The sequence below is a fragment of the Thamnophis sirtalis genome, unplaced genomic scaffold (genome assembly GCF_051295495.1).
Source record: "Thamnophis sirtalis isolate CommonGarterSnake01/CBP01778 unplaced genomic scaffold, rThaSir2_p1.2 scaffold_1, whole genome shotgun sequence".
NCBI classification, from domain to species: Eukaryota; Metazoa; Chordata; class Lepidosauria; order Squamata; family Natricidae; genus Thamnophis; species Thamnophis sirtalis.
Window position 1 is genome coordinate 169492198 of NW_028261381.1, and position 135960 is coordinate 169628157.

Sequence of the window (135960 nt, forward strand, 5' to 3'; positions counted from 1 at the left end):
GTTCTCTAATTTCAAAGGTCAATTTACTCACATCCGCACATTACATAATTTTTTTAATAATTTCCTCCTGCGTTGGTATTTTCTCATTTTTCCAATTTTTTGCAAATACAATTCTAGCTGCTGTTAGAACATTTACAATCAAATATTTCAAGTCACTATTATATGTTTCTGGTGTAATTCCCAATAAAAAAAGTCTCTGGTTTAAAGTCTATATATTTTCGTGTCATTTTCTCCAACCACGTGTGGATCTTAGTCCAATATTTTTTGGCTTCTGCACAAGTCCACCACATATGGTAATATGAGCCTAGTGTCTGATGACATTTTCAACACTTTTCTGACTTGTTCTTGAACATTCTTGCTATTCTCGTCAGAGGTAGATGCCACCTGTAAAACATCTTATACAAATTTTCTTTATATGCTGTTGTCATTGTCATTTTGTAATTTTGAGACCACAATTTCTGCCACTTCTCTAATTCAATCCCATGCCCCAAATTTTCCCCCAAGCTATCATAGTTCCTTTAACTTGTTCTTCTTCTAACTTCACCTCTAGTAAGTGTCCATAAAGTTTTTTAATTACTTTTTCATCAGTACCCATCAAAAAATTATCTAACTCAGTCATTTTATCATAAAATCCTTCCTCTTTACGGTCCTTGTCATATCTAGATTGTATTTGCACATATGAAAACCAGTTCATCTTTATACCTTCCTTTTCCAGTTCTTGCATAGATTTAAGTTCACCCTCTGCATTCAATATTTCACCATATCTGTTTGTTCCGTTTTGTATATTATGGTGTATGAAAAGGCTTCAATAGTTGATAGCCAGATTGGAATTTTTAAATAATATTGTCTTTTAATCTTCTCCTAGTTTTGTAGCAAGGCCTCCCGTAGGTAATGTCTTCTAAAATACCCCTGTGTTTTGGTTCCCTTGTACCATAAAAAGGCATGCCATCCCAACAATAGATCATGTCCTTCAAGGGTCAATAATCTGGTATTCCTTAGTGTTATCCATTCTTTAATCCACATCGAACTTGCTGTCTGCCAATTGGGCAGGCCGGAATGAACATGAATTCTGAGACAGTGAAGGACTAGGGAACCTGGTGTGCTGTAGTCCATGGGGTCGCAAAGAGACAGACACAATTTAGCAACTGAACAACAAACCATGGCTAGTTCCTAGCACCCCAAACAGACCCTGTTCTCCTGGACTCACGACTCTTGCTCAAAGAACAGATGGCGGTTGTGGCCAGGAGGGCCTTTGCGCAACTGTTTATTAAATTTATAGGCCGCCCAATCCCGGAGGACTCCGGGCGGCTTACAGAAACAGAGATTAAGAGAAATTAAAAACAGATTAAAAAATGACAAATTTAAAAAGACACAACATGCACCCAATCTAAGCGGGGCTGGACCTCAATCCAGAGGTCAACAGCCCAAGGCCTGCCGGAATAGCCAGGTCTTAATAGCTTTTCGGAAGGCCATGAGAGTGGGTAGGGTCCGGATCTCTGGGGGTAGCTCATTCCATAGGGCGGGTTGTGCACCAGTTACGCCCTTTCCTGCACCGACAATCCCTACTCACGGGCACTCATGCCCTAGTCCCGTGATGGTGAACTTATGGCATGCGCGCGCTGGCTAGCTGACTGACCTTCATTTTTGGCTGTTTTTCACCCTCCGGAGGCTTCAGGGAATTTCCTAAAGGCTCCGGAGGGCGAACAAGTCTCCTGAAGCCTCCAGAGAGACCGTTTTCGGGCTCACCTCCCCCCAGGCTCCTAGAAAGCCTCTGGAGCCTGGGGAGGGCGAAAAACGGGTCATTGCGCGCCAAACGTGGGAGGGGGGGGCACACATAGAATTATGGGTGTGTGCATGCCTGTGTACGACTCCACTATGCTCCCCCTTTTGGCATGCAATGGGAAAAAAGTTAGCCATCACTGTCCTAGTCACTTCCCGTCTTGACTATTGCAATGCACTCTACATGGGGCTGCCCTTGAAGAGTATCCGGAAGCTCCAGTTGGTGCAAAATGCAGCAGGCCGCATGATTTTGATGTATCACCTCTCCTGCGGGAGCTGCATTGGCTGCCGATTTGCTTCCGGGTGCAATTCAAGGTGCTGGTTGTCACTCGACTGGCGACTACCCGGAGGAGGACCCGGATTGTTGTTGGGGGCAATATGCTGACTCTGTAAACCGCTTAGAGAGGGCTGAAAGCCCTATGAAGCGGTATAGAAGTCTAACTGCTATTGCTATTGCTCTGTGGCTGCTCCGACCCTCTGGAACGAACTCCCCGTGGAGATTCGCACCCTCACCACCCTCCAGGCCTTCCGCAAAGCCCTTAAAACCTGGCTGTTCCGACAGGCCTGGGGCTAAAGAACCGTTGCCCCCATCTCGAATGGTATGATTGTTGCGTGTTTTAAATTATGTATTGTTTTCTGTTGTTGTTAATTTGTCTGTATCCCCCTTCCCTGGTTTGAGTTGTGAGCCGCCCTGAGTCCCCCTTCGGGGGAAAAGGGCGGCATACAAATGAAATAAACATTAAACAAACACTTTTAAAGGCCTTCATGGCTTGGGACCAGGTTATCTGAGGGACGGTCTCTTGCTGGTCGCATCTACCCGATCCTTCAGAGCGGGGAGCCAGGGAATGTTGCAGGTCCTATCCCTAAGGGAGATACACCTGGTGGGACCCAGAAGAAGGGAACCTTCTCCGTGGTGGCTCCCTCTCTGTCTGGAACATCATTCCGCCAGAGATTAGAATGCTCCCCCACCCCCCACTGTAACACTCTGAAGATCCGGTTCTGCCAGCGGGCCAGTCAGAGCGGGATGAAGCCCGTTAAATGGCTGGAGTGATGTGTTGTCAACAGGGCAGGGGGTCAGAGGTTATGTTATTATATTATTATACGATTCTCTCTTTTATAAGTTTTATTGTTTTTATATGAGGTTTTTATATTCTTGTAAGCCGCCTTGAGTCACTTTGTGCGAATAGGAAGCAATATAAGAGCTGAGGTGGCGCAGTGGTTAGGGTGCAGTACTGCAGGCCACTTCAGCTGACTGTGATCTGCAGTTCAGCGGTTCAAATCTCACCGGCTCAAGGTCGACTCAGCCTTCCATCCTTCCGAGGTGGCTGAAATGAGGACCCAGACTGTGGGGGCAATTTGCTGACTCAATTTGCTAAAAAATCTGTAAACCGCTTAGAGAGGGCTGAAAGCCCTATGAAGCGGTATATAAGTCTAATTAATAAATAATAAATATAAAATTCCTGAATAAAATAAATCTTTCCTTCAAGGGCAGCATACCTTACTCTGCCATTTGACACACCAACCTTATAAGGTAGGATGGTTTACTAACTATTGTATCCTCCCCACAAAGGAGGTTTGCTTGTTCATGTCAGAAGCATCACAATTAAAATAAAGCATGCTATATGATATAAAGAAAGGTCATGTTGAATTAAATATTTTGTGGCCAGAAGGCTTTGTTTGTTGTAATCTTAAGAAAACGGGAACCTTTCTGACCAGGAATTTAATTTTTAACCCCTAGCTTTGGTGTCTTTCGATGCAAGCCTCATTTCTAAATAGCCATGCCTGAGAATAGACCAATACAATTTAACTAAAAGAAATATAATTTGACCAACACTTAAAAAAAAATAATTAAAGCAATGCTAAATGCAATGGGAGCCAATTTTAACTGGCAGATTTTATCTATTCTTCCTGAGTTTAAAAAAAAACAACTTTACTCAATGAAACATTTTTTGAATGAGTATGTAAAGAATTGCATCAGTCCAGGTTCCTGCTTGTTCAGCTCAAAATGTTCTAGTGGCTGATTGCCTAAAAATAAGAGCTTCTTAAAAATACTTTTAAAAACCCTAAAAAAAATAGATTTCATCATCGTATTTTATTATGTCCCCAAAATAAAAGGAGATGGATGTGAAAAGTAGAATATGTCATATAAGAATACAGGTAGTCTATTTAAGACAATAGGAATTGGAAAATTTGTTAAGTAAATGACAGAATAAAAAAGTTGGAAGGGACCTTGGAGGTCTTCTAGTCCAACCCCCAGCTAAAGTGGTGTTGTTAAGCAAGACATAACATGACCACGACTTGTGACCAGCGTTCCCTCTAAGCTGCGCGCGTGAGCGGCCGCGCAGGTAACAAAGAAAGACTGCGCACAAGTTTCTAAGTGCAGTGCAGTGTTTTTTAATGCCTTTAAATGTGACTGAAAATATCCCCCTTCCCTCCTTTCTGAACTCTGATTTCTGATTGGTGAAATCAAGGAAAACCCTGCCCGGAGACCGATGACGCTGCAGAAAGGAGAATTCCCATTGGTCCCTCACGTGTCCACTCAATTCCCTACCCAACTGCGCATGCGCATGTCACACACACACACACACACACACACACACACACAGAGAGAGAGAGAGAGAGAGAGAGAGAGAGAGAGAACGCATGGACTTCCTCTCCCCAAAGACTGGGGGGGGCGCAGAAATGGCCTCCCCGCCCTGCTAGATTCCCCCTGGAAGTCAGAGACAGATCATGTCCGAACTTGTAGTTGGCCCTTTGGGGGCGTTTCTTGCCCTCTGCAGCCCCCGGGGGCTTCCCTGAAGCCACGTCCGGCTTCTCCGGGAGGCCGTGGGTGCTTCCGGAGACGGTGGTGGTGAGCCTCGGGGGTCCCAGGCGGCCGATGTGCGCAGAGCGCTTGGCTGGTTCCAGCTGCAGAATGTCAGCAATCTCCCCGTTCTGCCAGGCGGCTGCCAAAGGGAAGGGAGGATTAGGGCGCTTCTCCCAACAGCCCAGGGCCGGCTCCTCTGCCTTCCTCGTCGGTTGGGAGAGCGCTGCGCCCCTTTCAGTCTCCCTGGGGGCCGCCAGGGCTGCTGCGGCTGGAGACGAGGCTGCTGGGGAGAAGTCAGCGGGGGGAGGGGGAGGAGAAGGGAAACTTCTGCTCGGGACGCCTTTTCCCTCCTCTCCGCCGGATCTCCCCCCGGCAGCGCTCGCCCCGCGCGGCAGCAAAGGGTCCGCGTGTCACGGGGGCTGCCTGGCACCGATCAGCTGAGAGGCTGGCAAAGAAGCGGCTCTCGGAGGAAGAAGGCAGGGATGCTGGCTGGCATTCGCTTCCCTCCTTCCTGTTCGCCGCCGCCTGCAGCCCAGGCCCCGCCTACACTGTAGGCTCTCCGGCTTGGGGGGAGGGGGTTGGACTAGATGACCTCCATGGTCTCTTCCAACTCTGATTCACTTAACAACCGTGTTACTAATTTAAAAACTGCCGTAATTCACTTAACAACTGCATTACTAATTTGAAAACTGCAGCGATTCACTTAACAACCATGTTACTAATTTAAAAACTAGAGATTCACTTAATAACCCTGTTACCAATTTAAAAACTTGTGATTCACTTAACAACTGCATTACTAATTTAAAAACTGCAGTGATTCACTTAACAACTGTGTTACTAATTTAAAAACTAGTGATTCACTTAACAACCCTGTTACTAATTTAAAAACTATTGATTCACTTAACAACCGTGTTACTAATTTATAAATTAGTGATTCACTTAACAAGCGTGTTCCTAATTTAAAAACTGCAATGATTCACTTAACAACCATGTTACTAATTTAAAAACTGTAATGATTCACTTAACAACCATGTTTCTACTTTAAAAGGTGCAGTGATTTACTTAACAACCACATTACTAATTTAAAAACTGCAGCAATTCACTTAACAACTGTGTTACTAATTTAAAAACTAGTGATTCACTTAACAACCGTGTTACTAATTTAAAAACTTCAATGATTCACTTAGCAACAGCATTACTAATTTAAAAACTGCAGCAATTCAGTTAACAACCATGTTACTAATTTAAGAACTAGTGATTCACTTAACAACCGTGTTACTAATTTAAAAACTGCAGCCATTCATTTAACAACCGTGATCCTAATTTAAAAACTGCAGTAATTCACTTAACAACCGTGTTAATAATTTAAAAACTGCAGCGATACACTTAACAACCGTGTTACTAATGTAAAAACTGCAGTGATTCACTTAACAACCATGTTACTAATTTAAAAATGGCAGTGATTCACTTAACAACTGCATTACTAATTTAAAAACTGCAGCAATTCACTTAACAACCACGTTGCTAATGGAAGCGGAAGCGCAACAGCCAATGTTGGGGAAGGGGAAGGGGTGGCGCTCCCCTGTTCTCGCCACCGCCACCCCTTCACCCCTGGTAACGGCGACCGTTGTGCTGCTGCTTCCAGACGGGACGCTGGAGGAGCTGCTGGCGGGCAGGTGAGATCCCCGCCTAAAGAAGCCGCCGAGGGCCTGGCAGAATATATCCCGCTGGAAGCGGCAGCGCTCTGGACCACGGATCCCCAGGAGAGCTGCCGGCTAGAGCTGTGCAAGAAGCCCGCTTGGGTGGGGAGGGTGGGCACTGGGCAGCCCTTGCCCGTCCTGGCCACCGCCGTCCCCTCGTCCTGGGCGGCTGTCACAGCACCTCCTCTGGCTGGTGTGGGGGAGACCCTCTGCAGTCCCTCTCATCTGGTTGGGATGCCAGCGAGAGTGTGTTGGGCTGAAGGAAGGAGGGATACTCTCTCTCTCTCTCCCTCCCTCCCTCTCTCTCTCTCCCCCCCCTCTCTCTCTAGAAACATATATCATGTTTGCAATAATTTACCTTTTTTTCTAAATAGGCACAGTTCCCTTACCGGAACCCTCGCTCACTCACTCACTCAAACACACACACACACACACACACACACACACACACACACACACAACCATTTTTCTCCATTCCAATTCGGATCCTATAAATCAATTGCTCTGTGAAACATCTGTGAAAAAAATTCAGATGCTCAGACATGAAAATGTGCCGCTCAAACACTATACTTTTCCGCACACACTGAAAAAAAATTAGAGGGAACATTGCTTGTGACCTTACATGCCAACTTCCCCAATGACTTTGTTGGATGCTGGCTTGGTCACAAATGGTGACCACTTGATCGCTGGACGCTGTAACCATTATAAAGACACAATGGTTGCCAACCACCCAATCATGATCACGACTGCAGAGATGTTGCAATGGTTATAAGTGTGAGCACCGATCATAAATAACTTTTTTCAGTGCAGTTTTAACTTCAAATGTTAAATGGCTGTAAGTTGAGGACTAGAGGTAAGTTATGGCCACAACTGAGTGCCAAATTTCTGTTGCTAAGCAGGACAATTGTTAAATGAATTCCGCCCCATTTTACAACCTGCCACAGTTGCACAATCAGGGCAGTTATTAATTTAGCAATACGGTTGTTCAATGTTAAGTTCCGCACTAACTTTGCTTGTCAGGTCGCAAAAGGGGATCGCATGAGCCTGGGATGCTGCAACCGTCAAAACTACCTGCCAGTTGCCAATCATCTGAATTTTGATCATGTGACCATCGGGATACTGCAGTGGTCATGTGAAAACCGGTCCTAGGTCACTTTTTTTCAGTGCTGTTGTAACTTAGTCACTCAATGAATGGTTGTTGTGATCTGTACCTGTACACTGGGATTTACCCATCAGTCTTTTTTCTCTATAATGGAGACAAGGCTAGTTTGTGGAGATCTCTCCCTCTCGTGCCAATGATGAGGCTAGAAAAAGCTACACGGTTTCGTACCTTGAGCAAGGGGTTGGATTAGAACACGGGTTTTTCCAACCTCGGCAACTTTAAGAGTTGTGGACTTCAACTCCCAGTAGTGGTTTGGCGGCCTGTGTCGTTGCCACGCCCCCGAACTGCTTCTCCTGGCAGTGCCATAGGTGGCGTCATCTTGTTTTTGGCTTCTGCGCATGCACAGAACAATTTTTAATGTACTGTGCATGCATGAGCGCTGCGCACCCACTACCGGCAGTAGTGGCTGTGGGAAGCCACCCCTGCTTCCAGCCCTACAATTCTACGTCCTAAGTTCTCAAAGTTGACCGTGAAGGCACAGGACAACTCCCTTTTCCAGTTCCAGAATGACAATCCAGAAACTAAAAATAAAAGTTGAGATTGGAGACACCCTGGACCAGCGTTCCCTCTAAGCTGCGCGCGTGAGCGGCCGCGCAGGTAACAAAGAAAGACTGCGCACAAGTTTCTAAGTGCAGTGCAGTGTTTTTTAATGCCTTTAAATGTGACTGAAAATATCCCCCTTCCCTCCTTTCTGAACTCTGATTTCTGATTGGTGAAATCAAGGAAAACCCTGCCCGGAGACCGATGACGCTGCAGAAAGGAGAATTCCCATTGGTCCCTCACGTGTCCACTCAATTCCCTACCCAACTGCGCATGCGCATGTCACACACACACACACACACACACACACACACACACAGAGAGAGAGAGAGAGAGAGAGAGAGAGAGAGAGAGAGAGAGAGAGAACGCATGGACTTCCTCTCCCCAAAGACTGGGGGGGGCGCAGAAATGGCCTCCCCGCCCTGCTAGATTCCCCCTGGAAGTCAGAGACAGATCATGTCCGAACTTGTAGTTGGCCCTTTGGGGGCGTTTCTTGCCCTCTGCAGCCCCCGGGGGCTTCCCTGAAGCCACGTCCGGCTTCTCCGGGAGGCCGTGGGTGCTTCCGGAGACGGTGGTGGTGAGCCTCGGGGGTCCCAGGCGGCCGATGTGCGCAGAGCGCTTGGCTGGTTCCAGCTGCAGAATGTCAGCAATCTCCCCGTTCTGCCAGGCGGCTGCCAAAGGGAAGGGAGGATTAGGGCGCTTCTCCCAACAGCCCAGGGCCGGCTCCTCTGCCTTCCTCGTCGGTTGGGAGAGCGCTGCGCCCCTTTCAGTCTCCCTGGGGGCCGCCAGGGCTGCTGCGGCTGGAGACGAGGCTGCTGGGGAGAAGTCAGCGGGGGGAGGGGGAGGAGAAGGGAAACTTCTGCTCGGGACGCCTTTTCCCTCCTCTCCGCCGGATCTCCCCCCGGCAGCGCTCGCCCCGCGCGGCAGCAAAGGGTCCGCGTGTCACGGGGGCTGCCTGGCACCGATCAGCTGAGAGGCTGGCAAAGAAGCGGCTCTCGGAGGAAGAAGGCAGGGATGCTGGCTGGCATTCGCTTCCCTCCTTCCTGTTCGCCGCCGCCTGCAGCCCAGGCCCCGCCTACACTGTAGGCTCTCCGGCTTGGGGGGAGGGGGTTGGACTAGATGACCTCCATGGTCTCTTCCAACTCTGATTCACTTAACAACCGTGTTACTAATTTAAAAACTGCCGTAATTCACTTAACAACTGCATTACTAATTTGAAAACTGCAGCGATTCACTTAACAACCATGTTACTAATTTAAAAACTAGAGATTCACTTAATAACCCTGTTACCAATTTAAAAACTTGTGATTCACTTAACAACTGCATTACTAATTTAAAAACTGCAGTGATTCACTTAACAACTGTGTTACTAATTTAAAAACTAGTGATTCACTTAACAACCCTGTTACTAATTTAAAAACTATTGATTCACTTAACAACCGTGTTACTAATTTATAAATTAGTGATTCACTTAACAAGCGTGTTCCTAATTTAAAAACTGCAATGATTCACTTAACAACCATGTTACTAATTTAAAAACTGTAATGATTCACTTAACAACCATGTTTCTACTTTAAAAGGTGCAGTGATTTACTTAACAACCACATTACTAATTTAAAAACTGCAGCAATTCACTTAACAACTGTGTTACTAATTTAAAAACTAGTGATTCACTTAACAACCGTGTTACTAATTTAAAAACTTCAATGATTCACTTAGCAACAGCATTACTAATTTAAAAACTGCAGCAATTCAGTTAACAACCATGTTACTAATTTAAGAACTAGTGATTCACTTAACAACCGTGTTACTAATTTAAAAACTGCAGCCATTCATTTAACAACCGTGATCCTAATTTAAAAACTGCAGTAATTCACTTAACAACCGTGTTAATAATTTAAAAACTGCAGCGATACACTTAACAACCGTGTTACTAATGTAAAAACTGCAGTGATTCACTTAACAACCATGTTACTAATTTAAAAATGGCAGTGATTCACTTAACAACTGCATTACTAATTTAAAAACTGCAGCAATTCACTTAACAACCACGTTGCTAATGGAAGCGGAAGCGCAACAGCCAATGTTGGGGAAGGGGAAGGGGTGGCGCTCCCCTGTTCTCGCCACCGCCACCCCTTCACCCCTGGTAACGGCGACCGTTGTGCTGCTGCTTCCAGACGGGACGCTGGAGGAGCTGCTGGCGGGCAGGTGAGATCCCCGCCTAAAGAAGCCGCCGAGGGCCTGGCAGAATATATCCCGCTGGAAGCGGCAGCGCTCTGGACCACGGATCCCCAGGAGAGCTGCCGGCTAGAGCTGTGCAAGAAGCCCGCTTGGGTGGGGAGGGTGGGCACTGGGCAGCCCTTGCCCGTCCTGGCCACCGCCGTCCCCTCGTCCTGGGCGGCTGTCACAGCACCTCCTCTGGCTGGTGTGGGGGAGACCCTCTGCAGTCCCTCTCATCTGGTTGGGATGCCAGCGAGAGTGTGTTGGGCTGAAGGAAGGAGGGATACTCTCTCTCTCTCTCCCTCCCTCCCTCTCTCTCTCTCCCCCCCCTCTCTCTCTAGAAACATATATCATGTTTGCAATAATTTACCTTTTTTTCTAAATAGGCACAGTTCCCTTACCGGAACCCTCGCTCACTCACTCACTCAAACACACACACACACACACACACACACACACACACACACACACAACCATTTTTCTCCATTCCAATTCGGATCCTATAAATCAATTGCTCTGTGAAACATCTGTGAAAAAAATTCAGATGCTCAGACATGAAAATGTGCCGCTCAAACACTATACTTTTCCGCACACACTGAAAAAAAATTAGAGGGAACATTGCCCTGGACATCCATCCAAGTTGTCAAAATTGAATGGGACACTGAAAATTATACCTAAGATACTCTTCCCCTGCTGTGTAGAAGAGATTTTCATGGTACATCGAATGTTTTGGGTTGGTTTGTTTTTTCACTGCATCCGAAATTTACTGAGCTCTCCCTGGGGTGAGATCCTACATGAGGGAGATCTTAACTTGATCCCTGCTAAGCAGGGGTGGGATTCAGCCGGTTCGGTAGCTCCAACAATCAGCTGGGGAACAAACCGGTTCACGCCGATTATCAGGTTGGTCAGCCCGTCCTGCGCTTTACTTACCTATATCCTCTCAGCTGATTCGCGCGGCAAAATGGATTGCCGCACCTCAGCTGTGTTACTCCCCAGAAGTAACGTGGAAGTTTTGTTAAAATTGGCGGACATGATCACCGAATCGGTTGTTAAACCAGCAGGATCCCAGCCCTGCTGCTAAGGAGAGTTTTCTAGGGCACTGAAAGATGCTTCAGCCAAAATATTCATAAATGATACGGAGAAGCACATGGCATGGCATGGCTGAGATGTTTCCCAGGGATGATGAGTGTAATCTGTGCTTCTAATGGAGACGGCATGACTCATAAACCCTGCAAAGTAAAACTAATTTTAGTCTCACAGATTAGCTTGATCCACTTTTAAGATTAGGGCTGGGGAGGATCTGCAGCCCAGATGCTGTTATCCTCACCACCACTACCCCCCCAAAAAACCCAACCCATTAGGAAGCAACGCAAGATCATAAATTCCTCTGTTCTGCTCTGCTCCATCTCATCTAATGTCCTGTTGACATTTTTTGGGTCGTTTGTTAACATTACTTCCTTGCCTTGGCAAAAGGCAAAATTCACCTCAGTTGGGAAACTTGAATCTAGATCAGTGTTTCTCAACCTTGGCAACTTGAAGATGTCCGGACTTCAACTCCCAGAATTCCCCAGCCAGCATTCGCTGGCTGGGGAATTCTGGGAGTTGGAGTCCGGACATCTTCAAGTTGCCAAGGTTGAGAAACACTGATCTAGATGTTGAGTGACAAATGACCGGCTGGATAGAACAGAACTCCTTCTGGTCAGGAAGCGTACCTGTTTCTGTGGTGGACCCATATTTTTTACCTCATTTATCAGAAATGGGGGTGAGTGGGTTTGTTTAAGAAATCGCCTAAGAAAAATTCACCCAAGCGACACAGGATCAGCCTGCTTGCTGGTCTTCGAGGTGGCGCAGTGGTTAAATGCAGCACTGCAGGCTACTTCAGCTGACTGCAGTTCTGCAGTTCAAATCTCACCGGCTCAGGGTTGACTCAGCCTTCCATCCTTCCGAGGTGGGTAAAATGAGGACCTGGATTGTTGCTGGGGGCAATATGCTGACTCTGTAAACCGCTTAGAGAGGGCTGAAAGCCCTATGAAGCGGTATATAAGTCTAACTGCTATTGCTATTGCTATTCTCTAATGGGCCCGAAGGGAGAAGGGCCTTAAGGAGGAGAGGAGTGGGGTTTCTTCCCTTGCTGGTGACTGGTGTCTACAAAGGTAGCCTGTTCCCTTGCTCTCTGGCCAAGGGAGGAATCTCAGCAGAGAAGCCATCTTTATTTATTTATTTATGAACAGAAAAATGTCGCCCTTGTATAGACCGGGCGCTTTACAAAATAGAAACATCAACGGAAAACATCAAAACGACCCACCCACCCCCAATCCGTTATCTCCCTCCCGTCCCCAATTAAAATGACATTAAAACAACTCTTAAATGGCTGCTCTGCCACCGCCGGAAGAACAATCAGATGCCTGCATTTGAGGGCGAGAGAAGCCATTTTAGCACCTTAAAAAAAAACCAACCACCTCAATCAGGAGCCCCTCTTCCTCCTTGCCCCCCCCCCCTTGCCCTTGATCCTGACAGATTCTTGAGATGCGACCCCTCACAGTTGGGACCAGCGAGGTGCCCACAGATCTCGGAGGAACTGGAAGACTCCTGGTCTTTAAAGGAGACCATCATGACTTGATTGAGTGCAAATGGGGTCTGAATGGAGCCACTGGAGTGAGTGAGAAAGAGATCAGCTTCAGAATGGCCTAGATCACGGAATGGGAAACCTTGGCCCTTTTATGACTTGGGGACTTCAACTCCCAGAATTCCTCAGCCAGCCAGTCAGCCAGATCCCATGCCAGCTCAGAATTCTGGGAGTTGAAGTCCCCAAATCATAAAGGGGCCAAGGTTTCCCCACCCCGGCCTAGATCCACCATAGGATAATGGCTGTTCCGTGACCCGTCAAAAGCGCGGAGGACAAAATCGCGCTCGACGAAAGCGCGCATGTGACGTCATCACAGCGCGACGAAAAAAATTAAAAATTGAAATAAAATTAAAATTAAAGCAAGCCGATTCACATAAAGGTAAGGGTTAGGGTTAGGGTTAGGTTAAGGGTTAGGTTTAGAGCGCTAGCGTTAGGTTTAGCATTAGGTTAAGGGTTAGCGTTAGGTTTAGCGTTACGTTAACAGTTAGGTTTAGGGTTAGATTTAGGGTTAGGTTAAGGGTTAGGTTTAGGGTTAGGTTTGGGGGGGTTATGGTAAGGTTTTAGCTTTATTTTTACATTTTTCGATCACAGCGCAATGTTTTCATCGCGCTGTGATGACGTCAAATGCGCGCTTTCGTCGAGCGCGATTTTGTCCTCCGCGATTTTGTGGTGGAACCGGCTGTTCTCCCTGCCTCTGCCTAGATCTATATTTGGACAGACACCTCATGAGTCCCAGTTCCTGGAAGAGAACATAAAGGCCGACAAGAGAGAAATCTCCATTTTTAAAGGCTTCTCCCCCTTCTTACAACCTGGCAAGAGAAATTTAAAACACTTGACATTTCCTTCAATTAAGATTGCGGCTCACTGTATAAACCAGGGGTGTCCACCCTCAGCAACTTTAGCTGGGGAATTATGGGAGTTGAAGTTGCCGAGGTTGGACAGGTATAAATAATGGTGAGATGACAGTAAACAAATACCGCTCAAATATAAAGGGGAAAAAAATGAGGCAATTTTTGCAACCAGTTTGCTTGCACCTGGGCCACTAAAAGGATGGAGGTAGCTAGGAAAGTTCATCACTCAAGAAAAATGTGGCATGGATTATTTGGAAGAAACAAGACCCCAAATTTGGGCAAAATACGCCTTCTAAGGCATTTAGGATCAAGAGATTATAGACTAGGGTTTCTCAACATTAGGCACCTTTTTAAGATGTGTGGACTTCAACTCCCAGAATCCCCCAGTCAGCATGGCTGGCTGCGAATTCTGGGAGTTGAAGTCCACACCTCATATAGTTGCCAGGTTTGAGAAAATAAACCACTTTGGGCCCCTTCCTGGCATTCCGGCTAACCCGAAGGCCGTATGAAGCTTAAATAGAAAATAAAATTGTATCACACACTTAAAAAACTATTTATGGGAGCCGGGGAGAGAGGGAAAAGAGATCTCTGGTTTGTGTATGTGCATGAGAGAAATTGTGCCTGGTTTCACATTAAAAAAAAGAAACACCATTTCAGCTGCACCATTTTGTAATATGCAACAGTTTACATTTTGAAGGCCAAGATTCCTCCCCCAAACAAAGAAGTATTTTGTGATCCAAGGAATACACATTTGCAAAAAAAAGTAAAGAAAACATCACTCAACTGTTCTCTTTCCCACCCCCCTGAAGACAATCCTTAAATCCTATACATTCTGTGTATAAAGCATGTAACATGGAGATGTTCTTTTAAAAAAATACTTTTTCAAAAAAAGGAAAAAGAAAAAAAACATATGTAAGTATATATATATATATATATATATATATAGCATATATGCACACTGAGGAAGTCTAATGTAGACATCAACAAAAGTCATTCAGAACAGTATCTGGTGGTCCTAGCGCTGATTTTTCTCTGTATTGAAGAAACCGAGAGGAAGAAGAGGAAAGAGGTGTCAGCCGGGCTTTCTTGCTGGGGTCAGGGCGAGGAAGACGTGGACAAGATGCTTCCCAAGGATGATGTCTTGGTCATCTTGGCTGAAAACCACAGCTGACAATCTTATATGAAGGGAATCTTGTCCATGGCCAAGTTCAGCAGAGGGTGGCCATCTCTCTTGCCCCGCCTACCTTTAGCTACCAGCCAATCACAGAAGACGAAGCCAACTATGCCCAAACTCTGTTTGATACCCCAAGTCAAAGGAATCAATGCACCTCAAGGAATCTTGCAAGCATGGTCTTCAATAACTGGCTGATCAATGGGTCTAGTGCCATTTCCATCCTTCAACCGTAAGAGCAACCAACTCTAAAAGGACCATCCCTGACCAGGTTACTCCAGATTTGATGCCATCTTCGAGACCGACAAGAACGGGTCTCTTGATTGTGCCTTGTACCAGGTAAGGGGAAGGAAAGGGCGCCATTTGCTCCAGCACTACCTGCTTTGCTGACGGATGGATCAGCCCATCTCCTCCAAGGATGGAAGATGCTGGGTGGCTTGGTCTGCAAAGAAGGACTAAAGCTTGGCCCGCAGTTTGCCCTGAGTCCACAGCCTGCAGGGGAGCAAGTTCAAGCAGGGGAGGAATGAGGGCCGTCATGCCACCTCAGGCTGAAGAGAAAGGTCCCATCCTGACAACTGGCACCTTGAGAGGGGAGAAGACATTATTGTGGTTGGAAATGGAAGCCAGGATGTTGGGAGAGAAAAGGTTGAAGACGAGGCAGGCGCTCGAAAAGAATCAGAAGCAAAGGTCCACTGGACAAGGTTGAGAGAAACCATTCTACCTGTAGCTGCCTAAAGAAACGTTCTCAAAATCTGCCCTAAAACTATAGTGTCACTTTAAAGAACGTCGTTTCCAGTTGCGTTCTGGAATGCTTAATGAGAGGTTCAGAAGTTCAAGCATGGGGACGCCCAACAAAACTTAAGACGAAGAGCAAGGACCTCCCCAGTTTCCTCACAGTCATGGAATGAGAACCTAACACACACTGGATAGCATTTAGCCATTATCTTGCTTGCCCAAGGCCTTCTTCAACCTGCTTCTTTCTTCTCCCCCTTCATAGAGAACTTTTACCACAAAGAGAGCAGATTTCAACCGATGAGAAGAAAGCACTTCAAGGAGGTGCTTCGTTTGGACCTCCAGGAGGTGAAGGGATGACCTGCCCATCACAGGCATTTCAGGTTTCTCACCTCGCAGGATTACCAGGAAGATAAAAGCTGCCTTCTGCTCTCTCTTCTGTTTTACAAGAGCAGGGCCTTGCAGAGGCACTGACTTAAATTTGAATACCCCCCCCCCACCCCAAAAAAAAGCAGCTTTGGGGCCTCTCATCAGCTGGAGCAGACAGAGTGACTTGGCTGGCTTTGAATACTGCACTCACGTCCCACCCACCCACAAACCAGAGACCGTTTTGTGCCACCCAAAAAGAAAATACTGTCACAGCTGTGGAAATCCTCCAGCAGCTGCGGGTCTGGAAGACGCCATTGTTTTTTCCCCTCCCCAGCCGCTTCCTCAAAAGGAGAGGTCTTCCGCACGGAGTAGATGTTCCTCTGCTGCCTTTTCTGCGTAGAACTGAGTTCCTTTTTGCCCTCTCCGTATCAAGAACAGCAACGTGCGTGATGACAGTGCGATCCTGAGGGGCCGTAAGCCAGTCCTCTGGTGCTTCTCTCCCAAGTGAGAGAGGCTTCGCGGCCCTTAGAACAGAGCCCGGCTTCTTAGAAAGCCACCAAGACCTCCTGGATGGGGCCTTCTCCGTGCTTTTTATCCCCTGCAAGCTTTCCCAGGGAGCTTCTCTCCAATCTTGAGGAGCTTGCAGCCTTTTCAGCGGGGCACCTCTTATGGCTTAAGTCGGCCCAGCTTCTCCGCTGGGCGTAGCAGGGAGAGAAGCCAGGAAGAAGCCTCCCATGTGAGGTTTCCAGAAATCCAGTGGTCTGCCCAAAGGAGACTGCCGTAACAATCAACCTGAAGATGCTGCTGAGCGTAGCTTCACATGGCCAACTTCTCCGACAAAGATGGCGAGCGTGAGGGGAGGATGCACATTCAAAAATCCCACTCAAATAGATACCGAGGGAGCTTCGGGCAGGTTCCACGGCCTGTTTCGGTGGAAAGTTTCAAATCTTCCTCAGGCGGCTGGGATTGAAACCTTGTTCTTTTTTTCCACCCTTGCTAACCAAGTGAAGTGGGGGCCACCGAGTGATCGAGCCAAAGTGCCATTTCATAGACACTCTTATAACCAGCTCCACTGCTCTGCCAGCCTCTCCTGCCCTGCTGCCCCTCTGCTCAGAGGCTGCTTCTTCTTCTAATCTCTTATCACCAAAGGCGATCAACATCTGTGACAAGGCCTTCTCCCCTACACCCTAAAAGTGCAATAAAACTATTTTTGAAAAAAAAACAAAACAAAACCAAAAGCACAAGCGTGCTGTTTGTGCAAAGAGAAACAAAATAAATACATGATTTTTTTTAAAAAAAAATGTTCACAGTATCACATACAGATAAGAGAGCTACAGTAGTGCACTTTGGGAATAAATAGAGAGAGAGAGAGAGAGAGGTGGTGACCCAGGATCAAATTCCTTCCGACCTCTGATGTCTCTGGGGCCAAGATCAGTTTTGTGGGTAGCTGCTTGGAGAGGTATTAATATACACGTTTTGGAGAAAGGATGGTGGGAGGAAGGAGATGGGACACGGGGCAGTTTGTCTTTGTCCTTCCGGGTAACGCTGGGATGCTGAAGCACAGCCGACGCTGATGCACGACATTCTTCCACGCCTTCCCTCCGAAAAGCTGCAAGGAACATCGAAAGGGAATGCCGCAAACGGCGTCAGGAGGAACGTTTCTCTCGAGGAGTTTGCATAGGAGTTACTGCAGGGGGGGGGGGGGGAGGAGGAGAAGGAGGGAGACAAAAGGAACAAGAGAAGACAGCATTTAGAGGAACAGTCCAATCCAAGGGGGCGGGGGGGGGGTGTTGTCTTTAATCTCTCAGGTGTTATGCTGAGAACCGGAAGATACAAAGGGATATTGAGCAATTACGAAGATGGTTTAAGTGGCAACTGAAAATCTAGTCTCTCTCCGAGTTATCTACCCTTTGTTCTGGAATTGGCTTACGCACCAGGATAGGATTCAGCCAGCATACTGTAATAATTGACTGAAGACATGGTGAACGCTCATTTTCCCCACAACAACCATCTCGTGAGGTAGTTTGGGCCAAGGGGCAGGCACTGGTTTAAAGTCACCCAGCCGGCTTTCATGCCTAAGGCGGGAACTAGCATTCAAGGTCTCTTAGTTTCCAACTAAGGTGCTTTAACCACCAGACCACAATGGCTGTCAACTATTCTGTTCCTGCCCCAGAGTTTAAAAGCGTTCGCCTCCCCCCCCAAGTGAGCAGACACTGGGCCGTTCTTTTCCAGAGGGTATGGAGGCAGCTGGGATCTACTGACATCATGTTTTTCGTTAATCCGAGAATGGGATTCTGCGTGAGACACCAGCCTGCTTTCTCTCACCAGGACCTCGATCTATTAGCATAGATGGGGATCTACTGGATAGTCAACTTGGGGTTGTCCTCACGATGTCCAGGTAGGAAGAAGTCCTGACAGAACTGGCTTTTTAAAACCCCTGATAGGACCAAGGTGCCATAGGGTAGTATTTCTCAACCTTGTCAACGTTAAGATGTGTGGACTTCAACTCCCAGGATCCCCAGCCACTATGGTTGCCTGGGGAATTCTGGGAGTTGATGCCCACAGCCCTGAAAATTCTTGGGAGTTGACATAAACACATCCTAAAGTTACCAAGGTTGAGAAATATTGCCGTAGGGCATAGAGCCATGATGGCGAACCTATGGCACGGGTGCCAGAGGTGGCACGCAGCGCCGTCTCTGCTGGCACATGCGCTGTCACCCCAGGTCAGATCCCCACGGCGTTTCTTTCGCGAGCTTGCTTCCCTGCAAATGGCGAAACAGAAGCTCACGAAAGAAAAAGATCTTACCTCTTGCCATGCTGCCAATGTTGGGATGCCCCGCCTCCCGCCGGCCAGCTGATCTTCGGATCTCTGCTTGGGCATGCCCACGCATGTGTGCGTACACCTTTCGTTTTGGACATGAGCATGTGCAGGCAGTTTGGGCACTCGGTGTCTAAAAGGTTCACCATCACGGGCATAGAGGATGCCCTCAGAAAGCCCTCCGCTCTGCCCACGTGTTTTATTCAGAACTACAAAAAACAGTCCGTCTGGGCAACTGCGACATTGAAGTCTCTACAGCTGTTTGAGGTCAAGCCAAGTTCCGATTCCTTTCCGAGTGAGTTTAGGAGGAAATGCGAACTCATGGAAAGCTAGCGTCGTCTTTTGAGGCGCATCAACATGCGGATGCAGGAAGCTTCCCAAGATCGCTCAGGATTAGCTGGCAGTGCACCTTGCTGGCAAGGATGGGCTGCACAAAATTGTGTTCCCTTCTTAAAAACGAAACGGGAAAAAACAACAAGCGCGAACACCAACTTACTGTATCACTCTCTTCGTCAGAGACTGACTGGATTTGAGTGTTATAGTGGAGAGGAGAATAGACCCAGCTCCTCTCGTCTGTCGGCTGGCGGACAGCAAAGCAGAGAGCAAAAGAAAGCAGCGGGGGGGACGGGGGGAGTAAAATAGAAAGAGAAAAGGGGAAAAAAAGGGAAAGAGAAAAAAAGAGAGATGAAAGCTACAACACCAACGAGAAAAAACTACATGATTGGAGAGAGAAAAAGAAACACAAGGACGGCGCTCAGCTTTCCCGCAGAAGTCGATGCTTTCCCCCCCCCCCACTTACCTACCAAAACACCCATCAAAGTCAGCTCAGGTGAGCATCGTTGTGTTGAAGGAATTGGGTTCCCTTCAAACTTCGCTTCTCCATAAGTGGCACTTACGACTTACACAGGTAGTCCTCGACTTACAACACTTCACTGAGGGCCTGTTCAAAGTTACTGGGGCAAAAAGGGACCTGCGACCCAGTCTTCGCAATATGACAGTCGCAACAACCCCATGGCCACAAGATCAAGACTGGGAACTTGTAATTTCTTGATTAGGGAATTGTTTTGCACCTGAGGAAATTTCGGCTTACGGGAATTAATCAATACTGCCAAAGTCTTGCCTGAAAAATTCTAGTATTAAAAAATACTTTAAAATATAAACAAATTGTAAGCATCTCAAACTCTTGATAATCACCCATTTGCATTATTGTAAGGTGGGGGCTGCCTATGAGAAGAGCCAGAAGGTAAAGCTGGTACAAAAGACAGTGGAAGGATTATTGGTGTTTCCCACCAGCGAAGAATAATCCTAATCCTAGCCTGAATGCTTCCAGGCCAAAAACTAATTATTATGCTTTTTATGGCACAGCACTGGGCTCTATCATTAATAACTACCTGTCTAGTAAGCCGTGAAGATACAGTGATGTTGCAGGGAGCCTCTGATGGCCAACTTTTCATCCTTCCCTCCCCCCGAAATTAAAAACTGAAAGCAAACGTCAATTACATTTCAACTAGGTTTAGAGTTTAGCTTGATGCTCTGCTTAATGACCCAGGATTCACTGAACAATTGCCGTGGTTTGCTTAACAACCAAAAGGCAAAAAGGTCGTAAAATGAGGCACAACTCACTTAACTTGCTTAGCAACAGAAACTTTGGGACTAATGGTGGTGGTAAGTCAAGGATCACCTCTTTTGTCCTAAAATCAATCCAATGAAGTTGTGCAAGAAAGAGCCGTTGATCTAAGAGATGAATGGGGCAGGACATCATACAGAGACACAGCTGACAGCCTCCTAGCCTGAGGGGCAAATTCTGCCGTGTGTCTGCTTGGCAAGATATTGCAGGATCCTGTATTGTGCCATGCTAAAAAAAAAAATAAAACAAGAGAGTTGGAAGAGACCTTGGAGGTCTTCTAGTCCAACCCCATGATCAGGCGGGAAACTCTATACCGTTTCAGACAAATGACTATCCGATCTCTTCTTATAAACCTCCAGTGTTGGAACACCCACAAGTTCTGGAGGTAAGTTGTTCCACTGATTTATTGTTCCCATTGTCAGAACATTTCTCCTTAATTCTAGGTTGGATCTCTCCTTGATCGGTTTCCACCCATTGCTCCTTGTCCTGCCTTCAGGTGCTTTGGAGAACGGATTGACACTCCCCACCCCACTTTCAATCTGTTAGACATTGGAAGACTGCTGTCATGTCTCCCCTGGTCCTTCTTTTCACTAAACTAGACATTACCCAATCCATGCAACTCTTCTTCATATGTTTTAGCCTCCAATCCACTAATCATCATTGCTGCTCTTCTCTGCACTCTTTCCAGAGTCTCAACATATATTTTTTTATTCTTGGCGACCAAAACTGGATATTCCAGCCAGAAAGGTTCAATTTTCAAAAGGAGGGGGGAATTAAACCCTGGCATTGAAAGGAAGGAGGCCAGAAAATGCAATGGTTGCTTTGGGGAACTCCAAGAATGCTGGGAAGGAAAAACCCAGGCCAAGGCTAGCAAATGGCCAAAGTCCCTGCCCATCTTTTGCCTATGCAGCATGTCCTACCTAAAGGGAACAATGGGAGAGGCCGAGCAGGCAAGCCAGGGGGAACACATAGCTTCTTCTACTTACACCACCACAATGGAGGAGGAGAGAGAACTTTGAATTGCCAAAAGGGGAGGCGTAAAATCAAATCTTTCCTCATTCCCCTTTTAAAAAAACCCTCCTCCTCCAATAGCAATAAAGACTTATATACCGCTTCACAGTGCTTTACAGCCCTCTCTAAGCGGTTTACGGTGTCAGCCAATTACCCCCAACAATCGGGGTCCTCATTTGACCAACCTCAGAAGGATAGTCAACCTTGAGCCAGTGAGAGAATCGAACTGCTGGTTGTCAGCAAAATTAGCCTGCAGTACTGCATTCTGACCACTGCGCTACCATGGCTCTAAAACAGAAAGCGGTTTTTTGCATACTATTCAAAATTTTCCTTTTTGCCAGCAGGGTGTGTTACATTTGTATCAGGCTTGCCGACCAGGAGTGAGTGAGTGAGTGAGTGTGTGTGTGTGTGTGTGTGTGTGTGTGTGTGTGTGTGTGTGTGATTTTTTTTTTTTTTTAAAAAAAACCTGTTTCCAAATTGGGAAAAAAATCTTGATGCAGGGCAGAATAACCTCTAAACCAGGGGTCTCCAACCTTGGCAACTTGATGACCTGTGGACTTCAATTCCCAGAATTCCTCAGCCAGCTATGCTGGCTGAGGAATTCTGGAAGTTGAAGTCCACAAGTCGTCAAGTTGCCAAGGTTGAGGATCCCTGCCCTAAACCATGCCATTGTCCCGTCCCCCCCAAAAAAAGCCCAAATAGTTGCAGCCCAGGCTTCTCGTCAGGGGTGAAATGCTCTAAGGTCTGCTACCAGTTCGCTTCATGCGCATGTGCGCCAAACAGGCACTTGCGCACCGCAGGCGCTAAGAAGCCTTTAGTTTGCAAAGTAGAAGAAGCAAGGGGGGGGGGGGGACAGCTGTGCGATTTGGATTCGCTACAAAGCAGGATTTCCTGCTTTCTGGTGAATATAAATCACGTGGCACAGCTGATTGTTGCACAGCTGATCGTTGGAACTTTTTAAAAAACTTTTTAAAAACTTTTTTTTACTACCGGTTCCCCTGAACCAATAGTAAAAAAATGCTGTAAAATGTTTTTTTTTAAACGATCAGCTGTGCGACACACAGCTGTGCTGCCTGATCCTCAGAACTTTTTAAAAATTTTTTAATGCATTTTAAATAAAAAATATGCTTTTAAAAAGTTTTTTTCAAGTTCCAACGGTCAGCTGTGCCGCGCAATTTCTAGTGAATACAAATTGTGCAGCACAGCTGATTGTCACACAAGACGCTGAGCTTGTTGATCAGAAAGGTTGGCAGTTCGAATCCCTAGTATAGGTCTCCTGTGTGAGCAGGGGGTTTGACTAGATGACCTCCAAGGTCCCTTCCAACTCTGTTACTGTTAATAGCTGACTACTGGTTCGCCCAAACCGGTAGCATTTTTTTTTACTACTGGTTCGCGCAAACAGGTAGCATTTTTTACCTCTGGTTCGGGCGAACTGGCCCAAGCCAATAGCATTTCACCCTTGCTTCTCTTCCAGGCCTGGTCGTGGCGCTGCCATTGACTGTCACTGTTCAGGGTAGCTCAGATGCGTGGGGAGATAAAGATTTGTTTCTCTTTTGTTCAGAGGGGGTGGTGGATGTGATATACCAGTAGAGTTAAGTTAGACATTTTCCAAATATTTGAGAGGCCGAGATCGAAAAAAGTTTGCCATCACCGGCACAGCAGGAGCCCAGATGCCTTGACACCCCCCTCCCCCAAGTTGGCATTTCAAAATTGGGATGGAGCCGCCCTTTCTACTAGCAAAATCACTTACGTCCCCAGAGGAAACCGAGGCGGCTCGGAGCCTGCACAGGCGGGGGGAGTAAATCCAGTACCTTCCATCTGTGAACTAGACAGGGCACATCCAAAGGCGAATGAGAAGGGAAGGAGGCAGACCGGAAGAAAAGAAAAAGGAAGGAGAGGAGAAAGGATGAACAAAAGATAAGAAATGACCATGTCGGTGGAAAAGGTTAAGCGTGCACAAGCATGAGTTGGGGGGAAACCCGGTGAAGAAAACATGCTTTGAAAACAGATGGATGTTGTGAGAACTTGGCTGCCACGGGGAAAAAAAGTGTGTGTTTCCGCTACCACAGGCTTTCTTTCCATGGATACAAACACAGGGCCAAAATAATACTCTGCATTCTGCAAACTCTTCTAAGGTTCGGGGGAAGTCATGCTCTTAATCATTTGCAAAGCACTTTCTGCTCCTGCTATCTTGAGTTTTGTTTTCGGAGGGACAAATAAACATTGGCCAAAATACTCTGCATTCTGCAAACTCTTCTAAGGTTCGGGGGAAGTCATGCTCTTAATCATTTGCAAAGCACTTTCTGGTCCTGCTACCTTGAGTTTTGTTTTCGGAGGGAGAAATAAACATTGGTCCAGTGGGCTCAGAGCCAGAGAAAGGAAATAAGCCAAGCTCTGACTCACTTGATTGACACAGCAAATCCACGAACGCTACTACTGCTCCAAAACTGAATACTGTACAAGTAGTCCTCGACGTACGACCATAATTGGGACCAAAATTTCCACTGCTAAGCAAGTTGTTCAGAGAAGTCTGCCCAATTTTAAATTCTGTTTTGCCCCAGCTGTTAAGTGAACCACTAATTCGTTAAGCAAATCCAGCTATCCCCCATTGACTCTGCTCATCAGAAGCCGGCTGGGACAGTCATGAATGGTGATCACATGATTCCAGGATGCTGCAGCCATCATAAATACATGCCAGTTGCCAAGGGCCCAAATTATTGATCACGTGACTGACCATGGGGATGCTATGATGGTCATTAAATGCAAGGACCGGTCATTAAGTCTCTTTTTTTTCGGTGCTCTTATAGCTTTGAATAGTCACTAAATGAATAGCTGTAAGTCAAGGATTACATGTAAGGCAGGGCTGTCAAACTCGTGCGTCACATGCTGGCCACGCCCAAGCCCAGTTTAGTGAAGGGGGGGGGAGTCCCAATACGTCACGGGATGCCGCCATGACAATGTGAGTTTGACACTCCTGGTGTAAGGCATTCAGTTATAATAATCATTTCAGACAGGGGGGTTGCCTTCTCAGGATTACAAGAGTTGGTAATGCAAACATAACACATAAGATTGGGGTATTTAAATCAGCCTTGTGTCTACCTTTGGGTTAAATCAGCCTGAGTTTGCATTTGGTTACGGATTTTGTCTTTTAAAGCAAGTATGGGACACTCTGCATGTAAGAAATCAAAGCACTCAGTCAGATCTGGGAAGAGAGAATGAGAGGAGAACTAACACACACCTCAAACCAAGTCAAATGCAAAGCTTCTTCACACACATTTCCATGAATACATGCGCTTGAAACGCAACCCAAACCATCATTCACAAGGCAATTCTTCCTGTGTCTTATTACAAGAAACTACATGAAACATGGGGGCATCTTATACATGGGGGCGTCTTATACAAGGAAAAATATGGTAGTTGGGGAATAGATGCACCCCTCCCTGCAAGTTGTCTTTGAGCAGCTGGACACAGCTACGTCTTGGGGATACAGGTAGTCCTTGACTTACAACCATTCATTTAGTGACTGTTCAAAGTTACAACAGCACTGAAAACAGTGACTTATGACCGGTTTTCATATGACCATCGCAGCATCTCCATGGTCATGTCATCAAAATTTGGGTGCTTGGAAACTGACATGCATTTATGGCAATTGCACTATCCTGGGGGTCATATGATCATCATTTGTAACCTTCCCGAGCTGGCTTCCCAGCCAGATTCAGTTAACAACCGCATGATTTGCTTATCAACTGCACTGATTTGCTTAACCACTATGGCAAAACAGCTCAACAGATGGAGCAGAACTCACTTAACAACTCTCTTGCTTAGCTAGAGAAGAGAAATGCTAGGCTCAATTGTGGTCGTAAATTGAGGACTACCCGTACACTGGCTTCAATCAAAGGTCGGACGAGTTTGTGTAAAAAAAAACAAAAAACAATGTTCCTGCTGAAACCCACCACATTTCCTTTTAGCCAAGATTCTCACGCTTGACTTCAAAGGAGACTTAACAAGGTTGAACACTAGTTTCTGGGAAAAATGGAGAGCTTCTTGACACAATTTTGAGGTTTCGCATACAGAATCTAGCACAGCATGGTTGCACACACACCACACCACACGCACACACACTCCTTGGCTCACTTACTCCCTGCTCTGCCTCCCTAAATTTCCTCCTCTGAACATGTTCCTGCCTGCAGGGAAAAAAGGAAATGCCATGGAGAAGCCCAGCGGGACACATTTCTACCTATTTCAAGGGGAACCTCGAGGTTTTCCGGGTGGTTTCTCTGGCAACCTGGCAGAAAAAAGAGCATGAATGCAAAGAGGTAAATGTGCATCAGGGTGAACAAGACAAGACAGTACCTCGGTGCGGGTGTGTTGGTTTGTTTTAAGTCTTCAGAAGGGAAGAGTGGAGCAAGTGAAGTGGAAAAGCAGCGGAAGGAAAGAAGGAGAGAAGAGCCAAACCAACCGCAGCTTTGTGCACAAAATAAGCGAAAAGGGGGCTTACAAAATAGATATCCGGGATCTGGAGCTCCTCTTCATCCGAAGCTTGGCTGGCAGGTTCAGAGGCCTGGCTTGCTGTCTCAACCTCCACCGCCGCTGCTGCCGACAGCATGGTGGCACACGCTAAGGACGCTGCCTCTCTGCAAAGAAAGATAGATGGGTGAGGATGGATGGAGGCCGTGGTGGTGCTCGGCGCTCCTGCTGAGTGTCTTCAGACAACCCTCAAAAAAGCATCCCACAATCCCACCTCGAAGCGGGAAACAAGCCAAGACCAGTTGTCTGAATTGGCTCTGGGTCAACCCTGAAGCTGACCTGACTGAAGCCATTGTGAGGCTTCAGTGTTGCCACACTAGAGCGGAGGGTTAGGGAATGGGGAATAGAGATAGTTGGGCTTTTTTGTAGCCAAAACAAAATACTTTCCCTTGGGAACCAAGGACATTCTCACACTTGGTCAGAGAGGAGTGATGTTACTGGGCAACTGGACAGCACCTCAATTGGACCATGTGACTGATTGTTTGGGGAAAGGGAAAAAACTTTTGTGAATGTTGGTTTTGTTTTTAATATGTTGTCTCTGTCTCGTTTCCCCCCTTTCCCTTGTCTTTTGTGAGCCACCTGGAGTCCTCCGGGAGTGGGCGGCATACAAGACAAATAAATACATAAATACATAAATAAATAAACAATAAACTTTTACTTTTTTTTCCCAGTCCATCTTTTTATTTTTTTGAAAAATTCCGGACATTACAGAATTAAACTGAAATGTATTAATTCCACTCTTAAAAGGGAAAAAACTTTTAATCAGATGAAAACCGCAGGAATTTTCAGAGTCGGCTTTCACCAGAACTGGGCCAATAGGATTTATCCAATAAAAGTATTCTTTGAGGAATTTACCTGCCTTGGAGTTTTGTTCACTGGGGGGAATTGCTTGGAACGCCGACACTCTGATCACTGGCTGAACAGCAACCCTACAATTGGACTACTGCAATGCCCTCTACAAGGGGCAGCCATTGAAGAGCATCCGGACGCTTCAACTGGTAGCAGGGGTTGTTAATGGTGCTGGTCATTTGGCACGTCACTACTCATGGAGCTACTGTAGCTGCCAGTGTGCTTCCGGGTGCAATTGAAGGTGTCATTTTGAAAGGCCTTCATGGCTCGGGACTAGGTATCCCCTTGAGCAGGGTTGAAATTCAGTAGGTTCTGGAAAAACGGTAGCGGAAATTTTGAGTAGTTCAGAGAACCAGCAAATACCACTTCTGGCTGGCCCCAGAGTGGGGAGGGAATGGAGATTTTGCAATGTCCTTCTCACAGGAGTGGGGAAGGAATGGAGATTTTGCAATATCCTTCCCCCAGGAGTGGGGAGGGAATGGAGATTTTGCACTATCCTTCCCTTGCCATGCCCACCAGGCCACGCCCTCAGAACCGGTAGTGAAAAAAAAATTGAATTTCACCACTGCCCTTGAAGGACTGTTTCTCTCGGTTGTTTCTATCCATCCAATTTGGTCAGGCAAGCTGAACATGCTTCAGTTCCCATTGACTGAGGAATGCTGGTTGGTGGAGACTTACAGACACACTGTCAGGATTCCAAGTAATACACCCTTTTCAATCATCGTACTGCCCCACCCCCTATGGAACATTCTCCCTCTGGAGATCAGGATGAGCCCAATCCTGCTGGACTTTTGCAAAGCCTGTAAAGAACTGGCTCTAGGCTTGTGGCTCCAAGTGTGTGCAGACGCCATTTTGTTGTTGTTGTTGTACTAATGATTATGAGATATTTTATTTATTAAGCATATACAGCCTGTATTATTATAAATGTCTCAAGGTGACAAGCATACCTAATACGCCTTCCTCCCCCTATCTTTCCCATAACGACAATCCTTCAAGGTGGGTTAGGCTGAAAGTAAGTAATTGGCCCAAAGTCATCTAGCTGTCTTTCATGCCCAAGGCGGGACTAGAATTCACAGTTCCCTGCTGATTGGCCCAAAGTCAACTAGTCGGCTTTCCTGCTCAAGACAGGAATAGAACTCACTGTCTCCTGGTTTTTAGTCTGGTGCCTGAGCCACTAGACCAATCTGGCTCTCTTATGCATTTTGAAATTTATATTATTGCAATTGTTTTTACTTTCACTTGGTTTGCCACCCAGAGTCCTTGTTGAGAGATGGTTGGCCCTATAATTTGAATTAATCAATAAATATGTGCAACATTGCTACTTTGGGCTTGAACCAGGGGTGAAATGCTCTGAAGCCCGCTACTGGTTTGCTTCGCGCGCGCAGGCACTACCGTGCAGCGCCGAAAAAGGAGGATTAAGAAGCTTTTTCTGAGTCTGCAAAGGTAAGTAGAACAGCAGGGGGGGGGGGACAGCTGTGCCGCACAATTTAGATTAGCTACGAAGCAGGATTTCTTGCTTTCTAATGAATATAAATTGTGCAGCACAGCTGACTATTGCACAGCTGATCGCCAAAACTACTGGTTCGCCCGAACTGGTAGCATTTTTTTTACTACCAGTTCGGGCGAAGTGGTCTGAACCGGTAGCATTTCACCCCTGGCTTGAACCTTCAGGGAACTGAGGGCTATGAACTGATCATCCCTTTGAAAAGGAGATGGAATTCACACCCTCCAGAGTGTTCTGGTTTGATGAACTATACTTTGCTGAAAAGGGACCACAATGGGCTGAATCCTTAAGTGCATCCAGCCAGCCATTGTGATTTACAACTGCAACGGCTGAGCTCACACAAAGCACTAAGCCAAACCTAAACAAACTGTACGACAGCTGAGCCGAAGGGTGAAACACGCCTGTATGAACTGGGTGTGCGCGCGCGTGTCAAATTGAATTATATGTTGTCTTAATAGCACAAAGCTGTTTATCATCCAATTTTTGGCAAGTCGGCTCACAGCAGATGTTAAAGAAAGCCATCCTCCATCCAGACTTGGTTTTTATATGCAGCGGATGCAGAACTGAAAGAGGTACAGGTAGTCCTCGATTTACGACCACCAGGACCCCTGCGATCATCATAAACACGAGTTATTTGCAGGCGTCTAGTTTTGATCATGTGACCACAGGGATGCTGCAGTGGTTCTAGGTGTGGAAAATGGTCGTAAGTCGCTTTTTTCAGTGCTACTGTAACTTTGAACAGTGACCCAAGGAACTGTTGTAAGTCGAGGACTACAACACCCTTGGATTATCTATAGGAAGGGACGCTATTTTTAAATTAAATCCCTAAAGTGGCTTTTAAACCAACTGTTTGCATTCTGCGTGTTTCCTCTGCCACAGGGAAAAAAGCTCACAATTCGGGAGTTACTTCTTGAAATCGTGAGAATTCAGAGCTGGTTTCCCATCTACAATAGAAAGATTCCCCCCTGAGGTAAATATTTGGAGGCTGCATGCATTAAATAGGAGCACGAAGGCACGCATGGCTGAAAACGCCTGGTCTGTAACGGAAAAAGGCTCTAACCCTGCAGCAGCCACATCAGGCACCACAATCTCAATATCACACTTCGGTTTGAGCTCCACAGTGATCTGCTGGAGGTCATCTTCCACTCGGGTCTGTTCGCGAATCCTGCAGAAAAATAAACAAACAAATAAATAAATAAATAAATATCGCTCTTCAGAAGTCTAGTATAGGCAGTCCTTGAATTATGATTGGTTGATCAGTGACCATTTGAAGCTCTGACAGACACAGACACACCAAAAATACCGTATTTTTCGTAGTATAAGATGCAACTCCCCTCCTAAAAGAATGTGAAAATGTTGGTGCATCTTATATACCAAATACAGCCATTGTTGGCCTCCCAAAGCCCCGCCCCCACATCTGATTTTTGCAAAAAATAGGCCGCTTTTCTGCAGGCTTCAGCAGTGCTGGGGAAAGGCAAAAATGCCCCCCATTTTTTGCAAAAAACGGGGGCATTTTTGACTTTCCCCAGCCCTACTGAAGCCTGCAGAGTGCTCCTGGGGGCCGGGAAGGACAAAAACCTTTTTTTCTTACTTTCCTCTTTGAAATCTTGGTGCGTCTTATACATTGGTGCGTCTTATAGTCCAAAAATATGGTACTTACAATCAGATTCAAACCTCCCATGGCTGTGTCCACCCTAGAATGGGACAACTTGCCACAGCAACTCACTCTGGCCCCCTTATCACAGCCAACCCGCTGCAGGACAATTTATCAATCCAATTTAATTGTTTAAAATCAATTTAATAAATTGATTTAATTATTGTCGTTCAGATTTCATTTTGTCTCTCTTTTTGTATCCTTTTCTTTAATGATTCTATTCCATCATTTCTTGGATAGCAGTGTAACTCTTGTCCTCCAAGGAGTTGTCCCGCAGTGAGCTGGCCATGGCAAGTTGCCCGTGGCGAGTTGACCATGACCTCAGACAATTGTCATAGACCCTGTACACCCAACCCCCCCTGGGTCACATGACCAGTTTTGGTGCTTGGCAACCAGCTAGCATTTGCAGCTGTTTGCAGCACTCGTGGTCATGTGACTGCAATTTACGATGCTTTTGCTGGAAATCAGCATTTGCCATGGTTGAGAAACACTGTTCTAGGATAGTGCTCTGTTTTTTTCAGCATCCCCTCCTTAAAAGTCTTTTCATTGAAGATAACTTTCTAGCCAAAACCTATAGTGTGACAGTCATTAATAACCCCCTCCTTAACTTTGAGGGAGATGGGCGGTTCAAAACTGTGAAAAATAAATAAATACAGGTAGTCCTCGACTTACGATCACAATTGAGCCCAAAGTTTCTGTTGTTAAGCGAGACATTGGCTGAGTGAGTTTTGGCCCATTTTACGACCAAGGTCACAAAAAGTAATCACATGATCCTGGGACACAGCAACCGTCATAAACATGAGCCAAGCATCTGAATTTTGATCACATGAGCATGGGGATGTGTTAAGGTAATGATGATTGAATAGCTGACCAGCCGCTGTAAAGCTGTAAACTGAGATGATGAAATGAGAATGACTCAGCAGGGTTATTGCCACTTTGAGAGGCTGTCTATATAAGAGAGGCCATGTGAGGGCAGTTTTTCTCTGTGTATGTGCTTCCGTGTTATAGTTGAAGACTGATTGACGGCCTGATTTTGCCTAGTATGTAGGTAGGTACATACATACACACACACACACACACACACACACACACACACACACACGCCTTGTAGATAAACTACTGTTTGAAAGACAAAACCTCTGTGTACTGTATTTTGCTCCTGGGTTGTTTCAAAATAGTAGTCACACTGTGCACACCCTGACAGGATGCTGCAAAGGTCGTAACTGTGAAAAATGGTCATAAGTCCCTTTTTTCAGGGCCACTATAACTTTGAACAGTCACTAAACAAATTGTTGCAAGTCAAGGACTGCCTGTAAAATAACAACCCAAGTTAGCTAATTATAATTTGAAGGGTCTCTAAACAAATGGTCATATGTCAAGGACTCTCTGTACTACGGAAGATCAGTTACGACACTGCATTCATATTAAGTATGGAGATAGTAAAGCATTAGAAATTGGCAGGCCTATTAATATAAGAACGTTAGTTTATGAGGCCTTGTACACAGGAGAGTTAAAAAGAATAAAACATTGCTTGGACTTGCTATGACACTGAGGGTTTCCTAGCGAGGCGGCCAAGATGTGCCAAAGTATCCAACTCACCTTCCTTCTTGTCCTGAGGACTGTGTACGCCGCCTGTGAAGGGACACCATGCAAAATACACACTTCATGAGAATGACTAAAAAGTTAGCAAGGTAGCTTTCTTTCTCTCTCTGTCTCACCCAATGTTAAGTCCCTGGGGGGCTTTTTCAAGAGGCAACCGAAGACGCGAAATGCCTTCAAAGGAAAACAGAGAGTCCAGCTGCCTCTTGAAAAAACATCTTTGGGACAACCGTGACCGGGATGACTGAGGATCTCCATAGACATCCAATGTAAGGGCTCCCCTTCTATGAAGTAGCCTGAAATAAGGATGCGTCCCCGCTACTTATGGCATTCTCAAGAGCCTTTCTGGAACTGAGTGGCATATACATGGCAGGTAAAGGTAAAGGTTTCCCCTGTCCAGTTGTGCCCAACTCTAGAGGGCAGTGATCGTTTCTGTTTCTTAGCCAAGAGAGCCAGTGTTGTCCAAAAGACACTTCCATGGTCATGTGCCTAGATAACTACAAGCCGAGGTGCACAAAACGCTGTTATCTTCCCACCAAAGTGGTACCTATTCATCTACTTGCATTTGCATGCTTTCAAACTGTTAGGTGGGCAGGAGCTGGGATAAATAACAGGAGCTCACCCCGTCAAGCAGTGCTCGGGTTTTGAACTCAGGCTGTTAGTTTTCCAACTGCTGAGCTATTGTGCGTGGGCAAGCGCGCGCACACACACACACGTGTATGTATGTATGTAAGTATGTATGTATGTATGTATGTCTTTTAATGACCTTGTAATCCCTCACATAGGGATGGAATCGGGGCAACTGAATGGAGCTGAGTGTTTACTGGCCAGATGCCCTTCCTGTCGCCCATGCAGAGTTCACAGAGTTGTGCCTAGAGAGAGAAATATCTGTCGCTACATAAGATCGAACTCACAGCCTCCTGATTGTGAGGTGAGATCTCCACCTCTAGGTCACTGCACTACTCTTATACAAGGCAGAGACAGATAAATAAAGCAAATTTAAGTGGCAAACACCTAGCTCAGGCACTGGAATTAGATTCTGCTATTATAGTGAGTTATATTCTCTTATTTCTGCTATTGTTAGAAAGCCATTTTTATTATGCACTTATTTCAAAACCACCCACAGCCCAACCAGATATATTCCACCGAATACATTAATAAACCCATCCGCTGCAAGTTGATACTCCTATTGCCAATCCTTCAAATAGAAGGGGATCCAGAAGGGACCCGTTTGCTTTCTGGATCTCTGAAACAACACGAGAGACCTTAAATTCCTGTGGGTCCTGGCTAAACAGGGGGAAAGTAGGGCAAGAAGGATTTAATCGGAGCTCACCTGTATCTGGGCTGCTCGGAGGATTCGGAAGGAGACCTTTCCGGCACGGAGAGAGATGTGGAAGAGAGTGTGGTGGCTATAGAGGCGGTGGTTGCTTCTTCGAAAGAGGGAGGGGTGCAGGGAAGAAGATCAGGCCGGCCTGTTGTGCCCATGATGAAGAGAAAGAAAGAAAAAATAAAGAATACTGAGGCTGGGTAAAAAAAAAAAAAAAAAAAACACCCTGTAATATTCCCAAATGATCCTTACACTCCTGAACAGTTCTGACCATGTTACAGAACAAGGAGTGTAACCGATTCATAATTTCATTTTTTTTTAAAAAAAAAAAATTGAAGCCATTTGTGGTCCTCCTTTGCGGCGGACAAAACAGAGAAATGTGAAAGTCCATTTCTGCTCAGGAACAGGAGTTGAGATATTACATGGCACTTGTTTCCCAATGAACCTTACACTCCCTTGAGAGATTTTTCAGGAGCGGAGAGCAACAACAACAAATATTTAACTAGCCTTCTAAAATGCCCAAGGTAAGGTAGGAAATTCTTCTGGTTCCGCTCCCATCTCTTTTCATGCTTCAACGTTGCTGACTTCTAAATACCTCCCTCAAAATCCATTTGTATAAATTATCTTTTATACATGGAAATGCAAAACACAACTCCCAAGAGCAAAATGCATTGAATTAAAAAGAGAAGGGGAGAAGGAGAGGGAGAGAGAGGGGGGGAGGGAGAGGGAGGGAGGGGGAGAGGGAGAGAGAGGGGGGAGAGGGAGAGAGAGGGAGAGAGGGGGAGGGAGGGAGGGAGGGAGGGAGGGAGGGAGGGAGGGAGGGAGGGAGGGAGAGAGAGAGAGAGAGAGAGAGAGAGAGAGAGAGAGAGAGAGAGAGAGAGAGAGAGAGAGAGAGAGAGAGAGAGAGAGAGAGAGAAGAATTTACATAAGATTAGAGCCCTGCAGAACCTCAATGTAGAAATTATTTCTATTGGGGCTGCTAACTCTCTTCTGTGCTGAGTAAGGTTGTCCTTACTCATTTTTTTTAACCCCCAAACCCTGTCTTGAATAATATACAGGTAATCCTCGGCTTGCGACCATAACTGAGCCTGGAATTACAGTCATAAGTTGTTGTGGTCATAAATCGAGGCATCCCATCACCATTTAAAAAAACCATTTTTGGGGTAGTCATTAAGCCAAATGGTGGTTTTGAAGTGAATCCATTTCCCCCAATGGGATTTTTTTTTTTGCTGGAAACTGGAAGTAAATGGAACATGACAAAAACATTTGCAAACCGTGGTTTGGTGCAAACAGCCATAAAGGTGAGCCAGTTGCGAAAACCCCAAAATGTGATTACATGACCAAGGGGATGGGTGGGGAGGACAGAGTATGTGTGGTAACTTCCGAAACAACTTGTAAATAGCTTGGGAGAGGGAGGGAGGTTGCTCAAATTGCCTGTCTTGACCCAATGCCACTAAAATGCCTGGAAAAATTAACTCTCGAGGAGGCGGTGCTGACGTCACGCCGATACGACGTGATATCCTGGAGCTCCAGGATCGCTGTCGATATCTCTGCTGCAGGATGCTCCGTTTGGACCTAAACTGTCCCGTAGAGACGGTGATAGAGAAGGGCACATCCTGCCGATCCCAGGGACATCGCAAAGTCCCTGGTAGATCCAGGAGAAGCCCTTTTTTTCCGGCCACAGAGAAGCAGCCAATGAAGCTGCTGAAAGTTGGGACAGCTCCAGAACAGAAGCAAAGTAGGAGAGAAAGTGTGTCAAATTAGTGAGATAAATTATATTATTAGAGAAGAGAACACCCAAAAAGATCAAAAGTAAAGTTAAAATTGAAGAAAGGAGAGGTTAAGCGATGAGATTAAGCCTGAGTCAAACAGTGTGTCGTTTTTTTTTTCCTTTTTAATCTTTTTATTGATGGAATTTTTACAAACACTTGTTACTTTTTAATCTGGACTGGTTTTTTTTTCCTTCTTCTTCTATTTTTCTTTTTTTAATACCTATTGATTAAGACTTTTTTTTTCTTTTTTCAATGCTCTATTGCTTTCTCTCTAAGAACTTTTCTTTTTCTCCTTAAGCCTGGAATATAGAGGGGAGTAAAAGCAGAAGAAAAGAAGTAACACTGCCACTTAGAAGCTTGGAAACATTGTTTTTCTTTTCTTTCTTTGAACATTTGATCTACATTTCAAGGTATTTGAGTTCGTTTATTGAAAATGATAGCAGAAGGAGCACAGATTGTTTATACAGGTGATCCTCTGGGGTACTATCAGTAGCTGGACCAGAGTGAAAAGAAAGCCTTGACTTGAAAGAGAGAAGATTGCAGTGAATTTCTTTAGAATTTAATAAAAAAGCTTTATTCTATATAGTGGCAGTGTTTACTATCTGGAGGAGTGTTGCAGCACGGAAAAGAAAAGGAGATGACATTACAGATGATTATGCAAGAAATTCAAAAAATACAAGAACAGAGAGCATTGAAAAGAGAATGGAGAATATTGAACAAAGAACAGAAAAAATAGATGAAAAAAATGAGAATACCTATCAAATGATGATGAAATATGAGGACAGATTTCAAAAAATTGAAGAAAAAGATGAACAAACAGATAAGAAAATTGGTGATATTGACAGCAGATTGAGCATGGATGGAAAAGACAAGAGTGGAATATTGGAATGGGAGATTGACAGATTAGAATTTTACCTCAGATTCCAGAACATAGAAGAAGAAAAGGGAGAAAATTTGGCAGAAGTAACGATAGAAATTTTGGCAGAAGCATCGGTGATAACCAAAGGGACGTTGATGGAAGGAACAGACGAGGGGTCTCGAGTCTTTACAAGATATGCAATGGAAAACAAGTTGCCAAGAGATGTCCATATAAGATCTACCAAGAAAGCAATTAGAACACAAATACTACAAATGGCAGGAGATAGAAGATTGCACTACTATTGGAAGGATACAGGATGAGGTAATGAAATGCTATAATAAAAACTAATTTAAATTTAATTAAACTTAGAATATTATGCATAAAATTAAGTAATAATAGTGATAGTCAAATAAATGATTAACAATAATAATAATGCATATATATATATATATATATATATATATATATATATATATATATATATATATATATATATATATATATATATATATATATATATATATATATATATATATATATATATATATATATATATATATATACTAGATTGAGAATATGAAATTTTATATAAATTGTAAGTGAGGGCTGTGGGGAGGGATGCATAAAAGTTTTGTAACCAAAGATAAACAATTTCATGTACAATACAATATAAAGAGGTAATATTACTGCATGGTTTTCGGATGATGTAATGAAATGCCATAATATAATTTTATTCTAAATTTAGGAATATTGGACTAAAATCTATAACTGGTTGGAAAAAAATGAGAAAATACCAATGCAGGAGGAAGTTATTCATAAAATAATGGAATGTGCTGAAATGAGTAAATTGACCTTTTAAATTAGAGAACAAGATAAACAATTTTATAAAATATGGGATTTATTTTATCAATGGCTAGATTAAAAAAATATGGAAATGAAAGAGACTAGAGAATGTTATCAATACAAGAATAATTGAATGATACTGGATATAATATAAAGATATATTATTATTGGATAGATTGAAGATGATGTAATGAATTGTTATAATATAAATGAACCTAACATTTTGTATATCTCATTTAAAATGAAGGAATAATAGGGATAGTCAAACAAATGAGGTATAATGATAATAATGTATATAAACATATTCGATTTGATATTATGTGATTCATATAAATTGCAAGTGATGACTATGGAAAGAATGCACAGAAACCTTGTAACCAATCGACACGCTGTATGTAACGGAAGATGGTTTTATGTTTTGTTTTATGTCTTGTTTGTCTAAAAATAAAAACTTTTTACACAAAAAGAAAGAAAAAAAAATTAACTCCCAGAATTCCAAGCCAGAATCATTTTGACCTGCTGATCTGAAGAGAGATTGGGGAAGAATGCCTTAGATCAGAAGTCTCTAACCTTGGCAACTTTAAGACCTGTTGTGGACTTTGACTCCTAAAATTCTTCCAGAATTCCTTCACCAACCATGCTGGCTAGGGAATTCTGGGAGCTGAAGTCCACAAGTGTTGTGGTCGGCTAGCGGCCAGCAGAGCTGGCAGCAGAGTCAGACAGTGAGGAGGTTGGGAAGGAACATGGGTCAGTCCTGGGGGCTGAGGAAAGCGCAGACGAGGGCTCTGCATCGGAGGCAGAGAGGGAGCTAGACAGCAGTGAGGCAGAGGAACAGCTGGAGCCTGTTCCCAGTGTGCACAGAGCTGCCAGAAGACAAGAACAACTAAGAAAGCAGGGTCAATTTAGGAGTAAAGCCACACCTTGGAGGTGATTGGCCCCTCCCATAGGACACAAAAGAGGAACGAATGGGGAGTGGGCTTTTGCAGGAAACTATTTGTTCATTCAATCGTTTCAAGAGTAGAAAGTTCTGTTTGTGACAATAAGAGACTCTGTGCCAAGTTTTGCCTTGTCCTGCGTTTGGAAAATAGTTATTTGGTAGCTCTCCAAACAAAATAAGGTTTGTGTTGATAAACATTCCTCTGAAAGACTGTTTGCTAAGCCTTGCGGACTGTGAATGAAAGTAATTCAGTCGTGTAAATAAAAGGGGTTTTGCCAGGACCAAGACTCTGCTTCTTGCTTTTTAAGGAAGCCTGGGTCAGAACAACAAGTCTTAAACTTGCCAAGTTTGTGGAGACCCCCTGCTTTAAGTCATATGGCCTTTTGATAAAAATCTGGGATATTTCCGCTGCCAACATTTCCACACTGTTGGTTGGGAAACCAAGCAGAATCGTCTTTTGCAAGTCACGTACAGGAAGGTTTGGGTTTTTTTAAAGGTACCATCTTTGGCCCATTTTGCATATATGCTCCCAATGGTACATGCATAATTAAGCAGCAATTGGAACTATCGTTCCCAGTTGGCTTTTCCTGCTGGTAGAAATAGCTGCAATCCGGAAGAAATAAGCAATCTAGCACAGCCTCTAGATGTGAGAAGTGGGGTTTGCTCTCACTTCATAGTCTAATGGCTGGAAATTGACTGGAATTTGGAAACAGACTGGAATGAACAAATGACTGGAAATTTCTCTGAAGCTTTTCTTTGTCTGGCAGGTAGGAGATGCCAACTGGGAGGGATTAAGCTGCCTGTATTAAGCAGCTTGCTTGATCATAGGCCATCTTGGCTTGTTTCCACTCTACAAGCGGAATGACCTGAAGCCCACCAGCTCTTAAAAGTTCTACTTTCTACCAACTAACAGAGGGACAAATGAGTGTTCTTACCTTCCCCCCTGTCGTGGTTAACTTTAGCACCTGCAAAAGCATAGCAAGAAGTTGAAGGAATGGTAGTGGGATGGTGGGACCTACTGGCACTACGGGGGGGAAAGGGGACGGATTGAGCTAAGCCACTAAGACAGCTTTCCCCAACCTGGCACCCTCTCCAGAGTGCCGGGACTACAATTCCCAGAATTCCCCAGCCAGTTAATTTTGCTAGGAATCCAGGGGATGGCAGGACCAACCCATTTCAAGGAGGCCAGGATGGGGAAAGGCTTGACTGGGCCTTAGGAGCGGCTTCAGAGGGGATCGGAAAGAAGGCCCTGAGTGGCCCACAATACCTTCGTCATCTAAGGTGGGGTAACTCCTGGCTCCCCGGAGGTCATACTGCACTTCGTCCTTCTCCGAAGGAATCTGGCTGGCAGAGAACGCAGCCATTGGGCCGGATGGCTTAACGGCTAACAAGGCACTCCGTCCTTTCTTTGAGGGAGATGCTTTCAGGGCTGCAGAGGAGAGCGAGGGGTTTAGAGCAATGACGAGCGTCATAGAAGAGGTCAAAGAGGGGGGGGAAAAGCAAGGAGGTTCTGTTAGAAGAAAAAAGCTCACCCTCCCCCCTCCTGAAAATAACGGGCATCTTCTACCGCTGAGATTTTAAGAGACTTGGGACCAAACTGGTAGGCCATCTACTAATTATCACCTGTTTGGCTACTAACTCTCTTTTTGTACGAAAGCTTTATACCTGGAGAGGTTGTTTCTCAACCTTGGCAACTTTATATAATGTGTGGACTTCAATTCCCAGAATTCCCCAGCCAAGGTTGAGAAAAACCAACTTGGAGAAAGCACCAGAAAAGAGATTTATAGAGGCTTATTTTAAAAGGTCATTGTTTTTCTGCTAAAATAAGAAAAATCTTTACTTCTTTTTTCTTCACCACAGTTTATGTCAAGAGTGGGCTGCTACAGGTTTGCTCGGGTTCAGGAGAACCAGTAGCTAATGTTATGGCCGGGTCAGAGAACCTCCAAATCTCACCCCTGGCTGGCCCCGCCCACCCCTCCCTTCCCAGGAGTCTCCACATGGTCCGTTTTGGATTCAAGGTAAGTGCAGGGCCTGCACAGAGGCTCAGGGAAGGGAGAAAATGAGCCTCCGGAGCACAGAGGAGGCAGTTTTCGCTCTCCCCTAGGCTCAAGGAAAGCCTCCGGAGCCTGGGGAAGACAGAAATGGCCCTCCCGCCGTGCTGCAAGAGACCAATTGGTCACGCCTACCGTGGCCACTCCCACCCAGCAACCGGGCAGAGAACCTGTTGCTGAACTACCCTTTTGGTAGTTCCTCCAAGGTTATTATCTCCATAGCTGCCTACAGGTGTTTCTTTAACCAGCAAGAACCTTCGACACCTCCACCCCACATAGCATTGTTAATGGCTCCGATGAAAGCAGCCGACACTTACAAGAGCTTTTCCTGAACACTGTATTGGTCATAAACTTGAAGAACCTTTCTGCGTAGAAGCTGGGCCTGTGGACTGACACCGTGTCCTAGGAAAACAGGAAAGGGACAAGCGTTTTTTGTAAAAATGTCAGGCGTTACAAAACCATGGCTCTGAAAAAAAAGATATCGCGGGAGTTATTTTAAAAAATACTATCAATATACTAGAATATAAATGTGGACTATGGATGTTTTGAAAATTATTCCAAGCACACACCGCACCCTTCTGCTGCTCATTAAAGCAGCTATGTTTAAGCCCCGCCTAAGGTAGATGCACTTTTTCCCGAGTTCAACCAGAAACTAGAAGAAAAAGGCTTTAAGGCAGGGGATGTCAAACTAGATTTCATTGAGAGCCGCAACAGGGTGGTGTTTGACCTCAGAGGGGCGTGGCCAGGGGGGGCATGGCTCATCACCCGGGGCGCCTGCGGTGGCCTGAGTGCTCTGCAAGCAAAAATGGGCTCCCGAGCTCTGTTTTCGTCTGCAATGGCCTCTTGCAATCTTCTGCCAGCGAAAACTGAGTTCAGGATGGCTGTCTGCAGCCCTCCGGAGCTCCGTTTTCGCTGGCAGAGCCCCATGGGCCTTTGCTGTTTCCAGGTCAGCCCCATGGGCCAGATCTAGCCCCCGGTGCCTTTTGACACCCCTTCTTTAAGGAACAGCCAAGAGCACCAACCTAATTTCTATAAGGAGACACAAAGGTCTCTGCAGTTGTGTGCAGAGACATTCTGCAACCCATACAGTAAGCTTAAACCAAATCCGTCCACAAACGGAACAGTCTGTATGCAGAGGGTGTAGATTCTCCAACTCTGGCGGTAATTAAAAAGAGCTTGGACAGCTACTTTTCAACGATATTTTGTTTGCCTTTCCTGCCTACGGCTGGACTGGATGATCTTTGGGATCACTTCCAACTCCATCATTCTATAGATTTGAATTGAATGTCAGCGGAGAGTTGGACCAGATGATCCTTATGGTCCCTTTGAATTCCAGACTGTATACGATTCTGTGAAATGTTAAACAGCTGTTTCCTAGCTATAAGGCTTAAGACAGCTTTTACCAATAAGCCATGATTATGGACTGATTTGCAATGGATGGCTGTGAAGGTTGGACCATAAGAAAGACTGAACACCAAAGAATGGAGGCCTTTGAACTCTGGTGCTGGAGAAGACTCCTATGAGTCCTTGGACTGCAAGGCCATCCAACAGTCAGTCCTAGAGGAGATCAACCCTGCCTGCTCTTTAGAAGGCCAGATCCTGAAGAGGAAACTCAAATACTTTGGGCACCTAATGAGAAGGAAGGACTCCCTGGAGAACAATTGAGGGCTAAAGAGCCAAGGTGGCGCAGTGGTTAAATGCAGCACTGCAGGCTACTGCTAGATCAGCAGTTCGGCTGTTCAAATCTCACCGGCTCAGGGTTGACTCAGCCTTCCATCCTTCCGAGGTGGGTAAAATGAGGACCCAGATTGTTGGGGGCAATATGCTGACTCTCTGTAAACCGCTTAGAGAGGCCTGAAAGGCCTATGAAGCGGTATATAAGTCTACTGCTATTGCTAAAGGAGGAGGGGATGACAGAGAATGAGGTGGCTGGATGGAGTCACTGAAGCAGTCGGCATGAGCTTAAATGGACTCCAGAGGATGGTAGAGGACAGGAAGGCCTGGAAGAACATTGTCCATAGGGTAGCGATGGGTCAGACACAACTTTGCAACTAAGAACATGAACTGATATTGTCTGTTATGGCACACTTGAGAATTACGAAACACAAGTGCCCCATAACTGTTTACATCAGTGGTTCTCTATACCTGTTTCCCGCAGTCTCCTGGGGGCCACTCCTCACAAGGGTTCCGCGAAGGCTCGAAGAAATGTTATGATTTAAATCTTCAAGTCTTGGGGCAACAAAAGGTATTTAAAGGAGGCCCATGATGAAGAAAAGGGGGAGAACTTCTTTATTATGGGTAGATTCATTTCCTCTGCTGGTTCCCTTTGGGTGGCAGCACAACCCAAGACAACATGGGAGCATCGTTGGTTCGCTTGGGTTCAAACTTACCCCGTCATGGACGAGAGCTTTCCACGTATGCTCCAGTTTCTTGATTAACCTGGAACAAACAGACAAGCAAAGGATTGAGAGAGGAAATGGGAGAACCAAATAAAAACAGAGCCACAGCAGCCATTCTCTTCTCTGGGTGCACTCAGAGTGTGGTCAAAAAAGGCAAGGCGACAGCCATAATGACGCCATCAAAGTTCCACTCACTTGTGTACTGCACTTTTAACTGGACTTCCCACCTCTCTGCTCTCCACCAAGAAAGTCAGAGAATAAAGGATGTAGTTGAGCAGGATTAGGGGAAGATCCATATACAGGTGGTCCTCGACTTACAGCAGTTCTTTTATTTCAAAGTTACGACGTCACTGGAAAAAAGTAACCTGTGGCCGTTTTTTCACACACTTAAGACCATTGCAGCATCATGTGATTTACATTCAGATGCTGGACAACTGACTCATATTTATGATGGTTGCAATGTCCCCGAGGTCACATGACAAGCAAACCTTCTGACAAGCAAAGTCAATGGGGAAGCCAGATTCACTTAACAACTGTGTTGCTACCTTAACAAATGTGTCAAGATAAGTCGTAAAATGGGTCAAAACCCACTTAACAAATTTCTCACCTAGCAAAATATTATTTGGGGGCTCAATTGTGGTCGTAAGTCAAGGACTACCTGTATTTTGACAACCATATGGAAAAGGCTCTGATGTTGGGAAAGACGGAAGCCAAAAGAAGGGAACGGCAGAGGATGAGATGATTAAGAGATTGTTATCAACGCAATGAGCAATGAGACTCAAACAATGGAGGACAGAGGGGCCTGGTGTGTTATGATCCATGGTGTCATGAAGAGTCAAACACAACTTGGTGAGTGGACAAAATCAACAACAACAACAACCGTGGATTACCATGTGAGGAAATAGAGAAAGAAATACAGAGGTTAGTCAAACTTTCTATATTTCAAGTGGAATCCAGCTCTTATTGGTAGTCCATGACTTACAACCAGTTCTGGAGTACCAATGGTTCCACATCCCCTGAAGTCACATGATCGCATTTCAACTTGGCAACTGGCTCAACTTAATCGCTGGTCGAAGTGTTCCACAGTCATGTAACTATGATTTATGACCTTTTTCTGATGGCTTAACGCCTTTTCCGCAAACCTTTGGCAAAAAGCACCCATAGAAATACATTGATTCAATTAACAACTATGGTGCTCCCTTAACAACCACTGTGCTCATTTAAGGACTGCCGCAAAAAAGTCATAAAATTAGACACAGTCATGTGGGTGATTTAATTTACAACTATCATGAGTTATGATGGAAATTCCAGGCTCTATTATAGCAATTGCATTCATATACAGCTTTGCGGTGCTTTACAGCCCTTTCTAAGCAGTTTACAGAGTCAGCCTCATGCCCCCAACAATCTGGGTCCTCATTTTATTGACCTCGGAAGGATGGAAGGCTGAGTGAACCATGACCCTGGTGAGATTCGAACTGCCAAATTGAAGGCAAACGCCAGTCAGCAGAAGTAGCCTGCAGCACTGCACTCTAACCACTGCGCCACCTCGGCTCACTATGAATATAAATCAAGGATTATTAACTGGTACTAGATGACTAATGGCCTGCAGTTTTGCAAACATGACTAATGAAACGTCACGGAAAGAACATTCCCTTCCAGACCGGTGACTTTGCATCAAAGGCTAATCATAGAAGAGCTAAGAGGATGTTGGAAAGGAGGCCCAGTGATCAAAACCCACAAAGGCTCCTTTTGATGGATGATGGCATTAAGGAAAACGATGCAACGTTCCAGAGATCAGAAGAAAACAATTTGTTCCTGAGCCTTTCCCTTCCAAAATTGTAATAATGTCTAGATTTGGATCAATTGGAAATTGCTCGATGGAATGCAACAACGCTATTCAATCGCAGTGATGGCTAACCCTTTTCCCATTGTGTTCCAAAAGCAGGAGTAATGCAGGGGGCTGTGTACGGGCGTGCCCACACCCATAATTCTATGTGCGTGACCCCTGCCCTCCCCCTGCTTTCGGCACGCGATGGACCTGTTTTTCGCCCTCCCAAGGCTCCAGAGGCTTTCTAGGAGCCTGGGGAGGGTGAAAATGGCCTCCCCTACCCCTGCCAGAGGCCCTCCGGAGGGTGAAAAATGGCCCTACAGGCAACCCAGAAGTCCATTCCCAAACTTCCGGTTTGCGTGTTGGGTTATTTTTTGACTTCCGGAGGCTTCAAGCATGCATGCTGGAGCTGACAGGGCAACGCCTCGTGTGTCCTAACAAATGGCTCCGCGTGCCACCTGTGGCACACGTGGCATAGGTTCGCCATCACGGTTCTATTGTGTCAAAGGAAAGAAAAAGAACTAGTTCACCCAACATGATCTCCTACAAGGTACCTGATAGAAAAGAGTAAAGAGATTCAAAATATTAAAAAAAAAAACCCTCATTTTTTTTCCACTTAGTACAGATAGTCCTTGACTTATGACCAGAGTTGAGCTCAACATTTCTGTTGCTAAGCGAGACAGCTATTAAGAGAATTTTGCCCCATTTTACCACCTTTCTTGCCCTAGTCGAACTGAAACACTGCAGTTGTGAAGTTACCGCAATAACACGGTTGTAAAGTGAATATGCCTTCTCCATTGACTTTTGCTTCTCAGAAAGGAACAAAAGATGAACAAAAAATAGGAGCCAGCCGTGTGCAGCAGCTGTCAAAAAAGCCAACACAGTTCTAGGCTGCATAAACAAAGGGATAGAATCAAGATCACGTGAAGTGTTAAATACCACTTTATAAGGCCTTGGTAAGGCCACACTTGGAATATTTGCATTCAGTTTTGGTTGCCACAATGTAGAAAAGATTTGGAGACTCTAGAAAGAGTGCACAGAAGAGCAACAAAGATGATTAGGGGACTGGAGGCTAAAACATGAGGAATTGTTGCAGGAACTGGGCATGTCTAGTTTAATGAAAAGAAGGACTAGGGGAGACATGATAGCAGCCTTCCAATATCTCAGGGGTTGCCACAAAGAAGAGGGAGTCAAACTATTCTCCAAGGCACCTGAGGGTAGAACAAGAAGCAATGGGTGGAAATTCATCAAGGAGAGAAGCAACTTAGATCTGAGGAGAAATTTTCTGACAGTTAGAACAATTAAATCAGTGGAACAGCTTGCCTCCAGAAGTTGTGAATGCCGCAACACTCCAAGTCTTTAAGATGTTGGATAGCCATCTTTCTGAAATGGTATAGGGTTTCCTGCCTAGGCAGGGGGTTGGACTAGAAGACCTCCAAGGTCCCTTCCAACTCTGCTATTGTATTGTATTGTATTGTATTGTATTGTATTGTATTGTATTGTATTATTGTATTGTATTATTGTATTGTATTATATTGTATTGTATTGTATTGTATTGTCATAACTTGATCCCTGGGATATTACAGCTGTCATAACTACATGCCAATTGCCAAGTGCCCAAGTTTTAGTCACGTGGTCGGCCATGGGATGGATGCTGCAGTGGTTGTAAGAATGAAAAACCGGTCATAAGACCCTTTTGTTCAGTATTGCTGTAACTTTGAATGGTTGCTAATTGAATGATTGCAAATTGGGGATTACCAGTAATAAACAAAGGCTGGAGAGTTTCTACCTTGAGTTGTCAGATTTTCTGTTCTTCAGATTCTGTATTTTAACATCTATTTTTTGGCATTAAAATCAGGGGTGGGGTTGAAAAATTTTAGCAACCAGTTCTCTGCCCAGTTGCTGGGTGGGCATGGTCCTGGTGGGCGTGGCCTACTTAGCCTCCTGCACCATGGTGGGGAGGGCGTTTTCACCCTCCCCAGCCTTTGGAGGCTTTCCTCGAGCCTCCAGGAGGGCGAAAACGGCCTCCCCTGGGCTCTGGAGGCCGGAAACAAGCCAGTTTCCGGACTTCTGGAACTTCCGGGAGGCCTGTTTTTTACCCTTTCAGAGCCTCCAGGTGGGCCATGCACTTACCTGGCATCCAAAATGGGCCGCGTGGAAACTCCTGGGAGGGGAGGGGTGGGTGGGGCCAGCCAGTCCTTGCAACTACCAGTTCGGCAAATCAGATATAAAATTAGCATCCAGTTCATCCCAACCGGTCCAAACTGGCTGAATCCCACTCCTGATTAAAACTCATTGTAGAAAGCCTGTGTGAATCAAATGTCAGCTAGGAATACTGCAAAAGGTGATCACATGAACCCAGGACCATCCCACCATCATAGAGGTATGCCAGTTACAGAGGGCCCAAATTTCAATCATGTGTCCATGAGGATGCTGCAACGCTTGTAGTTGCGAGGACGGGATATCATTTTTTTCCAGTGCTACTCAAACTTTGAACTGTCACTAAACGAATCATTATAAGACAAGAACCACCTCTAATGTTCTTGTTGTTAAAATATGTATTTCAATTGTTTATATAAAATAAATGGCCAGAAACTCAGAAAGTTACATCTCATCTCATGAGATTTGTTAAGGTCAGCAAGATGGACGGCATATAAATTGAATGAATGAATGAATGAATGAATGAATGAATGAATGAATGAATGACCAAACGAAAGAAAGAAATGTTCTGAGCTCTCAAAAAAGGAATAGGGGCAGCGCCTACCTGTAGGACTGGAGGATATCGATAATCCCAACATGCAGCAGCAGACGCTCTCCTTTGCCATTCACTGCTGGAATACCCCCCATTCTGAAAGCACAAAGGAGAGAAAATTAGTATCTACTTGCTTAGTTAAAGTAACAACCACTTTGATCTAGTGGCCAAGATTAGAAAGTGGGAGACTGTGAGTTCTAGTCCTTCCTTAGCCATGAAAGCCAGCTGGGTAACTTTGGGCCAATCACTAGGAGATGGTGAGTTCTAGTCCTGCCTAAGGCATGAAAGCTGGCTGGGTGACTTTGGGCCAATCGCCAGGAGGCTGTGAGTTCTAGTCCTGCCTTAGCCATGAAAGTCAGCTGGGTGACTTTGGGCCAATCGCCAGGAGACTGTGAGTTCTAGTCCTGCCTTAGGCATGAAAGTCAACTGGGTGACTTTGGGCCAATCACTAGGAGATGGTGAGTTCTAGTCCTGCCTAAGGCATGAAAGCCAGCTGACCTTGGGCCAGTCATTGTGGGCAGGTCACTCTCAGCTCAATTCACCTCACAGAGTTGCTGTTGTGAGGAAAATGTATGTTGAAGGAGGAAGGTGTGTTGGCAATGTTTGCCACCTTGAGCTATTTATAAACTAGTAAAGGCTGGATACAAATAAATAAACAAATAAGGCAGTGGGTGCAATGCCCAGTTTCCACTCCTCTAAACACAGGGGGTTTCCAAAGCATGCTTAAAATGATCTCCCAGCTGTGTGAATTGCCTCAAGATGCACATAGACTCTTACTTTCTTCTCCTCCTCCCTCTCTCACGCACGATCAAGCGTCATTAAATCCAAGGGAGTAATTATTACAAAAATCTACCCGGACCGGTCTATCCTTGGAATAATGCAAGGTCACGCTGTTGATCTGCATGTGTGACACGCAGAGACATTTTGTAATTGTGTGTATCAACCAATAAGTGTAGGAGAGCCTTTATACAATCGGTTCAGGATCATTTTCTTTGCACCATTGAATGTACTAAGGAATTGCTGCAATGATTGAAACTACGCACGAACAGTTCCGCTAGGACAGACTGTATTCTGTTTTGTAATTGTTGGTTTTCAACTTTGCACACTGCCCAGAGTCACTGTTGTGAGAGGGGCGCCACATCTAGGTAATTCTTGACTTACAATCACAATTGGGACTTGAATGTCTGCCACTTAGCAAGGCGATTGTTAACTGAGTCATCACGTGGCTGTGCCCGATTTTTGCTGCAGTTGCTAAGCGAACGTGGCTTCGTTCATTCACTTTCCTCATCAGAAGCCAGATGGGAGGGTCACAAATGGAGATCCCTTGTTGCCAAGATGCAGCGACCACTATAAATGGCAGCCTTCTCTGCCATTGCCCTCACCCTGTGGAATATTCTCTCCCCACCCCCCCCCATGAGGTAGCTCCCCCCCTTCCTGGTTTTCCAAAAAGGAGTCAAAGCATAGCTATGTGCCTTTGCCTTTCCCCCTTTACACCATATTCCCACCCCCCCCCCCCCCATTTCTAATTTTCCGTTCCTTTTTTAAATCTCTTCTTTGTATTTTATATTTTGATAAACCAATAAAAGTTACTAATAGCAAAAAAAACAACCAAACCCATGCCTACGTAGCCTCTTGTGGAGAGCCTAGAGGAACGTTCAGCCCTGGGTCTGTCTGATGCCCTGAAAGCCTTACTTCCTACTCTCAATTAATTTTAACAGTGTTACATCATCCTTGCCTCTGTTACCTTTTTAACTTTTATATACTGTTTTTATATTTGAATATTTTATTATATACAGGTAGTCCTCGTGTCAACTCTGAAGCCATTTTGGAACATCTTTTTTCCCCTGTATATAAAGTTTTTTTATTTTTTCATTTTCATAACATATAATCACATGTATACTATTACACAGCCAACACTGTATTGTATTATTAAATGTTTACATCAATTCATCTTACCATCAACTCCCAAAAACAATTATTGGCTCTTCTGCTCTCCATACACCCTATTTGTACCTTATCCATCTCTTTCTTCTCCCTCTCTCCTCCTCCTCCCTTACTTCCTTTCTTCCCTCTGTCATCCTTCTCTTCTCTACTTCCCCTTTCTCTCTCCTTCTCTTCTCTCCCCTTTCCACTCCTCATTTCTCTCCTCCTCTCCCCCCCCCCCAGCCCTCTCTCCTCTCCCTCTCTTCTTCCCTTACCTCTCTGCCACTTTGGAGCCTTTTCAGGGCTGCCATAGCTATGCTGGTTGCAACTGTGGGGAAGGGTGGGTGGGTGGAATAGAGATAGCTGGGGACTTGTAGCCAAAATAAAATTCTTTCTCCTGGGAACCAAGGACATTCTCACCAGGTGCTGGGAGGCGTGGACTGGAATCAATTGGGGTTGGGGCTGTGGGCGGATTGGACCGTGTGATGCACATGTGGACTAAGAACTTTGACTTTTAATTTGGGTGGGGAAAACTGTGGTTTTCACCAGATGTGCCAATAGGATGTGCCTAATAAATCTGTACTTTGAGGAACAGCTAGGCCTCAGAGGTGTGATTGTGTTGGGTCTGTTACTTGGAACAGTACAACAAATACTGTATTTTTTGGAGTATAGGATGCTCCGAAGTATAAGATGCACCTAGATTTTGGGGAGGAAAACAAGGGGAAAATATCTGCCTCCCAGCAATTTGCTTCCTTGCAACAAACAGTACAGATAATATACACTGTTTGTAGTATTATATTTCAGACTATACTTGTACAGATGCTGTTAAAATCGATATGCTTTCTGGAAGTATAGTTATTCTCTGCTATTTAAAAGAATAGCACTTTTTAAAACAATAGCGATGGGCCTCTTCAGATCAAGCATTTATTTTAAAAAGCTTCTTCATTTTGTTAAGTTGTCTAGAATAATAATAAAGCAGTCTTTAAAAAATAAATCTAATAATTTGAATATTCTATAGGCATTTATAGTTGTTGCAGCAAACAGCCTGATTAGCACAAGAAGAAAAATATCTCCCTCTGCCTCCTGGAGCAAACCACGCGTTGCACTTTCAATTTCTCCCCATCACCAGCTGTTTCAGGCTGCAGGGATTGCTATAGCTTATTGAAGCCTTGCAAGCCCCCGTTTACTGCAAAGAGGTAAATTGGTGGGAGGCAAAGGCCAAAGGGTTGGGTCCAGTGGGTTGGTGGGGCTACATTCAGTATATAAGACGCATAGCAATAGCAGTTACACTTATATACCGCTTCATAGGCCTTTCAGCCCTCTCTAAGCGGTTTACAGAGTCAGCATATTGCCCCCAACAACAATCCGGGTCCTCATTTTATCCACCTTGGAAGGATGGAAGGCTGAGTCAACCCTGAGCCGGTGAGATTTGAACAGCCGAACTGCAGAACTGCAGTCAGCTGAAGTAGCCTGCAGTGCTGCATTTAACCACTGCGCCACCTCGGCATCCAAATTTTCACCAAATTCTTTTTTTGGGGGGGGGGGTGCGCCTTATACTCCGGAAAATAAGGTACTTGACTTACAACAATTCAGCTAATGATGGTTTGAAGTTCCAATGGCACTGAAAAAAATGACGTATGACATTTTTCACACTTATAACTGCTGCAGCATCCCCATGGTCACGTGATGAAAATCCAGATGCTTGGTAACTCGCTCTTATTTATGATGGTTGCAGTGTCCTGGGGTTGCATGTGATCCCCATTTTGCAACCTTCTGACAAGCAAATGGAGAAATCAGATTCACTTAACAACTGTGCTACTAATTTAACAACTATAGTGATTCACGTAACATATGTCGCAAAAAAAGTTGTAAAATGGGGCAAAATTCACTTAACAAATTTCTCGCTTACCAACATAAATTTGGGGCTCAACGTATGTGGTCATACGTTGAGCACTACTGTACCACCCAGAGCCCCCACATGAGGGAGATGGACAGTTCAAAAATATGAAAAATAAAATAAAATAAATATATGCCTGTTGTGCCAAGCATCCAAGTCAAATGATTTGTTTAACGAGGGGGTGATTTACTTAACTGCAGCAAAAGAGGCGTAACATTGGGCACAACTCACTTAATGACCACATTCCTTAGAATTTGAAATTCATGTGGTCATATGTCAAGGACTGCCTATGGTGTTACAGCTCCCATCATCCCCAGCCATTGCAGTCCCCGGGGAGGAAGCTCACGCTACGCACCCCGATTTGGACTTGCACTCATTTACGGAGGGTGTAATATGTTAGGCTAATTCTTTGTGGAGACAGATTTAGCTGCGACTGGGGAATCTGAGCGGCACCTAAATCTGTCACTGCAAAGAATTGGCTGAATCACTGCGAAGAATTAAATGCTGATGAGCTTTCAGCACAATGGCCTCTCATTTAGGGCAATGGGAGCTGGCAATTTTCCAGGGGCTTCAGCTGTTCCAAATTGCATTCTCCAATATGCCTCATGTTCTGAAATCTCTCTTTAGCATTTGAGATGGGAGACGATCCTTTCTCTCTCTCTCTCCAGGCACCCCAAAAAAGCTCCGAGAGGAAGAAAAGGGAAGTCAAGGAAGGGCACTTAAACACAATCATCCCCCCTCCCACTCCCAAAAAAGAGATTTAGATGCCAGGCGTTGTGAGCACGGCTGAAGATTACTCCCCTCCTCCCCCTAGCAGTTGGCAAAAACATAAAGAGGTTATGAATACTATGTTAGCCCTCCATCACTGTTATACATTCACACATTCCTCTGTCTCCAGGGAATTAACATCTTTTTATTAGATACACCTAGCTCAGGGGGGTCAAACTCAAGGCCCACAGGCTGGATCCGGCCCATGGGATGCTTAAATCTGACCTTCAGGGCCGACCTAAAAACAGCAAAGGACCTGCTCGCGGTGCCTCCGGCAGCCAAAACGGGGCACAGGGGTGCTGCGTGTTTCCCCCGTGCCCCATTTTTGCCTGAACGGCCTCCTGCAGTAGTCTGCCAGCCAAAATGGGGCACGAGGTTGTAGACATGAAGCCCCCCCACGTCCCATTTCTGGCCAGCAGGGTGCTGAAGGAGGCCATCCAGGCCCAAAGAGGGGCATGGGGGATCGCATGAGCCCCCCCCGGTGCCCTTTTTTGGCCAGCAGGGTGCTGCAAGAGGCGTCCGTCCCGTGTTCACTCTCCCCTGTCCGGCCTGCTGATCCTTGAAGAAATCCAGTTTGACAGCCCTGACCTAGCCCATCTGGAGGGCCCAACTGTACCCAGAATGGCAGAAAACAAGCAGAATAAGCTACTGGCAGAAGAATCAGTTTGACATAGTGGTTAAAAGCACCGGGCTAGAAACTGAGTGACTGTGAGTTCTAGTTCCATCTTAGGCATCCAGTCAACTGGGAGGCTTTGGACCAGTCTCTTCCTTTCCACCCTATGGAGGAGGTGACAATGGCAAACTGCTTCCGAAAATGGTGCCAAGAAAACTGGAGGGGGCTTTTCTGGGCAGTTGCTAGGAGTCAAGACCGACTTAAGATATATAGAAAAAGCCTTACCAATCCAAGGAACCATATTTTCAGTCTGGGGGGGGGGGACCTGGGACAGTGATCTGCATTCTCAATTTCGGGGTTTTTCAAAGGGTATGGAGAGTCATGATGGTGGCTGGGATGGTGTGGTGAAAGCTCTGTTTTTTATATACATATAAAAACCAATTGGAGCTTCAATTTCAGGATTGTGGTCACCATCCTGTCACTTTTGACCATACCCCGTGGATGCCCAACCTCCTTGACTACCAATTTTTCCCTATCCCCAAACACTCCAGATCATCAACTCTTGGACAATGCAACCACATCATTCATAGAATTGCAGGCTCTGAGCCAGCACACTAAAAACTTCCTTGTGTCAACCCTGAAACTGATCTGACCGGAACCATCTTGAAGCTTCAGTGTTGCCCCACTGGAGCTGAGGGAAAGGGAGGGGGGATTAGAGATAGAGGGGTTTGTGTAGACAAAATAAAATATTTTCCCTTGAGACCCAAGGACATTCTAACACCTGAACTGTGGAAGGAGGAGGTGTTGTAGCCTGCCAGCGGAGCTGGTGGCAGACTCAGACAGTGAGGAGATTGGGGAGGAACATGGGCCAGTCCTGGCGTCTGAGGAAGGCTCTGATGAGCGCTCTGTGTCGGAGGGAGAGAGGGGGTCAGGGCCATCTGACAGTTATCAGCTGCCTTTGGAGTCGAAGATCCGTGGGGCAGAAGAACAGCTGGGGCCTGTTCTCGGTGTGTGCGTGCGCAGAGCTGCCAGGAGAAGGGAACAGCTAAGGAACTTGGGAGTAAAGGCACAGATGGACGGTGAATGGTCCCTCCCATAGGGAACAAAGAGGAGCAAAAGGTGAGTGGAGTTTGCCGGAGACAATAAGTTCACTTAATTGGTTTGTGACTCTCCGAGTCTCCTTGCCAAGTACAGCACAACTTTGCGTTTTGCAGATATCGGCCTGGCAGCTCTCCAAGCCAGATAAGGTCTGTGACTATAAATTCACCCTTGAAAGACTTTGCTGGACATGAATGAGCAGAGTTCACAGTAACTTAATAGAAAGAGGTTTCGTTGGGAATCCGCTTCGTGGTTCGGGAAAGCCTAAATCAGAACAGAGGGAGGTCACCAGATAACCAAACCGTGTCTTGATTGTACCATGTGACTGATTGTTTGATCTTTTAACTAGGTGAAAACCACAGGAAACTTTAGAGTTGGTCGATAGGTGCCAATATAGTATCTCCAATAAAGCTCTCATTTGATAGCTTTATTGCCTCGGAATGTTGCTTGCTATGGATTTGTTCCTTGGAACCTCAACATCTGTTCCAAAGTGTCAGCAATGCAGGTGGTCATCAATTTACGATCTCAACCCAGCTCAAAATTTTTGTAGCTAAGCAAGACAACTGTTAAAGAGAGTTTTGCCTCATTTTACGACCTTTCTTGCCACTGTTGTTAAATGAATTAGCGAAGTTATTAAGTTGGTAATGTGGTTGTTAAGTGAAACCCCACTGACTTTGCTTGTCAGGAGGTTGCAAAAGCGATCACATTGCAACCATCGTAAATGCATGCCAGCTGCCAAGGATCCTAATTTTGATCTCTGCAACAGTTGTTAAATGTGAAAAAGTCACGTTACTTTTTTCCCTGCTGTCATAACTTCAAATGGTCACTAAATGAACAATTGTAAGTCGAGGACTACCTGTACAGGAAATCCTTGACTTACAACCACAACTGAGCCCAACATTCCTGTTCCTAAGTGAGAAATTTGTTAAGTGAGTTTTGTCCCATTTTATGACTTTGCTTGCCGCATTTGTTAAGTGAATCACTGCAGTGGTAGTAAGACAGATAAGTGCGTCTAGTTTCCTCACTGATTTTGCTTGTCAGGAGGTGGCAAAAAGGGGATCATATGACTCCGGGACATGACAGCTGTCATAAACGTGAGTCAAGCATTCAAATATAAATCATGTGACCAGAGGAAGACTGAAATGGTCAAGTGTAAACAATGGTCGTGAGTCACTTTTTCCAGTGACGTTGTAACTTTGGTCACTAAATGAACAGTTGTAAGCCGAGGACTACCTGTACTCAAAAACTGCCTATGCGACTTACGTGTCATCCGTGTCAATGGGTTCCCCTCGAGCAGCCCCTCCCTGGATCGACTCCATGGCGGTGGAATACAGAGCCTTCTGCCCCACGGGGCGTTTCTCATCCGACATGCTCTGGGCACCGTCAACCTGTCGTTCCCGTTCCAGCTGGTCTATGTTGTGCACCCCAAGGAGCAGGCTGTAGTCCATGATTTTGAAACTCTCCAGCACCTGGAGGTTATGGGAGGGAAAGGAGAAACTGCCGTAAACGCCAAGGAGGGGCCAACACTTGCTAGGTGAAAAAGCTCTTAGAACTTTTAAGGCTTTGAATAACTTTAATTGCCACTTTGAGTGGCATACATTAATCGGCATACATTAAAATGAAATTGCATGGGTACAATATAAGGAAATGAGATGTGAATTGTAAACAGCAATTTGGAAAGAAGGATAGAAAACTTTGTTATTAAACATTACGGATGTTTAGCCAGAATAGGACATAAGGATTTAGTGTCATCGGAGGATTTTAGAAATAGTAAATGAAATGCCAGTATGTGGTTATGTATTAAACCTTGGTATATTTTATGATGAAGGACATTTGAACAACTATACTCAAATGAAAATGGAGGTATAATGACGGCAATATGTATAAATATTTGAGTTAAAATACTTGAGTTAATATAAATTATGCTTGATGACTGTGGAAGAGATACACAAAGGTTTTTTTGTAACCAACTGATACACTTTCTACAGTATGTAAAAAAGAAAGATTTTATGTGTTGTGTTTGTTTTGGAAAAAAAAACTTTAAAAAAAATGAAATTGCATGGTACACTGCTCTCAAAGGGTCACTACTACATAAATATAAATAAATACGTGTGTGTGTGTGTGTGTGTGTGTGTGTGTGTGTGTAAAGGGAAGCAGTATGCTCGCGCCCACATTTGGGCATACGAAAATACATTTAATCATTCCCCTCGCTCAGCTGATAAGGGAGGAGAGCTTGTGGCTTAGAGGTTAACATAACTGCCTAATATGTAAAAACAGCCCAGGTTAGAATCCCAGTAAGATTATGGCTAGCTGATGAGAGCTAAATACCTTGAAATAGATCTATACTAGTCTCCCTTTATTTATTTATCAGCAAAAATGCAACACACACACACACATGGGGGAGGGGGGGATATGTCATATATATTATATGGCACAGAGAAACAACACAGTCTAGTTAAGATGTATACATATATATATGGGAAAAGAAAGAATCCTGTAAGTTCACCAGACGGATGGACTAGGGAACAAAGCTGTTACAGAATCTGGAACTCCTGCTAGAAATACTTCAAAAACTCCCACCAGAGCGGAGCAACAGAAACAGACCATAAAGTGCAGTGGTGGTATTCACTTACTTTCCCTACCGGTTTGCAAGTGTGAGCGCATGTCCGTACATGCGCTTTGGCTTGAAAATATGTCTAAATAGGATGGCATAGAGCCGGGGCGGGCCTACCCGCGATTTCCACTACCGGTTCGGGTGAATTGGTCTGAATTAGCTGAATACCACCGCCGGTAAAGTGGGTGTGTGAGGTCTCTAACAATGCTTCGAGCTCTAAGCACATAGCTCATATAAGCAGTATCCTGAATAATAGGAAGTGAGCTTCCAACGTACAACCACAATTGAGCCCATATTTCTGTGGTTAAGTGAGACATTTGTTAAGTGAGTCTTGCTCCATTTTACAACCTTCCTTGCCACATTTAAGTAAATCACTGCAGTTATCAGGCTAGTAAGGAGGTTGTTAAGTGAATCTGATTTCCCCACTGACTTTGCTTGTCACAGAGGTTGTAAAAGGAGATCCCATGACCCCGGGATGCTGCAACGGTCATAAATATAAACTAGTTGCCAAGTGTCTGAATTTTGATCAAGTGACCATGGGGATGCTGCGACAGTCGTAAGTGTGAAAAACAGCCATGAGTCGCTTTTTCCAGTGGCGTAACTTCAAACAGTCACTAAATGAACTGCTGTAAGTCAAGGACTACCGTATTTTTCAGAGTATAAGACACACCAAGATTTTGAAGAGGCAATTAAAAAAAAGTTTTTTGCACTCTGCAGACCTCCAAAAATTGGCCCATTTTTCACCAAAATCGGCCTGTTTTTTGTCAAATAAAGGGCATGCATAACCTTTAGGAAGTTTATAGAGTGCTCCTAGGGGTGGGGCAAAAATGAGCAAGAAAATGGCCCGTTTTTCACTCATTTCTGCCCTCCCCAGCAGGGTTTCAGGAGGCTAAAAGGAGGCAGGGTTTCAGGAGGCTAAAAATGCTGTATTCAGTGTATAAGACACACCCAGATTTTCACTCTCTTTTTTTTGGGGGGGGGGGGGAGGAAAGGTGTGTCTTATACTCCAAAAAATACAGTACCTGTATTTTTCTCTCCTCCTTCCTGGGTTGTTAACAATACATTACTCTGAGCTCAGGATGGCTGGTGACCTCTTTGGACTTACCAAGCAGTCCCTCTGCAGTGTCTTCACCACAGCGTTGAATGTGTCCGTGTCCAGCATGATGCCCTCGGGCATATCCTGCATGAAGTCCAAATCTTTGTAGGTGGGGCTTGACTTCTCCTTCTCTTTCTTGGACGCCCGGCGTTTGTAGGTGGAGCCTTTGAGGTCGTATTTCAGGTGCATCTTCACCACCCGGGGAAGGATGTTATTCATCACCACCACACGGATGTTTTTGCCCCCGGATTGGACGCAGTAGAGACCGTAGAACTTGGGCAGCAACGTCCGTGGATTCTGGTTCAGGTTCTGAGGGGAGATTTTAAAAGGTACATAGAATATGCTGGCCACAAGACCTGATCTTGATCTTGACCATCCAACTTTGCACCTGAGGCAACTAGGGCTCTTCCTGGAAAAGAAACTGCATCCTCCCCTGGTTATATGTCCGTGATGGCGAACCTATGGCACCTACGGAGCCATATTTAGTGGCACGCCGGCTGTCAGCTGATATTTCACACTTCAGGAGGGCCAGGGGAAGCTGTTTTTACCTCCCCGGGACTCAGGAAAGCCTTTGGAGGCTGGTGAGGGCGAAAAACAGCCCCAGTGGCCAACCAGAAGTTCGGAAACGATCCGTTTCCAGCTTTCGGAGGGTCGGGGGAGGCTCTTTTCGCCATCCCCAGCCTTCAGGAGAATCTCTGGAGTTCGGGGAGAGGTTGTGCGCATGTTCTAACTGTCAGGAAATTCCTCCTCAGTTCTAAGTTGCTTCTCTCATTGATTAGTTTCCACCCATTGCTTCTTGTTCTACCCTCAGGTGCCTTGGAGAATAGTTGTGACTCCCTCTTTGTGGCAACCCCTGAGATATTGGAAGGCTGCTATCATGTCTCCCCTAGTCCTTCTTTTCATTAAACTAGACATACCCAGTTCCTGCAACCATTCTTCATATGTTTTAGCCTCCAGTCCCCTATTCATCTTTGTTGCTCTTCTCTGCACTCTTTCCAGAGTCTCAACATATATTTTTTATTCTTGGCGACCAAAATTGGATGCAATATTCCAGCCAGAAAGGTTCAATTTTCAAAAGAGGGGGGGCACTCTTTCTAGAGTCTCCACATCTTTTCTACATCGTGGTGACCAAAACTGAATGCAGTATTCCAACATGCTCACTGCCTTCTGCACATGCACAGTGTTTACGCATTACATCAAGGCCGGTGGGCGGAGCCTCCCACAGCAGCTGCTACCGGTTCACCTGGACCGGAGAGAACCTTCTGAATACCACCCGTTCTTCCTTTTCATGTAGATCAGTGTTCCTCAACCTTGGCAACTTTAAGTCCTGTGGACTTCAACTTCCGGAATCCCCCAGCCAGCACAGCTGGCTGGGGGATTCCGGAAGTTGAAGTCCACAAGACTTAAAGTCGCCAAGGTTGAGGAACACTGATGTAGATACATTCCCCAAACTTTTAAAAGAAACAAGGTCGGATACATACCATATAATAACCCGGAAGAAGTTTCTGGAGGAATTCTGCCTCTTTGTGCATCACAGTTTTGATGATGAACTCATCGTCGCTGGTGACATAGAAGAGGGAGCCGCTGGCCCCAGGATTGGAGAGCTCGATCAGCGGCTCGTTGCACAAGGAATACTGAGAAGGCAAGAAGAATTCAACCGCAGGTAGGAAACGTCAATAGGTTTCTCCCCATGTGCCCATCCCAGCTGAAAAACCCTGACCCATGCATTCCGTAGGTCAGGGGCCCCCCCAATCTGTGGGCTACAGCCCACTACCGGACTGTAGCCAATCGCCACCGGGCTGTATAAGTGGATGCTTATGGTTGCGGGCGCTTGTGGCCCCCCCTCATGTGAGCATCGCCACGAACGTTGCAGGAGTTTACGGTTCCACCACAAAACCACGGTAGACTAAAGCGCGCTCGACGAAAGCGTGTACGTGACGTCATCACAGCGCGACGAAAACAGCACGCTGTGAGCGGTAAACTTAAAATTAATGCGTAAATCTAAACCTAACCCCCCCAAACCTAACCCTAAACCTAACCCTTAACCTAACCCTAAACCTAACCCTTAACCTAACGCTAAACCTAACGCTAACCCTTAACCTAACCCTAAACCTAACCCTAACGCTTAACGTAACCCTAAACCTAACCCTAACCCTTAACCTAACCCTAACCCTAACCCTAACCCTAACCCTTACCCTTACCTTTATGTGAATCGGCTTGCTTTAAAAGCGCTTTTTAAAGCGCCCTTTTTTCTCCGCGGTCGTATTTGTTGCGCTGCTGATGACGTCACGTACGCGCTTTAATCGGGCGCGCTTTAGTGGACCGCGGTTTTGTTGTGCCACGGGAGTTTACACATGTGCACTTGCCCCGCCCACAAAATCACCCACCCCCCCCAGCCAACCTGGAAAGGTTGGGCAACTCTGCCATAGGTTATGGGGCAATACATCCTAATCCCCATTCAAGTAGTCCTCAACTTACAACCATTTGTGAACTGGCCATTCAAAGTTACATCTGCACTGAAAAAGGGACTGATTTTCACACTAACGGCTGTTTCAGCATCCCCAACAGTTCACACGATAAAAATATGGGTACTGGGCAACTGACATGTATTTGTGACAGTTACACTATCCTGGGGCCGTGATTTATAGCCTTCCCAACTGGTTTCTGATAGGCAAAGTCAATGGGGGAAGCCAGTCACTTTCAAAAACTGCAGTGATTTCCTTAACTGTGGCAAAAAATATTGTAACATGGGACGCAACTCACTTAACAACTGCCTTGCTTAGCAACAGAAATGTTGGGCTTAGTTTTAATCATAAATCGAGGACTACTTGTGCTTTTTTTGTTTATTTCCAAAGGAATAAAAGGAGAAAGACGAGCAGATCTTACCAAATAATCATCCGGACGAATGCCAAAAAGTTCTCGAAAATAGCGGAAAGCGACGGGGGCGTATGTTTTGAACCTGAAGTCAGGATAATGATGCGCTGGAGTGAGGTTACTGCCTTCGCTAAATTTTGGAAAGACAGAAATAGATGTTTGCAACGAACAAGACACAAACTTTCATTTCCGCTTTTCCTACAATTGATAATGAAATACATCATTTTTACCACTGGTAAGATACATTCCATTTTGGCTATTGGGGGGGGGGGGTGTAACTTGAGCTTACCTAAGGAACTGTTTCACACATACAAACACACACCATGTTATTGGCCTGCCCCACTTGCACCGATAAGAAGGGCCATGCTGTGGACCCCACTGGTCAAGGAATTCTGGCAGGCGAGGTCCAGACAAAGCGCCTTTTTTTGCCCTGATTCCCACCCTTTAGAACATATCATGCCCCCTGAGGTGAGATCCGTTCCCACCCGCTTAGCCTTCTGGAAGGGCCTTAAAACCTGGTTCTGCCAACTGGGCTGGGGTCCCAATGGAAGCGTTCCATGTTGGGGGTAGTTAGTGCAGGGGTCTCCAAGCTTGGCAACTTTTAAGGCATGTGGATTTCAACTCCCAGAATTCCTCAGCCAGCCAGCTTGATGGGGAGATGGGTGGCATATACATTTAATAAATAAATAAGTAAAATGAACTTTCTTTCTTTTTTTTTTGCAGGATTTTTATTTTTATATGCCTATGCGATTTTATATATTAGTTTAACATATATAAATGAAGAACAGTATTTTAAAAACACATGGCATTTGTCCATTTACATTTCAAATATTGCCACTTGTGTTGCAAATACACAACCTTTTATCTCCAATAAAGTTTTTTTATTTTTTGTTGCAAATTTTTAAAATCTCTTTATCAATGAAGTGTTGTCTGGGTTTTCCCCCCTCCCCTTTTTACATTCTCTCTAATATATATATATATATATATATATATATATATATATATATATATATATATATATATATATATATATATATATATATATATATATATATATAATTTTACATCACTTTATCATTTCCAATTTCAGCCCCATTATTTTCTTCCCATATTTCCATTTTAATTTTTTCTTAACACATAAACAAAATCATTTTTCGCCCTTCCAGGGGAAAAAAATGCAGTATATACCAACTTTATCATGGTAAAATGAACTTTCTGTTGGCCGACTCCAGTTCCCTCTTCATGTAGCCCAGTCTCCATTTCCCATAGCAGGACATTACCTGGGAAAGAAAATGCTCTCCACTACGTAGAAATCTTGCATCAAAACATCCCTCTCAGGCTTGGAGCTCAGGTTTCCCACCGTATAGCCAATCCCCAGCTGGATGGCCCCCTTCAGTGTGGTTGACGTGGTCTATGGCAGCCAACAAAGAATAAGTTGAGTTGAGTTGACTTAAGATGTCTGTAGAGATTCACATTCATCCAGGTCATGGTTGTCTCAAAGGTGCTTTTTCCAAAAGGCAACTGGACTTTCTTGATTTTTTGTTTGAAAATGTTCTCATCCAATAACTTATTTAGTTCTAACTGAAGTTAGAACTGAAGAAACTTCTTGGATGCGAAGTACTCTTCAATATCTTCCTAAATGACTTACCGTATTTTTCGGAGTATAAGACGCACCAAGATTTTGAAGAGGTAAATTAAAAAAGAAAGTTTTTGCACTCTGCAGACCTCCCAAACCCTCTGCATGCCTCATTTTTTACAAAAAAAAAGGGGGGGGGCATGCAGAGTTTTGGGAGGTTTTTGGAGTGTTCCTGGGCAAAAATGAGCAAAAAACAGCCTGTTTTTTGCAAAAATGGGCCTGGTTTTTGCCTTAAAAAGGGTGCAGAAAGCGTGTAGAGTGCTCCTGGGGCCTGCCCCCCTCCAAAATGAGCAAAAAATGGCCCATTTTTCACTCGTTTTTGCCCTCCCCTGCCCCCAGGAGCACTTTGCAGGCCTCCCAAGCCCTCTGCACGTCCATTTTTGTGAAGGGGCGGGGTTTCGGAAGGCCAAAAATGCTGTATTCAGTGTATGACGCACCCAGATTTCCACCTTTTGGGGGGGGGAGGTATGTCATACTCTGAAAAATACGGTAGCTGAGGAAACAGAAAGGGAACTCATCAAATTTGCAGAGGACGCTAAGCTGACAAGAATAGCCAACACCCCAGAAGACAAACTCAGGATCTAAGTGGATCTTGATAGACTGGACAATGGGCCCTATCCAACAGAACAAAATTTAATGTAGAGAAAAGCAAGGTTTTACACTTAGGCAAAAAGCAATCAAAGGTACAAGTAGAGATTAGGCGAAACCTGCCTCAAAAACAGTAACTTTGATAGGGACCTTTGAGTCCTAGTGGACGATCGCTTGAATGTGAGCCAGCAGTGGATGGCAGCAGCCAAAAAGGCTAATACTATCCTTGCTTGCATAAAGAGTGGCACAGGATCAAAATCCCATGTGCTATTAGTACTGCTCTACAATACCTTAGTAAGACCACGCCTGGAATAATGCATCCAGTTTTCATCACCACATTACAAAAAAAGATGTTGAAGCTTTGGAAGAAGTGCAGAGAAGAGCAACTAGGATGATTAAGGGCCAGGAGACAAAAACACATGAAGAACAGTTGCAGGAATTGAGTATGGCTAGTTTAGAGAAAAGAAGGACTAGGAGATCCTTCTTTTCTCTAGACTATAAAGAACAGGGGGGTCAACTTATTTTCCAAAGCACCAGAGGGCAAGACAAGAAGCAATGGTTGGAAATTAATCAAAGAGAGAAGCAGCCTGGAATTAAGGAGAAACTTTCCACCAGTGAGGATAATTAACCAATGGAGCAGCTCATCTTCAGAAATTGTGGGTGCTGCATCACTAGAGGTCTTTAAGAAGAGACTGGACAGCTGCTTTTCCGAAATACCATAGGGTCTCCTGCTTGAGCAGGGACTTGGACTAGAAGACCTCCAAGGTCTCTTCCAGTTCTATGCTGATTGAGAAGCAAAACGTTTTCAAAGGAAAAAAACCCAAGGAAGTCCAATTGCCTTTTGGAAAAAGCACCTTTGGGACAAATTAACATAGGTAAAGGTAAAGGTTCCCCTCACACATATGTGCTAGTCGTTCCTGACTCTAGGGGGCAGTGCTCATCTCCATTTCAAAGCCGAAGAGCCAGGGCTGTCGGAAGATGTCCTCCGTGGTCATGTGGCTGGCATGACTAAATGCCGAAGGTGCACGGAACGCTGTTACTTTCCCACCAAAGGCGGTCCCTGTTTTTTCTACTTGCATTTTTACGTGCTTTTGAACTGCTGGGTTGGCAGAAGCTGGGACAAGTAATGGGAGCTCTCTCTCCGTTACGCGGCGCTAGGGATTCAAACTGCCAACCCTCTGATCGGCAAGTTCAGCGCCTTAGCCACTGAGCCACCACGTCCCTGTAAGAGTTGCTGATCTGTATGTTACAAATTAACATACAGATCAGCAACTCTTCACCAGTTAGGAGCAACACTTCATTAACAGTCAATATGGCGTTGAGATGAAGTTGTTGGACCAGAAAAAGGGAGAGCCAGCTTTTACTTCTAATATAAGGCTTTTCCTTCGGTTTTCATGTCTCCTGCCTCCAACTGTAGTCAGAGGGAATTTTAAAGGCCTCAGGAAAGTAGCTTTGGGCTTAATCACACGGCCTTCCTCCATCTTTTACCAAGACTCTCCAGAAACAGGGATACTAAATTCTGGGGTAAAGCAGAGTGTGGAGGAGCCTGAGTCAGCTCCAAGGTTTCCCTTCTTATTTCCCCATCAGAACATCCACCCTCCAGGAGACCAGACCTTCTTGTACGTCGTTTCCCCTGACGCGTCAACTCCTCGGTGGCCTATCTTTTTCCCCTGGCTGGCTCCCGGCTGCCCTGTCAGCGATGTTGGCTGGAGAAGGAAGGAGATCAAAGCAAGCAGAGAAAAAGCGCAGAATATTAATTGTCGGTACTGAAGGAACGTTGAAAAGCTCTGTTAGATTTAGGCCAAGTTTCATCTTCGTTCTAAGATCTCGTTTCTCACGGGAGTCAAGCTGATCCCTTTCAGTGCTTGCGAAGAGGAGTCAAAGAGCAAGGCTTCTGCCACCACTGTCCCTCTGCGCTGCCACAGCATGGAGAAAACATGGGAGTCTTTAAAGTTGATTTTTTTTTTGTAGACCTGCTCTTTACGCCATCTGAGTTAGCGGCCACCATGTCATCTTGTAGTTACAAGATGCCACAAGCTAATTTGTGCTGTGTGAGGAACTGTTTTCTTCTACCCTAAATCTCCTGATCAGCTTCATTTATTTAGAAAGGAAAACTTATCCTAGTTCTCTACGGAAATTCTCAGTCCTCCAGGTCATGGTTGTCCCAAAGGTGCTTCTTTTCAAGAGGCAACTGGACTGTCTGATTTTTCTTTGAAGACATGTTTGCTTCTCATCCAAGAAGCTAACTGGATGGTAGGGAAGGGAAGGATTTATATTTCTTGCAGACTGCTTGGTCATTTGCATTCATTTAGAGAGTCATTGATTAAATGACCAGATGTCTGCAAGGAGTATAAATCCCTCCATTCCCCAACATCCAGTCAAAGCTGAAGAAGCTTCTTGGATGAGGAGAGAAACGTCCAGAAAAACCAGAAAGTCCAGTTGCCTCTTGAAAAAAAAGCATCTTCGGGATATGCTGGTTCTCCTTCTGTGTACCAGGCAAGACTTCTAAACCATGTTCCTATGACAGGTCAAAGGACAACGGGAAGAGACTGAGATTCCATTCAGCCGAAGCTCCTGGGTGACTTACTGTAACAGGAAAAGGCCGGATGCTTCCGTTCAGTTTGATTTCACGGTATTTCCAAACTCTGCATCCAAACAGCCTGGCCTTAGAATAGTCTTAAAGCAGCTGGCAATCTTTAAAAGCCATTTAATCAATCGTTTAATAAAGCCGCCACACTCCAAGTGGGGAGAAATAAGAAATGGCTTGGTTGGAAAAAGCAGCTTCAGCACTTTCTGTAGGAAGGCTGCTGCTGCTTCCTAAACGACGGTGAAGTACTTCTTCTCGTTATAATTGTGTACTAAAGAGCCAGGAGCAAAAGTGAGTCTAGGGGTTCCTCAGGCAAAAGGCTTTACGTTCGGTAGCATAGAGAGCAAGACTGATGCCATCCTTATGAGGAAGAGCAGATTAAGAAAACGACTCCAGAGGAAAGCCCTAACGTTACTCTCCTGAAATAAGACTACTGCGGGGTGTGTGTGTGTGTCTCCAAACATCGCAACTTTTAAGACCCGTGGGCTTCAACTCCCAGAATTTCTCAGCTAACCCTAACCCAGTGATCTGGTTGATATCACCTGGCAGAGCAATTAAATCAATGAGCCTGTGGCTGGGCCCATATTAGGCTAAATTGTGGATTATTAAATCCAACAAAGCCTTAAGGCCTTAAATTATATGGCTTCAAAATCACAACAGCTGGGTTCCTAAAAGGTGCTAAATTAGGAGGACATAATTGGCCCCAAGGGCTGTATCTAGTGTGCCCTGCTCCAGAAGTAGCTGGGATCAAGGTTTCATTTTGGGGATGGCTGGGAAATTTAAGGAATGAAATAGTCTTGCAGAGGCTTCAGGCAGGGGTGGGATTCAGTCGGTTTGGACCAGTTCGGGTGAACCGGATGTTAATTTTAATTTGGTTCACCGAACTGGTGGTTAAAAGAACCAGCTGACCCCGCCCACCCTTCCCCTCCTCTCCGAGGAGTCTTCACGCAGCCTGTTCATCATGCCAGGTAAGTGCAGGGCCCGCACAGAGGCTTTGGGAGGGTGACGAAAGGGCCTTCTGGAAGTACCAGAAGTCCAGAAACAGGGGTGTTCCTGGGTGGCCTCCAGAGCCTGGGGGAGGCCGTTTTCAAACTCAAACCCCCTCCCCCCTGCTGTGGTGCAGGAAAATGACTAGGCCACGCCCACCCAGCAACTGGGCAGAGAACCCGTTGCTAAAAAAACTTTCAATCTCACCCCTGGCTTCAGGCATCTCTTTTGTTATTTAACCCCAAACTCTTCAAGTCCCCTCACCGCTCTATCTCCCTTCCCCATCTTCCCCGTTTGGGTTCCCCTGCATGCTGTCTCCACTACCTGCCCCTGCCGCCCCCTCCCCCTGTTCCCAGAGGGCCTCTGACCCTTTGCAAGGCCTCTGCACCACCTCTTGAGGCCTCTGTAAGGCAGGGAGGGAGAGCAGGGCAACCAAAGGGGCAGAGAGGAGGGGGGGATAAATGGATGGGGGGCATGCGAAGTGTACACTGCAGTGGCAAATATGGGTGGGCTGCCAAGCACCCCAATTTTGATTATGTGACCTGCAATAGTTGTTACTTGGAGGACAGGTCATAACTACCAGTCCTTCAGCATTATCACCACTCACAGTTGCCGAACCCAAGAACGGTTGTTCATTGGGAGTTCACACCTCCCAGAAGTTGTGGGTGCTTCATCATTGGAGGTTTTTAAGAAGAGGCTGGACAGCCATGTGTCTGAAATAGTGTAGGGTCTCCGGCTTGGGGATTAGGCTAGAAGACCTCTAAGGTCCCTTCCAGCTCTATTCCGAATTTGAGTTTGAATTTGTTAAGCAAGAATGTCAGGCCTGCAGCCATCTGTTCTTTTGGATCTTTGGCCTGCCACACTTTCTATTATTCTACTATGCATTTTCTATTGTGGGGAAATGGGAGGGGGGATTGTAAGGAGTGAGATGCTATGTAGCCATAACAACATTCTTTCTAGAAAGCCAAGGTCATCCTTTGTCTTTGCACCTCTGCACCTGACCGGAACTGGATGAGTGGAAGCTGCCAGCGTGGCAGTGGGAGATTGGACCATGTGATGGACTTGTGGTTGTGGGGGCAAGATCTTGAACTTTCAACTAGGTGGGGAAAACCAGGAAGTTTTCAGATTCGGGTTTTCCCAGATGCGCCAACATGGCTCTCTTAATCAATTGGAACTTTGAGCAATACTTTGTCTTGGACTCTGATTTACTTTTGGATGCTATTTGGAACCCTGACAAAGAAAAGATCTCTGTTTATTTAAGAATAAATTACAAGGCAAAGCTGCCACAAGCCTTAGAGAAAAGGGGCTGGACCTAAGACAAATGACTTTAAGTTTTCTTTTTAAGAGTTAAGATAATTTTTCCAAACCCTCTTGTTATCAAAATCGAACATTTCCCTAGTCTGGGGACACTGATGTGACAGATTTCCGCTCTCTAGTCTCTGCTCTTCATCTCGGGAAATCTTCTACAACCTTTCTCCTTTTGTCATACCGGGGTGGAAAGACAAACTTTCCAGGGCACCAATCACTAGTTATCATCTGTTACCTCTTCGGAAGAGTTGCTCATAGCCCTGTCATCTTTCTGCAGCTCTACTCTAGGGCACCTGACCCTTTCCCAAGTCCGGTTCTCAGCAAATAGCTCGGTTGGTTCTCAAAGCTTATTGCTGATGACAAGCCTGGCACAATGATAAATCCAGCAAATAATAGAACTGCTTATGCACCGAAGTGAAAAGAGGCAGCATACGCATTTCTCTCTGACTCCAGGCAGTTAGGAACACAGCCAGCGTAGCAGGCAGCTCTGCTTACGAAAACCCCTTTGTATGATTGAGCAATTCTGACTCCAGACCTGTCCTTGGGCTCCACGAATGTAGGCAGATACGCAAGGCCCTCCCTTGCAAACCCTTCATCTACCCTTTGCTTACTTATTTATTCTTAGCATTTATCATTCTGTGTGTGTACAGGTAGTCCTTGACGTATGACCACAGTTGAGTCCAAGACTTGTTAAGTGAGACATTTCTGAAGTGAGTTTTGCCCCGTTTTATGACTTTTCTTGACACAGTTAGCACTAGCAGTATCGATAGCACTTAAGACTTATATACCGCTTCATAGTGCTTTTACAGTCCTCTCTAAGTAGCGTTCAGTCAGCATATTGTCCCCAACAATCTGGATCCTCATTTTACCCACCTCAAAAGGATGGAAAGCGGAGTCAAGCTTGAACCGGTCAGGACTGAACTGCTGGCAGTCGGCAGAATTAGCCTGCAATACTGCATTCTAACCACAGCGCCACCACTTCAGTGGTTAAGTGAATCTGGTTTCCCCATTGACTTTGCTTGTCAGAAAGTCACAAAGGTTGATCATATATCCTAGTACACTGCAGACATCATAAATGTGAGTCAGTTGCCAATTGTCTGAATTTTGATCACGTGCTGCAATGGTGTGTGTGAAAAGTATGAAAATGGTCATAAGTCATTTTTTTCAGTGACTGTTGAGCGGTCGCTAAATGAACTGTTGTAAAGTCGAGGACTACCTGTATCACCAAATAAGTCAAGTCAACCCACAGGCAACCTAATTAAAACAACCAGCCAAGTAAAACAGGGTGAGCGTTATTAAAACTGAAATCACAAAATATTGTTGTTGTTGTTGTTATTGTTCCTAAGTACTTGCTTACAATGAAATTATTGCAAAACACCTGGTCTAAAGGCAGTGAGGTTTGTTGGATGGTTAGCCAATTATAACAATGGGAAAACTACAACACAAGGCAAAGATGGAACACAATAACATAATTAAAATGAAGTTTTCCATCTTAAACAGTTTTTGGAAAGTTTAAGAGGGAGGGAGGCAGTCTTAATTCCAGGAGAAAACTATTTCGTAAGGCTGGATCACGTCTTGGCCTCTATTTTCCTTTCTTCACGAAAGTGAGGTAATGAAACATTTAGCCCAACACCCTTGTGTGTCTGATGTCAAGGTTACAAATAATGTTAAAATACACAGCGATGACATCACAGGGTAAGTATGCAAAACAAGGCATCCCAGATGGAAGATGTATAGCAAAGCCACTCGTGGGCTGAACTGAAGCTGTTTGCTGCACTAACAATGTGCATTTGTGAATAATTCACTTGCACACAAACAGACTTCTCCTCCCCTTCCGGCTCTTTCAGTAGTCTTGTGTTAAATTTCTCAACTGGAATGATGAGTCATGCCTTTAAGCCATGGTTGTTTTAATTATGCTTTGCTGATTTAGTCAAAATAAGGTGGTTTGCACAAAAATCTTCATCGTCTCAGCCCAAAGTATACCTGTTTGATTAGTACCCTGGGTGAACCCAGATTCAGCATGCTAAGTGGATCTTGTGAACTAAATCAAATTTTGCTGAAATAGGTTTTATTTGTCATTTTTATCTGTCCTCATCACGATCTTCGGGACTGATCATATAGGTTGAATTATTTTCACCGTGTAAAATGAGCCGTCCTTCAAGCTAGAACATCCAAGCAAGTGTAAAATGCTGTAAGAATTATAATGGGCGCTCAAGTGTCTTTACAAAAGACTTACAATGTCATCTGAACTCCTTGTTCCCTTGTAGCAACGGTCAGTAAGCCTGGCTCTTTAACAAAGCAAAAATGCCTCCCCTCTCCTTTGGGGCAGCAATGTGGGTCAAGATTGGAACAAGGGGGTGAGCTTGTGGTTATGCGAGTCAAAGGAAGGACTATTCAGAGCCAGTTTGGTCTGATGGTACTTTGTAGCACTATGCTACAAAGTAGGAGACAATGAATTCTAGTCATGCTTTAACCATGAAAGTCAGCTTGTTGACTTTAGGCCAATTGCCAGTGATTTCTAGCTCTGCCTTAGTCATGAAAACTAGCTGGGTGATAAAATGGGGAAATATAATGCAGGTAGTCCTCAACTTAGAACCACAAGTGAGCCCAAAATTTATGTCACTAAGTGAGAAAAATTGTTAAATGAGTTTGGCCCATTTTACAACTTTTCTTACAACATTTGTTTCTTATTGCAGTTGTTAAATTAGTAACACAATTGTTAAGTGAATCAGATTTCCCCATTGACTTTGCTTGTCAGTAGGTCTCAAAAGGTGATCACATGACCCTGGGAAACTACAACTGTCATAAATATGAGTCAGTTGTCAAACATCCAAATGTAAATCACGTGACCACGAGGATGCTACAACGATCATAAGTGGGAAAAACAGCCACTTTTTTCAGTAATGATGTAACTTTGAACGATGACTAAATGAATTGTCGTAAGTGAAGGACTACCACCTGTATTATATCATATATCAATAGCACTTACACTTATCTACCGCATTATAGTGCTTTACAACACAAAGCTGTTTACAGAGTCAACATACATACATATTCATTCATTCATTCATTCATTCATTCATTCATTCAAGGACACTCCTGGGAAGGAAGTCGTTTGCCTAAAGAACCTTGGAGAACCTGGTTCTCAAATTCTTTAGCATCTTCACTAAATACTCTGATTAATGAGCTCTACCGGAAATCACTTGCTTTATTTAAAAAAAAAAAAACAAAATCTTCCCATGTGCATATAACTGCACTATTCTAACAATCTACGGAACCTATAGATCCAGAGAAATATGGATATCTACAGAAATGGTTATTGCCTCACATTTCATCAGAGAAATGTACTGTTATTTCTGTTAACTTTTATTTTATTTACCAGATCTGTTTCTCATGGAATATATAGTGAGTGTATAAAACTGTATTTCCAAAAGCAGCTAAGAATGCCAATAAATGCAAATGTTTACCTCTGTCAGAACGGCCTTCTTCAAAGCCAGCCCTGAAAAAAAAGAAGAACATGGTGAGGAGATGAACACAAAAATAATCTGTTTTTTACAATCCCATTCCTAACCTAGGTAGAAGCTCTGGGGTGAAAGCTGCCAGAAAACATGGCTTCCCTCTGTCCTTCTTAAAGGAAACTTCCAAATCTGCCTTCAAACGTTCCTATTAAAAATTCATTTTGTCCAAATCAAAATGATCAGGCTTCCCCCCACTTCAATTATTCCCTTCTCTCCCAACTTTCTAAAGGTGAGGCTTTTATGCATGTCTACAAGTGGACATGCAAAATATTTCAACTCTCAACTATTTCAAATTCAAAATAGCGGATTCAAATTTGAAATTAACTGTTCCAACCTTGCTGAAATGTTCCAGCACGAATTCTGATCAGAACAGTTATGTTCCAAGCTGCTGTTTTGAAGTAGATTAGGCCTCCTCCGAGTTCCATCTGCCGGTCAATGTCGACTGGCAACCACGCGGAGGAGAGCCTTCTCGGTGGCAGCTCCGACCCTATGGAACGATCTCCCCGTGGAGATTCGTACCCTCACCACCCTCCCGACCTTCCGCACAGCCTTTAAAATCTGGCTATCCCGTCAGGCCTGGGGTTAAAGACCGTAACCCACCCGAATAGTATGAATGTTGTGCTTTTAATGATGCATTGTCTTATGTGTTAATTGTTTGTTCCCCCCCCCCTTTTTCGAGTTGTAAGCCGCCCTGAGTCCCCCCAGGGAAAAGGGCGGCATATAAATAAACTACTAAGACTAAGACTAAGTCGGAATATTTCCAGAGTAGTTTATGTGAGCAATGAAACATCAAGCACACCATGCTGTTTGCTATTAAGCAGCCTCTATTAAAGATAATGGGATTTTCTTCTCAATAAAACAGAGATGTGGGCTGGAACATTTTATGGAGTAGAAATTTGCCTCCAAAAATTTTCCACCTCAGGCAAGTTTGGCAGTTTCAAAGTTGGATAGAATTTGCTACCAATAAAGGAGAACGTCTGTAGCTCAGGGTTGAAATGAGGGATTCTTGGTGCTCTCTGAGCTTGCTTGTTTTCTTGCATATGTTTCATTACCCAATTAGGCAACATCATCAGTGCACTGATGTTATCTACTTTGGGTAATAAAATATCTGCAAGAAAACAACCAAGAGCGTCAAGGACCCCTCACAGAATGTGTTTTTTTCTAGGTGACTGCTCAAAAAAGAAAAAAAGTTTGAAACATGTCCATCTCCCCCCTTGCGTCAAACAATTTAGCCCACGTCTTTGAACAGGATGTAGATACTGAATATGGTAATCAGAATTCTATTCATTTGCATAGGAAAAATATTCCCATTCAATCTTTTCTGGAACCGCCACATCCCTGTAAGTAAATGAAGCAGATTACTTGGGAAGCTTTCTACCCATTGCCAAATTGTCACATTCAAGCCATCAAATCCCATCTCAATTCTTCCACCTACATTTCAGGAGGAGCCTTAAGAAGGCCAATAATGACTCTGAATAACAATACTCATTTCTCCACCCAGAAAACTGGCGTTCCCAAAAGAAGTCTCATCTGTCCTTCATTCAACATTTATTTATTTATTTATGCCAGATGCTTATAGGATTACCCAGTTTATGCATCGTAACTGTGGGAGGCTCACCCCACCATAAATAAAATCAAAGGAAACAATTAAACCAACACCCACAAATCCCAGTTTTCAAACAAAAGAAACTTAAGGCTTGTGATTCCTCTCTGCCCAATACGACTACAATTGGGATTAGAATTTCCATTGCTAAGCAAGGCAGTTTTTTTTTAACCTGGTTTTATAACCTTTTTTTTGACATGGTTGTTAACGGAATCACTGCAGATGTTAACTGGGCTACGTAGTCGTTAAATGAATCTGATGTCTCCCATTTGGCTTTGTCAGAAACCAGCTGAGAAGGTTGCAAATGGATCGTGTGACCCTAGGACACTGCAAAGGTCATAAATTGTGAACCTATGGCACGTGTGCCAGAGGTGGCAAGCAGAGCTCTCTCTGTCACCAGCTGCTCTTTTGGATTCCGACGTGCATACTGGTCTTTGTGTGCCTGAGTCAGGGGTTCACAGAGGTTTGGCCGATCCTCTAGCGAAGATTCTGTGCAGTTCGGTGAACCCCCAAATCCCACTCCTGACTGGCCCTGCCCACCACCCCCTCTCCTCTCAGGAGTCTCCACGCAGTCCATTCATCATGCCACATAAGTGCAGGGCCTGCGTGGAGGCTCGGGGGGTGGGGGGAATGGGCTTACCGGAAGTCCGGAAACAGGCCTGGGGAAGCAGTTTTCACCCTCCCAGAGGCTCCAGGAAAGCCTCCGGAGCTGGGGAGGGTGAAAAAGCCCCCCCCCCCCGCTGTGGAGCAGGAGGCCAACTAGGCCATGCCCACCATGGCCACGCCCAGTGTTAGGTAAGCTCCCCGTTGGGAGAGCAAGTATGTTTAGTGAAGCGTTGTGAGAGTTGTGTTGGAGAACACACAAACCAGCATACAGAGACACTGCAGTTTAAAAAGACTTTTACTTTTGTGGAAATAGAGGTATCAGAGTCCATCAAACAGTCCAAGTCATACACAGATAAGACAGTCAGTCATCAACGTCTTTCAGTTAAGGGATAATCCAAATAACACAGTCCAGTATCATATAATCAGGTCAGTACTCAAAGATTGCTAGCAGTTGCAAAACTTACAATAGCTCACGGCACTTTCTCACAGCCAGCTTCCAAAAACACTCTGATCAGATCAGCCCAGCATCTAACAAGCAGAGAGCTAACAGTCGTTCTGGCTCCCTCTTATGGCCGATTGAGGAAAACAGCAACCAATCACATTTTACAGTATGATTTAAAGAAACAGGTATAACATTATTACATGATTTATATATTGCCAACCCAACCGTTAGATTATATTCCTAACATCCAGCCAGCAACAGGGCAGCAAATCCGTTGCTGCAGTTTTTGAAGTTCCCGCATGTGCACCAGCCAGCTGGTCTTCGGGTCCCGGCCCTTGTGTGTGTATTCCAGTTTGGGCACTCAGTGCCAAAACAAAGGTTCCCCATCACTGATCTATGCTCTTGCTAACTGCCCAAATTTTGTCCAAATAACCATGAGGACGTTGTGATGGTCATAAGTGCAATGACCAGTCATGAATCACTTTTTTCAGTGTCACTGTAAATGGGAATAGTCACTGAACAAATGGTTGTTAAGCCAAGGACTGCATGTAATATCTTCTGAAGTGGTATGGTGGAGACACAGGTTTACAGCATATCAGTCTTCAGAATTCTGGATTGTGTCATTTTAAAATACGATTTTGGGTACCCCAGAATGAGTGGATTTTTTAAAAAAAAATCTTTTGGAGGATGAGAGGCAGCCAAGGAACAAAAATGGTTAGCCTTGAATGTTTAAGGCGCTGATTACGTGATATTCCTTGAACCATCCCTTGTGGAAAAAAAGCAGATGGATTTTCCCAGTGAAGAAACCGATGTTTTTTTTCCCTGTTTCTGTTTGTTTAAAGGGCAAATTAAGTGCCTTAAGACTCTGCAAGGCTTAAGATACCCATTTGCCCTTAAAAAAAACCACACACACAGCAATAGGAAAAGAGGCTTTCAGCTCTGCCCACTCCAGCAAGACTTTTGTGTTGCCAGGTACACACCTTCTCTCCAGGCAGGACAGAAAAACAAAGTGCAGCCCCAAGGCCAAACAAACTAACCACCCTAATTATTTTTAATTCATTATTTGGAAAAATTATCAGTTCTTTTTTCTCACTCGTCTCTCCCAAGACTAAACTATCCGGTTCAAGAAAATCAACCTGATTTCATCCACGGTTACAGAAAAGCAACAGCTGCAGAGATTTTTTTATTATTTTTTATTCATCCCTCTAAAAAAAAAACAACCCTTATTTAAAACTAGGGCTTGTAAAATTAGCTTCATTTCCCCCCCCCCCCCCACTCTTTCACCCTCCTAATTGCTTCTCTTTTGTTATTTTGGATAGGAAGCTTACAGGCTGAGATTTGTTATAACCGGTACACATGATCATCTACACTTGGAATCCTTCTTAGCTGAAGAGCAGGTGGTGATGCTTTAAATCAAGAGGCTGTGAATGACTGGCGCTCAGCTATTACGGATATCCTTGACTTACAACAGTTCCTTTAGTGACAATTCAAAGTTACAACAGAACTGGAAAAAAGTGAATTAGGACCATTTTGCCACTTACGACCGTTGGAGCATGATCAAAATTCAGCCACTTGGCAACCGACTCCTATTTATGACGGTTGCAGAGTGCTGGGGGTGGTGGTCATGTGTTCACTTTTTGTGACTTTTTGACAAGCAAACTCAATGAGGAAGCCAGATTCATTTAGCAAGTGTGTTGATAACTCGACAGCTGCACTGATTCACTTATCAACAACCATGGCAAGAAGGATCATAAAATGGGGCAAAATTCACTTAATTTTCTCACTTAGGCAATAAAAATGTTGGGCTCAGTTGTAATTGTAAGTCGAGGAATTTATCTGTGCTGGCCATTACTGGAAGAGGATGGCCAGCAACAGCAATGATGAAAGATCTCAATGGCCAGGCTGGAGATAAAATATCCGGGAAAAGATCTAAGTTCTAAGAGTGTGGAATGCCATCAATATAGTTTACTTGGACTTGAGTAAGGCATTTGATAAGGTAGACCATAACCTACTACTAGATAAAGTAGAAGAATGTGGATTAAGCAGCATCACCACCAGATAGATTCATAACTGGCTGACCAACCGCACTCAACGTGTAGTCCTCAATGGAACTGCATCTACATGGAGGGAAGTATGCAGTGGAGTACCCCAAGGCTCTGTTTTAGGCCCAGTACTCTTCAACATCTTCATCAATGATTTGGACGAGGGAATAAATGGGGAACTCATCAAATTTGGAGATGACACCAGCTGGCAGGAATAGCCAACACTCCAGAAGACAGGTTCAAGATACAGAAGGATCTTGACAAACTTGAACGTTGGGCACTATATAATAAAATGAAATTCAATGGTGAAAAGAGTAAGGTTCTACATTTAGGCAACAAAAACGAAATGCACAGGTACAGTATAGGTGGTACCTTGCTCAATAGTAGTAACTGTGAAAAGGATCTTGGAGTCCTAGTGGACAACCATTTAAATATGAGCCAGCAGTGTGCAGCAGCTGCCAAAAAAGCCAGCACAGTTCTAGGCTATATAAACAGAGGATAGAATCAAGATCATGTGAAGTGTTAATACCACTTTATAATGCCTTGGTAAGGCCACACTTGGAATACTGCATTCAGTTTTGGTCACCATGATGTAGAAAAGATGTGGAGACTCTAGAAAGAGTGCAGAGAAGAGCAACAAAGATGATTAGGAGACTGGAGGCTAAAACATATGAAGAACGGTTGCAGGAACTGGGTATGTCTAGTTTAATGAAAAGAAGGACTAGAGGAGACATGATAGCAGTGTTCCAATATCTCAGGGGTTGCCACAAAGAAGAGGGAGTCAAACTATTTTCCAAGGCACCTGAGGGTAGAACAAGAAGCAATGGGTGGAAACTAATCAATGAGAGAAGCAACTTAGAACTGAGGAGAAATTTCCTGACAGTTAGAACAATCAATCAGTGGAACAGCTTGCCTCCAGAAGTTGTGAATGCCCCAACACTGGAAGTCTTTAAGAAGATGTTGGATAGCCATTTGTCTGAAACGGTATAGGGTTTTCTGCCTAGGCAGGGGGTTGGACTAGAAGACCTCCAAGGTCCCTTCCAACTCTGCTATTGTATTATTGTATTGTATTGTATTGTATTGTATTGTATTGTATTGTATTGTATTGTATTGTATAGTAAACTAATAATGCTCAATAAACACACAAAATTCTGCTGATAGTCCTCAACTCACAACCCCAGTAGAGATTAGAAAATTGGCTGTTAAGTAGGGCAGTCATTTCGTGAGATATCATGTGACTGCACTTGATTTTACAACCATTTTACTGTGGTCATTAAGTTAATCACCCATGGTTGTTAAGCAAAATATCACGTTATTGCAACTTGCAACCTCCTTCAGGCTTCCCCAGTGACTGGGGGAGTCAGCTGAGAAATCATGTGATTGAAGCTGCACCTTTTTAATGCAACACACACACACAAAACCCAAAGCTTCCATCATGAGTCCTCCATCTTGACTCTTTTGACCACACCCTGCAGATACCTCTGATCCACTAGAAGGTAAGCTTTAAATGCCAGTGTGCTGTAAGCCATGATTTAAAATGGCGAACCACTTCACTGTACTTTAGAGAGAAAAGTGGTGCAACCTAAAAATAGTCAATTAGCAGATGACATGTCATCATCCCCTATGTTTATTTTGCTCCTCCTTCAGGATGTCTGCATCCCATCCAAGTTACACAAGGCAAGCATTGTTACGCACTATCTTTTCATTTAGCTTTCGTAATAAGAGAGTAACTTAGCCTGCCTCTAACTGACAAAAGCTCCTTGTTGATAAATTCCATGGGGTCTTTAATTCCCGGCCAAGAATTCTATTTGATTTTTTTGCTGTAATGATCAAGGCAAGAAGGAAGTCATGCAGGAAGCTGGATTTCACATGCGGCTGGTTTTTCCTGGCATACGAAGAAGAAGCAGCACACAATAACACAGCCACAAGGAAACAAGAGATTCGTCCTCAGCGGCAGGATATTCACAGCAGTACGTGGTGAAGATGAGAGGCGTTTCAAGGGATAAGGGGCGCTTCCTCCATTGCTACAGGAAGGAAGGATCCAGGGGAAAATGCGCTAGCTAAGCTCTTTTCCTGTCCCGCTTCCAGAGCTGGGGATTAGTGGCAACATTGAGGCTAATTAACCCAAGCAGCTTAACTTGCAAGTAATAAAAGTTCCTGAGCCAAGCATAGCCCAGGTAGGTGAGCGCTTTAGTCCCAGAAGGGCCTAATCAGCTATTTTGGGAAGGGGAAGAAAAATAGCAACAAGTATTTCTGCATGCTTCCCTTTAAAGAGCCAAGACACCGGTCCAATTTGAAAGAACAACACAGGTTATTTTTTAAAACAAATAAACTTCTCCACTGAGTATCTGCTGGGAGTTGCCAACAAACCTGGGGAAAAGCGGGTACTTATCTCCTTAAGAAGATCACACATGGCCTAGTTTCAGGGAAGGAAAAGAAAAAGCAAGTCACAATTTTATGCCAACCAGGCAATGTTCTACAGATAGTCCTCGACTTACGACCACAGTTGAGCCCAAAATTTCTCTTGCTAAATGGGACATTTGTTACGTGAATTTTGCCCCGTTTTACGACCTTTCTTGACACGCTTGTTAAGTGAAATCACTGCAGTCGTTAAGCTAGTATCCTGCTTGTCAAGTGAATCCGGCTTCCCCATTGACTTTGCTTGTCAGAAGTTTTCAAAAAAGATGATCACACATGACCCGGGGACACTGCGACGGTCATAAATATGAGCCAGTTGCAAACTGTCTGAATTTTCATGTGACCATGAGAATACTGCAACAATCGTAAGGATGAAAAATGATCCTAAATCACTTTTTTTCAGTGATGTTGTCATTTCAGAACGGTTACTAAACAAAACATTGGGCCTTCAGGCCTGCCACGTTTTCCACAGTGGGAAACTGGGAACGGGGGGATTGTATGGAGTATGGGAGAGATATAGTCAAAATAACATTCCTTTCTCGGAGAGTCAAGGACACCTTGCCCTGCAGCTGCGATGGTGTGACTGGGAGGCGTCTCCAGTTTTGGATGGCGCCTGGTTGGATCATGTGATGGATACGTGGGTGCTGGGCAGGGACTGGGGCTTTCTTTTGGGTGGGGAAAAAACCTGGAAGCTTTCAGCTTCGGGTTTTCCCAGATGTTCCAATATGACATCTCTAATAAAATGGAACTTTGAGGAACTTCAAGCCTCGGAGTCGTCTTTCGTTGGGGATGTTATGTGGAACTCTGATAAGAGGTCAGGGCCTTTAGGAAGGTCAAAAGGATGGGGGCAAATCTCTCACCTGGATTGGGGGGGGGGGTTATGATGTTCCAGAGGGAGAGACAGAAAGTCAGCCGAAGCATGGAACTCAACATCTTCAGCAACAGTTCTGGGGGTACCCACTTTCATATCCCCTAGAGACTCCCCCTTCCTTTACCGCCATGGCCCCCACTGTAATGCACCCTGCTGTAACTTGTGGATGAGACAACACCCAGGAGAGTCCAGCAGACCAGAGAAGCTGGAAGAACAGCGGCTGTTTCGGCAGAACTAGTTTGCTGCCTCATTGTGATTACCTCCTGATTAATGCCTTGAGGCTAGTTTCTTACTAGAGTATTTATTAATTTATGAATAATGAAACAGGACCTGCACAATGGTGAAGAGCTTTTGGTGGACTGAAGTGCCCTCAATGGCACTTGAATTATAAACTCAAGTCAAAGAAGATACAATGCTGGCTATGGGTATGAAGAGAAGCCATCCACAAAAAGTTATTCATCTTAGTAGACATTCTGATACTGGAGAAGTGAATGCATGAATAAGAAACCAAATCAAGACACTGAAGGTCTTGACTGAACTGAAATCAATGCCAGGGCTGATTTAGGCTACCTTGGAGGAGTTATGTATTGTCCCAGGAAGGCTGACATGTTCCCACTGTTTACAGGTGGTCCTTGAGTTACAATAGTTCATTTAGTGAACGTTCAAAGATACAATGGCACTGAAAAAAAGTGACACGATCATTTTCATACTTGTGACATCCCCATCAGTGGTAGGATTCAAAAGTTTTTACTACCGGTTCTGTGGGCGTGGCTTGGTGGGTGTGGCATGACTTGGTGAGCGTGGCTTGAGGGTGGGGTGCGGTGGCAGGGGAAGGATACTGTAAAATCTCCATTTCCTCCCCACTCCAGGGGAAGGTTGCTGCAGAATCCCCATTCCCGCCCGATCAGCTGGGACTCGGGAGGCAGAGAATAGATGGGGGTATTTACCGGTTCTCCGAACCACTCAAAATTTCCGCTACTGGTTCTCAAGAACTGGTCAGAACTTGCTGAATGCCACCTCTGGTCCTATGGTCACGTGATCAAAATTGAGACACTTGGCAATTGACTCATATTTATGACCACTGCAGTGTCCTGGAGCCCCAAGGTCCCTTTGTGCAACCTTCTGACAAGCAGTTAATGGGGAAACCAGATTCCCCTAACAGCCGAGTTACTAACTTAACAATGGCAGTGATTCATTTCACAACCGTGGCCAGAAAAATCATAAAATGGGACCAAACTCACTTAACAAATGTCTCACTTAGCAACAGAAATTTTGAGCTCAAGTGTGGTCATAAGTTGAGGACTACCTGTACTTGGGAGACCTTTCAGTAGAAGGGGATAGAAAAGGGAGATAAAATAAATACATCTACAAAAAACACGGAGAGCATGAGGATGGGGATCAGATCCAAATTACAATGCCAATAAGTCAGGTTTAAGAAAGCAATAATAGGACATTCATAAAAGGCAAAAAAGGCAGGAAAAATAAAGATCTGCCCCAGAACAGGTTCAACCCAGCATATGAAGATTCATTTTTCTCCGCCATACTATTTGCTCTACGCTAAAAAAAAACGTGCAGAAGAGAGATGGTAATAAGGACCAATGACTGTTCTCCCTATAAAGCCTGGACAGCTAAGGGCACAAACAGCATTGGGACATTAAGATATAGTTTTGGAACGATCTGTTCTGTAAACAACATTTTCTCTGCGCCGTTGTATTACGATCACAAATCCAGGCTGAGGTTAAACAAAGTGAGTGCTGGAAGAATAATGTATACAGAAAACCCATTCCTTAGAAAAAGTGTTACCAAAAAGCAGGCACAAGTAGCATTAAGGAAAGACTTAAGGCGGCATAACATTAAGCTTCTGAATGCAGGTAATCTTCGGTTTACAACAGTTCATTGAGTGACCATTCAAAGTTACAACATCACTGAAAAAAGTGACTTAAGGCCGTTTTCCACACTTACCACCACTGTAGCATCCCCATGGTTATATGATCAAAATTCAGATGCTTGGCAACTGGCTCATATTTATGACGGTTGCAGGGTCCTGGGGTCACGTGATCCCTTTTTGTGACCTTCTGACAAGTCAAGTCAATGGGGAAGCCAGATTCACTTAACAACCACGTTACTGACTTAACAACTGCTTAACAATTGTGGCAAGAAAGGATGCAGAATGGGGCAAAGTTCACTTGACAACTGTCTTGCTTTGGGTTCAATTGTGATCATAAGTTGAGGACCATTGCTACTGAAGTTTAATGTTATCCTTTCTTATTTTAAACATTGAAATACTGGCTCCTTAGAATCTAAAATGCTTTCCCCGAGTTTTAATGACTTGGAACTTTATTTAGAAACCTTCTTGAGCTCAGGAGTAAATTTCAAGAAAAAATCCTCCTCGGAGTGTAGCCTTCTGAAAGGAACAAAGGGTGTAGAGGGGTGATGGCGAACCCGGGATATATGTCAAAGGTCCACAACATTTTGGGTGACACATCAGTACCCAACAACAAGTACTCTTGAAGACATGCTCCGTTGTGTTCAATTTTTAGAGGCTGGGTAAGAATGGAGGCTGTGATGGCTAACCTTTTTGTTGTCATGTGCCGAAAGCCCCCCTCCCACGCCCATAATGCAATGTGTGCGCAACCCCACCCCGTGGCCCCTGCCCCCTGTGCATGCACAGATGACCTCCCACGCCCCATTTTGGGCCTAGAAGGCCCTCCTGCAGCCTCCTAGAAGCAAAAATGGGCCGGAAGGGCCCTGAAACACAACCCCGTGCATGTCTCATGCGCGTATCCCACATGCGCCTCACCCACACACACATGCGCGACTGAGACCCAAAAAACAGCTGGCTGATGGGAGGTGCACATGCATGCACGGTAGAGTGCGGGGGGCAGAAAGGGCTCTGCATGCCACCTGTGGCACACTACTACCATCATGGTAGTAAGTTATCGCACAGCCTCTGGACCCTCTGGAAGTCATGCTCTCCAACGCTCCGAAAATCGCACAAGGTTGGGGTGTGCGTTTGCAGTTTTCAGAGGCTGCAGAGGCCCCATCGGAGCCGTTCTCCGAAGCCACTTCACAAATGAAGGCTTTACAGAAGAGGGAGCTGCCTGAGGTAGGCCGCAGGGGCCTGTCAGCAGAAAGAGAACACCGCCTGAAGGCAAGCGTCGTGCGGCAGATCCTGGGGAATCGCACACACAATTGGACTGTATTTTTAATAATCAATATGGAAGGAATTATCTTTTGTCTGGGGTGTGTCTGTGTTTGACATGCCAACAAAGTCAAGTTAGGCATTTTCAGCATATTTGACAAAGACAAAGGGTTCAACCATCACTGGTGTGGATGGCAAAAATGAAGGTGTTTTTGGTGAAGTCCAGGCTATGATAAATGTGGTGATTTAAGAATACAGTAGTTCGGTCCAAAATTTCTGTTGCTAAGCAAAACATTTGTGGTGAGATTTGCCCCATTTTACGATCTTTCTTGCCCCATTTGTTGAATGAATCGCTGCAGCTGTTAAGTTAGCAACATGGTTCTTAAGTGTTCCCCATTGACTTTGCTTGTCAGAAGGTCGCAGAAGGGAATCGTGTGACGCTGGGACCCTGCAACCGTCATAAATTTGAGTCAGTTGCCAAGCATCCGAATTTTGATCGTGTGACCATGGGGATGCTGAAACGGTTGTAAGTGTGAAAAGTGGTCATAAGTCACTTCTTTCAGTGCCGTTGTAACTTTAAGGGTGGTCACTAAATGAACTCTTGTAAGTTGAGGATTACTCCAATAATATTGCAGCTTTTCCTCATAGAAAAGCAGCTGCGGTTATAATCTTAGCTGCGATCCACTGAACTTTATTTCCACTATAAGTAATCCTTGACTTGGTTGAGTATGGCTAACCTCCCTGGTAGTACACGTAGTCCTTGATTTACAACAGTTCAGTTAGTCACTGTTCAAAGTTACAATGCCACTGAAAAAAGAGACATGACCATTTTTCACACTTACGACCTTTGTAGCATCCCCATGGTCATGTAATCAAAATTCAGATGCTTGGCAACTGGTGCATACTTATAACGGTTGCAGCATCCTGGGGGTCACATGATCCCCTTTGGCAACCTTCTGACAAGCAAAGTCAATGGGAAAGCTAGATTCACTTAACAACCGTGTTACCAACTTAGCAACTGCAGTGATTCACTTAACAACTGCTCCCAGAAAGATCATAAACTGGGGCAAAACTCACTTAACAAATGTCTCATTTAACAACAGAAACGTTGGGCTCACAAATTATGGTCGTACATCAAGGACCACCTATACCTATGACCTGGTTCTGAAGTTCTGACAGCCAGTCCCTTCCCCAGTCATTGTGGCTGCGTTTTTGCAGAAAACCAGCATCTACTTCCAGCTTTTGGCAAAACTGGCCCATAACATACGGTTATTTCACTTAACGATCACCACAAGAAAGTCATACAATTGAGTGGGTTACATGGATGACCCATTTTACGACCCTCTCGACTTACAACTCTGATGGGCAGGCTCTGGTACTGATATAAGTCAAGGACTCCCTGTATATCCGTTCTGAGATGCGACAATCAAAACATCACACAATTTTCCAGATGTGGCTGCCTCACTGATTAATTACTGACATTATGATATTGGCGTGGGATGAGGTGGCTCAGTAGCTAAGACGCTGAGCTTGTCGATCAGAAAAGTCGGCAGTTCGAATCTCTAGCACCGCATTACGGAGTGAGCTCCCGTTACTTGTCCCAGCTTCTGCTAGCAGTTCAAAAGCACGTAAAAAATGCAAGTAGAAAAATAGGGACCATTTTGGTGGGAAGGTAACATTCTGTGTGCCTTTGGTGTTTAGTCTTGCCGGCCACATGACCACGGAGACGTCTTCGGACAGCACTGGCTCTTCGACTTTGAAACGGAGATGAGCACCGCCCTCTAGAATCGGGAACGACTAGCACATATGTGCGACGGGAAACTTTACCTTTACGATATTGGCATCTCTATCTTCAATACTGTTTCTTATTATCCCTGTAGTTGGCCTTCTTTCTTTTTTTTTTACAGAGGATGCACACAGTGTGGATACCTTTATTGAACTGCTTACCATTACTCCTCAACCTTTGTCCCCATCAATCATCGCTAACTCTGATCCCATTAGATCCCACCAGCAATCTTCACTCAGCAGGCTATTCCTTATCCTGCTGGACAGCTCCCTAGCATTTAGCCGGAACAAGCTTGCTCTGCTTTTCTACACGTCTTGTCTGTTCAGTTTTCTGGAATGTTTGCTTTATGGTTTTAATGTATTGTATCTGACAGATATTTTGGCTCATTCTGGGATGGTTGCGGAGACTGCCCTAATATTTTAAGATGAGAGGTTGACTTAAAAAGAGTTAACTTTCCCGCCGAGATTGCATGACATACACTTATTTTACATTTGATTTCTAATTTCCAATTAACAGGTCAGATGGGGACAGCCAAGGGCTGAATGTGGCCTAAAGGCTGTATAACACCCAGGTCTATTGCAAAGCATTTCTCATATTCAGTTTCTTTAGAACAGGGGGATGAAACTTGCAGTGTCATGTTGTTGTCATGTGACATATTGTGACTTTCCCCCCTTCATTAAAAGGGGGTGGGCGTGGCCAGCACAAAACGCATCCGGCCCATGAGTTTGACACCTCTGCTTTAGATTATAGAAGGAAGATTGCCAATTTAATTCCTTTCTACTGATGTCCAAATTCCCTTCTCAATCAAAGAACATGAAGAAATCTTCGGAGGTTCTGGGTCAGAGGCAGACTGAACAGTCCTCGGGTGATAGTCAAATAGTCAGAGACACTCTCTCGCGGCATTCATGAGTCATCTAATCCCATCTTAACATCCACTGCAGAAATCCTTTTACTGGAATAACCACCTGTGTTTCACAAATTTTAAGCAGGTCTTCCAAGGTCAAATCTGGTCAACCAGGTGAGAGGAAACCCAAGCGTTTCCAAAGAAGAGTAGCTGGCATTGACCCAGGGGTGGGTTCCAGATCCCGTTGCAACTGGTGCGGTGTAATGGGGCCCGGCGTCCACCATATGAATGCACACAGTGCGCGCGCACGCACATGTGTACTTACTACTTGCGATGCTCCGCAGCTGCTTGGCGGAGCATCGCACAGCCACCATACACCCCATGCGCGTAAGCCCCAAAGAGCTCAAATACCGGTAAGGAGCGCAGGTAGGCAGGCGGGCCCTCTGGAGCACCATACCGGAATGCTACCCGGTGCTCCTGGCAGGCACCGGTACGTCCATACCAGGTCGTACCGGTCATAACCCACCACTGCATTGACCCTGTGGGTCTTCTGAAAGGTTTCAAAAACCTGGTTTTTCGGGGTGGGGGGAATCCAGGTGCTGGAGCTGATTGGAAATGCTGGTGAAACAGTGGAAACTAATTAAGAAGACAAGCAACTGAGAACTGAGGAGGAATTTCCTGACAGTGAGAATAATTAATCAGTGGAACAATTTGCCTCCAGAAATTGTGAATGCTCCAAAACCGGAAGTTTTTAAGAAGAGATTGGATAACCATTTGTCTGGAATCGTATAGGGTTTCCTGCCTAAGCAGGGGGTTGGACTGGAAGACCTCCAAGGCCCCTTCCAACTCTGTTATTCTATTCTATTTTAATAATTCCAGTCACTTTTTGTTGTAGTTGCTACTTTTAATTACAGATGTTTGACTGACTGACCCAAATTTCAGATCAGGACTTCCATTGCTACTGTAAGCAAAGCGACTGTTAGGTCGGCCACACCCAATTTTACCTTTTTTTTTAAAAACCAAGGTTGTTAAGCAAATCACTGCAGTTGTTAAGTGAATTATGTAATTGTTAAGAGAATCTGGTTTCCCCCATTGATTTTGCTTGTCAGGAGCAGGATGGGAAGGTCAGAAATGGCGATCACGTGACTCCAGATTGCTGCAATCGTCATAAATATGTATTTCATTGCCAAGCACCTGAATTTTGATCAGTTGACTACGGGGATCCTGAGATGGGTGTAAGTACGTAGCAGAACTTATGTTATAAGTCACTTTTTTGGAAATTACAGTGCTGCTGTAATTTCAAACAGTTGCTAAATGAACAGTCATAACTCAAGGACTACCTATATATTGCTTTTTGTTGATTATTAATTGTATAAGAGCCAGAGTTAGAATGAAGTATTGCAGGCTGACTCTGCTCACTGCCAGGAGTTCAAGCCTCACTGGCTCCAGATTGACTCAGCCTTCCATCCTTCCGAGATGGATAAAATGAGGATCCAGATTGTCGGGGGAGGATGCTGACTCTGTAAGAGGTTTAGAGGTTTATTCAACTTGTATGCCGCCCTATTCCCGGGGGACTCAGGGCGGCTAACAAACCTGAAGGGAAGGGGCAACCATACAAAAGGAAAGAACAAAAACAAACAACAATACAAAAACGGTTTAAAAGGTCTCAACAAACACTCCAATTCGAGAGGGGATGGAACTCAGCAGCCCCAGGCCTGCTGGAACAGCCAGGTCTTAACGGCTATACGAAAAGCCTGAAGGGTGGTGAGGGTCCGAATCTCCACGGGGAGATCGTTCCAGAGGGCCGGAGCAGCCACAGAGAAGGCCTTCCTCCGAGTGGTTGACAGCCGGCATTGGCCGGCAGATGGAATTCGGAGGAGGCCTAGTCTGTAAACCGCTCAGAGAGGGCTTAAAGTGGCAATGCTGTACCACCCAGAGTCACAACTGTCTGAGTTGGGCACTCATAGAAATGCAATCCATAAATCAAACTGAAAGAAAGGAGGAATAGGATCCCCCATCATGTTATGCCAGCGGCCCCTAAACTTTTGGACACTAGGGACCAGTTCCGTAGAAGATGTTTTTTCCAGGGTCTCTCTCTCTCTCTCTCTCTCTCTCTCTCTGGATTTCGCATGTTGCCTGGATCCCACATGTGCACAGATGGGGTTTCTTCTGCTTGCGTGGCCTGGTTCCTGAAAGGCCACAGACTGCTACCAGTCCACAGCGAGGGATTGGAGATCCCTGTGTTATGCCACTCTTATTTGCAGTTTATCGAATAAGCTCCAATTGGACAATCTCACACAATACATTAAGCGAAAACCAACAAGTTCATATTACAATTTAGGATAGTAGTGCATGGACACCACACTGTCGATAAGCAGGAAGAAAAGTCTAGATCAGAGGTGTCCAGCCTTAGCAACTTTTAAAGACTTGTGGACTTCCATTCCCAGAATTCCCCAGCCAGTAGCTTGCATGTTTTAAAAGTGAGTCTAGACAAACACCTGAATACTGAACTGAAGCACATGGTTAAACCTTGGAGTTGCAGAGATCAGATGAGTAAGTATTCCAGTTCACACATCCACTAAGCTCCCTGTTCCCGAGCAATCAATATTGCGCTTCCCAGGACAAAGCAAAGAAATAGCTGTTCAACGTTTCACCATCTGTGCTTTTGCTGTCTGCCTACTAGGCAGTCTCTTTGTTGGTGGGCCTTAATTACACTCCCTACAGCTGGCACGCAGGGCAGTAAGTGGCAGTGAACATTCAAAACCAAATGGGTGGCATTCGAAGAGACCGGAGCGGAGCACCACCTCCTCACCACCATCTCACAACCACCATAACCCCACTTTGGGGTATATCTGTGTAGGGGAGGAATGGTTGCTCAGTGGCTTACCTCACTTTCACGAGTTCTTTAAAGGAGGGCTCTCCAACCTTGGCAACTTTAAGCCTGGAGGATGGCTGTGGAATTCTGGGAGTTGAAGTCCCCCAGGCTTAAAGTTGCCAAGGTTGGAGACCCCTGCTTTAAATATTGGATTTTTTTCTTTCTTTTGTACCACAAACTTCTCACTTTTGTCGCAGAAAAACAGAAGAGCTTGGAAAATTGTCATATCACCAGCTGGATGGCTTAACAGATTGAAGACGCCGAGATTGAAAGAAGCAACCCTGAAGGACAGATAAAGGTAGTCCTCGACACATGACCACAATTGAGCCCAAAATTTCGGCGGCTAAGCAAGACAGTCAAGTGAGTGTTGCCCCATTTTACCACCTTCCTTGCCAGAGTTGTTAAGTTGAATCACTGCAGTGGATATGTTAGTAACCCGGTTGTTAAGTGAACCTGGTTTCTCCATTGACTTCGCTTGTCAGAAGGTCGCAAAAGGGGACCACATGGCCTTGAGACACAGCAATGGTCATAAATATGAACCAGTTGCCAAGCATTTGACTTTTGATCATGTGACCACAGGGATGCTGCAACGGTTGTTAAGTGTGGAAAATGATCATAAGGCATTTTTTCCCCAGTGCTGTTGTAACTTTGAATGAGAGGTTCAAAGTCGAGGACTACCTGTACTGCCTCCTCCCCCAGTGGTGGGTTCTGGATGCAGTTGCAACCGGTACGGTGCAACGGGGCCCGGCGTCTCTCACATGCATGCGCGCACATGCTTCCTTACCCCTGTGACGCCTCCACGATGCTCGGTGGAGAGTTGCACAGGCGCCATACGCACCATGCCTGGAAGCGCCAAAGAACTCAAATACAGGTAAGGAGCTCAGGCGGGCCCTCCGGAGCACCGTTCCAGAATGGTACCCAGTGCTCCCGGCAGGCACCGGTACGCCCGTATTGCCTGCAACCCACCACTGCCCCCCCCCAGAGCAGAGTGTGAGGGTGTGAGACTAGTCCAAGGTCCTTCAACTAGCCTCATGCCTAAGGCAAGACTTAAAACTCTCAGACTCCTGGTTCCTACCCTGAACCGCTGCACCCCCAAACTGCCTCTCTGTAGCCTCACATCACACAGGATTTATTTAGCTTGCCTTGCAAACTTGGCCTAGGTCAAACCCAAACAAATCACATTATCATCTGGCATAATGTGACATACAAGCTTGCTGCCTGTGTCTCTCCCCTCCCCCCCCCCCCGCCCTTTAAGCCTCGATTTTTCCTCTGGGATGCAAATACAGTGTCAGTTTGCATTATTCCTAATGCCTTCAAATCTTTCCTTAAAAGCTCATCATTTATGTGCTAAAACCCTGCATGGCTGCAGTGGAAGGAAAGCCCCCATAATATTGTGTGCGTTTTAAGTGAGCAAACCCTCCTTTAGGGCTCTTTGGGAGACAGACGGCAAGCTAGCCTTCTGTTGCCTTGTGCCGCAGGGTTCATGCATGGCATTAAACCTATAATGTGTTGGTTTTGTTCTGGCTTACCATAATGGGGAGATCCGGCCACCGTGGTTTGGAAATCAAAGTTTAGGGTTTTATGTTATGTATGAATCAGGCTTTTGCGGCTTAATTCTCTCTGAATCACTGCTCAGTTCAGACTTCACTCTGCGAATTATATGAACTGGGATTTAGAAGTCAAAATATGTTTCGGAGCTTCCCTCCGGCTTTCACAGCTGCGTGTCTCATCCAGCCCTCTTTGCTTGAAGCCAGAGCAAAAAGCAAACAAAGGTTTACCAATTCTGACATCGCATCGAAGCAGAATGAACTTAAATCGTGACCTGCGAGCTCACTTTAAACGACAGCATTATACAAGCTGTGCTTTGTGCTCACTTCAGTTCAAACCTTTACGGTTTTTTTGGTCAGTTCAAATTCCATTCGAAACGATAGTTTGCCTCTGCAATTCGATGTAGCACAGGTAGCCTTCGACTTATAATTCATTTAGTGGCCATTCAAAGTTATAACGGCACTGAAAAAAGTGACTTATGACCGTTTTTTACACTTACGATTGTTGCAGCATCCCCATGGTCACATGATCAAAGTTCACATGCTCAGATTTATGACGGTTGCAGTGTCCTGGGGTCGTGATCCCCTTTTGCGACCTTCTGGCAAGCAAAGTCAATGGGGAAGGCAGATTTGCTTAACAACAGTGTTGTTAACAACTGCAGTGATTCACTTAATATCTATGGCAAGAAAGGTTGTAAAATAGGGGGAAACTCACCGAACAACTGACTCACTTAACAACATAAACTTTGGGTTCCATTGTGGTTGTAAGCCGAGGACTTCTTGTATTTTGACGGGCTATGAACCTCCACTCAGAACAAAACTGCAGGTAGTCGTCGACGTACGACCATAATTGAGCCCAGAATTTATGTTGTTAAGTGAGCAATCATAAATATGAACCAGTTGCCAATTGTCTGAATTTTGATCACGTGATCAGGATGCTGCTGCAAAGGGCATAAATGTGAAAAACGGTTGTGAGACACATATTTCAGTGCTGTTGTAATTTATGAACAGTCACCAAATGAACGGTTGTAGGTCGAGGACTACCTGCATACAGTTTGACTAGCTTGGCAGCAACAGTGAAATCCTGGCCACTTTTTCTATAAAGCCCCCTCCTCAACTATTCCTCTATCACCCCCTTCTCCTCGCCCCACATTCCCCCCTTCATTTCAGCATACTTTACTCAGGATTGGGAGGGTTCTACGCATTCTCCCCCCCCCAACCTGCTTTGCACCCCTGAGCCCTCCTGCAGCCCAAGCAAAGGGTGCTGTTCAAAATGGCTATGTGCAGCTTTCTCTTTCTCTCTCCACAACACACGCACCCAACCTTGCTTATGCACCTTCCAGAAGAAAGGGAACAAAATCAGCCATTCGACATACAACAGGCTTTCTCACAAAAAATTGCTGAAGCAGCCCGATCCCCAGATTAACAGAATCCATAGCTACAAAGCTTGTGCTTGTAGCTTTTTATATAACTATACGGTGGGGTGGTTTTTTTCCCTTTTAAATTAAATTCTTACGTCGGCATTCCAAATTATGCACAGAAAGAAAACCAAACAAAACCACCAACTGCCCCCACTCCTAATGACACAGGGAATCAGCATATATGCACGGAGGCTCTCATTTCACATAATTATTCTCTATTTTTATAACATTCTAACTCTTTGGGGTTGGGAGAGAAAAAAAAACTGTGCAAGGTATGAGAGGCTAATTTTATTTTCAGAAAATTGGGCAAGATTAGAGAAGGTGGACCATCACCCAAATTTTACCAGGTATTGCCAATGCACTGCTTGGACTAGTTTGGCAATCATAAGGACTAGGATCTTAACGTTTTAAGCAATGAAATTAGCTCTCAGCTGAACTGTAGCCAGAGTGGACTTAAATCAACTTGATTTAAATCATAATTTTTAAAGGGCAACTGTCATCTCTGCTGTGAAATTGTATGAATGCAGCAAATGTTATCTCAGCTTGCAGAGCTTAGATTCATTGAATGAGTTTACCAAAAATGTAAACATTGCAAAATATACAGCCTCATGCTACATAACTAAGCTCCATTTCATGCTAAATAAACTAAATTGTTAATGTATCTTAAATAGAAAACTATCTTTAGATAGATTTTTATTTCAAAAGCATTTTATTAAATTTGTTAAAAATCAAAACAATCCAATTTATATCAAAAAGTCCAATTTAAATAAAAAAATCCAATTTAGATTTTTAAAATTCCATTTTTAAATTTTTTTAATCATCTATTTTTATCCACCCTGATTGCAGCCTTAATGGCCACTTATACAATCAGATGTTTACAACAGCCAGGATCTTGTGGGTAACTGGAATATCAGGAAAGATTTGGTGTTCAGTCCAAGCAAGTGCAAAGCAAACTATATGTTGAAAATGAGAGAAATCAAGCTCTCTGTTTCTTTCTAAGGAAGCTTTGCAGGTAATCCTTCACTTAGGACCATATTGGAGCCCAACATTTCTGCTGCTAAGTGAAATAGTTAAGTGAATTTTGCCCCATTTTATGGTCTTTCTTGCCAAAGTTAAGTGAATCATTGCTGATGTTAGGTTAGTAATTGATTGTCCAATGAATCTGGCTTCTCTATTGACTCGACTTTGTCAGAAGTTCCCAAAATATGATCATCTTGTCTCAGGACACTGCAACCATCATAAATATGAGCAAGTTGTCAAACATCCAAATTTTGATCACACGACCATGGGAATGCTGCAATCGTCGTAAGTGTGAAAAAGTCATCAGTCACTTATTTCAGTGACATTGTAACTTTGAACAGTCACTAAATGAACTGTTGTTAAGTCGAGGATTAGCAATATTTCCCACAATAGCTTGCAAAACATTTTACTCTCTAAAGCCTGAAGTTGTTTTCAGGCTAGAAATGAAATGGGCTAGTAAAACAATTATTGGGCTAGGAAAACACCGAATGATTGTTTTTCTCCTTTGCTGGCCCACTGCATTTGATGGGACTCTTTCTGCAAGCAGGATAGGCTAGTAAAGGAGAAACCATGTACCAAGATGAGGGAGGATTTTTATCACGTGGCACTTTAAAACCCTTGTACAATCCAGCCACAATAAGACAGTTCAGCCAAGCTCATTCCTTTGCATACTGATGAGATTTTTAAAATCCCTTCTAGTAACGCACCTGCCACAAAGACTTTAAGAGACACCGTGCTCACAGCCTCCTCCAATACCCTCACTCTTCATGTTGTGACCAAGCCAGCAGCAACCCACTTTGAACATTGCATGGGCTGGGGAGGGGCAAAATTGCTTTGTGTGAAATGCAGAGCTTGTTCATTCTGTCTTGTACCTTACTTGGAATCCACATCAAGAGCCATCAACAATCCCTCTGACTCTTTCAACTTCACTCCCAGCTGTATTAAATATGCATGAGACAAATATACAACGTACAACAAGCTTTACGGGACCCAGTAAAAGACATTGGAGACAACTTAACACCATGCAGCAATTATGTCGAGACTGTTGCTAAACATGATTTAAAACCTACCTATTTACACACACACATACACACACACACACACACACACACACAGCCTGATTTACAATAATGACATTACAGTAGTTAATATACCAACATCAGAGTTCATACTTCAGACTAAGCCTGAAGTATAGTTAAGGTATTTAGTCTACATCCTAAAGATTTACCTTCAAGATTGAAGTATGGTTAAGGCCATGTTCTCAACCTTGGCAACTTTAAAATATGTGGACTTCAACTCCCAGAATTCCCCAGCCAGCAATGCTGTTTCAGCAATGAGAAACACCGGGTTAAAAGTATTAGTTAATATTTTTATTAATTAGTGTTGACAACGGAGCTTACTGGAAGACTGAAGCAATCATTCTCTCTCAGCCTACCTCACCGGTCCGTGGCTGTGGGGGAAGACAAGAGGAGGAATACGTATGCCACCTTGAGATCCAAAATTGAGGCATAAATTTAACAAGCTCGAGTTATTTATAAAAATAATAAAGGTGGGGTTTGAAAAATGTAAAATAAACAAGTAGGTAAACCAGAACAAAACAAACGATGGCTTAGTATTCTGTGTGAACCTTAATCTATGACTAAGGATATCAAGCATAACCTACAGGTGCAGATAGATCATTACAAATTCTACCAACACAAGCAAAATATTCAGAGTCATGCCTCATTCCCATCATCCAAAATTCAATGTTGCCTGTAAGACTGTGAATTCAAATTTTGTCATGATCTTTAAGGTGAGAGTAATGAGGAGATTCCTGAATACAGACAGGAGTCTGGCAACATATGCACAAATTAACCCACCTAGGATAAATTGCAACCCTTGGTACCTTATCATCAGGAACACAATGTGAATCCCAGCTTCACCCACACGCATGCATGGAGGGGAGGAGGGGGAAACAACCTTGATTTATTCAGGCTCTTTATCACATGCTAGGGGCACAGCAAATGACTCATGTTTTTTTAAAAAGGGGTAGGTTTTAAATCTTTACATGCTGTTTTTAATTGTGTGAGGGGGAGGTGCAATTTCCTGTACCATCGACAATATTCTGATATAGATGCATTGCTGTAATAGAAAAATGATTAATATTTATTTTCCCTTCTGACAAAAGACTTCCTTTTTAAAAATAGGAAGTTTAAAAAGTCACCGACTGGTTGAACTGAAGATGAAATCAACTGGAGAGCAAAAGATGGATTTCAAATTCTCACCCGATTAGTTTTAACTAACTTGTATGCTGAAATAGGCACTGTCTCTGAATTCTAGTATGGCGGCATGACTACATCCCCTGGGGGAGGAGAAAAAAAGAACAAGCTTTGTTCTCAATTTTAAAAAGAAAATTCTAAAACAGTGTTTTTCAACCACTGTGCCGCGGCACACTAGTGTGCCGTGACATAGTGTAAGGTGTGCCGTGGGAAAAACACTTTATATATAGTCAATATAGGCACAGAGTTAATTTTTTTTAACATTTTCTAATGGTGGTGTGCCTCGTGATTTTTTTCATGAAAAAAGTGTGCCTTTGCACAAAAAATGTTGAAAAACACTGTTCTAAAAAGATAAAGTGGGAAAAAACATCCTTGGGAGGATATGGTAAAAGATCCTATTTAAACCAAGGATTTTTCTGGAGGGGGGGGAATGAAGAATAAAATTAATTATGGTAATACATGAGGGTCAGAGCGATGATGGGGGACTGGATGATGTCCAGATTATGTCCGTACTCTGCCATATTCCTTTCATGCTTCTAAGGGTCTCCTTCCCACAAACAATATTGCATGCAGCTGACCAATTTTCTCACTTCTGCCTCCATCCTGACGACAAAGCTGTCCTCTTTTCAACTCAGAAAATTGCAGAATAAGCCCCTTTCCACACAGTCTTTAGCTCCCACTAGACTTTCACCACTCCTGCCTCCTCCTTCATCCCTCTTTCTCTAAAATTACCTCTCTCAACACCACCAAGCTATATCCCCCCCCCCAAACTGTATTTCCTGATTTCTGCCTGCTTCCAAGACTTTTTGCTCTCTCTCTGACACTGATTATTTACTGTAAACCCCCAAATCACTTTTCCAGCCTCAGACCGTTGCTTCACTTCTCTCTAATCCTCCCATGGCTGGTTTCTCCCCCACTCTTTCAGCCTCTCCTTAAAATCCAAGATTTCTGCCAAACAATCTTAAATATTTCCCACCCAGCTTTTCTCCTGCAAATCTGCCTGCTGCATCCTATTGTAAGTGTCCTTTTCCTCAACTTTTCATTCTTACACATCAGCAGCATTAACTCAAGTTACCCTCGGGGTCTCCATTCTGATTTTTTTCCATTCCACACCCAATTATCTCATCCTATGAACTTATGTACTGTAAATCTGTATTGTCCCTTTATGCTCTTCTCTGGCCACTCTACAATGTACTGCTTCTGTTAACTATACTGGTAGGCCTTGACTTACTACATTTAATGACCATCCGAAGTTACAATGGCGCTGAAAAAAGTGGCTTATGACCATTTTTCACACTTGCGACTTTTGTAGCATCCCCATGGTCATGTGATCAAAATTCAGATACTTGGCAACTGACTCATATTTATGACAGTTGCAGTGTCCTGGGGACATGTGATCAGCTTCTGTGACCTTCTGACAAACAAAGTCAATGGGGGAAGCCAGATTCACTTAACAACCAGGTTACAAACCTTTTGCAGTTTGTACTACAATTGCAGTGATTCACTTAACAACTATGGCAAGAAAGGTAGTAAAAGGGGGCAAAATTCAATTAACAAATGTCTCACTTAGCAACAGAAATTTTGGCTCAATTATGATAAGTCGAGGACTACCTGTAATGCTAATTACCCTGATGGTCAATAATAAGAATGGTACTAATGTGCATAACCCAGCAACTTCCAGTTCCCCCACATATCAAAAAATGCTTTGCTTAATAACAGAAAACCTATACTTTTCCCCCTTCCTGGTTTTGCCCCCAAATCCATTATTGTATTCCAATCCACACATTTCAATGTGCGCTATCAACACCAAGTTGCTAAATTGTATACTGGAGGACTCCATGATCATTTTTCACCCTCCCAACAGAGATCAACAGAGATGTCCTCTGAACAAGGACTGTTACTGATTTTCAATGTTCTGATGCGAATTTTAACAGTATTAATACAGTTGAATAGATGGAATTACTAAAAGCCAACCAGTAACTTGTATCAATAAATGTCATATTACAGATAGCCCTCGACTTACAACCACAATTGAGTGCAAAATTTCTGTTGTTAAGTAAGACATTTGTTAATTGAGTTTTGCCCCATTTTACCACCTTTCTTGCTCAATTGTTAAGTGAATCACCACAATTGATAATTTAGTAACCCGGCAGTTAACTGAATCTGACTTCCCCATTGACTTTGTTTGTCAGAAGGTCACAAAAGGGGATCGTGTAATCTTGGGACACAGCAGTTATAAATATGAACCACTTCCGAAGCATCTGAATTCTGAACACATGGGGATGCTACAAAGGCCGCGACTATGAACAACAGTGATAAGTCAGATTTTTCAGTGCTGTTGTAATTTTGGTTACTATATGAAGTGTTTGTTGTAAGTCGAGGACTATCTGTACTAACAGCTGACCAGTAACCTGTATCAATAAATGTCATATTATTAAATAAAGCCAAAGAGCCAGTGCTATCCGAAGATGTCTCCCTGGTCATGTGGCCGGTATGACTAAACGGCGAAGGCGCATGAAACGCTGTTACCTTCCCACCAAAGGTGGTCCCTATTTTTCTACTTGCATTTTTACATGCTTTCGAACTGCTAGGTTGGCAGAAGCTGGGACAAGTAACAGGAGCTCACTCTGTTACTTGGCTGTAGGGATTCGAACTGCCGACCTTTCTGATCGACAAGCTCAGCGTCTTAGCCACTGAGCCATCGCATCCCTATTTCTCTCTATATACATATATCTTTCTTTCCTTATATTTATATATATTTATTTCTGTATCTATTTCTTTCCTGTATATAGATATAGATTTATTGTAACATGAAGGCAAACAGGGCTACTTTTAAGCCTTCACTTCCAATTCAAGGCCTACTACAGGTAGTCCTCGACTTACAACCATAATTGAGCCCAACATTTATGCTGCCAAAAGTGAGACATTTGTTAAGTGCGTTTTGCCCCATTTTACGACTGTACTTGCTACAGTTGTTAAGCGAATCATCGCAGTTGTTCAGTTAATAACCCGGTTGTTAAAGGAATCTGGCTTCCCCCCTTGACTTTGCTCCTCAGAAGGTCGGAAAAGGTGTTCCCAGGACCGGTGGGTGACTGAACCCGTCACAAATAGGAACGAATTGTCAAGCATCCAAATCTTACGTCCCGTGACCATAAAGGGTCATAAAGTGTGAAAAATGGTCCCTTTTTCCAGTGACCTTGTGATTTCAAATGGTCACTAAACGAGCTGCTGTAAATCGAGGACTACCTGCATTTATCACTTATCAATAACCCAGTCTCTTCCCCACCCCATCTCCACCATTCTTCGGCAGATACTCATAAGCCCAAATTGTGCCATCGCGGCGCCTCTACTATCAAAACATCCCAAGATCCCGACCCTCTTTTCCCCCTCAATCTCGACCTAGTCACGGTCTCCTCTTCCTCCTTCCAGTGAACGGGAGCAAACAAACCAGGATCAGCCTCAGGAAGCCCCGCGATGATGATGATGATGATGATGACGCCGCCTCCCCCTCCCCAGTTTTGCCCTCAACGATCAGGATGAGCAACTGGGCAAATCCTGAAGGAAAGGATCGGCCTCCCTTCAGCCCCAGCCGCCCACCCAGCGCTCCTTGAAGGCCCTTCGGTACCCTCGGACTGCATTTCAACCCCGAAGGGGAGGGGAAAGCCACCCATGACCGGGAGGAGGGCGACCACCAGGTGAGGCCGGGCAGCCGAGCGCATCGCGGGCGGGAAAAGACGGTTGCCCCGGGCGACCATGGAGGAGAAGCCCCCCCTCCCCTGCTGGCGCGAGGAGGAGACCCCGTGGCCTCCCGCCTCAGGACCGGCGTGGGGAGGGGGTCGCCTCCATAACGCTCACCTCCTCCTGCCGCCGAGTCCAGCGGTGCCCCCCAACCGCCCGCTTCGGGGGTGACGGCTCCGGCTCCTCCCGCCTCGGCTCCTCCAGCGGAGCCCGTCTCGTCGGACGCCTCCAGGTCCATAGCTGGCGGAGGCCCGCGCCCGCCTCGCCTCAGCCCGCGACTCGCCGCCGCTAAGCAGAAGAGCGAGAAAGAGAGAGAGAAAAGAGAGAAGGGAGGGAGAGACCGGGCGGGAGACGACTCAACAGCAGCGCGCAGGCGCTAGCTCGGCGGCCGGACCGCGAGGTCGGAGGGCTAGAGCGACCCGCCAAGGGAGCGGAAGAGGCGGCTGTGTTACTATTTGGCCATTCCCCTCCACGGCGATAGGTTCCGGTCTGGGTTTGGGACATTAGGAAGCTTAGGCTGGGAAGGAGACGCTCTGGGAAGCTGGCGCTTTTCTATTGAGCATGTGGTGCAATGTTGCTTGCTTTAGGGCCAAGAAGGATAGTTTGGACTCTGATGTTTACATTGCCCAGAGTCATTGTGAATTGGGCAGTGTTTCCAGTGTATATTAAATAAACATAAATAGAAGTCTTCTAGGTTTTCTTGTCACAGTAGACTAACACGGATCTCCCTCTGTAACTCAGAATACCCAATTCTTTCTTTGCAAACCAGGAACTCTGCCCAATATTCATTATTGATTTTTATTGATCATTTAAAATTGTAGAGCTGCTGGTTTATTGGACATTCTAGGCAGCTGATAATGTATTTGTGGTGGGAAAAATGAATTTTTCCTCCCTGTCTTTTCGAAGTGACCAGCCTCAAATCCAGCCTCACTTTGCTAATCCTATCAGACCCAAATTGACCCTCCCTGCCTCAGAGAAAGCCCCCCCACACACTCTAATCCCATCGAAACCAAACAATAGAAGTCTCCTCACTAGCTCATTGCAAGAGCCAGTCTAGTGGTTAAATAAATAATAAAGTTAAACATAATAAAGTTAAATGCTACATTAAAACCACTAATAAAAGACTGTTGTGCCATGCAAAGAAAAGAACTCTTAGCCATACACACACACACACACACACACACACACACACACACACGAATATGGCTGTGTGTGTGTGTGTATTCTAGCATAACTCTGGAACGCCTTAAGCAATTTTAAACAAACCTGGTACACAGATGACTTACTCTCTGCAAACAAACACTGTAGGGGTAAGACACCCCTAACACCCTTCGGGGGGGGGTGTCTTTTGTTACGATACAGCCTGTTGTGCCTTAAAATGGCTTCTACTGTACAGAGCAGTGGAGTTTCCATGTTAATGGCTTCACAGTACTCCACAAGGGGGCTGCCTCTGGTAAAGGGAAAATCCAACATTAGAAATTACGTTTGGTCCAGACATTTTCCCCCTATGCATAAATACCTGGGCAACACTAGTAGAAATATACTGCAGAATAATTTTAGGGAATTGTCTCTTGAAAGAAAACACCCTTGGGACAACCATGACTTGGATGACAGAGAATCTCCATAGACATCTTTGGGAGAATTTGCTTTTGCACTTAATTTCAGTTGACATTGAAGACAATTCTATATTAGCAGTTTGAAAATATGCAAAATGCAAGTAGATTAATTGGTACCATTTTGGTGGGAAGGTCACAGCATTTCGTGACTCTTTGGCATCTAGCCCTGTTGGCTACATGACCATGGAAAATACCTGCGGACAACACTGGCTCCCTGCTCACAATTGACATGAAAATCTTCACCTGTTTAATGATCAATATTTAGATATGAATAAAAGTATTACGGAATTTCCAAAGTATCTTAAATTGTTCCTTTTAGTCAGATTAAAAGCTACGCATTTCGTAGCTACTTCTGGAAAGATTTCTAGCGTGGCAGCTAAAAATTTGTAAAGCTAAGTATTTGAAGCTACTGCAGCAAAATGTTCCCCGTTTTACAGAAATATTAAGCTTTCCTCTGTACACCTTGGAAAGAGTGACACCTTCTGGCGGATATTGCTTTCTGTATCTTTTTATTTGTTTTTAAAGATAAGCTTTATTCATGTTTTCAAGCTATAAAGATAAAAGCTATCAAAAATGAACAGGTAAGGGGAAAAAAGGGGGAAATAGCAATAGCAGTTAGACTTATATACCGCTTCATAGGGCTTTCAGCCCTCTCTAAGCGGTTTACAGAGTCAGCATATTGCCCCCAACAACAATCCGGGTCCTCATTTTACCCACCTCGGAAGGATGGAAGGTTGAGTCAACCCTGAGCCGGTGAGATTTGAACCGCTGAACTGCAGATAGCAGTCAGCTGAAGTGGCCTGCCGTACTGCACTCTAACCACTGCGCCACCTCGGCAAGAGAAAGAAAGGTCAAAGTGAAAAAAAGAAAGGAAGAAGAAATACCAAGAAATAACTTCCGACTTTCTTTTACAGCAGATATAAGTCGAGCAGGCCTCGACTTCCAACAGTTCGTTTCATCCTTTTTCACGGAGTCTCCAAACCTCTCATCACCCTCGCAGCTTTTCTCTGTAGTTTCCAGCTTCTCAGCATCCTCCTTATATTGTGCAATAAGGAGTAAAGTTGATATTTATTGATGAAATCTATGCACCGCCCAACTCACTGTTGTCACATTGGAATTATAGTTCAGAACAACCTTTCCCGTTGGCAGCACAGTGGAAGGGGGAAGCGGGGAAAGAGGGAATTTTGTGGGAGGGGCAGATGCATATTACTGTGTGTTTACGGAAGCACCCAGTGCTCACGTTTGTGCTCGCACGAGTAGTGCTACAAGTGTCCACAATGCTCACACTAATGGTGCTTACAAATGCACGACACTCACATGAGGCCCCCGAGAACCTGTGATGCTCGTGCGAGTGGGGCTATGAGCCCCCACCCACAATGCTTGCGTGAGGGGGGGGGCTGTCCGTGTGCTTACATGCACGCACAATAGCTGGCTGCTCACCAGTGGTGGGTTTCAAACTTTTTTAGAACCTCTTCTGTAGGTGTGGCTTGCTTTGTGGGAGTGGCTTGTTGGCCATGTGACTGAGTGGGAGTGGCTTGTTGGCCATGTGACTGGGTGGGCATGGCCAACTTGCAAAATGTAGAGAAAGTCACTTAGCAACCAAAATGTTGGCTCAGAAACTCTGGCATTTGAAGCACGCAAGTCTTAAAGCTGTCAAGTTACAAGACCCTCGCACCCCTAACCCCTTAGAAAAAAATCCCCCAGGGGTGTTCAAACCTGACAGCTTTAAGACTTGTGGACTTCAACTCCCAGAATTCCTCCTCTCGCTCTTCATCTTGATGATGTGCGGACGGACGGGGGGAGGGAGCTGGAACCGGTTCTAAACAGCATAGTGCAATCATGCCCCTGTGACAGTGAAGAAGCTGGCTTAGGGAATTTAATATTGCACTTCTGGAATTCCATCGTCCATAATTAAGTCTGTTCAAATGGATTCTAAAAGCTATCCTTTGTGTTTGTAGCGAGCGATGTGATTGTTGTAATTGAGGGAGGGATTCTTTCCTGATTTCTTCTTTATTGATACCTTTTCCTCTCTATGCCTTGTCTGGGGGGGCGGGGGACTGTTTTTCTGAGAGGACTGCTTCCTTTTATCTGTCTCTTTAACTGTTTCTCTGGCTCTTTGTTCTTTTTCCTTTTCCTTATCCTGCGAATGGGAGTTAATCAAATCTTCTGCCAGCACTTTAGTGGGAGTTCTTGGGGCCCGATATTGCATTTGAAGAAAAACAGCTAAATCTTTTTTCAATGACTCTACATCATGTTGGATGGCAATTAATTGTTCAAATATTGAGACCACCGTTTGTGCTGTGAGAAGGCATTGCTTTGCCATAAACTCAGTTGAATTTTCCCAGGGTAAACTCTCCATACTCTGAATTATCTGGTTGTTCTTTGCCTTTTTAGTCTCTAACTTAGACTCAATAAAGGAGGTTGTTGGGCTAGTTGTTTGTGATAAGAGCTGGCAATCATTTTTTTTCCCCCTCCACCAGATTGGAGAAGTCTAGTAAATGCTGATTTGCCATATCATTTTGCCGGTCCTGTTCTAATCTCTCCAGATTGTTGGAGATGGGGGGGTTAGTTTTACTTACAGATCTCTTGCCAACAAAGAGCTCCTCAATTCGTGGTTGTTTTGCTGTCTTCACTGGAGGAAGAGATCCTGGGCTGGTGCCATGGCGTTTCTTTCTTTTTCCCATGCTTATTTAAATCTTCGGCAGCAACAAATGTTTTTGTTTGTATTATGTTCTACGCTGTTATCTCCACCAAAAAATGTTAATTAAATAAAAAAGAATCAAGTAGGAGTACTAAAAATTGATAAAATAAAATAAAACCGAGAGGCACTACTGCAAACACGCTCCAGCTGCACCGGCTGCAGCTCCTTCAAACGGCATAATAGATTTGTGGACCCTCTTCTATAGAAGGGGTTAGAACTGGCAGGAACCCACCCCTGCCTGGTCAAGCAGCCCAGTTGCGAATAGGCCACAACCTGGTAGTGGGCTGCAGCCCATCGGTTGGGGACCCCTGGCTTAAGAGGATTCTGGAGGCCAGGTAGTAGTTAAAGCCCATTCTGGGCTACAGGTTTTGCATTTCTGCTTTAAACCCAAGCCTACAGGCCAATATTCTCAACTTTGGATCCTGGGATTAGTGGTGGTTCATGATGGTCCTGCAAGTATTTCCTGGTGGGAATACTATAATAAAAATACTTCTTTTTAAAGTACCCAAAACTTCACAAGAACCCCAAAACTCATGAGACTTTTGACACTTCATTTAATATTGAATATTGCTATTTAGACTATAAGAGCCCTGGTGGCCCAGTAGTTAGAATGCAGTATTGCAGATTAACTCTGCTGGCTGTCAGCAGTTTGATTCTCACTGGCTCAAGGTTGACTCAGCCTTCCATCCTTCCGAGGTCGGTAAAATGAGGACTCAGATTGCTGGGGGCAAGATTCTTACTCGGTAAACTGCTTAGAGAGGGCTATAAAGCACTGTGAAGCGGTATATAAGCCTAAGTGCTATTGCTACATCGACTCATCCACCCACCCACCCAACCAGGGGTGAAATTCAGCAGGTTCTGACAGGTTCTGGAGAAACGGGAGCAGAAATTTTGAAGATTGGAGAACCAGAAAATACCACCTCTGGCTGGCCCTACAGTGGCGAGGGAATGGGGATTTTGCAGTATCCTTCCCCTGTCATGCCCATCAAGCCATGCCCACAGAACTGGTGGTAAAAAAAAAATTGAATTTCACCACTATACCCACCAGAGGTGGGTTCCTACCAGTTCGCACCTATTCGGTAGAACCGGTTCGTCAAATCTACCGAACCGGTTAGAAGAGGTTCCACCAGTGGACCCGGAAAGCAGGCCACACCTACAGAAGAGGTTCCAAAATTTTTTGAAACCCACCACTGGTCCTTGGATATGATTATTCTACACTATCATGCTCATATTTATAAAACTCAGTGCCTCTGTGAAAGGTAAGGATGACTACTGCGTTTGTGGTGCAATCAGAACATTACGTGTATTGAAGTTGTTTTAACGCAAATCAAAGATGCCTTTTAAAAAACAAGTTTACATCATATTCTTATGCATGCCAGTGCTGTGGGTGAGGTAATTTAAGGTGATTCTGACAAGTGTCGTCGGCATCTTCATATCCAGTCACTTGGGCGGCAAGCCACTCCCACCCGGTCACATGAGTGACAAGCCACTCCCACAAAGGAGGCCACACCCACAGAGTAGGTTCGAACAATTTTTGAAACCCACCACTGATACCCACCCACCCACCAACCAACCACCCATCCATCCAATTTATATGGCTGCACTGCCCATCTCACTTATGTGACTCTGGGGGGCATAATATCAAATAGATAAACACTAATTAACATAATAGCAGTTTAATTTATTCTAGGGGCCACATTAATTTAATTTGGAGGTTTTGCATACCCGGTGACCCTCAACAGGGATAGAGTTATCTCAGAGGCAGTCCCACTGCCATCAAGGCTAAAAGCTCTTGGTGGATCTGAACTAAAGGTCAGATTTTTGGGGAAAGGTATTGATTGAAATGTCATATGTCAGTTACTAAACAAACATTTGAATTTTCTCCCAAGTTAGCTTTGCCACATATATATTTGGTGGCCAGAAAAATAAATTACAAATTAAACAACTCATTACCTTTTTATTTCTAGAGGCCAAATTAATCAGTGCCAAACAACAGAAAGGACTAGCTATCATCTCATCAGATAGATGGGATAAGATTTGGTCTATAGCTCTAGTGGTGAAGTGGTTAGGCTGCAGTATCGCAGGCAAACTTTGCCCACAAGCCTGGAGTTTGATCCTGATGGGGCTCAAGGTTGACTCAACTTTCCACCCTTCCAAGGTCAATAAAATGAGGAGCCAGATTGTTGAGGACAATAGGCTGACACTGTAAAACTCCCAGAGTGCTACACTATATTGCCAAAAGTATCCGATCACCCATCCAAATAATCAGAATCAGGTGTTCCATGGCCACAGGGGTATAAAATCAAGTATCTAGGCATGCAGACTGTTTTTATAAACATTTGTGAAAGAATGGGTCGTTCTCAGGAGCTCAATGAATTCCAGCGTGGAACTGTGATAGGATGCCACCTGTGCAATAAATCCAGTTGTGCAATTTCCTCGCTCCTAAATATTCCCCAGTCAACTGTCAGCTGTATTATAAGAACGTGGAAGTGTTTGGGAATGACAGCAACTCAGCCATGAAGTGGTAGGCCACGTAAACTCATCCAACATCAGTGTGTGACTTCATAAATGCGCTTCTGGAAGAATGGTCACAAATTCCCATAAACACACTCCTAAACCTTGTGGACAGCCTTCCCAGAAGAGTTGAAGCTGTTATAGCTGCAAAGGGTGGACCGACGTCACATTGAACCCTATGGATTAGGAATGGGATATCGCTTACAGTAAGTTCATATGCGAGTAAAGGCAGGTGAGCGAATACTTTTGGCAATATAGTGTATAAGGCAACCTATAAGCGTAAATAATATTGCTATAGCTTTGCTTGAAAAAGATAACATCCATTCTATGACAGGTCAAAATAAATGGTGGCATTTCATAATCTATATATAAGATAAGCATGCTCAAAATTGCATGTATCCAAAATTATGGGCACACTAAAAGTTACCAATAGTGTGTTCATGTTTATAATTTTGGTAACTTAACAAGTTTCTTCTAACCTCAAATATGGAAGCTGGACTCATATGCTACCTTCAGTTTGTCTCAGCCTATCCTGTTGATTAAACCAGAATTAACTGAGGTCAAACATTTCAACTAAAACCATGTGCTATAAATCGCAAAGTACATGTATTTGCTTAGCTTAGCACTGTGATGGCAAACCTATGGCATGCGTGCCAGAAGTGGCACGCAGAGCCATCTCTCCAGACATGCCAGCCAGCGACCATTGCTCTTCTGGGTTATGGAGTGCACATGCGCAACGCCCAGCTGGTCTTCGCATGCGCGGGAGCACCGAAAACTGGAATAGCATCTCCCTGGCGCATATGTGCGCACCAGGGAACTGAGATTCTGGTCTCCGGCCGGCCAGCTACTCTTCGCATGTGCATGCATGCCAGAAACTGGAAGACCATGTGACCAGCATGCATGCGCATGCTGGAAACTGAAAGCTTCACTTCCTAGTGCGCACATGTGCGCCAGGGAGATGCTCATCTGGTTTCCAGCACTCCCCCGGGTGAACATGCTCCCATTTCGGCACTGTGCTGAAAAGGTTCGCTAACACTGGTTTGGCACAATGCACAAATTAGACCAGGGATCTCCAGCTTTGGCAACCTTAAGATTGGTGGACTTCAACTCCCAGAATTCCTCAGCCAGCCATGGAATCCTGGGAGTTGAAGTCCACCAGTCTTAAAAGTTGCCAAGGCTGGAGAGACCCCTGAATGAGGCCATTGTGTCAGGTGATCACATTTTAAGTATTTGGAATTAAATATTATTGGAGTTAAATAATTAAATAAGTATTTAATTACAGATAGAAGTTAACCCTTTAAGAGACCCCTTATTGTTAACACTTAACACTTTATTCTGCCCGAGTATTTAGGTGTGTGGTTTTTTTTTTACCTAAGTACTTCGCCTAGAACAAGTTCTGGGTAATTTTATTTCTCTCCTATTATTCTTTAGCAGCCTTGAGTTGCCTTTCCCTGTCCCTGAAACATGCACAGCCTACATTAAATCACATCACAGTGTGTTTTTGACAGCAGCACTGTACACAAGTAAGCCCATTTTGCAAGACAAAGACTCTTCCAGCTGGAAAAATGGAAACTGGAATCCCGTTTGACTGTATGAGACGCCTATGAGGAATCACTATCTAGAGGCCACATAGATTCACTTAGGCTACATCAGTGTTTCTCAACTTTGTCAGGAGCCCTAGTGGTTAGAGTGCAGTACTGCAGGTTACTTCTGCTGACTACTGGCTGCTTGCAATTTGGCGGTTGAAATCTCACCAGGCTCAAGGTTGACTCAGCATTCCGTCCTTCCGGGATGGGTAAAATGAGGACCCAGATTGTTGGGGAATGTACGATGGCTCTGTAAACTTTAGAAAGGGCTGTAATAAGCACCGTGAAGCGGTATATAAGTCTAAGTGCTATTGAAGTTGTGCTATTGAACTCGAGTTGAAGCCCACACAGTTTAAGGTCTCCAGGTTGAAAAATTCAGCTGTGAAACACCCGGTAGACTGCTATCTAACACAAGGTAGTCCTCGACTTGCAACAGTTCATTTAGTGACCATTCAAAGTTATGGGACTGGAAAAAACGTGACTTAGGACCATTTTCCATACTCATGACCATACATCATCCCATGATCAAAATTCAGACGCTTGGCAACTGACTCATATTTATGACGGTGGCAGTGTCCCGGGGTGACAAGCTAAGTCAATGGAGAAGCTGGATTCACTTAACAACCGTGCTGCTCACTGAACAACTGCACTGATTCACTTAAAAGCAGTGTTTCTCAACCTTGACAACTTGAAGATGTCCGGACTTCAACTCCCAGAATTCCCCAGCCAGCAAATGCTGGCTGGGAAATTCTGGGAGTTGAAGTCCGGACATCTTCAAGTTGCCAAGGTTGAGAAACACTGACTTAAAGTATGGCAAGAAAAGTCGTAAAACGGGGCAAAGCTCACTTTAACCCATGCCTTGGGCTCAATTGTGGTCGTAAGTCGAGGACTATCTGTACGGTGTTTCTCAACCTTGGAATTTTAAGGGTATTTTTTTAAAAAAATATGTTTTTGGACTTGATGTTATTGCGGATTCTTTCACACGGGTTGAAAACAATCCGTATCCCTCCAATCAGTGGTGCAATTCAGCCGGTTCTATCCAGTTCGGGTGAACCGATAACGGTGGCCCCGGGAGGCTCCGCCCACCCACCCGGATGTCATCACGCCCCATTTTTTGACTCCCTGCGCCTGCGCGGAAGGTCCTGGGCGCTCACATTTGCGAACCGGTAGCGAAGGTAAGTTGATTTCGCCCCTGCCTCTAATTCGAAGAGAGTGTAGTTTGCCCGCAAAGCTCGAGACGGAGACAGGTCACACGCTCACAAGTTGTCCAAAAACTGCTTTTTAATAAGAGCTCCTTAAATTAAGTCAAGTATCACAACCAGCAGTCTTGGGAACCTGGCTTGGCTTTCTATACCGACCCTCACCCCTTTAGTAGCAGACAAACAAAAAACACGAGCCCCCTCCCCTTCCCTGCCTCTCTTCCCAAACAGTTAAAGGTTTGTTTTTAAAGGCCTTCTTACACATCAGCTCTAGGTGCTACTACTACAACTACGGGGGTTCCATTTTTACGGTTATCACCCACAACACAATGGGGCCTATGTCAAACACCAAAATGAATCGGAAACACTTCTGGTGAATGGTCCAAATGGAATGACCAAGCTGCCTCGGCCATCTCCCCTCCCCGCCCGACCACCCCCCTCCCCAAGTCTACTTCTCAAGTCCATCAGAGAAGCCCAATGGTGGTATTCAGCGTGTGGTGCTGGCACAGCCGGATGCTCTGGCCTTCTTCAAGCTGTCGAGCAGCCGCTTCCTAAAGTATCTCTCGCTGTATCGGAGTCCGGTCAGGTGTCTCAAAGTGGGAGGCACTTGTTCCGGAGTGATGTCCACGTAAACCGGGACGACCTTCACCCCCTTCTGGTGTACGGTGTGGACCAGGTTCCATTCCAAAATGCGCTGGCACCAAAGGTCAGTCATTGAATGGGAGGTCAAGAGGACGATGGCCAGTCGGCTGCTTTGGATGATCTCGTTCACGGAGGCCAGCACCGGCTTCCCGGCCACGTGGTCCTGATGTTCAACATAGCCATGGAAACCGCAGGCGACCAGCATCTCGCGGATAGCGGTGGCAATGGCATCGTCTTCCAGGCAGTACCAGAGGGAGAAATCGTATTGGAACGAAGGAGATGTCATGGCATTAAAAAAAACTTATGGGGGGGGGGAACTGCCCCTTGGGGCAAGTGGTGGTCTTCTCACCCCACCCACCCCACCCCTCCCACAAAGCCCACTTGTCCCAGCCTATCTGTGTGTGTGTGTGTGTGTGTGTGTGAACTCTGTGGAAACTTCCGGTCAGCTTTCCCCAAAGAGAGGTGGTTTTGTTCTGAATGTCTGTGTGAAGGAAACAGAACGAGGGCCAATGGAGCTGCGGAGAACTAAGAGCGACAGTGAACCTAGGGCCAAAACAAGAAAAACAACGCTAACTGCACAACTGGGCATCTCAGCGTGAGCACAGCGAAGAGATCCGGGCCCCTCAAGAGGCTTTGTAGCCGGCGGCTGGCTTGGACACACAATTCACGGAACCGAAAACACAGACAGTGTTGAGGATGTGTAGCGTAGGCATGCTGAAATCACATCACAATGGCGAGTCCTTAGTTTTTTTCCCCCCCCCAAGCACGGCATGGATCCTGCAAGGGGTGTGGGTGGGTGGGGAGGTGGGGGAACGTGGGTCAAACTCGACTGTGGTCACTTCCCGCCCCCCCAAAAAAGTATCTCACAAAGCCCTCTGCTTCATCTCTAAAATGCCCTGCTCCAGGGTGGCTCCGGCTAGTTTCAGCTCCTCGCACTTCTCCTTGAGCAGACTGCAGGCCTTCTGGAGGCGGTGGTTCATCTCCACGTAGGACTGGGTCAGCCGGTAGAGGCGTTCCCTCTTGGCCTCTGGATCTTCATTCTTCGTTGGGGTGGGCAGATCTGGAGGCAGGCCAAATGGGAACCAGGGTGAGGGTGGGGAGCAAAGAGAGAGAGAGACAGAGATAACAATAGAGGAGACTGTAGCTCAGGGTTGAAACGAGAGGCCCTTGGTGCTCTCTCAGCTTGGTTGCTTTCTGGCAGATGTTTCGTTACCGAACTAGGCAACGTCATCAGTGCTTAGTGGGGTGGGGGAGTGGGGTTTGCTCTTGTTTTATACACTAGTGCAGTGTTGGCTCACCTTTTCATCTTCACGCACCACACTCACATGCCCACCCCAGGGGTGGGTTTCTCGCCCCGTTCCAACCGGCTCGGTTGGAACGGGGCCGGCGGCGTCCTCGTGCACGCGCGCAGTGCACGCATGCGTACTAGCGTCTGTGCGATGCTCCAGCTGCTCCTGGAGGATCGCGCAGGCGCTGTATGCGTCCTGCGCATGCGTGGAACCGCAGAACTCGTCAAAACCGGGTAAGAAACGCGGGTGGGCGGGTGGATCCTTCGGCGTTCCCGGAAGTTACTTACTTCCGGGTTCGCCGACCAACCGGTTCGCGGGGACCGCCGCGAACCGCCTGAAACCCACCCCTGGCCCACCCCCACAATGCAATGCTTCCCCACCTCCACACATGCATGTGACACACACACATCCGTGCTCCTCCCACGCATGTACACGATACCACCTGCGTCCCGTTTTGGGCCTAGCATGCTTTCCTGAGGACCAAAAATGGGCTCCGGGATGGGGGGGGACTGTCCCACCCTGCGTATGCCTCTGCGACCACCCCGTCTCCCCTGCACATGCGCACACATCTCCCGCATGCATGGCAGAGACCCCAAAATCATCTGGCCGGCGGGAGGCACGTGCGCAAGCCCGGTGGAGCTGAGCTGGGCGACGGCTCAGATGCCCACAGAGAGGACTCTACGTGCCACATGTGCCATGCGTGCCATAGGTTCACCATCACGGTTCCAGTGACCTGCCCTGTCAGTTTTTGGTGGCAATGGTACTGTAGGTTCTTTGGTTGGGCTATTTACTATTAGCTTGTTTGGCAGTCCCTTGATTGGGGTCCTGTTTCCTTCTTGATTGTGGGTCTGGTGCAGTGGTGGGATTCAGCCGGTTCGCACCTATTCGGGAGAACCGGTTGGTAACTTTCCAGGCAGTTCAGAGAACCGGTTGTTGGAAGAAATCTCCTTTTGTTTTTCCCCACTTTACAGGGCTAATCCTATAAGGAAGGCAGGAAGGAAACATTCTAGCCTCATCTCCGTTGACCTGCTTACAGAAACCGTTTCTCCGGTTAACTCTGATTACATTTTAAGAGCTCAGGCAAAGCGCCCATCGACAGGAGTGACATTGAGTTGGCCACACCCATCCAGTCATGTGACCACTGAGCCCCGCCTACCCAGCTGGCCATTAGGGCAGAGAACCAGTTGTTAAATTATTTGAATCCCACCACTGGTCTGATGTTAGTCTTGGTGTTAATCTCTGCTCTCAACTAGCACTGATGATGTTGTCTAGTTTGGTAATTAGACATTTACAAGAAAACAACCAAGCTCAGAGAGCACCAAGGACTCCTCAAGACAGAAATAAAGCGTGCTACCTTTGCGGAGCACCTACACACCAAGAAGCTTACTACAGTAATAAAAGCATTTACTGGCACCCAGATCCTCCTCGTTTCAATATGACCCATCTAGGCTCAGCTACGAAGAACCGAGTCAGAGATTCCGGAGAATAGTTGGGTTCAGATTCATGTTACAATGCAATCATAACTAATATAAAATTGAAACCTGAAATCTTTCCTTTAGGATTACTACCGTGTTTCCCCCAAAATAAGACAGGCTCTTATTTTCTTTTGCCCCACGAAATATGGCCTTGGGCTTATTATAGGGGAAGGGCTTATTATTTTCTGGGGCAGGTGAGAAGTGAGGCGCGCCTTTTACCTTTCCAGCTCCGTCGCGTTCCTCGCCATTGTGCTCAGGGAAGCCGCTGGTTAAAAAAAAAAACCCTTCTCGCGAGTTCAATCAAAATCCTTGAAGTCGCGAGAAGTTTTTTTTTTTTTTACCAGGGCCTCATGGGCCAACGCTGCCCATCTCCGTGGCACGACAAAACCGCGCTCGACTAAAGCGCGCCCGATTAAACCGCGTCGCTGACGTCATCAATAGGGCGACAACAGCGAGCGCGGAGAAAGAAGGGCGCTTTAAATAGCGCTTTGAAAGCAAGCCGATTCAAGTTAAGGTAAGGGTTAGGTTTAGGGTTAGGTTTAGGTTTAGGGTTAGGTTAACGGTTAGGGTTAGGTTTAGGGTTAGGTTAAGGGTTAGGATTAGGTTTAGGGTTAGGTTAAGGGTTAGGTTTAGGGTTAGGGTTAGGTTAAGGGTTAGGTTTAGGGTTAGGTTTAGGATTAGGTTTAGGGGGGGGTTAGGTTTAGGTTTAGGGGTTAATTTTAGGTTTAGTGTTTACAGCGTGCTTCTGTCTCCGCGCTGTTGTCGCCCTGTGATGACGTCAGCTACGCGGTTTCGTCGAGCGCGCTTTAGTCGAACGCGGTTTTGTGGTGGAACCGCCCATCTCGCCCCAATGGTAAAGGCAGCCTGCCTGGTTCCCTTCCCCGCCATCCCTTTAGCGAGGGGGGCAGGTGCGGGGGGCAGGTGCGGGGGGGGGGGGAAACGAGGCGCGCGTCTTACCTTTCCAGATCCTTTGCGTTCCACGCCCTTTCATCCAGTGAAGAGCCTTGTCAAAAAAAACCTCGCGAGTTGAACTCACAAGGTTTTTTTTACAAGGAGATTCACTGGATAAAAAGGGCGAGGAATACAACACACCTGGAAAGGTAAGAGGCGTGCCTTGCTTCTCCCCTCCCCTAACCTGCCACCTCTTGCTAAAGGGACGGCAGGGAAGGGAACCAGGCAGGCTGCCTTTACCATTGGGGTGTGCGGTGTTTTTTTGTGCGAGAAGGAACAGGTAGGAGGGACCTTCTCTGGGTGCCGTCGACCGGACAATGCCGGCTGGCGGCCCTCCGGGGGAGAGCTTTTTCTGTAGCTGCTTCGGCCCTGTGGAACGATCTACCTGTAGAGATCCGGACCCTTCCCACTCTCTCAGCCTTCTGGCAGGGACCTGGCTGTTCTGGCAGGCTTGGGGCTGTTGATCAAGGTCCAGCCCCACAAAAATGGAACGTTTGGTGTTTTTTTTTTTTTATTGTATCTCTTCTTTATTTTAACTTTTACTTTTATTTTTGTTTCTGTAAGCCGCCCAGAGTCCTACGGGATATAAATTTATTAAATTGCCAATTGGGTGATCGCATTGCTGGCCTGCTGCTGTTTTTGCGCGGGAGGGAAGGGCGGTTCCATCACAAAACCGCGTTCGACTAAACCGCGCTCGACTAAACCGCGTAGCTGACGTCATCAACAGGGCGACAACAGCACGGAGACAGAAGCACGCTGTAAACGCTAAACCTAAAATTAACCCCTAAACCTAAACCTAACCCCCCTAAACCTAATCCTAACCCTTAACCTAACCCTAAACCTAACCCTTAACCTAACCCTAAACCTAATCCTAACCTTTAACCTAACCCTAAACCTAACCCTAACCCTTAACCTAACCCTAAAGCTAACCCTTACCTTAAGTTGAATCGGCTTGCTTTCAAAGCGCTATTTAAAGCGCCCTTCTTTCTCCGCGCTGGCTGTTGTCGCCCTGTTGACGACGTCAGCGACGCGGTTTAATCGGGCGCGGCTTAGTCAAGCGCAGTTTTGACGGGTCACGGGGAAGGGCGGGGGTGGAAGCACTTTGCTTTGCCTGCCGCTGTTTTTGCGTCGATCCCTCTTTTTGCCCCACAAGCTGTACCGGTAGGTGGTACAGTGGTAATGGCGGGGACCGGTTGCGCATGGGCTTAAATAGCTTATTTTTGGGGGAGGGCTTATTATGGCGCATGCTCTGAAAAGCCCGATTGGGCTTATTAGCAGGGCATGTCTTATTTTCGGGGAAACACGGTAGGTAAGATTTCCCCTGAAAAATCTCCCTAAAAGATTTGGAACTTTATCATTGTATATGTTGGCCGCAGCGAGATTTTTATATGCACACAAATGGAAAGATAGGAAAATTTGGGATTGTGCTGAAATGGATAGATTAACCTTAAAAATTACTCAAAATATTATAGGACATGGAATAAATTTTATGAATGGGATAGAGAGAAGAGGTGGAAATGAGAGGGAAGTTGACGATGTCAATAATTGTTATAATGGAAAATAAAGATGCTATTGAATTATGGATATAATACGGAAAAATTGTAAATAGGCTAATGTAAGTAGAAATTTAGTTAAAGCTCATTTTCTTTTCTCTTTTTTTCCCATTGGTTGTATTATTATAATTACTGTAAATATATTTCTGTTATAATTCTTAGCTTGTTAAGTATGTTAAGATTTGCTATTGATTTTTCTTTGGCTTTGCTTTATTTGTAAATGTTACCCTGACATGGCACTCTCTTTTCAATGAAGTATTTAAAAGACTAAAAAAGAGCAAAGAAATGGAAAGGTAGATCAATCCCACACCACTAAAAATGGATGGAAAAGATGAAGCTAGCAAAAATAGAAAAATTCCCATTTCCTATTAGAGAAAAGAACATATCCAGCTTTGTTTCTACCTGGAAACCACTTCTGGACTTTGTACTCAAGACAGGAAAAAAAAGGAACTCTCGATTTTGCTGATTAGTAGAAATGGCTGGTATAGAAATGGCTAATAATTTTCTTTTTTTTTGTAAAAGTAAAAAGTTGAGGCTGTAATTCCATTCTGTACTTTACTATGCTGAAAAAAGTTGGAAGTCAAAGATCTTTTCCCCCCTTTTCTACTGTATCTACATCTTTCTTTCCCCTTTCTTCCCTTTTTCCTATCATCCTCATTTCTGTTTTATATTAAGATAATTGTAATAAAACATTAAAAGTTTTGGAGAACTGTAGTTCCCCAAAAGAAACTTATTTAATTTCCAGCTGGATTCAATTTAAGACAACTTTCTTAATTTCAAGTAGAGTAGAATAGAATAAAATAGAATAGAATATATAAAATAGAATGGAATGAAGAGTAGAGTAGAGTAGAATAGAATAGAATTTTGGAATGAAGATTAGAATAGAATAGAATATTGGAATGAAGAATAGAGCAGAGCAGAATAGAATAGAATAGAATATTGGAATGAAGAATAGAGTAGAGTAGAGTAGAATAGAACAGAGTTGGAAGGCACCTTGGAGGTCATCTAGTCCAACCCTCTGCTTAGGCAAGAAATCCTACACCACTTCAGACAAAGGGTTATCCAACATCATCTTACAAACTTCCAGTGTTGGAGCATCCACAACTTATGGAGGCAAGTCGTTCCACTGATTAATTGTTCTCACTGTCAGGAAATTCCTCCTCAGTTCTCAGTTGCTTCTCTCCTTGATTAGTTTCCACTGTTTCACCAGCATTTCCAATCAGCCCCAGCACCTGGATCCCACCCCCTGAAAAACCAGGTTTTTGAAGCATTTCTGAAGACCCACAGGGTCAATGCAGTGGTGGGTTACAACCGGAACTATCCTTAGTTCTCAGTTGCTTCTCTCCTTAATTAGTTTTCACCCATTGCTTCTTGCCCTACTCGCAGATGCTTTGGAGAATAATAAAAGCTGAGCTTCATCCAAAACTATGAGAATTACATTTCTTCTAGAATGGCTAAACATTTCACTTTCAAGCAAAGTATATTAGGATCAACCCAGCAGCTTCAACAGGGCTGGAAACCACAGAATGCTAAAGCCACACTGACACTCAATCCACAGTGTATTTACTTGGGTCACAGAGATGGGGAACTATGGCCCCTTTATGACTTGTGGACTTCAACTCCCAGAATTCCTCAGCCAGTATGATTGAAGTCCACAAGTCATAAAAGGGCCATTGTCCCCTACCCCTGACTTAGGATTCATTTAAAAAGTCATAGAGGAGAGGCTGCAGTTAACACTAAACTGAGTGGTTCTGCTTTAGGCCCAGTACTCTTCAACATCTTCATCAATGATTTGGATGAGGGAATAAATGGGGAACTCATCAAATTTGCAGATGACACCAAGCTGGCAGGAATAGCCAACACTCCAGAAGACAGGCTTAAGATACAGAAGGATCTGGACAAACGTGAACATTGGACACTATCTAATAAAATGAAATTCAGTGGTGAAAAGAGTAAGGTTCTACATTTAGGCAACAAAAACGAAACACACAGGTACAGTATAGGTGGTACCTTGTTCAATAGTAGTAACTGTGAAAGGGATCTTGGAGTCCTAGTGGACAACCATTTAAATAGGAGCCAGCCGTGTGCAGCAGCTGCCAAAAAAGCCAACGCAGTTATAGGCTACATAAACAGAGGGATAGAATCAAGATCACATGAAGTGTTAACACCACTTTATAAGGCCTTAGTAAGGCCACACTTGGAATACGGCATTCAGTTTTGGTCGCCACAATGTAGAAAAAATGTGGAGACTCTAGAAAGAGTGCAGAGAAGAGCAACAAAGAGGATTAGGGGACTGGAGACTAAAACATATGAAGAACGGTTGCAGGAACTGGGTATGTCTAGTTTAATGAAAAGAAGGACTAGGGGAGACATGATAGCAGTCTTCCAATATCTCAGAGGCTGCCACAAAGAAGAGGGAGCCAAGCTATTCTCCAAAGCACCTGAGGACAGAACAAGAAGCAATGGGTGGAAACTAATCAATGAGAGAAGCAACTTAGAACTGAGGAGAAATTTCCTGACAGTTAGAACAGTTAATCAGTGGAACAATTTGCCTCCAGAAGTTGTGAATGTTCCAACACTGGAAGTCTTTAAGAAGATGTTGGATAGCCATTTGTCTGGAACGGTCTAGGGTTTCCTGCCTAGGCAGGGAGTTGGACTAGAAGACCTCCAAGGTCCCTTCCAACTCTGCTATTGTATTATATTATTGTATTGGTTCACACATCATGCTGAGCTGGGAAACTCTTTCATGGGCCTGGCTTATTATTTTGTGTGAGCCAGTCATTTGGATTCAGGAACCAGGTTTTGTGGCTTAGCACTGTCTATAAACTCAAAAGGATGTTTCTAATCTGCTGGGTGGGTGAGCAAACTGGACGCGGCTTCCTACCATCCAAAGACCAGCATAGCCTAAATTTTTCACCAACCTTTCCATTTGGTGGGGTTGAAGGGGACTTTGGAACCCTAATTCGCCTCCCCCAAATTGGCAGGTCTTTTGGGGATGATGGTGTAACAGAAACTCCCAGGCCTGAACATACATCTCTCCTCACTCGTCTTGTAAAGGTTCCCCTTGCACATATGTGATAGTTGTTCCCAACTCTAGGGGGCAGTGCTCATCTTTGTTTCCAAGCTGAAGAGCCAGCACTGTCCAAAGACATCTCTGTGGTCATGTGGCCAGCATAACTAAACGCCGAAGGTGCACGGAATGCTGTTACCTTCCCACCAAAGGTGGTCCCTATTTTTCTACTTGCATTTTTTACATGCTTTCGAATTGCTAGAATGGCAAAACCTGTGACGAGTAACGGGAGCTCACTCCGTTATGCTGTGCTAGGGATTCGAACTGCCAAACTGCCGACCTTTCGATCGACAAGCTCAGCGTCTTAGCCACTGAGCCACCGCGTCCCTGTGACACTGGTCTATATGCCGTTTCAAATTTAAAAAAAAAACCCTGGGGTAACCTGGTCCCTTCCTTGCGTTTTCTTTCGTGGCACGACAAAACCGCGCTCGACTAAAGCGCGCCCGATTAAACCGCGTCGCTGACGTCATCAACAGGGCGACAACAGCGAGCGCGGAGAAAGAAGGGCGCTTTAAATAGCGCTTTGAAAGCAAGCCGATTCAAGTTAAGGTAAGGGTTAGGTTTAGGGTTAGGTTTAGGGTTAGGTTAAGGGTTAGGGTTAGGGTTAGGTTAAGGGTTAGGGTTAGGTTTAGGGTTATGGTTAGGGTTAGGTTAAGGGTTAGGGTTAGGGTTAGGGTTAGGTTAAGGGTTAGGTTTAGGGTTAGGTTTAGGGTTAGGTTAAGGGTTAGGGTTAGGGTTAGGTTTAGGGTTAGGTTAAGGGTTAGGGTTAGGGTTAGGATTAGGGTTATGGTTAGGGTTAGGTTAAGGGTTAGGGTTAGGGTTAGGTTTAGGGTTAGGATTAGGTTTAGCGTTAAGTTAAGGGTTAGGTTTAGGGTTAGGTTTAGGATTAGGGTTAGGGGGGTTAGGTTTAGGTTTAGGGGTTAATTTTAGGTTTAGCGTTTACAGCGTGCTTTTTTCTCCGCGCTGTTGTCGCGCTGTGATGACGTCAGCTACGCGGTTTCGTCGAGCGCCCTTTAGTCGAACGCGGTTTTGTGGTGGAACCGTTTTCTTTGCCATCCAAAGTGCAGAAGACAACATATATGGGCCAGGTTCTTCATACCTTCGTTGGGCTCCACCAGGAGGACAAAAACGGGGTCGTTGGGCTGGGTACGCTGGACATCTTCAAGAATCTGTTTCTGTGCTGGGGGGCTCAGGGCGTGTGGGAAGTACCACCCGTTTCTTGGCCTTTGAGGTCATTGCTTGGAAACAGGTGCCAGAGGGCACTGGAACGACAGAAGAGTTTGGAGAGAGAAACAAAAGGGTTGGATCTTTGTTCTGATCAAGCTTGGAGAGAGAAATGGACCGACTCTCCAGGTAGTCCTCAACTTACAACTACTCATTTAGTGACTGACGTTACAACGGCGCCGGAGAGCGACTTAAAACCGGCACAGGTAGTCCTCAACTTACGACCGCAACGGAGACCAAAATTTATGCTGCTAAGTGAAGGATTTGCTAGTTGAGTTCTCCCCCATTTTATGGTGGGTTTTTCTTTGGTCGCGGTTCTTAAGTGAATCGTCGCAGCTGTTAAGTTAGTAACCCAGTTGTTAAGTGGACCTGGTCCCCCCCCCCCCCCAATCGACTTTGCTTGTTTGAAGGTAGGCAATGTCTGATCACCTGACCTTGGGACACTGCAAAGGTCATAAATGTGAACCAGTCACCATGCGTCTGAATTTTCATCACGTGATCAAATGCTGCAATGGGCAGAAGCGTTGTCACTTTTTTCAATGCTGTTGTATCTTTGAACGGTCATTAAACGAACTGTTGTAAGCTGGGGACTACCTGTACTTCCCATTACAACCACTACAGCATTCCCACGGTCAAAATTTGAATGTTTGGCAATTGGTATGTATTTATTGACAGTTGCCTTGTCCCCAGCTCACATGCTCAACATTTTCGACCTTCCCAATCGGTTTCCAACAAGCAGTCAATGGGGGAAATCAGACTCGCTTAATGGCCGGGTTATTTAATGACTGAAAGTGATCTGCTGGTCCCAATAGGTGTTGTAAGTCGAGGACTACCTGTCCACGTGAAAAGGAACTCCAACCTTAAATTACAAGCAGTTCAAGCTGAAGAAAACTGTTTTTTTAATTCCTCTGTATGAACTTGCAACCTGAACATACTTTACAGCAGTTCCAAGAATTAGCTCCACACCCATTTGCACCACTCAGGTGACCCCGAGGACGCAGATAAATCTCCAAGCGGCCTCAACAACTGTCTAAAAGGATGCAAATGTCCAGCTGTGTGCAAGGAATCCCAATAACCTTCCCTTCCCCACCATCCAGTCAGAGCTGAAGAAACTTCCTGGATGAGAAGCGAAACTCCTTCAAAGAAAAACGAAGAAAGTCCAGTTGTCTCTTGGGAAAAAATAAAGCACCTTTGGGACCACCGTGATCTGGAAGACTGAGAATCCCCGCAGCATACAAATTTGCATTCTCAAGTTTTATTTCTTTTTTTTAAAAAAAATAGGTAAATAAATAAACCTTCCTCTTCAAAAAAAAACAAAAAACCTTTATATAACGCACAGAGACAAGCTTGGTGCATTGGTTAAGGCATCAGACTTAAAAATTAGGGAGACTGCGAGTTCTAATCCTGCCTCAGGCACAAAGCCAGCTGGGGGGATTTTGCGCTGGTCGGCCCCCTTTCCCTCAGCCTAAGGAGTAGGAGGCAAGGGGAAACCTATTTCCAAATATGTTCTCCATACGCTCCCACACACAAAAGCAGCATTTTGAGCCCGAGGAAGACGCTCTGATCAAATCACTCGCCGACGGGCCCTAATCGCCATCATTGGAAAGAATAAACACCCTAAGTGAGTCAGACCAGCTCAAAACATACTTTGCACAGGTGTGGGGCGAGGAAGGGCTCCTGCAATTTAAAAAAGGGAAGCTGGGCCGTGGGCCGTGGGGGAATGTTGATGTTTCCAAAATGGCACCTGCCATGTGTTTTTTGTTTAAAAAAAATAAGTTACATAAGTCACATTGAAGAAGAAGAAGGACTAGCTGCAGAAATCTGCCTTTACAAATGTACCTATTTTGCAGCAGAACGTAAGACATCTGAACGGGAAAAAAAAACGTGAATTCAGCTACCAAATCTGGATTTATTATTTGTTTTACTCTACATATGGACAGGCTTCGTTTTCCTTTCTGGGGGATAAAAACCCATGCAGATAATTCCTTGTGGTTTTCTGCAACTAGAAAGCAACTTAACTATATGTCCTTAAATAGTGAAATGAACAGACTAAAACAATTTCAATTTAAACAGAAAGGCAACCTAATGTTTTCCCCATATAACATCTTTTTTAAATAGATGGTAGGTGCCATCTTAAAAACACCAGCATCCTCCCTCCTGCTTATCTGCATTAACACAGAACAGAATGTTGCTTTTAAAATAACAATTACTTTAATCCACCAAAAGATTTTTTTTAAAAAAAATGCTTCCAGAAGGGACTGTTATTGCTGTAACTCCACTCTGTTTCCAAACATGATTTTTTACAGCAGGAGATATAACACTATCTTCTATGAAACCCATGTTTTAAACATCGCTTCTATCACCTTTTTCCCCCTTTTAAATTAGGGAAAAAAAGAAGAAATGGAATAACATACACAACCTTTTGACTATAAGCGCTAGAAGCTATTCATTTGAAAGCATGGTTTTCGCTTTCCAAAAAAAACAATAGTTTTATTACATGGCAAACTGTGCCTGATTTTATTTAATTGTAGGTAAGGAGGGAAACATAATAAAGAGTTTTTTTTTAAAAAGGTGCTTGCTTCATTATCAGCCAGCTTCAGGATATACACACAAATCTATCCCCCAGAATCACACTTTTGAAATGCAGTGGCCAACCGCTGAAAATCAAAAGCATTGTGATGCATTTAAAAAAAAAGAAATTAAAACAAATGAAGATGCATTATTCTTCCGATAAGCTGAAACCAGGTAATTTTTAGGTAATAGTTCCTTCTATCATCAAAAAGCCCCCCCCCCCCAAAAACCCTAATGTGCCCAAGCAGAAAAAGCTACTGCACCATCACACCCCTTGCAGTCCTCTGAAGCCAACAAAACCCTGTAAAAATAAAAAAAATAAAATCCCAGTTCCTGTTTATGTTTTGAAATCACCTGTTTTGTAACGCACTCTGCCTGCTGCAAGTTAAAAGCATATTGCCCCACAGAAGTAATAAATTAAAACCTGAAGCTTTAAAAAAATAATAATCTAGAGTTGTTCAAAGAAAAGTCCTATAATTTCTACGGGAATTTTAGGTATTCAGTCATCTGTGCACTCGCTCCTTTTAAAAAAAAAAGACCCTATAAAATACAACCACTAGGCTTTTCAACCCAAAGTCCCAGGGCATCCAACATCACAAATTATCTCAGTTAATCCAAGTTCTCCTCCACCTACCAAGAATAGTTTGCTTCCATCTCAGCTTTGTCTCCATTCAGCACCTCCCTCCACTTCCACAAGGCTAGAAACCACAATCAAAACATCCCTCGTTTGTCAATGCAGGAGTGGGAACCAAGGAGCAGTTAAATTTAATAATCTTGGTCCCTCAGATTATATCCAAGCGCTCTCTTCTCTCTCTCACACACACAACCATCCGAATGTTCCTGTGAAACTGCAGTCCTGTCTGCAGGTGCAAAGATGTCGTTGTGCAAAAGGGGGGGGGATGCATTTAGAGGATGAAAGGCTTTTTTGGAAGGGGTGGGGGCAGCAGAAGACTCTGATGCTGTGAAATTCTGGGGTTTTTTTTTTCCGCTTCGCTGGTTTAAAAAAGCCCTCATTCCTGTAGTGAGCAGGAAGGACAGCCCATGAATCCCAACCACGTTCCAGAATGTTCACTACTGGCTCTGCAGTCCCTTTCGCCAAAGGATGGCTATGCAAGATGCATGCAGGGAAAAAAAAAGGAGGATGGGGAAGAGGGTTTTTGACACAGAATACACCCGTTCTGCAGATACCACACCCACTCGATTGCAAGCACAGATACACACACCCTCAGAGCCTCAATTCTACCCTCCAGCAGTCATGCCATAGACCTCTTTCCCTGATCCATCATCTTCTTGGACCCTTCAGTTTCCTTCCCCTGGCACATTACTCCCCCTCACCCAGCCCCAGCCCTCTGTAATAACAACCTGCTTCATCCCCTTCCTCCATTTCTACCAGCAAGCAGAGTTTGCATCAAAACCTTCCCTCTCAATGCCTTGCAGTGTGCATTGGGGGGTGGGGGGGTTGTTTGATGCACATTTCCTTCCGGCCTGGCTGAATTTCCCCTTTTTCTTTCCTTCTCATCCTCCTTTCTTTTCCCCTACCTCTACTCCCCCCCCCATGCTAAACTATCTAGGACAGCAACACACCCCACCTGATTCAAGCCCCCTCCCTCCTCCTGGAAGGCTCCTTGCACCTGTCCAGCCCTTCCCCCACTCCAGGTGTCTCTATCAAGGGTCACCTTCTCCTTCAGACCTGCTCCCTTCTGCTCCTCTGGAAGGATCCTGGAGCCCTCCCCATAACCAGATCCTCCCACTCCCCTCCACTGACAGACTCCAGTTCTTCCTGCTCAATAAGCAACAACCCACCCACCGACCATATTCTCACCACCCACCTTCCAAGACAGCTCTACTCCTGGCTGGCTCCCCCTGGGAGACCCTCGCTCTCTCCCCCCTCCCCTTAGTTCCTCCCAAGCTCCAGCTCCCCCAATGCCCAGCCTACACACGCCCTACCTACCCCAAACCCCGTATTCAGCCCCTCTTTAGCAACAGACCAGGATCTCTTTCTCTTCACACGAGACGGAGCATTTCCTCCAAGTCCCCCCCTCCCCAATTCCCCTTCTCCAAGAAGAGCCCCCCCCCCCAAGAGGACCCACAGCCTCTTTCCTGCACAACGCCCCCCCCTCCAGATCAGGCTCCCCTAAACTTCCTCTATATTTACAGACACCCCCCTAACCTTTACCCCTCCCCAAATAACCCCCCCCCTTTTCTCTTCTCACCTGCTCTCTCTCCTCCTCTCCACCACCTGATTCCCTCCCTCCTTCCCTTTCCCAAGCCACGCCCCCGCAGCAGGCCACGCCTACCATTCTCCCCCTTTTCTGCTTTCGGATCGCCCACTTCCGGTTTCCGTGCTAACGTGGCACATGTGCTTTTGGGGCAGGGGAAGCGCTCTAGACACCACCACGATTGCTCTCTATGATTGTTTCTTGCTGATTTGCAAGATCTCGAGCAAGATTGATCCCTATCATTGTTTCTTGTTGATTGGCAGGAAAAGGTGAAAAGAAATGCAGGAGAAAACAAACAGGGCAAGTCCTGCATTATTTCGTTCCTTCGCTATGCAAAGGCGTGGTTGCCTGCGAAAGACCGAAATGTGAATTTAATACTCCCCCCCCCCCCCGTTAGGTTGGGTCGAGTGTAATGAAGAAAATAGGTTTTTTGATTGGTACTTTATTCCTTTTTTATTATTAGTTTTTTATTTAGCATAGGACAGCTACAGACGTTGTGCAATCACTGAAATGCCACACTAATATAAGTCATTGTACATAGAATAGAAATTTAAGAGCAATAAGTGGAAAATATTGCTAATTATAACCAATTTCATTGTATACATGATGTACAATGACAATAAAGGCTATACTATACAATGAAAGGAGGTTCGTTAGCAAGTGATAAGAATGTAAGAAAAATTGAGAGACGGTGAATTCAAAATTAAGAGAAGGAGAGGCAGTTTTCTCTAGTGGTTAAGGCATCAGACTAGAAACTTTAACTTCTAGCCCTGCCTTAGGGATGAAAACTGGCTGGATGACTTCGTCCAATTGGTCCAGAAGACACTGAATTCTAGTTCTGCCTTAGGCATAAAAGCTAGCTTGGATCACTCTGGGCCAGTCACTGTCTCTCAGCCCAACCCAGAGAGTTATTATGGGGAAAATAGGGGGAGTGAATATGTTCCCTGTCTTGAGTTATTTATAAAAATAATAAGGCAGGATAAAAATATCAGAAAGAATGAAAAAGGGAGGGAGGGAAGGAAGGGCCGTAATAGGCAAGTAAAAGTGATTAGGAAGCTATTGACAATCAGAATAAGGCTGGAAGGAACCTTGGAGGTCTTCTAGTCCAACCCCCTGTTCAAGCAGGAGACCCTATAGCCGTGATGGTGAACCTATGGCACGCGTGCCACAGGTGGCACATGGAGCCATTTATTAGGGCACTCAAGACGTTGCCCTGTCAGCTCCAGCAGGCATGCATGCGCTGGCCAGCTGACTTTGGCCTTCTTTTAAGGCTGTTTTGAAGCCTCCGGAGCCTGAAAAATCAGCCCTACAGCAGTGGTGGGTTTCAAAAAAATTTGGAACCTCTTCTGTAGGTGCGGCCTGCTTTCCGGGTCCATTGGTGGAACCTCTTCTAACCGGTTCGGTAGATTTGACGAACCGGTTCTACCGAATAGGTGCGAACTGGTAGGAACCCACCTCTGCCCTACAGGCAAACCGGAAGTTCAGGAACAGACTTCCGGTTTGTCCATTGAGCCGTTTTTCCCCTTCCAGAGCTTTCAGGAGGCTTCCCTGAAAGCTCCGGAGGGCAAAAAACGGCACTACAGACAAACTGGAAGTCACCATTCCTGAACCTCCGGGTTTCAGGGAAGCCTCCGAACTTCCGGAGGCTTCAGGGAAGCTGCGGAAGCCCATCGGGATGGGGGAGGTTGTTTTTGCCCTCCCCAGGCTCCTAGAAAGCCTCTGGAATTAGGGGAGGGGGCGAAAAAAGTGCACCAAAAGTGTGTGTGAGGGTCACGCATGGCATTATGGGTGTGGGGATGCACGCGCACGCACCCCTTGTGCTCCCTCCGCTTTTGGCACGCAATCCAAAAAAGATTAGTCATCACTGCCTTATAGTACAGGGCCTATACCATTTCAGATAGATGGTTGTCCAGTCTTTTCTTAAAAACCTGAAGCCCCTTACAACTTCTGAAGGCAAGCTGTTGCACTGGTTAACTGTCCTCACTGTTAGGAAGTTTCTCCTTAATTCCAGGTTGCTTCTCTCCTTGATTAGTTTCCATCCATTGTTTTTTGTCTAGCCACAACCGAGCCCAGAATTTATGTTGCTATGTGAGAAATTTCTTACATTTTGCCCCATTTTGCAACTTTTCTTGACACATTTGTTGAGTGAATCCCTGCAGTTCTTAAATTAGTAATACCGTTGTTAAGTGAATGTGGCTTCCCCATGGATTTTGTCAAGTCAGAATGATGCAAAAGGTGATCACATGACCCAGGGACACTGCAATTGTCATAAATATGAGCTAGTCAGTAGTGGGTTCCGGTCGGTACGCCCCAGTATGGGCGTACCGGTGGCAGCTGGGAACAGCTGCCACTGTACCAAAATGGTTTCCTTTGGGCCCACCCGCCAGCCCTCGTTTCTTACCTCTTTTTAAGCTAGCAGGCCATTTGCACACGCACACGCAGCATATGGCGCCTGCGCGACACTCCGCCGAGCAGCTGGAGTGCCGCAGGGCAGTGGGTGCGCATGTGTACGCAGCGCGTGAGCTGTGGTGGACGCCTGGCCCATCGCAGCATACCATTTATGACGGGATTCGGAACCCACCACTGGAGCTAGTTAACAAGCATCCGAATGTAAATCAAGTGACCATGGGGATGCTGCAAGGGTCATAAGTGTGAAAAATGGTCATGTCACTTTTTCAGTGCCATTATAACTTTGAGCGGTCACTGCATGAACTGTTGTATGTCAAGGACTATATTTGTAAGATTCACAATTTAAACAAGCATATCCTAAATTACTGTATTTTTCGGAGTATAAGACGCTCCTTTTTCCCTAAAAAAAAAAGGCTGAAAATCTGGGTGCACCTTATACACTGAAAACATTTTTGCCTACCGAAACCCCGCCCCCTTCACAAAATGGCCATGCATAGCCTTTAGAAGGCTCCCAGAGTGCTCCTCGGGGCTGGGGAGGGCAGAAATGAGTGGAAAACAGACTGTTTTTTGCTCAATTTTGCCTTCCCAGCCCCCAGGAGCACTCTATAAACCTCCTAAAGGCTATGCATGCCCTTTTTTTGGACAGAAAAGGGCCCATTTTCAAGAGAGAGGCTATTCATGCCCCCCCCTTTTTTAGAAAAAACGGGCCCGTTTTCCCAAAAAACAGGGAGGTCTGAATTGTGCAAAAACCTTTTTTTTAATTTGCCTCTTCAAATTCTTGGTGCATCTTATACTCCGGTGCGTCTTATACTCCAAAAAATACGGTAAGCTTTCATGGTGTAGTTCTCATGGTGCAAATCAAATCAACCCCATCAGGGCTATTTCAAATGTGTTAGAGATCAAATTCTACAACCCAGTTTCTCAACCTTCTCAACTTTATGACACACAGATTTCAATTCCCAGAATCCCACTTTCTTAAAGTTGCCAAGGTCAGAAAATACAGATAGGTCTTGACTTGCCACAATTGAAGCCCAAAATGTCTGTTGCCAAGCGAGACAGTTAAGTTTTGCCCCATTTTACGACCTTTCTTAGCACAGTTAAGTGAATTTCTTCAGTTATTATGTTAGTTAACACAGTTGTTATGTGAATCTGGCTTCCCCATTGACTTTGCTTGTCAAAAGGTGGCAAAACATGAGCCCAAGACATTGCAACCATCATAAATTCTTGCATTCCCTCATAGTATGGGAGCAGCTCTGCAGCGGACAAAAAAGCTCTACAGAAAATCATTAAAACTGCCCAAAATATCACCGGGTTCCAGCTACCAACCCTGGATGACATCTTTACATCTCGCTGATTGAGGAAGTTGCAAAACATTCTCAGGGACTCTTCCCATTCTGCTTATAATCTTTTTAGACTGTTGCCTTCTGGCAGAAGATACAGAACAATTAAAACTAGGACCACACATCTTTGGAATAGCTTTTATCCCAGAGCTATAATTGCACTCAACAATGACCTAAAGGGCCACCATCAGTGAACTATTGGACAGCAGTACTTGGCCTCTTGTGTGGATGACCGGATGGTTTAGGGGCAGGGAAGTTTTTTGGTGGGTGGGGTGGTGTTTGGGGATTGTTATGTGTGTTGGGCCTGGTCTCTGGGTGTTATGTTCTACATGGGGCAGCCTTTGAAGAGTATTCGGAGACTTCAACTCGTCCAGAATGCAGTCTCGCGAGCGATTGTGGGTGCACCTCGGTACACCCACGTTACACCTATCCTCCGCGAGCTGCACCTACCGATCGGTCTCCGGATACGCTTCAAAGTGCTAGTCGTAACTTATAAAGCCCTTCATGGTATTGGACCTGGGTACTTGAGAGACCGCCTGCTGCCAATTACCTCCCAAAGACCCGTCAGATCTCACAGGGTCGGCCTCCTCCGGGTTCCGTCCACCAGCCAATGCCATCTGGCTACTACCCGGGGGAGGGCCTTCTCTGTAGCAGCTCCGGCCCTTTGGAATGAACTCCCCGCGGAGATCCGGACCCTCACCTCTCTCCAGGCCTTCCGGAAAGCTGTCAAAACCTGGCTGTGCCAGCAGGCCTGGGGTTGATGAGTTCCCCTCCCCTCTCGACTGGTATGGCTGTGTGATTTTCGTGTATTTTAATTATGTGTACTGTTGTTTATGTTCCCTTTCCCCTTTGAGTTGTTCACCACCCTGAGTCCCTCCTGGAGAAGGGCGGCATACAAATAAACCAAATACAAATACAAATACAAATGTGAATTTTGTTGTATGTGTAAACTCTGTATAGACGTACAATGACAATAAAGTAAAGTAAGTAAATACGACAGTCATCAAACGCCTGAATTTTGATCATGTGACCATGAATATTTTGCAACAGTCATAAGTGTGAAAAAAGTCTCTTAGGATGGTCACTAAATGAACGGTTGTAAATTGAGAATTACCTGTACTGCTACAATCTTTAACCAGAGGGGGACACGAAAACTTTAACCGGAGGACATGAAAACTTGAGATAACGGAAAATCTAAGAATTATAGAGAGTAGAGCTTTTTATTGGTCATTATTTAGAGAAAAGAATAAAAATAATAAAATAAACAGAATCCCACTTCCTAATATATCCCAAGTCCTTCCTGAGGTGGTCTCCGTTTCACGTCTTAGTATTAGCATCAAAATGGTTTTGTCTTCCAATACTTTTTCCCTAATTTTGTATTCTGTTTCCGGAGCAGACGCCAGTATTGCATAGTATCCGGGTCAAGTTCTTCCAACTTCTTAGGGGGGCCTAGGTCCATTTTGAAAAGCCTGGGGGGGGGAGAAAAAAGAAGAGAAACAGCCATAATAAAATAAATTGAGTCAAGCAGCATCTTGAAAAGTTTGTAAACAGCAGGGACTGTAGCTTTCTATGGAGGAAACTGTCTGCAACAGTGTTAGCAACAGCATTTAGACTTATATTATGCTTACAGCCCTCTCTAAGTGGTTGAGAGAGTTAGCATATTGCCCCCAACAAGCTGGTGTCTCATTTTACTGACTGCTGAAGGCTGAATCAACCTTGAGCTGGTGATAATCAAACACCTGGCAGTCATCAGCCTGCAATACTGCATTCTAACCACCGCGCCACCACGGCTCTGATCAAACCTCTGTACAAGTAGTCCTTGAATTACGGCCACAACTGAACCCAACATTTCCATTCCGATTGGTATTGGAGGGTTGCGCCATTTTATGCCATGAAGTGAATCACTGCAATTGTTAAGTTAATAATAACATGGTTGTTAAGTGAATCTGGCTTCCCCATTGACTTTGCTTGTCAGGAGGTCAGAAAGGGGGGTCACATGACCCCGGGACACTGCAACCGTCATAAATATGAGTCAGTTGCCAAGCATCCAAATTCTGATCAGGTGACCGTGGGGAAGCTGCAAATGGTGATTGGCAACTTAGAGCATTAAAAGATTGGTCATAAGTAACTTTTTTCAGTGCCGCTGTAACTTTGAATAGTCACTAAGTGAATGGCTGTAGGTGAAGTGCTTATCTGTATCTGCCTTAGTCACTGTTCTTTTATTTTAAATCTGGAAATAACAAACACACATAAATAAATGTGGTTTATTCTCAGATCATCATCCTCATTTTAGCCATTGTCTATCCTCTGCAGGATGAAGGCCTCTTCCGTATGTTTCCAACCGATACAGTCCTTTCTTTTTGCCAATTGGGCCCGCAATATTTGCTTGATGTTATCCATCCATCTTCTTTTAGGTCTCTTTCGTGGGTGCTTTTTATCCAGTGGGATCCATTCTACGACTGCCACCCGCCATCGGTCCTTCTTGCTATGTGACCAGCCCACTTCCGTTTCCATTCTTTTACTCTTTTCACGGCCTCGTATATCTTTTGTTTGCTCTCTAATCCATATGCGGGTCTTTCTATCTTGTCATTCACAGATAATGGTCAAGTATTACTGTGGTAGCATATGTGAAAGGATGACACCGTGAAGTGAATGAAAGCTATTTAGAAAATGTGTGTCTGTGTGTGTGTGTGTGGGGGGGAATTTTGCATGAGGCAGAAAGACAAACATTTACATTTACATTTACATTTATTATATTTATATGCCGCCCTTTTCCCCCGAAGGGGACTCAGGGCGGCTAACAAATCAAATCAGGGAAGGGGGGGGGGGGTACAGACAAAAAATAAAAAATAAAAAACGAAATGTAACAATACATAATTTAAAAACACACAACAGTCATACCATTCGAAACGGGGGCAACAGCTCTTTAGCCCCAGGCCTGTTGGAACAGCCAGGTTTTAACGGCTTTGCGGAAGGCCTGGAGGGTGGTGAGGGTTCGAATCTCCACGGGGAGCTCGTTCCAAAGGGTCGGAGCAAATGAAACACAAATGAAGTTTTAAAAAAAATTACAAAACGAAGGAGCAGTCAGAAGAATGGAGTGAACTGGAAAGCAGACAATCAAAACTGATAGTGAGGCGGTAGATCCGGGTGAGCATCTACGGCGCCTTTACAATCTGTGGACTTCAACTCCCAGAATTCCACAGCATTGAAAAAAAGTGATGTATGACCAATTTTCATGCTTATGTGTCAACTCTCAAAACAACTTTAGCTGAAGCCATATTCCTTTTACTTCGTTTCTTAGTTGCCATACATATGGGGGGGGGGGAGAGAGGGGGAACTACAGGGTGTAGCATAATTTCCTCCCTGATGCCAGATATAACAGCGATAAGTCCCGTGGGAATCAAGGTTGTCTCAAGGACACCTCCTGAGGGCTGGAGGGGGTAGCTGAGCAGCCTGCTATCCATCTGGTTGGTTAACGTGATCAGTGACACTAGTAGGGTGGGCAATATCTATTCCTTTTATTATAATAAAACCCAGGAAATATTTAGAGTTCGTTTCACATTTGAACGTGCCAATATGATGTACGCAATCAGTGTTGTGGCCCGCCAGCAGAGCTGGCAGCAGATTTGGACAGTGAGGATGTTGGGGAGGAAGATGGGCCAGTCCTGGAGTCTGGGGAAAGCTCTGATGAGGGCTCTGTGTCGGAGGCAGAGAGGGGGCCAGGGCCGTCAGACAGTTATCAGCTGCCTTCAGAGTCAGACATCAGTGAGGCAGAAGAACAGCTGGAGCCTGTTCCCAGTGTGCGCATGCGCAGAGTTGCCAGACGAAGGGAACAGCTCAAGAACAGGGGTCGACTTGGGAGTAAGGCCACAGGTGGATGATGAATGGCCCCTCCCAGAGGAAATAAAAGAGGAGCAAAAGGGGAGTGGAGTTTGCAGGAGACGATTAGTTCGCTTAATTGGCCTGTGACTCTCCGGAGACTCCTTGCCAAGTTTTGCAGATATTGGCCTGTCAGCTCTCCAAGCCAGATAAGCTCTGTGACTGTAAATCCTCCCTTGAAAGACTTTGCCAGATGTGAATGAGCAGAATTCACAGTCAATTAATAAAAGGGATTTTTTGTCGGGACAAGGAGTTGGCTTCATGCTTTTGGGAAGCCTAAATCAGGACAATTAAATGGATCTTTGAGAAAAGCCTCGGAATCCTGAATTGATTGGGCCATTACTCGGAACCCTGACATTATGACTATTGCACATTATGGTCGCATGATCAAAATTCGGGTGTTTGACAACTGGTGTGAATTTATGACAGCTGTGCTGTCCCCGGGTCATGTGATCATCTGTAAAAGTCAATGAAGAAAACCCAGATTTATTAAACGGCTGTACAATTCATTTTACAACTGCAATGACCCACTTAACAAGTGTGCCAAAAAAAGGTTGCAAAATGGGCCAAAACGTACTTAACAAGTACTTTGTTTAGCAACGGATATGTTGGTCTCCACTGTGGTTGTACCTCGAGGACTAACCATAATGTTGTTTCTCTAATCCAAAATGTTCTTTACTTGTTCTGTCCTCTGCAGCCATAAGGACTAGAAACGTTATTAAGAAAACCAATGTTTGCAGAGTCTGGAAACCGGGAACCAGTACCACTTTTGATGGATAGTTGGCAAAGTGCTTTAAAACTTGAACAAGAAGTGACATTCGGAAGCAGTGGAAATTTGATCCAAGTCATCCTCAGCTTACGACCATCATGGAATCCGGAGTTTCCGTCATGATGATCATAAGCAGGGCTGGGATTCTACCAGTTCGGACCGGTTTGGGTAGCTTTGACTATCAGCTGGGAGCGAACCTGTTATCTCCGACTTTCAGCTGGGTCTGCCCACACACACCCCTGCGCTATACTCGCCTATATTCCCTTTTCTGAAGCCCAGCCCCGCACCTCAGCTGTCTTCCTCCTGTGGAAGGTTTGAGGTTTATTTGATTTATATGCCGCCCTTCTCCCAAGGACTCTGGGCGGCGTACAACATTAAAAGAAACACATACTACAAAAGTTAAAAAGAAATTAAATAGGATATCCCCAAACCCAATTAAAATTAACAATGACACATTTTTTTAAAAGAATTCAAATTCAAATTAACAATAATCAATACTTTGATTTGTTTTGTTCAGGCTAGGCCGGCTTGCTGGAAAAGCCAACTTTTTAGGGTGCGTCGGAAGGACCGGAGGTCAGGGATTATACGAAGCTCCGGGGGCAGCTCATTCCAGAGGGAAGGCGCTCTCACAGAGAAGGCTCTCCCCCTGGGGGGTCACCAGTCGACACTGTCTGGCCGACGGCACCCTGAGGAGGCCAACTCTGTGGGATCGCACTGGACGATGGGAGGCTACCGGTGGCAGTAGGTGGTCTCGTAGGTACCCTGGGCCTAAGCCATGGAGCGCTTTAAAGGTCATAATTAGTACCTTGAAGGTGATTTCTCTGTAAACTGTGCATGGGCATGTCAAGCACATCAGATGTGAAGCGTGCGTGAAGCGAACCAGTTGTTCAACTGGTAGGATCATACCCCTGGTTATAAATCGAGTCCTTCATTTACCCAGAACAACATAATAGCAAAGAGAAGCAAAAGACTTCTGTGGCCCCAATCTCATTCCTCTTTTGCCCACAATCGTAAGAGAGGAGGGTCACTGCTCACCATTCAGGATACTCGGAGTCTGGCTTCAGCTCTACGTCAGTCCCTTCCTTGTAGATGTTCACCCCCATAGCATGAGTGGTGAGCTTAACTGGGTCCTTGCATATTTCAGGGCCTTTCAGTTCTTCTTTGGAAAGTCCTTTTATTTTGCCTTTCACTACTAAAAAGAAATATATATATATATATTTCAGAAGCTGGTTTGGCACATAAATAAAATGTGAGTACATTATTCAGGAGTAGGGGAGGAAAGAGGATCACTCTGCAAGTCAATCATCTCTGGGGATATGGAAAAAAACCTTCTTTTACATTCCTTTTTCACACTCTAAGGCAGTGGTCTCCAACCTTGGCCACTTTAAGACTTGTGGACTTCAACTCCCAGAGTTCCTCAGCCAGCAAAGCTGGCTGAGGAACTCTGGGAGTTGAAGTCCACAAGTCTTAAAGTGGCCAAGGTTGGAGACCACTGCTCTAAGGAACTCAAGCTTAATGCCCCCAGAAAAATACTTTCAGGAAGCAGCTCAAAAAGGGCACCTTCTGCAAATATCCCTATCATGAGGACTAGCTACTTTCTGCACATGCAGTCATCTGGTTTACATAACCCCCAAATTGTACTGTATACAGATAGTCCTTGAGTCACAGCAGTTCATTCAGTGACCATTCAAAGTCACAGTGGCATTGAAAAAAGTTACGACTTATGACCATTTTTCACACTTCCCACTGTTGAGACAACCCCATGTCACGTGATTAAAAGTCAGATGCTTGGCAATTGACTCATAGTTATGACGGTTGCGGTGTCCCAGGGTCAGGTGATCACATTTTGCGATCTTCTGACAAGCAAAGTCAATGGGGAAGGCAGGTTTCACTTAACCATGTTACTAACTTAAACTTCCGTGATTGTAAAGATTGAAAGATTGTAAAGTGGAACAAAATTCACTTAACTGTCTCATTTAGCAACAGAAATTTCGGGCCCGTTGTGACCATAAGTCAAGGACTACCTGTATTTTGATTAATTTGGGTTTAGGGTATTGCCTGAACTTCCACTATTGTAATATATATCTAGATTCAGCCACAGTTTTATTCCATATGGTATCAACCTTATGAACTCTCAGGTTTCTTCTTTCCACTATGTATTCAAGATGGACAGTTATTAATTTATATATTAGGGTGTAGGTATATACATATGTATGTATATAGCATATCTATATGTATGTTATATATGTGCATATTTTTGAGAACAGGGAATAGCATTTCATTTTTAATGTGTGCCAGAGTGCCCACAGAGGGGGGGAAAACTCAATAAAGGTTATCTTATCTATAAAATATATAAAGCTTAGAATAACACAACTAAGAGACAGTTTGCTGTAGTGGCTAGAGGCAGACCAGGTAGGCTAAAAATCAGTGTTTTTCAATCTCAGTGACTTTTAAGAGGTGTGGACTTCAACTCCCAGAATTCCTCAGCCAAAAATGCTGGCAGAGGAATTCTGGGAGTTGAAGTCCACACATCTTAAAATTGACAGCGTTGGGATACACTGGCAAGCATAAGTAAAAACTTTTGAAAGCAATAAGCTTTTTAAACTAATCCACTGGATTAGTCTAAAAGGCTGGGGTAACAGCACAAATGGAACTTCCACGCAGAAGAGCAATCTATCAAAAATAAACAAAGAGTCAGACTTTAACAGAATAACAAAAGTTTTAATCTATTCTCGAATACAGCTCGTCTGCCTGAACTCCACACTGTATATTGGACATTAATACAATTCGAGCACGTCCAGAGGTATTTCACAAGAAATACCCACTCCTCGGCTCACAATAGAATCCCTTATGCCACCAGGCTTGAAATTTGGGGCTTGGATCATCTAGTACTACACTGATTAAGGTCTCAACTAAGCGTAGTACACAAAATTGTCTGCTACAATGCCCTACCTGTCAATGTCTACTTCAGCTTCAACCTCAATAATACACCTGCAAATAATAGATACAAATTCAAGGTAAACTGCTCCAAACTCGATTGCAGAAAATACGACTTCAGCAACAGAGTGGTCAATGCCTGGAATGCTCTACCTGATTCCGTTGTTACATCCTCAAACCCCCATAACTCTAACCTTAAACTGTCTACTGTGGACCTCACCCCTTTCCTAAGAGGTTCGTAAAGGTGGCGTGCTTAAGGGCACCAACATGCCTAACATCTCTGTTCTATTGTCCCCATTTATTCGTACCCATTTCCTTTGTTCATGTCCATGTTTATACTTATAGCTGTTATCTTGTACATGTTCGACAAACTAAATAAATATATATAAATAAAATAAAGTTGGAAGGGACCTTGGAGGTCTTCTAGTCCAACCCGCTTCTCATGCAAGTAATCCTATAGTACCATTTCAGACAAATGGTTGTCCATTTGGTGGAAGGCTATTCTGAGATGTCCCCCATCCGACCATGGAGGACGCCCAAGGCCCTTCCAGTCTGGCTTACCCGTTTTTTTGGCAGCATAGTTTCTGACGGTCAGCCGCCACCACGGAAGTTTGGAGAGCGAGGAGCAGACAGCAGCCCGCAGCTGCAGCCCAACCAAAGCCATGCGACCTCGAAACCTACCCTCTTGCTGACTCTGGAGGCTTCAGACAAACGGAGTCGGCGCAGAAGCAGAGAGCATTCTGGGAAACGTAGTTCTCCCCGTTTCCTTTTGCGACCGCCGAGCGTTGATGACAATGACGACTTAACACTTTCTTCCCCAACCGGGCGCCCGCCTCAAACGTGCTGCATCACAAGATCCGTCTTCTCCAGTCCGCTTGGACAAATATTTCATAGGTTGCAATAGGTTTCCTCCAAGGAAAAATCCCCACAGATTCTTGCACTTATGAAATATTATGAAATGTTCATTGTAGTTGATGTCCAAATGGAAGATGTTCCCGCCATCCCTAACTCACTTGGGCGCAGTCCTTGAAGCCCAATTTTGGTGGCATGCTGCAGATTTGCTCAGAAAAGCATCCACATTCTTTTTTAAAAAACTTTTTATAGCAATGTTTAAGCTTTCTTTTAAAATACAAACATTTCAGCATTCATTAAACAGTGTGTCATCTAGCTACAGATGTTTTGTTTCATAACAGTTAAAGCTTACCACCATATTCATTATTTATATCTATTCTTATTTTAATTCTGATACTTAAAACAACACAACATTTCTTTTTTTTAACTTTTTTTGGATTTTTTTTTAATTTTCTTTTAATACAAACATTTCATCATTCATTAAACAGTCGTCTGGCTACACATTTTTTGTGTCATAACAGTTAAAGCTTAAGAAAAGTGTCTATATTCCATTGGATTCTGATATATTACAGCAGGATAACAGGCTACTGGCGCAGTTCTTTTTCTTCCCTCATAGAATATGAGGATTTTTCATGATAGTCTGTCTGTACATTATTTTTTAAAAGTTCACTATATCTTAGATCAGTGGTTCCCAAACTTGGCAACTTTAAGACTTGTGGACTTCAAGTCCCAGAATTCTCCAGCCAGCAGACCTCTGCTGGCTGGAGAATTCTGGGACTTGAAGTCCACAAGTCTTAAAGTTGCCAAGTTTGGGAACCACTGACTTAGATGAGTTTAAAATAGAATGTGTTCCAAGAGTTATTTAGTATACAGCTCAATCCTGTGCAAAGATGAAAACATATACAGCTCAAATTAATCCCTCTTCACTACAAAAATAACTCCACTGTTATTTTTCTCCGTCTCACCCAATCCTGAGTAATTCAGCTATTTTTATTTCTGATTTCACAGGTTTTAAATGTTTTTGAGTATGACACATCTGACCGGTCAATGATTGTAGATAAACTTTATTAATACTGTAGTACTTACCGTACTACTTTGGAACGCCTCGAACAATTTCAACCAACTCAGTTCCTAGGGGACAACTTCCAAATACAGTAGGTGGAATTTCCAGTTCCCAATCAACAAAGAATAATTTGTGGGTTGATGTCACACACCTGGACATTTATTATAGGTTAGAACCCACTCATTTAAGATTGCTGATTTTAAAAATTATGTTGGCTGGCAGAAGCTGTTATATTATAGTCCCCATCTCTCGTAATCAGTAGGACTTTATAATATGCTAGCCGATAACCCGGTGTTGCCTGGTTATTTATTTATAAGGGGGAAATGTCTGGACCAAACGTAATTTCTAAAGTTGGATTTCCCCCCTTACCAGAGGGAGCCCCCTTGTGGAGGACTGTGAAGCCATTACCATGGCAACTCCACTGCGCTGTACAGTATAAGCCATTTTAGGGCACAACATGCTGTATCTTAACAGAACACACACCCCGAGGGGTGTTAGGGGTGTCTTACCCCACACAGTATTTGTTTCCAGAGAGTAAGTCATCTGTGTACCAAGTTTGGTTGAAATTGTTTGAGGCATTCCAGAGTTATGCTGGAACATACACACAAACAAACATACACACACAGAGCCATACATACGAGAGAGAGAGAGAGAGAGAGAGAGAGAGAGAGAGAGAGAGAGAGAGAGGGAGAGAGAGGGAGGGAGGGAGGGAGGAAGGGAGGAGAGAGAGAGAGAGAGAGGGAGGGAGAGAGAGAGAGAGGGAATAAGGTTCTAGAGACAGTATTGAGTTGAGTTTATTATATTTCTATGCCGCCCTATTCCCCAGAGGGGACTCAGGGCGGCTCACAACCAAGTGGGGGGGGGGGTTACAAATAAGAAAAAAGAACACGAACAAAACAATACCACAATTTAAAACACTCAACAACCATACCATTCGAGAGGGGACAAAAACTCATTAGCCCCAGGCCTGTCGGAACAGTCAGGTATTTTCAACATTAAGCAAAAATCTCCTGCAAACTCCATTGCCCTTTTGCTCCTCCATTCCCTATGGGAGGGGCCATTCATCATCCACCTGTGGCCTTACTTCCGTCATTCCTTGGTCTTTAGGTGTTCCCTTCGTCTGGCAACTCTCTGCATGTGCACACTGGGAACAGGCTCCAGCTGTTCGTCTGCCTCACTGATGTCTGATTCTGAAGGCAGCTGATAACTGTTAGACAGCACTGGCCCCCTCTCTGCCTCCGACATAGAGCCCTCATCAGAGCCTTCCCCAGACTCCAGGACTGGCCCATGTTCCTCCCCAACCTCCTCACTGTCTGAGTCTGCTGGTCCATTGGCCTCTGGCGGACCACAACAGAATCCCTGATCAAATAGCAAAGCTCTATGAAAGAAAATTTGCTGTGCTTGAGCCTTCCTTCCTTCTTTCCTTCCTTTGCTTCCATCCATCCATCCATCCATCCATCCATCCTTCCATCCATCCATCCATCTTAGTCTAGACTAAGATGAGAGAAGTTTTGGTTTTGTACTACACTGGATTACATCCCTGAGCAAACAGCTATATTGTAACTCACCCAGAGTTACCTTGTGGTAAGATAGGCAGCCAATAAATTTAATAAATAAATATTTTTTTGTAGATTTATGGTATACCCACCCTAACACAAAGAAGGAGAA

At 44.8% G+C, this 135960-nt stretch overlaps 3 protein-coding genes across 8 annotated transcripts; all 3 read right to left on the reverse strand.

Annotated features, from left to right (window-relative positions):
* Positions 1-17171: 17171 nt before the first annotated feature.
* On the reverse strand, positions 17172-96751 carry PIP5K1C (phosphatidylinositol-4-phosphate 5-kinase type 1 gamma). Of its 6 annotated transcripts, XM_087703270.1 has the most exons (20): positions 96551-96751; positions 69770-69801; positions 63034-63126; positions 60477-60607; positions 59209-59326; positions 57804-57956; positions 56332-56631; positions 53876-54081; positions 46326-46409; positions 41725-41773; positions 39652-39736; positions 38551-38712; positions 38219-38248; positions 32879-33017; positions 31546-31578; positions 29353-29457; positions 25911-26046; positions 23163-23237; positions 19271-19354; positions 17172-17643 (listed from the first exon to the last, which is right to left on the reverse strand). In XM_087703270.1, the coding sequence occupies exons 1-20, from the start codon at positions 96669-96671 to the stop codon at positions 17641-17643; spliced, it is 2139 nt and encodes a 712-aa protein (XP_087559396.1). In that variant the 5' UTR covers positions 96672-96751; the 3' UTR covers positions 17172-17640. The 6 variants fall into 6 exon arrangements, with proteins under 6 accessions (XP_087559396.1, XP_087559397.1, XP_087559398.1 ...); XM_087703271.1 differs by lacking the exon at positions 38219-38248; XM_087703272.1 differs by lacking the exon at positions 23163-23237.
* A 9360-nt stretch (positions 96752-106111) lies between these two features.
* On the reverse strand, positions 106112-120131 carry CUNH19orf25 (chromosome unknown C19orf25 homolog). Its single transcript, XM_014074131.2, is given in 4 exon segments — positions 106112-107751; positions 116129-116201; positions 116203-116291; positions 119459-120131. Coding segments are annotated over 4 exon segments (396 nt in total). The 5' UTR covers positions 119496-120131; the 3' UTR covers positions 106112-107554.
* Positions 120132-125993: 5862 nt separating this feature from the next.
* MRPL54 (mitochondrial ribosomal protein L54) lies at positions 125994-133097 on the reverse strand. Its single transcript, XM_087703277.1, has 3 exons — positions 132939-133097; positions 130476-130632; positions 125994-126261 (listed from the first exon to the last, which is right to left on the reverse strand). The coding sequence occupies exons 1-3, from the start codon at positions 133039-133041 to the stop codon at positions 126129-126131; spliced, it is 393 nt and encodes a 130-aa protein (XP_087559403.1). The 5' UTR covers positions 133042-133097; the 3' UTR covers positions 125994-126128.
* Between the last annotated feature and the right edge of the window lie 2863 nt (positions 133098-135960).

Excerpts from the sequence above, each read along its gene's own strand:
- PIP5K1C (XM_087703270.1), bottom strand. The coding sequence starts at position 96,671 with ATGGACCTGGAGGCGTCCGACGAGACGGGCTCCGCTGGAGGAGCCGAG. Across the intron at positions 41,774-46,325 it reads GATATCCTCCAGTCCTACAG|GTTAATCAAGAAACTGGAGC; the intron begins GTAGGCGCTGCC and ends TGTTTGTTCCAG. Across the intron at positions 33,018-38,218 it reads TAACCACGACAGGGGGGAAG|GCCGGCCTGATCTTCTTCCC; the intron begins GTAAGAACACTC and ends TGGGCACAACAG.
- MRPL54 (XM_087703277.1), bottom strand. The coding sequence starts at position 133,041 with ATGGCTTTGGTTGGGCTGCAGCTGCGGGCTGCTGTCTGCTCCTCGCTC. Across the intron at positions 130,633-132,938 it reads CTATGCTGCCAAAAAAACGG|TAGTGAAAGGCAAAATAAAA; the intron begins GTAAGCCAGACT and ends ATTTCTTTTTAG. Across the intron at positions 126,262-130,475 it reads GACTCCGAGTATCCTGAATG|GCTTTTCAAAATGGACCTAG; the intron begins GTGAGCAGTGAC and ends TCCCCCCCCCAG.